The sequence below is a fragment of the Bactrocera dorsalis genome, chromosome 4, assembly GCF_023373825.1.
Source record: "Bactrocera dorsalis isolate Fly_Bdor chromosome 4, ASM2337382v1, whole genome shotgun sequence".
Lineage (NCBI taxonomy): Eukaryota > Metazoa > Arthropoda > Insecta > Diptera > Tephritidae > Bactrocera > Bactrocera dorsalis.
Genome location: NC_064306.1, coordinates 40,410,311 through 40,554,489, shown reverse-complemented (window position 1 = coordinate 40,554,489; position 144,179 = coordinate 40,410,311). Strand labels below are relative to the sequence as shown.

The 144,179-nt window shown below is 33.6% G+C and overlaps 1 long non-coding RNA gene across 1 annotated transcript; it reads right to left on the bottom strand.

Moving 5' to 3' along the window:
- Nucleotides 1-60,925: 60,925 nt before the first annotated feature.
- Nucleotides 60,926-141,115, bottom strand: LOC125778364 (uncharacterized). The gene is made up of 3 exons (XR_007422654.1): nt 140,507-141,115; nt 98,754-98,804; nt 60,926-61,070 (listed from the first exon to the last, which is right to left on the bottom strand). It is a non-coding gene; the product is annotated as an uncharacterized LOC125778364 (long non-coding RNA).
- Between the last annotated feature and the right edge of the window lie 3,064 nt (nt 141,116-144,179).

Genomic DNA, 144,179 nt, shown 5'->3' with positions numbered 1-144,179 from the left:
CTTTTTTAAAATATACATATTTTAATTGCAAGTGGATATAACTTCTTGAAGCATAAATAATTTATTTAATGAATTTTTCCAAATAATTTATATTATAAAATTTTTTAAGTTTAATTATGTAAACTTGTTAATTTTATTCCAGTTTTTTGCTTTTTTTAACTTAAAAATAGTTTTTTGAAATAAACGTTAAAATGCAAATAATGAATTCTTAAACTATTTTTAGTTTCCTTAAAAAATATAAACCAAATTGTATTCAAATACCCTGTACTCACCTTTAAGTTTTTGAGCAACAAAATTATTACTCTCCTGGACTGATATTATTTGTTTGTTTATACGAACGACGTTGTTGGTTTATTAGAAAACGACGTTAGACGAACATCGAAAGAACGAACGCTTGACTTCACATTTTACGAAATATATTTAAACAGAAATTAATTCACTAATTCACTACAACACTATTTATGAACGATATACAATATCCGTTTTCCACTCACTTCGCTATTAACACTATTAGCAAACATAAACATATCACAGAAAACAAAACTACCTATGCCCACTATTTTATTTCACTTTACAGACATATTTTGCTTTTACTAGAAAACTAACAACTTTTCACTTAATTTTAGTTTTTATTTCATTTGCAGAACTCTAACTCAAGATTTTAAATCAAACAAAATTATTTAAAAAGCACTTTCACTAAAAATTTCTTATGCCTTTATTACTATTTTCCGCAACACGAACTTACGCGCAATTTGACCGATGACCGATCGCGATTGAAAAATTCCAATTGACTGACTCTGAGCAAATGTAAAGTGAGTGTGTGGAGTTCCCCACGACAGCGGTGTATTTGTTGTATGTGGTGGAGTAGGAATGTGGAGAAGGTATGCATTGTTTTTATTTATCCTTCTTTGTGGTAGCACATCGCAGCATAGGAAAGGAGTAATGCACTCGCTACGTGCATACTACATTACGATAGCTGCTGCTTCTCCTTGAAGTGTTGTTTGTGAATTAGCAGCAATTTGGCGATTGAGGCAGAGAACATAATTTTGTTTTATGTTTTCTGATTGAGGTGTCAAATGAAAAAACTCGCATGCGATTTTTTATATAATATTTATACTTTAGCGATAACTTATTTTTTACTTATTTTGCACAATTTAGAAGATAACAAAATAATTTCAATTTTTGAATAACAACAACAAACATAGGAAAATGTGCTTGTTTAGCACTAAGTCATATTTTCTGCACCGAAAATAAAATATGCTATAAAAATAGCAGAAAATCAAAAAATCACAAACTATATATTAAACTCCATGTTGTAAAATGATAAAAAATGTATTTGGAAAAATATTTACATACATATATATATGTATATATATTCAAATTGAGTATTCTGAAATCATTGGCCAAAACTACAAACCGCGCACACACCTTTCGTAAGCCAAAATGTGCGGTCAAAATGCGATAAATCGATGTTTGGAGATGTTCAAAGTACTGTTTACTTTGGAATCCTCCTTGTAGAGTGGAACTACGACTATACTCATATTCCATATTCATATATGGCATATTTAATGAGCCTAATGAGAATACGCTTTCACAGACAAGTGATTTGGAAAAATAAAAAACTCATGTAATTTAATGATATGGGCAAGATTGAACTTTATTATAACGATATCTGGACTTAGGAAATTTACCTTTATCAATAGTTTGGTTTTTTGAATTCTACGAGCTTAATAAAATAGTGAATATAGAGAGTAGTAACTATTGTTCCTAGATATATTGCTTTCACGTATTTATGCATGTATGTACCCAAGATATAATTCAATCACTGATTACTTGAGGGCTGAGGTATGATTGTAACCTTTACCTTGACAACAAGCAATAAATTAGGCACCACTGTAGCTGCAGAAACTTACGAGTATATTACATTATTTAGTATGTGTAGAAAGCGACCGTTAATTTTTGCAGGTCTGGTTTCGAAATGCTTACTCTCACTTATTTTTTTTCTGGGTAATTGCTTAATTTGCTGTAAAACTTTGCGAAAAAATTGGCTGTCAAATTGTAATTCTTAGGTTTGCATTGCTTATGAGGTCTGCGAATTTCGTTATCGAATAATAAATTCACTCCAAAATTATGCAGTTTAATAGACGTGAAATTTATTAACATTTGCAACCATGCAGACAAGGGTACTCATACGCCCTGTATAACAGTTACAATATTTTATGAAACCTATAACTGATTAAAGTCTCAAAATATATTTTAAAAGGGTAAATACCAGAACCACTTTTATATTTTTAACAGAGCTTAGCTTAAAAAAATATTTTAAAAGCATGTTATCGTTGCCGATTAAGTGTACTGATCATCTTTACTATATACGATATTTTTACAAAAATTTGTTCTTAACAATATTCTTTATGAAACTTTGTCACAAAAGATACAAAAGATTTTAGTTTAAGTAACAGTCAGAAAATAAAATAGCTGTGACCTCTTGGTTGTAACTTTTTTTGGCGAATATAGAAACTTGCATTCCAGTGGTTTGTACTAAGCGTTTTAATAATTGAACAGCATAATAACTATTAAAATACATGTGCCGCAAAACATATTCATTTGCGATAGAAAAAGCTACATATGTATAGAAATTAATGGTAATTAATAAAGAGCTACTTGACTTACAGATTATTATTAGCATTTTGCAGAAGTGCATATACAGTATAACTGAGTAGTTACGATCAAATACTGTGAACTTTATTTTACAACAAATGAGAACAGTATATATTATAATTTCTTACTAGCGTACTTTCTGCTTTGAAATAGATACTACTCATCTTAAGGAGTCAGTAATATCCAGAAGCAAGCGTCGAAAACCTTATAAAATATTGTTACAAAAGTAGTATTAAGTTGTATTGGTATTGCTATATGCATCCATTATTATGAACAATAGCTGTAGGTATATGGAATAGCATTTGTCTTGTTGTAGACATCTGGCGCCACGGCTGTCTGCTTGTCGAAGCAATAGCTACATCTGGCGCCGTATAGCAGTATGTTCTGGTGGTTTCTAGACGCAATATTCTAGACACATCGGCATCTAGCGACATCTTTCGCCGTATAGCAGTATGTTCTGGTGGTTTCTAGACGCAATATTCTAGAAGGACACATCGGCATCTAGCGAGAAGTGCGTGGCTATATAAGCCGTGGCAGCGCCAACGTAATCAATCAGTGCTAAGAGTAAACTGCTATAGTGTAGACGAGTTGTGAAATAAAGAGTTGTTGAATTAAACTAAACAGTGTTGATTTTATTTGTCAATCCAGAGATACGAACCTAACAAGTAAACTAGCAAGAGTAAATTCGTAACAATTGGTGTCAGAAGTGGGATTGTCAAATAATCCAAATTCAAGATGGTTAAATTCGGAGAATTGAGAATTCAGCAATTAAAAAAGGAACTGGAGGAGCGTAATTTGCCGATAAGCGGGCAAAAGGCGGATCTGCAGGCACGATTACGTGAAGCAATGGAAGCGGATGGAATTAATGTGGACGAGTTCGAATTTGTTGGGCCAGAAACTTCTACAAAGGTAGAAGAGAAAGTAGAAGAACAACGAACATCATCAAGTGTAGACATGAACACGTTGTTAGTGGCTATTAAGCAAATGGCAGAAAATGTAGTGCAAACAGAAAATCGTCTGGCACAGCAAATGGCAGAAAATGCAGTGCAAACAGAAAATCGTCTGGCCGAAAATGCAGTACAGGCAGAAAATCGTCTGGCACAGCAAATAACGCAAATAGCTGAAAATACATCACAGTTAGAAAAGCGTTTGGTTCAACAGATTACGGAAAATACTACACAACTACAAAAACAAGTGCAAGAGAAGTTTTCAAAATTTGAAGACGAATTAAGCACAATAAAAAATGACAAAGAAAATTTAAGATCAGAATTTCTCCAACTGAGTAATCGTATGCGAGAACTGCAACTGCATGGCCCTGCACCATCAACAAATAATCCAAGATTGAAGGCACCCACATTCGATGGAAGTATTCCATTTCAAATTTTCAAACTTCAGTTTGAAAAGACAGCAATGGCCAATAACTGGAATGCAGCGGACAAAGTGGCGTCCTTGTTTGTATCATTGAAAGGACCTGCGGCAGAAATCCTTCAGACTATTCCAGACTGTGAACGGGACAACTATGAGGCATTGATGAGTGCGATAGAAAGACGATATGGTAGTGAGCATCGGAAACAAATATACCAGATCGAACTGCAAAATAGGGGTCAGAAGATGAACGAGTCATTGCAAGAGTTCGCAACTGAAATAGAACGACTGGCTCATTTGGCAAATGCAGATGCACCTGTGGATTACATTGAGAGGGTAAAAATTCAATGTTTCATAAATGGAATTCGTGATGTGGACACCAAACGCGCCACATATGCATTGCCAAAAAGAACGTTTGCTGAAACGGTTTCGCACGCCCTCACACAGGAAACAGCTTCCCTACTAAGTAAACCAGCACACAAAGTACAAAGGGTTGAAATGGAACAACCGGCGCTGATGGAAGAAATATTGAAGACTCTGAAGACAATTGCTGCACCGCGAGTAAATACAACAGGAAGATGTTTCAACTGTGGAAAAGCGGGTCACTTTGCCCGAAATTGCAATATAAAAGTAAACCCATCAAAACGGAAACAACCACCAGATAACGAGGACGGAGCATCCACATCTCACAAGTCGTTAAACTAAAACGGAACAGTTCAAAGGGGCGTGAGCTGGTTCCCACAACTATTTGCCCCGCCATCTCGATATCACAAATAGGCCGCCATGACAACAATCTTACTATCAACGGTATCGTAAATGGACGACTGTCAACGCTTACTTTGGATACTGGTGCCACACATTCAATTATCCGACCGGATGTGGTAAGAGGAACGGTTGAACCATTAGTCGGTTGCAAGCTTCGAACGGCCACCGGGGAGGAAGCAGCTGTCGCGGGAAAAGTGTTTTGCGAAGTGATGATTGGTACCCTGGAAGTTAATCACACCTTCATCGTAGCAGAAATCACGGATGAAATTATAATGGGAGTAGATTTCATGATTGATCACGGGGTTACTTTGGATTTAAACAAGCAAATGCTGTTTTGCCAGAACATGGAGATGCCTATAAACACCGGATATGTGACCAACGTTGAAAGTAAGAGGGTGATTGTTGATGATAATCAGAGTATTCCACCAAAATCTGAGGCGATTGTTTGGGCTAAAGTGAATGGAGGAGGTGGGACTGAAGGGTTGTGGATTGTGGAACCAACAAAAATAGATACACCCATATTGGTAGGAAGAACGCTTGTGAAAACTAGAGAAGACGCCACCATTCCGGTCAGAGTAGTGAATGAATTCAACACGCCTATAAGTCTGAAGAAAGGAGCAGTAATTGGACAGTGCCAGAATATAAGTGCAATAGCACGATGCGAACGGTCACAACAGAAGCCTACTATTGAGCCACAGCAGATAAGTCCTACACTCCTAAATAATTTGCTGAACGAACTGCATGGAAATGAAAAATTAAAAGCAGAAAAACTATTAGAAAAATACGCATCCATATTTGCAAACGAAGGAAACACAGGAAGAACCGGCATTGTCAAACATCGCATAAATACTGGAGACGCTAAACCAATCCGACAAGCTCCGCGTAGGGTTCCACTAGCAAAACGTGAAGATGCTAACAAAATTATTGAAGACATGCACAAAAACGGTGTAATCGAACCTTCAATAAGTCCATGGAGCTCACCTATCGTCTTAGTTAAAAAGAAAGATGGTAGCACCCGTTTCTGCGTTGATTATAGGAAGTTGAATGATGTCACAAAGAAAGACAGTTATCCTCTACCGAGAATCGACGATACATTAGACACCTTGTCTGGAGCGAAATGGTTTTCTACATTAGATCTACAAAGTGGATATTGGCAAGTCGAGATTGATGAACGTGACCGTGAAAAGACCGCTTTCAGTATGGGCGACGGGTTATGGGAATTCTCTGTGATGCCATTTGGGTTATGTAATGCGCCTGCAACGTTCGAGCGACTGATGGAACATGTGTTAAAAGGACTCAACTGGAAGACATGTTTGGTGTATCTTGATGACATTATCATCATGGGAAAAAGTTTTGATGATCATCTGAAAAATCTAGAGGAAGTCTTTCAGCGAATAGCATCAGCCGGATTACGCTTGAATCCCAAAAAGTGTTCATTATGGAAGAAGCAGGTCACATATCTCGGACATAAAGTGTCAACTGAGGGGATTCACACCGAGGAAGGAAAAATAAATGCAGTTAAAGATTGGCCTCGACCCACCAACATACATGAACTCCGCAGCTTCCTCGGTTTATGCACGTATTACCGCCGTTTTGTACCTGGATTTGCGAACGTGGCTAGAAGTTTACATGATTTAACAAAGAAGAATCGCCCGTTTGTATGGCAGTTGGAACAAGAAAAAGCGTTTGAGCAGCTTAAAGAACTACTTTGTACGGCGCCGATGTTGGCTTATCCAATACCTGGAAAGAAATTCATCCTGGATACAGATGCGAGCGCTTATGGAATTGGAGGTGTCCTGTCTCAGCTCATCGACGGACAAGAAAGAGTAATTGGGTATTACAGCAGAGTGCTCGGGAAACCAGAGAAAAACTACTGTGTGACGCGAAAAGAACTACTAGCTGTGGTGGAATGTGTAAAACATTTCCACAAGTATTTGTATGGACAACGATTCTTGCTGAGGACTGATCATGCAGCATTAAAATGGTTATTACAGTTTAAGAATCCGGAAGGCCAAATTGCACGATGGATCGAAAGATTACAAAATTACGACTTCGAAACAGAACACCGAAAGGGGATTCACCACAAAAATGCGGATGCATTATCACGTCGCCCTTGTCCACTGGAATGTAAACATTGCTCCAAATCAGAGGGAAAAGAAGGTATAATCGACGTGCGATTACTGAATATAGAACCTGAAGATGATTGGACTCCTCACCGCATCAGAATCAATCAGCTGGAGGACCCTGATCTTGCAAAGCTGATAATGGCCAAAGAAGATGGGGTACGACCACCAAAGGAACAAATAAGTAGCGAGAGTCCAACTGCAAAAGCATATTGGGCCCAATGGAACAGCATACACCTCGTTAATGGATACCTTCATCGTACCTGGGAAAGCGAAGATGGCAAACAGTCTCGTTTGCTGATCATAGTACCGAAGTCCATGATCCCGAAAGTGTTGAAAGAATATCACAATGGACCTAGTGGAGGGCACCTTGGAATTACAAAAACTATAGAGAAGATTAAACAACGGTTCTACTGGATCGGTTGTCGAGATTCCATAGCAGAATGGATAAGTAATTGCGTAGAGTGCATGGCAGCTAAAGGTCCTAAAGCCAAAAGTCGCGGTAGGCTACAACAGTACAACGTGGGATCACCATTTGAACGAGTCGCAATGGATGTTGCAGGTCCGTTCCCAACCAGTACGGCCGGAAACAAATATCTACTGGTTGTCATGGACTATTTCAGTAAATGGCCAGAAGTATATGCCTTACCAAACCAAGAAGCGAAGACAGTAGCCGAAGCGTTTGTAGAAAATTGGATAACAAGGTTCGGAGTGCCCGTCGAATTACACTCAGATCAAGGCAGGAATTTCGAATCTACCATTTTCCAAGAAGTCTGTACATTATTGGGCATCCACAAGACACGGACTACAGCGTTACACCCACAATCAGATGGGATGGTAGAGAGATTCAACCGAACGCTCGAAGAACATCTGCGGAAAATCGTTGATAAAGATCAACGGAATTGGGACAAGTGCATCCAGATGTTCCTGCTGGCGTATCGTTCAGCGAAGCACGAGACAACTGGTTACACGCCAGCACAGATTATTTTTGGATCTGATCTGCGACTCCCTGCTGATCTTAAGTTTGGAACGAATCCTACAGCTGTAAGAAATGATGGAGATTATTGTTCTGCCTTAAAGGAAGAAATGAATGAATTGCATCTAATGGTAAGACAGCATACGCATCTGATGAGCAATAAGATGAAGGACCGGTTCGATCAAGCGGCAAATTCAAAAGGTTTTGAAGAAGGTGATCTGGTCCTGTTGTACAATCCACTTCGAAAGAAAGGCTTGTCCCCGAAACTGCAGTCAGCCTGGGAAGGACCCTATATGGTGATAAAACGACTTAATGACGTGGTATACCGCATACAAAGGAATGGAAAAGCACGATGTAAAATGAAAGTAGTACATTTGGAGAGGCTCGCCCCATTTGGTTCAAGAGGATTTGTGCCTAATCGGGACGATTAGGCTTTAGTGGAGGGCAGTGTTACAAAAGTAGTATTAAGTTGTATTGGTATTGCTATATGCATCCATTATTATGAACAATAGCTGTAGGTATATGGAATAGCATTTGTCTTGTTGTAGACATCTGGCGCCACGGCTGTCTGCTTGTCGAAGCAATAGCTACATCTGGCGCCGTATAGCAGTATGTTCTGGTGGTTTCTAGACGCAATATTCTAGACACATCGGCATCTAGCGACATCTTTCGCCGTATAGCAGTATGTTCTGGTGGTTTCTAGACGCAATATTCTAGAAGGACACATCGGCATCTAGCGAGAAGTGCGTGGCTATATAAGCCGTGGCAGCGCCAACGTAATCAATCAGTGCTAAGAGTAAACTGCTATAGTGTAGACGAGTTGTGAAATAAAGAGTTGTTGAATTAAATTAAACAGTGTTGATTTTATTTGTCAATCCAGAGATACGAACCTAACAAAGTAAACTAGCAAGAGTAAATTCGTAACAATATAATTTATCAACATGACGAGTCTGAGTCAATTTAGCCTTGTTCTTCTGAGTCCCTCTGTCGTATATATGCGATATAATTCTTCGGTTTTTAAGATATTTATTTAAACCAGTCCTTTTCTCTGCAAAAAGCTGCCCATATATCGGAACAGCCGATATCCGACCACTAAAACATATCGCTGCTTACAATCCGAACGATCGGAATCAAGTGCTTCTATGGAAAATTTTTCCATTTGACGATGTCTGGTTTATCTTTTCTGGTTTTATTTTTACGAAATTTAGCATTGATTATTGCTTAAGTCGATTTCCGAAAAATCCTTTTGATCGATTTAGAAAAATTATATTGTTTAGCTAATTGAAATATAAGTAAATTTATTCAGGTTTACTGCATTCATGCCTCCTTGTTATTGTTCAGCGAAAATAGATTAAATATGCAAGTTTTTTCCTGGAAAATGCACAATCACCCTTATGCGTAGGCGCATGCACGTCATAAGTGGAGCAGTTAGTTGGAAATGTTATAAATTATTAACGTTTTGCAAACTCATTTAAACGGCCGATTTATACTATTTTTGTACACCGCAGTCCCGTTTACGATGCGTCACTAAGTATTCTATGCTATGGATTTCTGGGAACCCGTCTACATAACGGACACTTTATATGTAACTACATATTATTCTACCAGAAAATTCGTTTTGTTGTTGTATTGCTAACTAACTCAATCGATTTATTTAAATGCTTTACACATTTTATTGTTAGCGAAATTTACTTGACTGAGCATATGCAATATATACTCTTTAGCCCAATTTTAGTGATATGGAAACAATGAATGGCGTCCACCGTTTATGCCAATATATATATATACCTGTATATAATGTCTGCTAGTGTAGTTAAAGTGGTTTAATCAATCATAGCGTGTTTTGCGCTCCTTCCTAAATACTCACGACAAATTGAATTTACAAGGCACCAATCAACCGTTCAACCATATTCCACTTGCAGCCATTATGTACTTGTGCCAATATTGTACCAGTTTCGTTTTCAACAACAAATGGTAATTAAAGACTGTAATTGCATCGATATCATATGCTTCAAGGAGTTTCCACACAACAACGAAAATGATTTCATTAGGCCTGAATGTGGAATACAAGAATAACCACTTTGTGTCAATATTGTTACATTAAAGTATGTTGAATAGCTTGTTTGATGCTGAAGGGCACTTAAGTCTCTTGCTGTTAGAAAAACAAATAATAAAGCGATTTTGACTCACAGGTAGTTCTTACCTCCCCTTTTTATACTCTTGCAACGTAATGCTGCATACCCTACTGCTTGTAACGCCAAAACTTGATCGAGTTAGATTTATTATTATATATTCTGCTTGTTACGATTGTCTCATGTCTCTAATAGTCACAATCGTAATTTAGTGATTCTGTTAGTCAGGAGTCTCATTTTGGTATTCTGGCAGATAGAGTATACTACTTTGACTCCTGACTTACAGAATCACTAAATCACGATTGTGACAATTAGAGATATGAGACAATCGTGACAAGCAGAATACAGATATTAGAGTTACAATATGTGTATTAATGCGCAGAATAGCGAAACATGTTGAATATGCTTTGATCAATGAAGATACCGCTTTAGTTAACCGAAATAGTTGAAATGAGGAGACGAATTGATATATTACCCCTATTTATATTATACTCCTTACCAAAATTCAAAATATTTCATTAGGTAAGGCTTGGAATAAGTATTATAACAATATGGTAAGTTTTTGATTGTGAAATGTTCTGATTTAGGTGTGAAGCTGTTAATTTCTCGGTATACTCATGCTGTACTAGTTTGACGTTGAAAGCTCACTATATGAGTAGTACCTGTCAACTACAGCTACCTAACCTACTTTACTTTTTACTTTTATTGTAAATCAGTGGGATATCAATAAATTAATATAAAAGCTTTCAAACTTTCATAAAATGTCAGATGTCTAATCTTTTTTTAAAGCTGGTCCTGGAATGATAGACATCTTCAGATTTAAAATCTGTTTTGTCATATTCTTACATTTCTCATAACTATACATGTTTTCAAATAGGTTCTAAAGAACTTTTTTCCAAAAATTGAAGGCATGAGCTGAAATGACATTTTCTTCATTTTACTATTGTATAATAGAAATCATTAAAGATATCTATGTTAACTATAAAATTTGATATATTCCAAAAAAATACGAACATCATATACCTTTTCCATGGCGCTTAATATTTTATAATATTATCAGACTTTAAATAACCAAAAGCAAATCGTCGTAAAAATTAAAAATTATTATTTTAATAATGGAAGGCGCATGAAAGAGGTAGAATGGAGGCATAATTTGGGCTTATGTATTTTTGGTAAATTTTCATATTTCAACAACTACTCTATCATTGTCTCAAAGCTTGAAAATGGACGATAACTCGCTACAACCATGTCTTTCGTATAAAATAAAATTAAATGGGCGAAATCGTATTTTAACTCCAGATATCGAAGGAGAAGGCTATGAGGAGACTCGTTTACAGCCAAAAGAGTCAATGATCATGACTCAAAGTGAATTTGTCATTCTGTCAACTCAATCGACAAAAGACAGAGAAACGAGTACTAACTTGTGCAGCTGAATGTTTGAGTGGAAGTGGTGTTTAGGACGTGTGTGAGTTAGAGTAATGAGAGTTAATTTTTTGTTCTGAATGTAAAAATTTCGTTTAGTTGCTAAAAGTCAGATTTTAAGCACGCCAGAAGAAAAGACTAAACCAGTTTTAACTTTTGTAGAAATTTCTTTATTTTAAATAATAAATAAATTTGAACGCACAGATTTGTAGTATCTGTCTAGAGTCAGTTTAATACTCAGAAAAAGAGCACACATTTTTACATATTTTTATTTAGTCGTATTCCTACTAATGAATTTCGTCCGAACTTCCCTTTCTATCAATTTGGAATTAAAAATTCTTAAAATTTTAGCAATTAATTAAGTTGAAATAGTTGGCCGATATTTTAGTCTTCTAACAAATATTTAGTAGCTTTTGCAAATCAATCGATTAACGTAAAAATAATCAAAACAAATAACAGTTATATTTTGTGAGGCAGCGTTATTTGCAAACGTCTGAGGTAACGGGTGATTTTTTGGGTTAGGATTTTCATGCATTAGTATTTGACAGATCACGTGGGATTTCAGACATGGTGTCAAAGAGAAAGATGCTCAGTATGCTTTGACATTTCATCATGAATAGACTTACTAACGAGCAACGCTTGCAAATCATTGAATTTTATTACCAAAATCAGTGTTCGGTTCGAAATGTGTTTATTGACAAATTTTGTTCAGCGATGAGGCTCATTTCTGGTTGAATGGCTACGTAAATAAGCAAAATTGCCGCATTTGGGGTGAAGAGCAACCAGAAGCCGTTCAAGAACTGCCCATGCATCCCGAAAAATGCACTGTTTGGTGTGGTTTGTACGCTGGTGGAATCATTGGACCGTATTTTTTCAAAGATGCTGTTGGACGCAACGTTACGGTGAATGGCGATCGCTATCGTTCGATGCTAACAAACTTTTTGTTGCCAAAAATGGAAGAACTGAACTTGGTTGACATGTGGTTTCAACAAGATGGCGCTACATGCCACACAGCTCGCGATTCTATGGCCATTTTGAGGGAAAACTTCGGATAACAATTCATCTCAAGAAATGGACCCGTAAGTTGGCCACCAAGATCATGCGATTTAACGCCTTTAGACTATTTTTTGTGGGGCTACGTCAAGTCTAAAGTCTACAGAAATAAGCCAGCAACTATTCCAGCTTTGGAAGACAACATTTCCGAAGAAATTCGGGCTATTCCGGCCGAAATGCTCGAAAAAGTTGCCCAAAATTGGACTTTCCGAATGGACCACCTAAGACGCAGCCGCGGTCAACATTTAAATGAAATTATCTTCAAAAAGTAAATGTCATGAACCAATCTAACGTTTCAAATAAAGAACCGATGAGATTTTGCAAATTTTATGCGTTTTTTTTTTAAAAAAAAGTTATCAAGCTCTTAAAAAATCACCCTATACAATATGAATAAAACATTTTGTTGGTGTTAATATTGACAGTATTCAATACCCTTTCTCCTCAATTGAATTTCTTTTCGTTTACCCTATTGTGCTATTAATATTACACTATGTCGAATAAATCTGACCTGTTTTATATTGTCTGATTGGCATTTCCATATGCAGCTACCCTTTTGAGTACATGAACGAAACGATGACAGATAAAATGAACAGATTGTCACTGGACAATAAGCACTGCTGAATTTAAAATTCATAACAAAGCAATAATAAAGTTCTATATTCCACTTTATCAAACTGTGGTAGCTAATACATATATACTTTTCTTTCTTTACCTACGAGTTAGTCAGACAATTGAAAATTTTGTCCACTGCTCGTTTTAATTTTTTTTGCGGAATAAAGCCGACAAGTAATACCACTTTGAATGAAACACTAACGTAATTTTTTAAGAGTATTTACGTAGATATGAATGACAACTCTTCGAAACAGCATTTGAGGATGCTGTTAAAATTGCTAGATTGAAGAGGTTCGATGTCACAACCGCTGTCATAACCGGTATCACCACTGAACAAGAATATCTGACAAGGTCAATTGTCAAGGAGCACGCATGTTTATATACATATATGCATATTACATAAATGTACACAAGCTTTAACCGAATTGACCAAAATGAAGTTTTAACCATGTTTTGCATTGAAGGTTTTCGAATTAAAATTTTTCATTTTCGGAATTCAATGGCATTGTTTAGTCGATTGAACCACTTAACATGTCTATCAGTTTCTATACCATTAACACAACTGTAGACATTTATTGAGCCTTAAGAATTATTTGAGTCAGTGGCACTTACGCAAAAACATATAATTTATGTATCATAAATTGGAAATATATTGTAGGTATATTTGCACAGAAACAAATAAAAATTTACTATCAATTTATGTTTGTTTTTGTATTTTTAGGCTGTAAGGATGGTTTAAAATGCCTTCGCACCACAAAGGGATCATTATCATACGTGATTATATAAAAAATCGCATGCTAGTTCTTTCATTTGACGCCTTAATCAGTGAACATAAAACGATATTATGTTCTCTGCCTCAATTGTCAAATTACTGCTAATTCACAAACAACACTACAAGGAGAAGCAGCAGCCACCGAAATGTCGTAGGCATGCAGCGATGTCCGACCTCAAACGAGGATGAATAAAAACAATGCACACCTTCTCCACATGCAGACTGCACCACATACAACAACACACCGCTGTCGTGGCGAACTCTACACACTCACCACACATTTGCTCAGAGTCAGTCAATTGGAATTTTTCAGTCGCGATCGGTCATCGGTCAAATTGCGCATAAGTTCGTGTTGCGGCAAAACAATTATTAAACGGGTAAGAAATTTATAGTAAAAGTGCTGGTTAAATTTATTTTGTTTATTTTAAAATCTTGAGTCAGAGTTGTGCAAATTAAATAAAAACTAAAATTAGTTGAAAAGCTGTAAGTGTTATAGTGAAAGCAACAAATGTGTTTAAAGTGATATAAATAGTGTGCATAGGCAATTTTGTTTTCTATGATATGTTTATGTTTGTTAATAGTGTTAATAGCGAAGTCAGTGACAATCGAATATTATATATCACTCATAAATAGTGCTATAGTTAATTAGTAAATTAATTTCTATTTAAACATATTTCGTAAAATGTAAAGTCAAGCGTTCGTTCTTCCCATGTTCGTCTATCGTCGTTTTATAATTAACCAACAACGTCGTTCGACTAAACAAACAAATAATATCAGTCCAGGACAGTAATAATGTTTTTGCTTTGAAACTTAAAGGTGAGTACAGGGTATTTGTGTAAAATTTACTTCGTATTATTTCAGGAAATTAAATATGTTTTAAGAATTCATTATTTGCATATTTATATTCATAAATAATAAAATATTAAATTAAAAAACTGTCGAAAATTTTTGAATAAAATATAACAGTTTAATTAAAATAAATTAGACATTTTTTGAAGATATGTTATTTAAAAAGTGTCATAAAATAAATTATTTTCTTACTTTATAAATTTTGCAAAAAATGTACATTTTTATGCTTTAAGGGATTATATAAACATTTGATAGTATAATAAATATATAGTTAAAAATAAATCTTAGTTCAAAAATTTGCACAAAAACATTAAATATATATGTATTTTCGTAAATTGGTATGCTAATTGTATATGGAACTGTATCAAGTTAGCCACGACATTTTTAAAATCCAGAAGGAAGCGCCGGATACCCTATAAAATATATACATATGAAAATAAACAGCATAACGAACTGAGTTGCTTTCGCGAACTAGTTTCTTAGTTTTTGAGATATCGGCAAGATTTTTGACACACATACTTGTCTCTCCAAGAAGCCACTGACTTGACGGAGTCATTATAGCATATACATATGTACTTGTGTTTTATGGGAATCTTTTATTATACGAGGTAGCTTCACGAAATGCGTTACCGTTTTATCAATACATTTAGTTCTTGTTGTATACAAGTGTATGTGTATACATTAAAGCATATATTCATACATGTTTTTCACTTGTTATGTTCCCTTGCTTTCTTTATGGGCACGGAAATTGTTTATATATGTAAATATGTTTTCAATTGTGCAGCAATACACTGGGAATGTAAAACCAGGAAATTACTTGGTGTCGATGAGCGATTGGCTTTGAATCCTAATGGCATGATAAAGCCATTATCTATTTGCTGATTGGCATGTGTGATGATGGAAACTTTAACACTCATATCAGTAACTTGGGCAAAACACCCATTGATATCCGGTGAAGTTTGAAAGTGACATTCATTAGGGCGAATTGTGAACATTTTTTTTTTTTAGTTTTTTTATACAAAAGCGAGTTAAGCAGTAATGGAACAGGAAAATATTTCGTCGCTACTAAAAGCGCAGCACTCAAATTGTGGGTACTTACAGCTTGACTTATTCATGCTTCTGAGGACAACTTTCAAATATGTACTCCCATGGAGGGTTGTTTGCTAGCTACTTTATGTAATTTCATTATATTGCAATATTTTTTTGAAATTTTATTTTATGGTACTTCTAGCTATAAGCTCATATTTACTAAATTTGAAACATCATTGTTTTTATTAATTTGCTACACAGTTACCTGTACATCAACTGCCACAAGACGGAATACACAGTCAAACCAAATTATCCAAACAAATTCAATACTCAACCCTCCCGTACACCATTAATGCTCGCACCGGACACTCCAATTTTTTCATTGTCCCTGTTTCGTTGCCGATTGGCAACAATCAGAAGTTCTACTAAATTATTTATATTCTCCTCAAGCGTCGAAAAGCTCGTGTATCACGCATGGGCTTTTACTATGAATTATTTAAGTCTTGTCAAGGAATGGGCAGTTCGAGTCGACTTGTTGATTTTTCCATTTGTTATACGAGTACCTACACTCCCTTGTCATTAATACTTGTTGCAGTATTGTCCTGCAATTTTTAAAGAAATTGCTCTATCTCTCTTTCTATTTCTCTCTTATAATACTTTGCATCAAATAAATTTTGAGAATTTGAAATGTCATTCAGTAATTTGGTCCGTCGTATTAATATGTTATTCAAAAGTCATAATTACTTAGCAGTTGCAATAAAAAATGTTTCATTAATTTTTCTGCTTTACTTGGACTTTACGTAGATAATTTTATATTTAACTTTATATTTTTTCTAGTGTTTTGATCTTTCACTTAACAACAGTCATTGAAAATTCCCAAAGCGTTCACTGAATTCGGTGATATGCATATGAGTAGCTTCATCAGTAAGTAGTTGTATGTGTGTGTGTGTACTTATACCAATGCAGACCTGTATTAAAAAGAACTAAATTTTTAACATTAAAAATACCTCAATTTTTAATAAGCTTGCTTAATTCATGTATTAAATTTTTGTGAAGTAAATCTACTCACGAATCACGAATCTACTCACGAACATCAATAAAAGATATTTTTTAATATTATATATAGAATATTGCATTATTACAACTTGTACTACATCACGTATGTACGTATGTATTCAAAATATCTAATTACTTTCAGGTCAGAAGTAAAGTAGGGATTACTCTCTCTTAGAACATTAGCAGGGCAGAAGTAAAGCGCTATTGAATAGAGTAGAGTAAACGTCATTTCAACCAAAGTTCATATATCTGTATATATCTAAGGCTAGTAGGTTTTAAAAAAAGGAACACTTTTTAATATAATACAACCAGATAACTACTTATTTTAATTTCGCTCATATAATATTTTTCACATAGAAGAACGTTGGATCATACGTGTGTATGAATTGTTCGGTTGCACCTGAATTTAACCCTTCCTTTCTTGCTTTAAATATTTTCTATATATCTTCATTGCAGACGAATACAATATACATTAGGTTTCTTTGTAGTCAATGAACTAGTCGCTTACCTGCTGCAAAAGCTGTCTTCGCAATCCCTCGTTCAATTCCTTATATACTTCCATATATGACCTCTTTAGTACGAAGTAAGCTGAATAAGTTTGCACTTCGCCTCAACTTTTTCTCCTTATTTCTGTTGCAGCTACGTTTAAGGATACCTTGCCATATTCGTGTAGCTTGATAGCATCTGCTGCTAAACGTTATGTATGGCTAACATTATGCCTTTCCATTGTGAAGGTGACAAATGTTTTAAATTATAACTACATATGTGTACGTGCAACATGCAACAGCAGGCTACATTTGACATTAAAGATAGTCGTTTGCGTGGAGTTCACAGTATGTATCCCGTTTATTTGTATAGTTAAGTAATTTTTATCTGACTTTAAACCACTCAGGTTGTGTCATTTGATGATAACTTTAATATTATTTTGGCTGACGCGAAGTAAATTATGGCAATATACCTAGTTTGGGAAATTTCAAGTAGATAATACTATACATATGAATTCGTAAGTATGTAGTGATACATCCCTCATGCTTTCACTTATACTTTCACCTAAAACTACCAAATAACATCAAGATTAAATTTTGTATAACACTATGGTAGCTGCTAAAAGCCAGGTGCCATTATAACATTATTGCTGAAGTATTTGTGTGAGAACAAAGGTGAAAAGTGTGTATGCTTATTTATGCTCATTAAAGTCGGTAAGGCATCAAAGGAGCAGTTCAACTATTTGATGAGCAACGTGCATGAATAATTAAAAAGTGAACTAACAGGCTTTTACTGCTAAACTTGTATGTAGGTATGAGGAATAGAGATTCATTAAGAATTTGCAACACTCAGCTGTGAGTCCTGTGTTAAGAAAACCTCATTAAAAGCATTAATTTACCCTACAAAGTAGTAAAACGGTAGGAAAAGCGTATGTAAATTAATAATTTATACAAATGTACTCAATTAAATTGTATGTACCATAAGATTCTGGGAACCATCATATAATCATATTAATGTTGATATGCTATGTAGAGGGGCACAAAGATTTTTGCCCGGTTTGCTAATCCAAGAACCAAAAGATTCCAAAAACTACACCAAAGAGTATTCATGAATATAACATGACTTCCGTGGGCTGTTTTAAAAGTGAAATTCACGATTAATAATTTCAATGGGAGTATAAAAATTTTAGCGATGTTCGTTTTAAGGTGTTTTGTTTCAGTATTTATTTAGTCGCTATCACTTTTTTCATATGTTTTGCGAAATATGCTCAAAAAGAATAAGAAGTATATAAAAAGCGTCAGAAATAATTTAACCGTTTAGCAATTTATTAGACAAATCTAGTATTTTTAAACACCCTTTGCAATTTAACCACAGGTTACAAAAGATTCTAAATTGCTTAAATCACCGGCAATGTTGTAGACGTTAGGTTTATTTATTTAATGCGCTAAATAGGGCAAACAATGCACACAAAAAGCAAAGCCACCTTTTATGGCTGTGAAAGCAAACAGCTGGTATTGCAATTAATTTTGCTAGGTATTTTCGATAGTTCTTACAAAAAATTGTTTAGCTTAAATGAATTACATTCATCAGCTTTCGTCTCCTCTGAACATACAAGTATATTGATTTCAAGAATATCGTTAATGATAATTTGCCCAGAGCCTTTATTGATTTCATTTACATATTTGTTTATTTTTTCTATTATCAACGATATGTGTTGTGCTTAAATATATGTATATTGAGTTCTAAAGTCTTGAATGATATACTTTTAGACAATTCCATTCTGCATAGTACAGGGTAGCGCTCGAATCGTGTCAAAAAAAATATCGTAATAACATTTTTTAATCAATACGTTACATTAATTTTTTTAATGTGTTGAAAATTGTATTTTATTTTAAATAATTGATTATTTTTTTAAATTATGAAACTGCGCGCCACCCAGCGGGTTGTTCCGTTTAGATCAAAATCGACCTCATCAAACATAAACAGGCAGTTTATCAAAATATTGCCTTCTTCGGCCATTTCAATGATTTTTTGGCAAAATTCCAGGCGAATATGTAAATCTAGAGGATTAAGCCCTCTAGGTTTGTTATTTGATCTTTGTACGGAAACATATTTATGTCATCATGAACTATCCGTTGTACCCTCTGCTAACTTCAACTTGCGTTGATATGTTTCGACCCTTTATATACACTCAAGATCAAAAGCCACCCGGATTGGTCCATTTAACCTGCGCTCGCAAACCGAATCGTCCAATATTTTTTCTCTATATTGGCCGTGGTGTCGTGCAATAAATCACACATCTGACACATACACACTTGAATGCTGTGACAATGTGAATACTTAACAGATATAACTATTTAACTGACAAGTTAGTTGTGTAAATGACAGCTGCGGTTGGTTTGTATGATGTCATGTTATAGCAACACGAATCTACATGTATGTGTTAGCATATTGAAATTTGTAGTAATAAAGTTTAAATTCCGTGTATTAATAAATCTTTCGTATTGTTTTCAGAAATATCGTGCCAGACTTGTCTTTTATGCGCTAAAACCTTATTTTCACGAAACTTGGAGATGGAATTTTATTAATGTTCATTAATTTTTCGCAATAGCGGTTGTGTTTCCTTTTTAAACTCTCGCAACAAAATTATTATAGTTTTGTTCACATAACGGTTGTTTGTAAGTCCTAAAACTAAAAGAGTCAGATATAGGGTTATATATACCAAAGTGATCAGGGTGACGAGTAGAGTTGAAATCCGGATGTCTGTCTGTCCGTCCGTCCGTCTGTCCGTCCGTCCGTGCAAGCTGTAACTTGAGTAAAAATTGAGATATCATGATGAAACTTGGTACACGTATTTCTTGGCTCCATAAGAAGGTTAAGTTCGAAGATGGGCAAAATCGGCCCACTACCACGCCCACAAAATGGCGGAAACCGAAAATCTATAAAGTGTCATAACTAAGCCATAAATAAAGATATTAAAGTGAAATTTGGCACAAAGGATCACATTAGGGAGGAGCATATTTGGAAGTAATTTTTTTGGAAAAGTGGGCGTGGCCCCGCCCCCTATTAAGTTTTTTGTACATATCTCGGAAACTACTATAGCTATGTCAACCAAACTCTATAGAGTCGTTTCCTTCCGGCATTTCCATATACAGTTCAAAAATGGAAGAAATCGGATAATAACCACGCCCACCTCCCATACAAAGGTTATGTTGAAAATCACTAAAAGTGCGTTAACCGACTAACAAAAAACGTCAGAAACACTAAATTTTACGGAAGGAATGGCAGAAGGAAGATGTACCCAGGCTTTTTTTTAAATTGAAAATGGGCGTGGCGTCGCCCACTTATGGACCAAAAACCATATCTCAGGAACTACTCGACCGATTTCAGTGAAACTCGGTTTATAATATTTTTTTAACACCCTGATGACATGTACAAAATATGGGCGAAATCGGTTCACAACCACGCCTTCTTCCAATATAACGTTATTTTGAAATCCATCTGATGCCTTCTCTGTATAATACGAGTATGTATGTATATACATTAGGAACCAAAATAAAAAAAAATATGTAAATGACCGATAATGAAATCTCGATTATCACCTTATCATGCGAGAGTATAAAATGTTCGGTGACACCCGAACTTAGCCCTTCCTTACTTGTTTTTTATGTCGTCCATATTAAAAAAATCAAAATCTTTGCACCGAAAATGCGCTCACCTACGCAATACACATAATGTTTATATTACAACAATATTATTACTTAAAAGGGAAATATCGGATGAATTGTCTTAGTTTTATCCACAAACAAACATCTCCAAACTGTGCAATAGGTATAATTTCTTAATTTTATGTATTAAATGGGTCGTCCCCTAACCTTGTAAATATTCAAAACCAAGGTTTTCTGTTTTACTACTTTGGCGTTGCAAAAAAGATATCGCGTGTAATACATTGAGCGAAAACTAAGTCTAAAATAAACTAAATTAAAACAAAACTGTTATTATCTATAGTCTGCTCATTAACGCTCCTTAAAAATGACGTCAAACCCATTTCAACCTGTAAATTGCTCGGCAACATAATACATATTACTTATGAGTTCAATAACCCCTAACACTATCAATACTAATAAATTTGACTTTTTGCCTTAATTTAGTAACTAACAAAGTCAGCAACAAATAGAAAGAGAAGTGGATATAAAATAACTTATTAGTATGAGAAAGCTATGCGAATACAAATATTGAAGCACGGAATGATAGCATACACAACAGTATACAAATATTATTTGATAAAAGTAAAATATGCCTGACAAAATCTTTGAATGTAAAGGTGGTAAATCTGGAGCGTTTGAATTTGAGAACAAAACTTAAAATTGTATATTCAAGTTAGGGAAATTTTAGAATAAGAATATGTCTAACAATAAATTAGCCATGATTTTGTCTCAATTGTATTCAGGTGAGAAATAGAATTATGCTAACTCACATCAGTAACATGAAAAGCAAAGAATTTGAGCTATTATACATGTGTCTATATATAATTCTTCAGATAAAATATAAAAAAATATTCATATTCAATTTTAATCTCAAAGTTTATCGAATTTAAATATATATTTATATATTTTATCAGAGTTAACCTGATTGATTTCTCTAAAAAAGAGTAACAAATCAGTGAGAAAATAATTCAATAGAATAAGAGCCCATACAAAAGTCAATAATAGATGAAGCCGTTGGGCATATTTAATTATCACTTAAAGTAAAAGTTGGAAGGCTGAACTTTGGCAAATAGAACAGCGTAAGCGCAGCCAAGCTCACTTGGACGTATTGGAACCCACACAGATTTTGTTTGAATTTGCCCATTGCTAACACTTTGAATTCAAATCAAATCGAGAGTGGAAGTAATAACTTTATGGTACATATTAGGTTGCAGCTCGGGGCAATTGTAATATATTGGAAATTATTGCGAGCTTCAGAATAGAATACAAAGAAATATAGTAGTGGTATAATTGGACGACACACGTCTTTTTTTGTCGTTGTCGCTAAAACTGTCAAGTTAAACTAGATCGACACAAATGCAATTTGATTTTCTTAAAAGTTAGATATATTTATACTATATTTTTAAAACACCATTCACTTCTACTTTGAACTATTTATTGCATTGGCACCTAAAAGTCTTATTCTTACTGTCGGGGTATGTCGACGAAGGGGCCGAACGGTTTGAAGAAAATTACTTAGTTTTAGGGCGAACATTATAAAATTCATTACGATAATTTATTATGGGCATAATTATGGATAGGGTATAGAAATTTGTGCGTGTTAGCATTATTTGTTAATTCTTCTATTTTATGGGTATAATTCTATTCTAGTTTAATTGTAAATATAACCCGTTGAGGTTTGTAATGTATCCGTGGTGCATCCTCTATAGGTTTATGGTTGGATTGATTATGTTATTAAAGTTAGTGCGGTTGTTTCTCCTCTGCCTTGCGCCTCTATTACTTTGTCTAAACTCTTGCTATTAAATGACCCCCACTTCAACTATTTCAATTTGCTGACGCCTACCCCTCTTCGATATTCACTAATTAAAAGCCTTATACTCGTATAACTATTAACTATAATCTTAGCTTCTTAATTACTTTGTGGTATATCATACCAATATTTTATATTTCACAACAGCTATGTTTTGAAATCAAATAATATTATTCATACGCCATGTACACTGGTTAAACAACCCTACCGAAAGTGACTATGAACTTATGAAGAACTATTAACATTTTTAGACCTTCATGTTGACTGCAAATGCGACACAAACCCAAAAAAAGAAAACTGAACAGCAATATTAGTTTCAACATAAAGAATGATAAAATTAAAAAACTTGCTTGAACTTTTTTACTAAAATCATTAAAAATTGAAGATTGCATTAAAAAAAGTTCTTCAATTTATTTGAAGTCTACATATCATAGTTATTTATAAGTTAGTGTAAACAGCGAAAGTAATCAAAAGTAGACATCGATTGGTTGAAATGAACACACAACCACAAAAGATACAAAGATAAGTAAAGAAGAAGCTTTCGCATGGAAATGTAGTTGGCCAGATGGGAATAGTACTCAGTGAAGCAGTAGAAAGCAACAAAATTGAATATATTGACCGGTTACATGAAGCCTTACAAAAATGTATTCCAACTTTAGCTCTATTATCCGATAAAAGGAACAACCTTGCTTACGGAATATACGTTAACTATAAAATTGGACAGAAGTAAGATGGATAATATGTAAGGCAATAAAGTAGCTCGCATTGTACCATTTAGGTGCGCATTTTTGAGTAAACGACGGACAACTGAATATTCGTATGGTTATACCATAAATACAGCTTTTACTCACACAGAATGATACAAATGTACCTACAAAACCAAGTACTATTAAGGAGGCGACAAATAAGAATAAAATACTAACAGAGAAACTTTTTCGGACCTTTGGTGAAGAAAGTTAATTAAATATTTATAATGCATAGTTTGTTACACAATTATTTCCAAAATCCAAAAGCTCAATAATTCAGTAAATGTGCATTCATGGAGTATCATTTTACATGAGCAACATTGAATTCACTTTTAGGAACGCGTATAATTAAAGTAATTTGATAAAAAATCATAAGGACATTTTTATAGACGCGAAAACTTTATTACAATAATATTTTCTTTAGAGATAAAAAATTTATTGCAAAAGAGTAAACAATATCATGTTATGAGAAAAGTAAATTTACGATTTAAATAGTAAAGCCTCTTTAGGTTGGATATTATTATAGGACAATAACCGAAACTTCAGGTGACGTTTGAAAAAAGGAATTATACTTGGAAATTATTTCGCCCATTTTTGTTCTGTGATATAGAAATATCATAGGACTGTTATATACAAAATATTGTCGGAATCGTTTGGTCGGGTGCCGATTTCACCAAAATTTGGGCAGTGCCCCACCCAGCGTCCAATTTTCACTCTGGCGTATTTAGTTATTGTTTTTTTTTGGGCTTTCAGTAGTTTTTAAGTTTTGTACAGTACCATTATTTGGGGAGTGAGCGAGCAACAGGTTGCAAGAGTATAAAAATTAATGTTTGTCAGTATAGGATATAAGATCACAAAATACGTGATGATCATTAGCAAAGTTATTCTGCAAGAGTCAAAGAAGGTTTCTGGGTTGGTACTAAAAATTTTCGCCAGACGAAAAAAATCAATAAAATGATAAAATGAATTCAGTATTTGTCTAATGTCTTTCCTTCAAATAAGTTTTTGTTGTTTGAGTAGTAAATCGCGCAGAGTACAGCTAGTTCTACATACTACTATATATGTATATACAATAGCGTAATGTTACTCATACGACATGTATACTATGCAATCAGTAATTTAATACTCTGGCAACACTTTGCTACAGAGTATAATAATTTGTTTATCTACTCGTAATTGTTATTTGTACTACCTAAAATTAATCGAGATAGCTACTATATCGTGGTTACCGCTTTTTCCTGTTTTTATTTAAAAAAGGGATGTTCAAATAAAGATTTGTACGCAAACAAAAAACATGTATGATCCTGATAGAAATTCGAAAAAAATTGTTGGCTAATATTCTATCGCAGGCGGCAACATTTGGCAACCAAATTAAGCAACACAGTGATATTGTTATGTAACGCCTACAATATTACTAAGTTCCCTTTGATTTGATGTAGACAATTTTTGATTTGCCCACCATTAACAATACTCTAAAGTAATTTTGTGATATGCCCTGTATTTCTAGTGTTGAAAGCGATATTTCTCTATGATACATTGCTTCAAACAACCCTTGAAATAGCTAAATGGTCTGGAGCAACTAAGGGTAATTGTGTTCACAGCTGCATCCCAGCAGGGCAACTTGTCTGAATTATGATTATTTATTACTTACAAGTAAAAATTTGAAATCACTTAATTTTCACCGAATGATAACCGTTATTCGTTCGAAAGAAATGTACATACAAATCAACTTGTAACATACTGACTTGATTAAAATTATTACTTGCATGAAAAGCTAACTCACAATTTACTGAAAATATTCACCAGTCATTGACTAGTGAAGTATGAAATGACTTGCTTCATCCGTCATCAACCAAATGAGAAATCACTCATTAATGCATTAATTAACGCCACCGGTGTCGGTAATTTAAGGTGTAAATAAATATTCTGCATAAATATTAAATATATGCAACGCAGGCAGCACCATTTTATATCTATAGCAATAGTTCTATACATAATTATATTTGTATATGTACAAGTATGTACATAAGTGTATATTTTTTCATCAATCCATTGACTTGCCCTGGAAGCTCAACGTACTTAGATTCAAATATTCTGAATCAATGAAGTGGAAAATTTGTTTTATTTTTAATTAAATGTTAGTATTAAATTGTTTAAACTATTCACGCTTTCTGATTTTCATAAATCCAAGCCAGTGCCAGAGTGCAACTTTTCATTGACTATAAACCTTTATTAACTGGAAACTGGTATTTGTGTTAGATAAAAGCGCAATTCTCACCATGTTCTGGATTGCAAAATCACCAAAAAATCCAATCAACTCGAAGGCATTTTATGTTTGTTTGACCACAGCATTACCACTCATTCGCTCAGCAGTGATTGCGTTATGCCTACATGACAAAAGCACGAAACTAATCATTATTTTCAGCACAATACCTATGAAATGCAGGCAAACACCGATTAGGCCGTTGGCAATAAATGAGCTTTTTACACTTAGTAGGAATGAGATTTGCTTTCAATTTCTGCTGGTACATAAATTAAGAATTGCATCGATTTCATACTCCAGTAAACTTTGTGAAAGAAATTGATGTGAAATGGAGTTTATGAAGCAATAGAAAAATTGTTTCTGGTCACATTATTCTTCTATACGGTAATATTATACTTATATTTGGTTTGATTGAATTATAACTTATTTTTCACAACAAATAATTTTAACATTTATAAATTTGGTTATAGACGTTATGTTGAACACGAAAAGATATTTTCTTAATTTTTACAACATCTATTATTACATAAGTAAAGAGCACAGTATACGTATACAAAAAACAGCAAAAGGATATTAGAAAAGAAAACTGTCAAATCACACACTTAAGTATAGAATTTGGCATACCTGTTTTTCAAAAATAGAATGCCGAATTCCTTCATAAAAAACTGTCTGCCAGTAAACTTGTTCCTCAATGGAAGTTCTTCTATACCTTGACTTAACCTTGAGTAGCGTACATTAATGTATGTTTGCTCAATAAAGATTCCAATTCAAGTCGACAGAAGTTCCAATGATGTATGATTGTTCATGTGTTTTTCATTCTGATAGTTTGTAGTAAAATTTCTTTATTTTCTTCTTTATAATTGCCAGGGTTGTGATAGATGAGTAAATACTCTCCATTGCAATAGGCAACACCTTGTGGAGTGGTTTGCAAAAGCGATGTACAATTTCTTCCACTTCATTAAGTTGAGTAATGCTATGAAATAAACAAAATATTGGCGAAGTTAAAACTGTGGATTATCAGAGAAGCAATGAATAATTGAACATTTTGCGAACTTGCGTATCAAATCCAAGAGCAAAATGATAACTCATAGTTCAAATATTTATTCTTCTATCAACTATTGACCATTTTATATATTAAAAAACCTGTTAGACACAATACTGACGAAAATTGTACAGTAATTTGCAAGGGCCAAAGGCGAGGAGGTATTAGCAGACTGTGTTAAAATGTGAACTCTTTTGTCGCTCTCTTTTGGCGTCGCTTGTTGCAATCACAAGGGCAATACGAGACCAACAACTCGAGTTGAGCTTTCTGTCTATTATTTTCACGTAATTTTCGGATATGTATGGTCCTCTCAGACGGAATTTATTTGAGGCAGCAGCGGCGGTAACTTACCCGAAATAATGTATAAAATATAATGGCAACTCCATATCTCTATAATAAAGCTTAATTTTTGACCATAACATTAAACTATGTTCTGTATATTTAATCATCCTTATGACATGTAATTCTTTTTATGACTTCATTAATTTTCAAATATAAATATAAAAAAAAACAATTATATTAACTATAGTTTATACCTTTATCATTCCAGGTAAGCGCTTAAAACATCACCTAATTCGCAGCTTTAGCAAATTTAAATTTAAAGTAAAGGCTTCATAGGAGCCGTTATAAAAATTGGATAATAAATTGCACACGTTTAGGTGAAGGTACAACTTGGGAACTACTTGACTGGTATTTACCAAATTAGGAGAAATTGAGCATATTAGCACCCAATACAACAAAATCACAAGTAAAGCATAAAAGAAGACTAAGTATTGACAATAACGGGAGTTGATTTAAAGTAAAAATATGTTTATTCGATGCTGATAGTCTCAGCTTCTTACGAGATATAATTGCGTTGTCGGGCATAATCTTTCAATTGCAACAATTGGGCGAAATGCCAACAACTATTTGAGTGCTTTAAAAAAAAAAGATGTACACTTAATTGAAAGTAGGTTTTGTCAAATCCAATACTATTTGCATATTTATTATATACATCGTATCATACTAACATCCAGAATTTTTACTTCCAAACGATATCCTCATAAAGCAAATCAATATAATCTTCGATGCAAACAAACCCAAAGGAATGATATTTTATAATATTGAGCATTAGAGGGGAAGGTCTGAACAGATTTATTTTGCTTTTGGTATTAAACTAAAGTATGCTTAAGAAAATATTTTTATCCAGTATAAGGATAGTTAAGGATTGAAATTTGAACTTTATACCACAAATCCACTCTAATGCATTACCATCAGCTGAATCAACATTATATATGGATATTCTTGTATGCAAAATTGGAATACACGAACCTTTTATATGCTACGTCGACTAAATTGTATGTTTATGTATGTTTCAATATGTTTATCCACCCTGCTTTTATGAAATAAGTGTATACCTGTGACTTTAATTTAGTTGTGTTTAACATACACCAGGGCGTATGAGCAACTTGTTGAAAACTGAAGAAGAGTTTGTTAAACAGATTTTAAAAGATCACACGAAAGCCAAAGTAGTCTATCTCTGAAAACCATGATCTAAATTAGCTGAGACAAAGTGAACTAGTAAAAATGTGAATTTAGGCAGTATTTGAAAAATGTTAATATTTTTAGGCAGATTAATATTTAGTGTACCAGCTTTAAAAAAAGGGGTTTTAATTACTTCTAACGTTACTTTATTCAGCGTATAGTTATTTAATTCAGATCCCTAATTTCCATATATGTTTATATTGAGTGGAATATGTGACCAGTAAAATCAACTAATTTTTTATTAATTATCTAAGGCAACGTTTTTCAACATTTTATTGCTTTTTTCAGGCGATCACAATAAAAAAATAATATGTGTCTAATTAAACTCCATTACAGATTAACAATTATCTTTTGAACCATCAACTTTGTTTTTTTTTAAACTGTTCTCGGTCCGTCATCGTTCATGTTCTGCGCCGCATAATTAACAGCAATAACGAGAGACCTTTCGAGCGTAATTTTTAATCGTCAAAACTTCACTTGTATTACCTTCACATTTTACGCGTTTAAGCATAACTTAATATGGAACTTTACATATTTTTGTCACTTTCATTATTATAATTAAACACGCTTTATTTATGAAATGAAATGATAATATGAAATTTGGAATAATATCATTTGGTAGCTTCCCCAAATTTCATACAGTACGGATACCATATCCCAAAGCTTCACATTAAAAGGCAACAAAACGGATAACTTATTGACATATTTGGCACATAAAAAAGCTCTCCTAAAGAAGCCTCATAAAGGTTATGTCCTTACTCATACTCTGTGAACTACCTGACATTATGTACTCATTTCCCTTCTGATTGTACAATCACGCCTCGACTAGAAACCAAATAGCATTTATTACCATTAAGACTAAGAAAAAATGGAATTTTTGAGAACACATCAAACCAGTCCGTGCTTCTCGTACTATTTGCCATTTTCATTTTTTTCATATGTGACGGCATGTCTACGCTATTATGTTCCAGGTGTATCTTGTTTCTAAAAAAATATTGCCCAAAAAGTCATTTGCATGTTCTAATTACTGAAAGAAAGTAATAGCCAGAAAACAGACAAAGGCATATGTACGAGTATCAAATGCATTTCTGAAGCACTGTGTATGGTAGCTGGTGTGCAGCAAAAAATGCCTTACGTAAATTTGAGTTACCTAAAAAAATAATATGAAGTATGTACTATTGTGAAAAAAGGAGTAATTCAGTACTGGCTTGTTGATTATCATCACTTCAAATGCGACAGTTTTGGTAATTAAGGTGCCCATTGAAGCATTTCTTGTAAAAATTAGGCCTCCTTGTTTTGGGGTGATTCACCGAACGTACGACGCGATCTATGAATTTATAGGATATTGAATTGGTAAGATTGGAATAATGAAAATTAAAAACAAGTAAGGAAGAGCTAAGTTCGGGTGTCACCGAACATTTTATACTCTCGCATGATAAAGTGATAATCGAGATTTCATTATCCGTCATTTACATATTTTTTTATTTTGCTGTAAAATTTATTAGATTAGTAGTTCCTGAGATATGGTTTTTGGCGACGCCACGCCCATTTTCAATTTAAAAAAAAGCCTGGGTGTAGCTTCCTTTTGCCATTTCTTCCGTAAAATTTAGTGTTATGACGTTTTTTGTTAGTCGGTTAACGCACTTTTAGTGATTTTCAGCATAACCTTTGTATGGGAGGTGGGCGTGGTTATTATCCGATTTCTTCCATTTTTGAACTGTATATGGAAATGCCTGAAGGAAACGACTCTATAGAGTTTGGTTGACATAGCTATAGTAGTTTCCGAGATATGTACAAAAAACTTAGTAGGGGGCGGGACACGCCCACTTTTCCAAAAAAAATTACGTCCAAATATGCCCCTCCCTAATGCGATCCTTTGTGCCAAATTTCACTTTAATATCTTTATTTATGGCTTAGTTATGACACTTTATAGGTTTTCGGTTTCCGCCATTTTGTGGGCGTGGATGTGGGCCGATTTTGCCCATCTTCGAACTTAACCTTCTAATGGAGCCAAGAGTTTCATCATGATATCTCAATTTTTACTCAAGTTACAGCTTGCACGGACGGACGGACAGACAAACATCCGGATTTCAACTCTACTCGTCACCCTGGTCACTTTGGTATATATAACCCTGTATCTGACTCTTTTAATTTTAGGACTTACAAACAACCGTTATATGAACAAAACTATAATACTCTCCTTAGCAACTTTGTTGCGAGTGTATAAAAATATGTAAATGACGGATAATGAAATCTCGATTATCACTTTATCATGCGAGAGTATAAAATGTTCGGTGACACCCGAACTTAGCCCTTCCTTACTTATTAATAATGTGATAGTATGTGCGGTTAAACCAAATATTTATCATTTTTACTTTAGAGTATTAAATGGAGATATCTTAAGTACTCTCAACCGTACTTACAATCAGTGTTTTATTGCATATTTATTATCATAATCTTTCAACATGTTGCCACAGAGTATAATAGTTTTTTAACCGTATCATCTTAAATTAATTGATATAGATATAAATATGTACATACTTATATATAAATTAAAAAGATGATGAAAAAAATTGAAATCCGAGTGACCATCTGTCTGTCCGTGTGTGCAAGTTGTAACTTAAGTTAAAATTGAAATATCTTGATGAAACTTGGTATTCGTGTGCTTTGGCAAAAAAAGTACGAGTTCGTTGATGAGTGTAATCGGATCATCATTCTATCTAATGAAAAATATTAATTAACTATAAATGAATTACGTTAAATGAGGTTATAAGTAGCAAGAGCTATCTGTGCAGAATTCAATTACCTAAAAGCACACCTGAGCCTCACATACGACGAATTTTAGTACATATCTTGGTATGTGTTTTAATGATATGGTATTACAGTAAATTACTATTTAAACAAGCGTTCCAGTATGCGCGTCATTAATCAAAGGAGAATACCACACAAGAACTAACATGATTAACTTTACGTGTGTTAATACATTTAATACCAACGAATATTCTCCAGATAGAAACTCCTATTTACAATGGCATTCACAACTTAGAAAGAAACACCGTAGACTCTACAAAATTTATAACTAAACTAGAAAAAATTTTAACTTCGGCTGCACCGAAGCAAATATACCCTTCACAGGTGCATTTCTTTTAGTAACTAACTGTCCAGCTTGTATGGAAGCTAAATGCTATGGTAATCCGATCTGAACAATTTTTTCGGAGATTATGTTATTACCTTAAGCAGTAATTCATGTCAAATTTCATGAAAATACCACGAAATTCGAACATTTTCTATACAAGCCCTTGATTCCGATCGTTCGGTTTGTATGGCAGCTTTATGCTATAGTCAGCTAATCTTGACAATTTCTTCCGATATTACATTATTTTTTTAGAAAATAACCTGTGCCAAGTTTTGTGAAGATACATTGTCAAATGTAAAAGTTTTCTGTACAAGAACTTGATTCCAATCCTTCAGTGCATATATGTTACAGTTGTCCGATATCGGCAGTTCCAAAAAATGAGCAGCTTCTTGAAGAGAAAATGACGTGGGCAGAATTTCAAAACGATATCTTTAAAACTGAGGGACTAGTTCGTATATATACAGATAGACGGACAGACAGACAGACGGACTGACAGACAGACGGACAGTCGGACACGGCTAAATCGACTTGGCTCAACATACTGATCATTTATATATATACTTTATATGGTGTCCGATGGTTCCTTCTGGATGTTACAAACTTCATGTTCACCTGTCTATATATAGCCGACACCGTCAACCAGACTATTTTTTTGTATGGAAACTTTGTTATTTGACGAGATATTTTCATGAAATTTGGCATTGATTATTATCTAAAACAATAATGTAGTCTTCGAAGAAATTGTTCATATCGGATACATATAGTATACAGCTGCAATACAAATTAAACGATTGGAATCAAATTTTTCTAAGGAGCCTTTTATATTTTGTGAAGGGTACTATAACTTCGGTGCAACCTAGGTTAACATTTTTTCTTGTTTTCTTTCAATTCCTTTGATTTGTTGTAACAAATGCACAAATATGAACATTTTCGAATGAGCTCCCATTTAGTCTTGTTTGGGCACTCTCAGCACGCAGACCAAATACTCAAAGCAATGTTAACTGTTCATCGATTTGTGCTAATTTGCAATTTTGCACTGATTATTGGTTATCCGCCACTTTAATGGAATCTTCAGCAACAAATAAACGGGTCAGACCTTATTGAAATCACAAATGAAACTAATTTGGAGCGGAAAATTTACACATTCGTCATTGCGAACGCCTATAACACCTGCCTTACGGAGGCGACCATTAAAAGATTAAGTGCTAATAATACCGTTAAATTAATGATGGCACATAGCCAATGTTCGAGCTCCTTGGAACGTTTAAATGACGAAATGATTTTGATCCGCCGTCTACCGAAGGGTCTTTCACTCGAGTTATTGAATTCAATGATCAACTGCCTTGAAAATAAACGCAATACTCGCATACTTTTTATTTGGAACGAGGAATATACCGCCGCATCGGGTGAGAGGCGTCAAAATTTACATAAACAGCAACTACTGCTCTTTGAATATTGCGCTGAAATGCGTTTGCTCAATGTAATCGCCATTTACCGGGACTACTTGAAAGACAGACACTTCTACACGTTCAGCTATTTTCCGGAGTTTCATCTTCAACGGAAGACACTGCATGAGAATTGCTTCCCAAATCGCATAAAATACTTAGAAGGTGTAGCCATACGAATGGCTCCCGATCAGTTAGAGCCATGGAGCCTTGTGTGGCGAAATCATAATGGTGACACGAAAATCGGCGGCTTTTTGACGAGATTTGTGCGGGAGTTCGCTAAACGAAGTAATGGCACGGTTACCCTTGGGAGTAACGACAGAAAGGGCTCCAACGTTAACAGAGCTGATGTTTTCATTGCAAAATAACTCAATCGACATAGTGGCTCGCACAACGACGGTTAACTCTTTAGACATGGATGTATCGACGGTATTGCCTATCGAATGGATAATTATGCTACCCCTGCCCGCACAAATACCTGATAGCGAAATATTTTGACGCCTCTCAATTCATCATTGGGCTTGCTCCTCTTCATACTGCTCTTTTGTTAGTTTTGTTCACATAACGGTTGTTTGTAAGTCCTAAACCAAAAGAGTCAGATGTAGGGTTATATATAACAAAGTGATCAGGGTGACGAGTAGAGTTGAAATCCGGATAACTGTCTGTCCGTCCGTCCGTCCGTCCGTCCGTCCGTCCGTTCATCCGTCTGTCCGTCCTTGCAAGCTGTAACTTGAGTAAAAATTGAGATATCATTATGAAACTTGGTAGAAGTATTTCTTGGCTCCATAAGAAGGTTAAATTCGAAGATGGGCAAAATCGGCACACTACCACGCCCACAAAATGGCGAAAACCGAAAACCTATAAAGTGTCATAACAAAGCCATAAATAAAGATATTAAAGTGAAATTAGGGAAGGGCATATTTGGACGTAATTTTTTGGAAAAGTGGGCGTGGCCCCGCCCCCTACTAAGTTTTTTTGTACATATCTCCAAAACTACTATAGCTATGTCAACCAAACTCTATAGAGCCGTTTTCTTCAGGCATTTCCATATACAGTTCAAAAATGGAAGAAATCGGATAATAACCACGCCCACCTCCCATACAAAGGTTATGCTGAAAATCACTAAAAGTGCGTTAACCGACTAACAAAAACGTCAGAATACTAAATTTTACGGAAGAAGAAATGGCAGAAGGAAGCTGCACCCAGACTTTTTTTAAAAATTGAAAATGGGCGTGGCGTCGCCCACTTATGGATCAAAAACCATATCTCAGGAACTACTCTACCCGATTTAAATGAAATTCGGTGTATAATATTTTCTTAACACCCTGATGAAATGTACGAAATATGGGTGAAATCGGTTTCACAAACCACGCCTTCTTCCCATATAACGCTATTTTGAATTCAATCTGATGCCTACTATTTAAAATATATACATTATGAACCAATGATGATAGCGGAATAAAACTTTACACAAATGCGGTATTTGAGCTGAGGTATCCTTGTGGAAAAAACTTTCGTGATCGGACTATAACTTTTCAAGGTCCCTGATATCGAACACGAAGAACTCAGTGCCTAACCTAACCTAATTTTTCACCGAAAATATCGGCAAATCTCTCAGAATTTAATTCTAATTAACTTTACAACAAAATAATAAAATGTGTAAATAACGGATAATGAAATCGCGATTATCACTTTATCATGCGAGAGTATAAAATGTTCGGTGACACCCGAACTTAGCCCTTCCTTAGTGTTTTCTCTTGTACTCACGGTGGAGGTTCTACAGTTACAACGGCGTACCGCAGCCGAAAATTTTCTTTTCTTCTTTGGATACTGACTAATGTGGTGCTACGCAGTATATCGAACAGCCATCGTCTTCAAAAAGTTGGTGTTTCAGCAAAATTATTTAAATGTTCCTTATACATGACGCTTTCCTGAAGCGGGATTTTCATGAGTACCTTGATGTTTGCCGGCCTACAATCGTATCTGACTAGTCCCGTTCGATATGCACGAAACAACACATTCGAAGAATTCTCAACGTCCGATATAATTATCAAAAGAAGCCAAGATGGCTACAGGGCTCTCGATTTACATGTGAGTATGCGAAACTGCAACGGCAACGTACATATTTAGATACCCGTTACGGTTATACAATGTTCAGTAATCTATGGGATATCTTGGCTAGATATCAGACCTTTATGCCACAACCGTTTTTGCAGCTCTTAGTCGATGATTCCACTATGGAGGGTGCGAAATGTACTATTAGATTAGGAGGACTTTTACTGGTTGCGGTGGCTCTATGGTATTGGAATAGACATATCTACCCTGGTATTTTTCACGGAGCAAAAGAACAATTAAAGTGGCGCAAAAAGAGCAGAAGTCATTGAAAATAAGTAATAATTAAAATATTAATTATTTAATTATGCTAATTAATATACGATCCAATTATAAATATGTGCCTAGCAAAAAATTTCTTAGAAAAATATATAAAAAAATAAAATAAAATATTTCATGAAGTCTCTTTTATATTAAATTACTACTTATACAACAATAATTTAAGTAATTCGGAAAAAACTTAAAATATTTTTTTATTGTGTAATCTTGCAGTCAGATATATGTAGATACATATGTGTTTCAAAAGGGTCAGTGTAGAGATCTCCTCAATCCAGCTTCTCACTGCCGAATTGTCTCTAATACAAATGTCTCATGTGGATTTAAGTTATAGGGCAGGAGGCAGTATCATATTTAGTCAAAGTGGTACCACGACTCTTCTTATCTTTAGCCTTACCCCAATAAGTTCGACTAGTCAATTTCATATATCTTTATTACAATTATCTTTCAGCAAAGATTCACATCAAAAGCAATCAGTAGTATACTTAAATAGAAACAATTCAAGACTTTCTTAATATTTGATCAGTGAAAAGATTATACGCAATTAGACAACCTAAGGGCTGTCACGTCTGTTGATGATTATTCGCTCTCCACTTTTTTGCTTAGCCAGATTCTTCTTTACCGCTCTGTCATAACACCAAAGTTCAACAAAGAACACCACAATTGATAAACCTACACCGACGCCATACAACCACCACAGCCAGTAGAAGCTGCTTAAGTCCAAACTTTCACTTCTCACATCGTTGACTGGATTAGTGGTGTTCAGTTTTTTTGCCGCCACCATGTCGTCATACTCTTGGGCGGTCCATAAGTCCAACAATCCCACGCTTTGTATTTCATTGATCATATTATTGAGCGCGTCCGTGTAAATTGAATTCTTCTGCAATGGTATGGCCATCGGAATACCCTTACTTAGATATATACCTTCATTCACATAAAAAAGCGGTTGCTGCAAGTGAGATTGATACTTGTTCATGACAGACCACATTGGGCTGAGTATTGTGAAAGCATACCGTGGATCCAATATTGATCGTTGCCGTTGGATTTCTTCAAATGAGGGCACAATTTCCAGTATGTCATCTAACACTTTAAGATATTCTGGCGCGAAATATCTGGGAAGCAAGCTATACTCATATTTGCTTATTTTTACTTTTATTCCCGAGTGGTACAGCTCTGCGAAATGCCTTATACGCGGATAGCGAAGACTGCTAGTCAGATATGATTGAAGACTTGCAGATATCAAGGTACTCATAAAAATTCCACTTAAGAAGAGTATTATAAATAAGAAGCGTTTCAAGAATCTCGCTGAAAGTTCTACTCGAACGTACGACGATTGGCCAATTATCCCTCGAAGCACTACGTTGATGAGTGTCCAAAGAAAGAAGAGAAAACTTTCGGTTGACGTTCGGCGTTGCAAAATTAAACTCTCAATAGTGAAGACGGAAGAAAATATAAAGAGTAGACTGAGCAGTAATAGACCCAACACTGAATTGAGAAGGAACACAAATATTTCGCTGTCGGGTATTCGTGATGGCATAGGCAGCATAATTGTCCAATCCACTGACAGTACAGCTGCGCTTATGTCCATAAAGCTGTTTAAATTGCCAGCAAACGAGACTCCACTAACTACATCAATTGTATCATTTTGTAAAAGGGGAACCCAAGTTCCTATTTCTATAAAGACATCTGTTTCCACAGGCAAGGGATAAGAAAGTGTGGCGTTATTGCGTTTAGCAAATTCTCGCAAGATTTTAGTAAAAAGGCCACTGATCTGTATGTTACCGTTCCGATCACGCCACACAATAGTCCAAGGCTCCAACTGATCGGGCAGAGTTCGTAAAGCAATGCCTTTTAAGTCCCTTATGCGGTTTGGGAAGCAATCTTCGTCCATTGTTTTTCGTTCAAGATGAAACTCCGGAAAATAGCTGAACGTGTAGAAGTGTCCGTCCTTCAAGTAGTCCCGGTAAATGGCGATTACATTAAGCAAACGCATTTCAGCGCAATATTCGAAGAGCAGTTGTTGCTGTTTCTGCAACTGTATATGCTTCCCACTCGTTGCGGCGGTATATTCCTCATTCCAAATGAAAAGTATTCGAACATTTCGCCTATTTTGAAGGAGATTGAGCATTGCTTCCAAAAGCTCAGCAGAAAATCTCTCCGGTAGGCAACGGACGAAAAGCAATTCGTTGCTGGCTCGCTTGGAAGGTGAGCTAGAGCTGTCCGCATTCAATAGCTTAACGGTCGTGTTAGTGCTGAGTATTTTAATGTCCTCATCACGGAGGCAGTTGGGCTGGGAGTTGTAGGCGTTCATAACGATAACTGTGTTAATTTTCCGTTCCAAATCAATTTTCCTCAGAATATAACTTATACTTGAGACATTTGAAGTGTTCCAATTCAAAGCTGGATAACCCATCAGCAGTGGCAAACTGTAAAGTAGCAGTATATTGCCGGAAGTTAACATTTCCGCTTCAAAACACTCTCTGAGAACGCACTTAAAAGACTGATTTACGGTTTATTGTTTCGCTGTATTTTATACAGTGCTACATTTTTGTCCTTCGAAACGGTTCAATTTCCTAATGTATTAAAGGAACTAATAGAAAAGTTGTAATATGAAATTAATATGGTGAACGATGTTATCTCATCGAAAATAAATGCATAAGTAGCGGTTAAGAGTGTCCATCAGTGCATAAGGAGGCAAACGTGGCTTGATTGATTACGGCAGGCAATGATTCGTACCTAATACATCACGGAAGGGTTACTGGCGATGGAAGTGACCAAAATAGGATATTTATGACCGGTTTGGGAAGTTATTTGCATTAAAAGTAACAATTGAATGTCGTTTGTATTGATTCTGCCAGAAAACATAATTATATTTACCCAACGTTGTTTTTTGTGGAACTGGTAATCAAGGCCAGCGCTGTCTGTGAATCATGTCCTGGACAACATCCAAACAGTCAAAACTCCTAAACTGCTCTACAACTCAACTATTTCATCGTAAACGTTTTTAATCCTTTTTAACTCTTTCGTAAGATATAGATAAACTATACAGGTATTATTGTAAAGGTGGAAAGGTTTTAACTATGACCATCAAAGAGCGAACATGTAACCCATTAAACTTTTATTGGATAAAAACGGTGAACGTTGCCCTCCGAGTTATTCAAATACGGCGGCGAATAAAGAGCATGCATCAGTTTCGGTTGTAGAATATAGTCGGACGAAAGTATGCCCTAGGATTGGAAATTAAGAGTACAATACACAAAAAGAGAGACCTCACAATCTGTGCCTACTACAGTGGGTCTTCTAACATCGCGTATAAGGTCTTATCAAGCGTATTGTGTGAAAGGTTAAAGCCCACCGTCAACAAACTGATAGGACCTCATCAGTGTGGCTTAAAATCTAGCCAAATCTTGGAAAAGAGTAGTGACAAGAGAACCACACCACCTCTTCGTCGATTTCAAAGCTGCTTTCGACAGTACGAATTGGAGCTGCCTTTATACCGCGATGTCTGAATTTGGTATCCGCGCAAAACTAATACGCTTGTGTAATCTGACGATGAGCAACACCAAAAGTTCCGTCAGTATCGGGAAGGATCTCTCCGAGCCGTTCCATACAAAACGAGGTTTCAGAAAAGGCGACTCGCTATTGTGAGACTTCTTCAATCTACTGCTGGAGAAAATTATTCGAGCTGCAGAACTGAATCGAGCAGGTAAAATCTTTTATAAGAGTGTACAGCTGCTGGCGTATGCCGATGATATTGATATCATCGGTCTCAACACCCGCGCCGTTAGTTCTGCTTTCTCAGGACTGAACAAGGAAGCAACGCAAATGGGTCTGGCAGTGAACGAAGGTAAGAGGATATATCTCCAGTCATCAAACAAATAGTCGTCGCACTCGCGACTTGGCTCTCACGTCACTGTTGACAGTCGTAACTTTGAAGTCATAGATAATCTGGTCCATCTTGGAACCAGTGTCACACCAAGAATAATGTCAGCTTCGAAATCTAAAGCAGAATAACTCTTGCCAACAGGTGCCACTTCGGACTGATTATGCAATTGAGAAAAGAAGTCCTCTCTCGACGAACAAATACCAAACCCTACAAGTCACTCATTATTCCCGTCCTGCTATACCATATGGTGCAGAGGCGAGGACAACTGATTAGTCGGCGTTACGAGTTTTCGAGAGAAAGGTTCTGGGCAAGATCTATGATCCTTTGCGCATTTTCCACGGCCATAGATCGATGAGTTGTATGAGATATACGACGACATTGACACAGCGAACCAAAAGACAGCGACTACGCTGACTAGGCTGAAAGTATTCGACGCAGAACCCTCCGGGGGAAGAGGAAGACCATCAACTGATGACATTGACATTATGGAGTTCATCAACTGTAGTAAATTCGTAAAGTACACCAAGTCGTATGAGTAACAGAGAATGTATGAATGCTCATGTCATTTGATGTATGGTTTAAGAACGTAAAACTTTTAAAATAATGTTAGTAATAAAAAACTATTCAGAGCTGTTTTGTAGAGCTGAAAATTATGTACCAGTATGTACATAGTTTTGTATTTACTTCTCTAATACGAAACATCCACTTTATATAAAAGGGGGAAAAAAATATTATTAAGTCACGGTGTAAATTGGAAATAAAAAGTTTTTTTTGCGGTGCATCCTTAGTTTTTAGGAATAAAAGTTTATTTGCTGCAAAACAATGTTCTAAATCTTACATATTAGTTTAAAATACTGAACTTAATAATGTATATACGTCCGGTCATTTCTGATTAATAGCATAGATAGATAGAAGCTAGTTGAATTACAAAGTAGGCAACAGACATAAAAATACGCATCAAAAGGAGGCAAGAAAATGTAAGCAACTGTCTGTGTATTGAGGCAACCAATTCAAAGGTCGAGGCATTTTCTTCATTTAATATTATTGATTATCAAAGTACTTCTATACTTAGCGAATATCTTCACTATTAAAATGTTTCATGCCTGAAATATGTGTATTATCGTATAACATATTTTATTATAGCTATGCAATGGCTAGAGCAATCACCAACCTCAAAATAACCAGTGAATATAAGGACGTTATTTTCTTACTATCAAATATTTCCGCTATTTAACTGTTTATTGCTTGGTTGTGTAATTGAAACTCTGTAACAGTAGTCAGGGGAGAACTTTGTTAGTGAGGGGTTTTCCAGAAAGCGTCCTAAAACATTTGCTAATGACAGTAGCAGTTGCAAATGGTTATGCAGCCATTGATAAGATTACATTCACAGATTACTATCAACGTTTGTTTTGACAGTACTGCAAATTTCTATTGCATATGTTCATTTACCTACCTTTCACGAATTCTTGAAAGGAATTGCTTTTCAATAATGCTTACTTTGCGCTGTTCCCAGTTCAAATAAATCAAAGCTTTGTTTGAGCTTTGTATATGTAAGGTAATTGATTGTGACACAAGCACGTTTGATATCCGAAATTGTTTTAAGGGTAACATGGCTGAATGAAAGTCATTTCAAATAAGTAATAACTTATTTAGAATATACTTTTTTATAGCCAAAAGTTTTACCCTGGCCCTGGTGCTGGTAAACTTAATTTAACAAAACGTTTTGTATGAATTGAACATCATCTGTTCTGTGAAATATTTGTTGTCTTATGCACCTATATTTTTATTGGTAAAGGCCACATTTAGTTTCATCTCCATATTTTCTTTCGTTTCCAAAAGATTTGTATTCAAATAAAATGATTTTACTGTACAAGTATATCTGAAAAAATAGGAGAGGATCGGAAATCAGTATCCACCATCTTTGTGTTAAATCCTTCACCTTTTATACTGCTCTACAAGTTTTAATCAAATTTTGTGCACATTATAAGCTTTATATTTTTACGTTGTGTTGGGAAAATAGACGAAACCGGGAAACTACTCGCTTACTTGCATGTCTTTCAGATATTACATGAAAATTTACAAATTCTGACCACAACTTTCAAGTCCCTAAATAACGAATACGTGTATTTCAGTTTTTAAACACTGACTGACTGACTTTATACTGAAAATATTTTATTTTTTTTTATTTTTACAGTATACCCGATCCGCTGAGTCAGTTACTGCAATTATTTATATACATATGATAGACAAATTGGAAATTGTTCGAAGCGGCGTCCGTCGATCATTTTCTAGATTATGTTATTAATAACTACTTCATTTGCATTAGTTTAGATTGCACAAACCTAGCTCAGGTTTATTTGAGAAAAAACGATGTGTGAACAATTTCAAGGCGATATCTCAAAAACTGACTGACTAGTTGAAGTAACTATATATATAAAAACAGAATGATGGATATGGCACCGTGTGAGCTTTTAGAACTGACTGTATTAATTTTAAACCCTATAGTAAGATAGTGTAGCCAAAATTTGTATTTTTATGAACTGAACTGCCTTCTTTTTCCGGCGATTAGTAGTATGAAAGTCTTATAATGAAGCCAAGTTTAATACATTGGCATCCGTCTCTGTATTTACTAGGGTGCTTCGAAAAAAATCTCAAATGTTAGTGAGCCAGGCGCTGTAGCTTAACTCGAAGGGGTCGCTATTTTTTTAGGTTCCTATACATTTAACATAAGAATTTTCGTTTTTTATTTTTCAAACTGAAATTTTACCAACTAATTTTCGTTTCTCAAAAATAACTAACACATATTCATTACATTTCATCCATCACATTTCATTCTAAACTTTAAAAATTCCCGCGACAAATAGTAATTAAGGACTAATCATGTGCTTCAAATAATTTCTATTCAACAGCCAGAATGATTTCATTGCAAATTAGACCCAATGTGTAATATATGCACAGCAACCATTTTTTGTCAATATTGTCATTTTGTAGTACCTTGAGTAGCTAGTTTGAACCTTTTGTCACTTGCTATTAGCGAAAAAGATAATGAAGCCGTTCAGAGTCACAAGTAGCCCCTACCTCATATAGTATAACCTATATTTTTTGAAGCAGTTACATTCCAATCTGTGCTTTACGGTAAAACATTCGCAAATTCATGCATTAATTTAATTACGTGACTTTTTTTAAAGACCTGCTAGCATTTCCTATTTTTACTTGAAGCGTACATGCTCCTTAGTGCAATAGGTTATTCACCAAACTATGGTTTCCTACACTTTAAACTAGGATCAAAACAACTAAAAGTGGGGCGATGTCAGAAGCATTGCATTTAAATGTGGTGTGTTGTTATAGTAGGTTTGCTTGTAAGTCGGTTGAAAATTTTGAAAATGACTTAGCGCCCTAGCACTGATAAAAGTAGTAACTTTCGTTTGAAATTTTTCTTTGCTTTGATTAGATAGATAGTGCTTAATTACTCAACCCAACTAACTTTACACTTAAATCTACTTGACTTCATCAACAACACATAAGTAGGTGGGCTTATGTCAAAGAATAAAGTTGTAAATGAACTTTTTCAACAACTCAAATCCATGAACTGTAACAAGTTAAATCTATGACTCGAAAGTGTTACTCATAGTTTAGTTTCACTAATTAGCAACAATGTGATTTTGAATATTCTATGCAGGACGACAAAATCAAATGTAATGCAACACTAAATTCTTTACTTCATTTCAGATATATAAAGAGATACTTTAGGTCATTAAAAACTAGCTAAATGTAATATATTAGGTTTAAGTTAAAAGCATCAACCGAAGAACGTATGAACTGATTACATTCACTTTTTACATCACGAGACATGAACTGTTTACAAACAATGTTATGAAATTAATTCGCACACTTATCGACACATTCGACATAAAGTTTGCTAGAATGGGCAAAATTATGTTAAACATTATGTGGGAGATGACGAAATGAGTGGATCGATTTCACTCATTTCTGGCATTTAATTATATTATATTCAGTATTATATGACACAACTTTGTTAAAATATCTTCATTAAGATGTCTTGCATATTTACTGTTATATGCGGTACAAAGTCAACAAAGGTTCGACAATATTTATTTTAATTTTACACTATTAGATGTACTTTATTCATAGAGTACACCATGTCGTATGATCAACACATAATTTTTAAGGCATGTCAGGCATAGTCAGAAGAAATTTGCTGTAAGTGCTTGTCATGTGAATAATTGAAGAATTAATTGATCTTGATTTTAAAAGAATTTACTTCTGTCATTTTATTTCACGATTTATTTTCAATCTAACTATGCATAATCTACATAAAAATGTTGCTTTAATTTCTATCTTGGAATGAGCAATTTGTATATTCACACCTTTATTATAATATTGTTATTTGCCTTTCGCAAGATCTTTGGCTTAATAGGACTGAATGTTCAAATAAGCCATAATCTGTAAAATAATCGTTGACATCTCGTGCGTTTTTCCACTTTAAGTTTTATATTGTTTTTTGACGACATTTACACATTTTATGTCGTCCATAATTTTTTGTCGGATGCATTTTTATTGTAACAGCAGCTTTGTCTGTTCTGTCCTCTTTTATTGTATATATCAACATTCTTTTTTTCATTGCTGCCTCTTTATTACGCACTTTTTGACTAATTTCACTATACCCAGCGATACAAGTATTTTCGTTTTATTTTTATGTACAACCACTTTGCAACGACATGCTGCGTCAAGGGAATTGCTAGGCTAAGGATGTGCTTAAGTGCAACGGTAGTGACAGGAATAGTCTTGAGTTTTATTGACTATATGCTTGGCGGCTTATTTTGCTTCCTGAAAAAAATAACGTCACTACATTTAGTTAGCACGTGTAGAGTACACTTAAAGGTCAATGTGAGTCATCAACTGCAGTAGATAAAACAAAGAATATTGTCTTTAGGTTGCGCTTTTCAACTTCTTTCACTTGTTTAACCATTCAAGAAAGCTGTTGTTAACTTAAGGGATTTGGGGTAGTCAGAGGCACGAAAAAATGAGAATTTTCAGTATTTTTTTTGCTATTAAATCGTGTTATTTTACAAAACTAGTAATATGGGATTATTATAGAATGTGGTGACTAAAAGTCACGAAGATTTCAAAAAAAAATTTAATTTCCAAAGTTATAGTTGTTTCTGTTGACCCTGTTCCATAAAAAGGTACTTGCGGTGACAACTCTAAGTCCTTGGAGATTCATCTAAAATCAATCGGACAAAAGGAATTAATTTTATAAATAGATAAACTCGGGCCTGATCGAAGGATTTTGTTTTGTGTTTTCAAAATTAACAAAATGGAGGCCTTAAGAAATTTTTTTCTAAATTTTTGGGAACAAATCCAGTTCAGTTTTATCTCTAGTAGTTTAGGAGCAAATAATTTAATAATTTTAGAGTCCTCTAAATTTCAACCTTCAATAACTATTACAAAAAATAGAATTTTGACGAAATATTTATATCTCGGGGTATGCGTCTGATTCCCTTCCTAATGAACTGCTAATTTTCAAAATCAGTAATTTAGCGAAATTTTCACGGACCACTTGACATGGTTTTATTCTTCTATTGTATAATAAAAATTTCTATGAAAAAACATGTCAAAAAACAGGCCAGATTACCCTACTGACCACTTGAAATCGATTCACTGTTTTTCCATATTGCTTATGTTAACTGTTGAATGCAATATATGAGTTGGCAATTAGCATTAATAATCAACTTAGTAATAAGTACCAATATATTTAAAACAATAACTTCACTTTCCTAATTTTCAACGTGAAAAACTAAAAATTAAATTTAAACTTGAGCTAGACTTATTTATCAGATTTTATTCAACTTTCACATATTTATTTGTCAAATTTAGAGATAACATAAAATATAATTTTTACTTGGAAATGTTAAAATTTGGTTTAGATAAACATTTCGTTTCTTGGCGTAATAATTCCTTTGTATGTAATTTGTATTAAAATCAAACTGAATATTCTTATACATACGGTATATACTTATTAAAAAAAAAACAAGAACATTGCTTTTCCGCAAATGTATCTAGCAGAAGCCTAGCCTAGCCTTCAAATCGATAAGAATGATAATTAAATTTAAATGTCTAAAACACACACGCCTTTCCATATGTGACAATCAAGATTAATACATTGATTGATTTCATAAACAATACGGAAAGCAATTACTTTCAATGATGTTAGTACTTTAATTAAGCACATACATTTGTATTTCAATATATTTGTGAGATTAATTAAGTAGTATATGTTAATATAATAATATAATAATAATTTGATTATTTTCCTAATTTCATTGTCCATTCTGAAGTTATGTGCATACATATGTATATTATACGAATATTGTGGCGGCGAATCATCCTTATATTAAGCAGTCAAGTAGAAATATACTTCGCTTTGTGATTGCTTTCCATATCTCATGGTTGAGCTGACACAACCAGTGTCCATTTCGACTTTACTCCCGACTATTTGAATACAATTCACCTTTTCCTCTCGATCATTTTCCGTTGGTGCTTCAACTTTCTGGGTGATAAATTAGCCACTACATGTTTCTTAAACTGTTTGCCTAAATCTCGGCGTAAACCCACGATTACAAGAACAGTTGACATACATACAAAACGGGCCACCTCACAAAGGTATTTCGATAGGAGTCGCCGTTAATTTTTCTGTGATACACAGCTATTAAGCATCAATCGTGTTTAGGCATTGTACACTTTATACCCAACTTTAAATATATGTATGTATTAATTTATTATTACTGATTGTTCAATACCATTAAATATATCTCATTATGGATACACTGGCTGGTTGTTTGGTTATGCAAATTGGCTGAAGATTTTATATTGCAAGTATAAAGTAAAACACTTTCTTTTAATTTTTGTATAAAAATGGATTCTTTTTATTTTATTTAATAAAGTTTAAGTGAACAAAAGAATTAAACTGACCAAACAATTTTGAAAGAACGCGTGGTTAGTAAGCGAGATGATAAATCCTAATGAATTCTAGAATAACGCTAACATCATATTAATGCTGAAATAAAATGCTTAAAGCGTGCTGAATAGAATGTATTAAAGTCTCCAATTCGACATTAGGATATGTCACTTGCATGTGCTCATAATCTCCTAAAGTTACAGTGATGAAAAAACATGTTGCATACCTACATATTATAATTTGTTATTTAAAAAAAAAAATTACAGACAATCATTCTGAGTTATGCGTTAATATTTCCTTAAAACCACATATACATATATATAAATAATTATGGTTGTCGGACTCCGATTCCTTTTTACGCTAACGTCCTTCTTTGTTGTCAGAAAACTAATTGTACTTTAGGAACTTAATTTGTTATAGTATCTATTTGCCTAAAACCACAACTTCGCACTTTGGTTCACTTCATTACAAATGCTCGAGTAAATATTTACATTAACAATTTAATTTCAAGCATCTGTGCAAATGTAAATAGCTTTTAAATGGATGAGCTTATATATGTACGAGTATCTGGTCGTTGTAACTTTACTCTAATTAAATGTTAAATATCGTTATTATTTGTGGTTTATAATTAATTAATTAGTTAGCAACTACTTTGAGATAATTTATATTCTGCGGTTTTAATGGTAATTAGTCTCATGAAAACGCTGGTATCCTACGCAGCAATGTACACAGATTGCAGTTAAGTTTTTCCTCTTTTCTGTATACAGCAACGTGCAATAATTTGTGTTATGGGTAAGGCTGGATACCCATCATTTAAAATCAAAATCTAACGAAAGGCTAAAAAACGCCGCAGCAATGAAACTACATTTCCACGACAATAAAATTTCACTCGACTACCGCAAGGCTAAGGCTCCCGAAATGTTCGAAACCTCCATATGGAACCGGCGGAAGCCCTCTTTAAACCCAGGGCTAACACGGCCATTCAGAAATAAGGCGGACAAGAAACGTTTTTTCGAATAGATCTTATTACACTTATTACAACTGCTTTCTGAGAAGGTGCGTATTTGGATACTTCTCCTGGAGTTAACAAGAAATCCTGTCCTATATCTCACAGTTCACACCAGTGAAAGATAAGCCAGCCAGAAATCGCCCCAAAGACGAGTTTAAATAATCACCCTGATTTCCGCTCTTTTTCCGCTCTACGTTAAACTATAGAGTACTTAAATAAAATTGAGAGCACTTAAGATCATTGTCCCACGAAGATCACCAAATCATTCTCTCGAATTTTAAAGGCCGAAAAAGAAGAGATCTTTAGTCCTACTATTGAGCTAATCACCCTCTACAATTTATTTATTTCATGGTCGGAAGAATACTTGACAGAATACTTGACATGGGAAATGTGCAATTACAGAAAGCAGCCGATATCTTTGTTCTGAATGACTCAATCTCGACTTCCGATCGAATGACACTCGTAGCCAGTAGCCCATATTATTTCTATACGCTACCGTTAATAGCGTACTTTCTTTTCAGCGCTCCTTCAGCGAAATCAATGGTGTCATTAACCCCTTGACGTATTTCCACGAGCCTGACTCGTGGTACAATTTCTGTGCCTAACATGATTATCACGAGCCTGGCTCGTGGTGTGTAGAAGTGTACACTTGATGAAGAGAACTGAAATTTTCCCGTTATTTTCGGCAAATAATGTAAACAAAAAACATTGCTTCAGTTGAGTGCATTATCTACTAAAGATCAGTTTTATAATATACTAGCTGACCCCGCAGCCGTTTTCCTGCGTGAAATTATATATTTTGAAATGAAAAGAAAGTTGAATTTATATTGTGTTGAAAATCATTTATTTGAGATTTTTCTAATTTTTTTTTAACGTAGCGCAGCTTGACGAACAATTTTTTTGGTTTCTTTTCTGGTGCGTAAATGTTCAGAGAAGATGGATTTCGAACTCGTGAACACGCCACGTATATCTGGCCGTATGAAAAACGCATTTCCAGATTTATCCCACACTCTTCTAGCTACCTTGTGTCCTGTTGATTGTCATTTCAAATGCAATTTACCTGGAAACTGAATAGGTTTGAACTGAAATGGCAAATCGTTGGAACTCAAAAGAATTCGTAGAATCAAGCATTCTGCCCCTCTGTATTCGATAGCTGTGTCACAATCAGTCGGGTTCCATTGCACAGTTCGGCGCATGAAGATTGCAAAACATAATAATGACAGATAATAAAACGTTTGTATGGGAAAAAGAAAGGACTGTTTTTAGGGGTTTTCCGGCAATTTTCGTAATTTTTCTTACATAAGAACCTTCTCCTAATAATAACAAATACAACAAAAAAAAATCAGCCAAATCGGTTCAGCCGTTTATGAGTGATGAAATTACAAAGAAAGTGGCATTGATTTTTATATATATATAGATTTCTTAATACTATATGCGTATTTCAAATATGTCGTCCGTTAACCCTGTGGATATTCAAATACTCGTGCTTTGGAGCGGGAAAAAGTAAACTCGTGCAATACATTGTGTGAAAACCAAGGTCGTAATTCTATCCACACTTCTCTTATGCGACTGTACTCATTAACACTCCTTAAAAGAGAGGATTGTTAATTGAAAATGATGTCACAACCATTAAAATCTATAAATTGCTGCCCATATTGTTCACTCGCCCTTCTTTTAATCAAAAGCAATTACTTTGACTTTGTTACTTTGTTATTAATAGAGCAACAAACTGAAACAGAAACGGAACCGCAAACAAAAATTTCAAATAACGTATAGTATAGCCACTTGAGAAATATCTTAACTTCTTCGCCAATAACATAAACCATCTCACAAGAATATCTTATTAATGTGGACTGTTTGAATTTGCAGCTGAATTTTGAAGTTTTACTCTGCATTTGCATTTATATTAATTTTATTAGAATACTTCGTCTCACAATCAGCCTGTTTGTTGTCACTAAAGGACCATATAAAATCAGCAACAAAACAGTACTGAAATAGTTTAGTAGAATAAAAGTTGAGCAAATATAAGACAAATAATGAATGATTGCCTTTAGGCATATTTAATTAGCACTTGAAGAAAAAGTTGAAAGGCTGAATTGGGTCAAATTGAATAACGAAGTGCTGTCAAGCAGACAGCCGTGGTATTCACACAGATGCATACCTTAGTGCCCACAGCTATTAAGCTAACACTTTGAATTCAAGTCAAATCGAGAGTAAAAGTAATAACTTTGTGATACAAAGCTGAGGGCAGTTGCAATATATTGGAAAATATTGCGAGAATCACCGATTGTAAAGCAATGGAAAGTTAAATGTGCAAAGTGTGTGAGGATATATACAACTAAATTATAAATAAAAGCAGTACATACTATACTACATGCCTTAGATATATAATCAAATTCGATTTGTAATAAGTTATGTAAGAATTAACTAATTTTTCACGTGAGCTACCTTGTATTTGCAAGTGCACAGGTAACTTGCCCACAAAATAATACTTAAGAAGGAGAATGAATAGTTACTATATTTTGTAGCCGTTCATCTCTACTTTGTGTTTTTTTAGTTTCTTACAACGTAAATGTCTTATTCTTACCTTAAAATGTACACTACTTACCCTATTTTGCTTTGCTAAAGCCCGATCTGTCCTCATTGACTAATTGCCATGCCTTTATAATGTATGCATTAACTACAACCTTTTCTTTTTAAGCACTTCGTCGTTTTGCTTAGTATTTGCAGTACATCATGCCAACCTCTTATACTTCATATAAATTTTTTTTTTTGCAACGGTATAAAAATATGGAACATTTTTTCACTCATACGCCATGGGCACTGGTTGGTATTGGTATTTTCGTTATAATTTCAAAATACAGGGCCTCAGAAGTGTCTATGAACTTACAAACGACTATTATAATCAAATATTTTCAATGAATCTTCACATTGACCGAAGAAACGCAAACTGAATGAAGATATGTTAATTACAGAGAGAACAATGATAAAATTAAAAGTTTGCTTCGAATTTCTCTACTAAAATCATTCAAAACTGTTAAGATTTATCTTATCTTCATGAAGATTGATCGCGATTATTTGAATTCAAAGGTAACAAAAGTATTATTTATTCTTTTGAAGTTGCAATAATTAAATATGATACAAAATTTCTGCCAGTGCTTATCTTGAATAACAAATTACACATTCCAAAGTCAAGAAGGCCCCCCTTTGTTAGTATTTTGAGTAGCTATACAAATAAATATAAAATCAAATAATTCATTAGTTCTTTAATACTTCTCGGTGTATTGTCGTCAGCTTTTATTTATAGGCACATAGTATTTCGGTTAGTTTTCCTTCTTCATTTTAAAAAGCCAGTCAAATTTTGACATGAAGTAAAGTAAAATTTGAGATTACATTTAATGATTCAAAAATAATGCCATTATCGTCTACCTAATTAACGTATAAACATAATTTGTCATAATAATAGTTTTAAATTAGTAAGTAATATATGTATGTACTTTTGATATTTAACGAAAGTTTATTTCTGGTTAAAATTGCGCTTTACTTAAGTTTGCTGGAATTATGTAATTTGAAAAAATAAAAAATGTAAGTTGGAGAATCGTCCTGTTATAATTAAGAGCTCATATTTCAAGACAATTTCTTAGAGATGCCTGAGAACCTATTTTCCAGAATAAGCAGCGAAAAGGGTGCTTCTACCCACCCTAATGCTCTTTTCTCCTTCCATGAAAAAGCAGTGAAGTCAGCATGCAGTTTTACAGCTTGGGTCTGTTGAAACTTTTGCCATCTACGAGACTTGTCGAGATTTTTAATAAAGTGACACAATAAAAGTTTTCTTAAAAGAGCAAATATGCCTTTCTAAAGCTTGTATAAAAAAATTCAAGTATACGAATTTTTAGTTAATACTTAATAGCACTTCTGTATAGCTAATATTCGATTAGAGGATAACACTGTTTTATTTCTGGTGCAAAATGAATACAATTGAAATGAATTAGAGCCTTATTTTATGTAATATAATAAAAGTTATATGTAATATATAAACAGAAGTGAAGACATATGTAACAAAATTGCAACCATGCATAATCATATTACAAAATGACTTTTATTGATGTTCGTAAATAGATTTACAGTGAATTACCTGCAACTTCTTTTCGCACATGATAGAAATAATATACTATAGGTAAGCATAACCTACTTACGTTCATTGATATGAGACATTTTATATATCCATATAAGTACATTCAAAAAGTGCAGTCACTGATAAAGTTACTTCTCTGCGAAAATATTTGGATATGTTCAGAGCCTTTAGCAAGTACAAAAATCAAAAGACGAAAAGAAAGTAATTCTCTATTTATCTATTCTAACTACTAAATTATTGCGATTTTCCAATACCAAATTAATAATACGGGCCAAATTACTGAATATAACCTATTTTTAACCTAAATTTGATGAAAATTCATTTATTATAATACGATGTTGTAAATACTTTAAAAAGTAAGGAACAATTCTGCAACAGGTATTAGTTACAAAGGAGTGCACATATGTGGAAATGAACAATGTGACTTGAAGTGGCAACTTCTTTAGAAAGCTGTGAATAATTCATTGCCAAAAGCCATTCATGACACATGAAACACCACGAGATTTTTGACGCTGGAGAAGAGAATAAATAATTGAGTAGAACTTTCGACTGTTGCCAATTGGCAACGGAACAGAAATAATGAAAAGGTTGGAATGTACCATAAGAGTATAAATGGTGTATAGGTGAGTTGAGTGTTGCATTTGTTTGGTTGGATTTTATATATTCCCAGTTGTAGCTGTAGTGCGATGATGTAACTATGCAAGTTTAATAAAACACATGCATGCAATAAGTAAGTAAGGGCTACCTTTGGGTATTTCCGAACTATTATACTCTTGAAACTTGTAAAAATCATCCTTCATCAACCCTTCAGGTGTTGACAAAGACTGTATTAAAACATGTTGCATAAGAATTAAGCTCCAAGCCTATATAAAAATAAACAAAACACAATATTTTCCAATACTTACTCCAATCACATACCGTCTAACAGTTTTACGAGTACATCGTACAAACGTAAGCTATTCGAACTGCAAAGTACTAAGTGTTTAACTGCTCGTTAGAATATTTGCTTCCTTTCAGTCTATGTTATGCAATAGACTAAAAATATGTGTTTTACTTTTAAGTATAATTTAAAAACATATTTATAATTTCGTATATCATTAATGTAAACATTCACTCAAATCTATTTACACTCATTCCACGTATTCTATATAAATATAACATAATGTTGCTCATACGGCACTTACACCATGATAAAATCACAGACATATTTTGACATAACTGTGAGTCTTTCACCAAAAATACCTACCTCAGCATAATATTTTAACGCACCATATATATACATACATATATGCTATATATAGATATGTATAAGCTCGGAAAAGCAGTAAAATGGAACTTGTATAAATATGTACTTTCTATGCTTTTCTGAGCATACATCATCCTGTCATATTACATACTCATACGTGCTAATAATTTCCACATTGAATGAGCTATACTGAAGTGATCAGAATTTGCGAACAATCCGCAGTCCGTAACCGCAATCACTTTCACTCTGAATACTTTAAGCTTGATAGTTGTTTGCCAATTATTTGTGGTTATGCCATACTTATAACCACAATTTTGTAACTGCAAGCTGTAGTAATTTCCACGCTTGAGTTACGATTACCGTTTGCTGTCAAAAATGTTTTATACATCATAAAATATAAGCGGTGTTTACGCCAATAAAGAAGAAGAAAATATATATAGCAATTTTTGCTTCTACATGGCTTTCCAATAAGATTGATATGATTTATTTAAAGTAAAAACACTCTATCAAAGGAAATTATGATATTTTTATATGGAGTGAATTACAATCGATACACTAATGTACTGAATATTACATTATTCAAATGACCTCCAAGACTTCTTTTGTGGGATCGAATTCGATGAATCCAATTTTAGACTGATTTTCGATTAATACAAGTTGTAAGTTACGGTGCTCTTCGTATAATATTGTCTGTTTTGTTGCTAAAGACTAATGAACTAGACATTATCAAAATCATCTTCTCCCAATTGTGCTCATGAAAAGTTGATTATCATCGATCTATAATGCTCTCCATTAACAGTAACCAGCTTCGTTTCAAAAGAAGTACGTACCGATGTTTCCACTAGACCAAAAACACTATGAGTTTAGGGGATATTTTAGGTATGAAATAGGTTCTGGCTGGACTCGTTTCTGTAAAGTTCCATTTTTTTTAAAAGAGTATCATAAACAGGGCTGTTCGAACATGCTTGATTATGATAATTCCGAATTTGTTGTGGAGGGACAATAAGGAGTTCTATTTGGCCGTAATTGTGGAAGAACAATTCATGGATGAAACCCTATTGTGAATCTAGTACTAGTTTTTGTTTCGTTAACCCCGTTTTAGTCAATCAAATAGATAAAATAATATTTACTGAAGGTGCTGAAGACCATCCGGAAATGTGCTTATGAAAAGTGTTTCGAGAACTTCGTTAAATGCAAAGAGATTTTGAAATGAGCCAAATTTAAATCTTGCTTTAATTTGGGATATCTTCTGAAAGGTTACATTCAACAAAGAGAGTGTGAAACTAACACTATTACACTGTGCATGCCGATGCACGAATTATTTCTAGACAGTCTTTTGAAACCAGACTCAATTACAAACAGACTCACACATTGAACGTACAACTCCAAAGATACCAAAGATAGCATTCGTGTATACGTATAGTCTAAGCATTAAGCTTTATATCCAGCTTTCAAGAAATGTAAAAACTTCATATAAAAAAACGCTTAAGAAATGGTTAAGAAACTTTCCTGCGATAAATTTACTTGTGCCAGTATGCAGTATTGAGTTTGATTAGTTTCTTTCTCACTACTCTTTCTGTTCACTGACCTATCTATGCAACAGCTTAACTGATCTAATATTATTTTTTAAATATTTTCTTCATTCATAATTTTATACGTTCATTTGAAGGGACAATATCTAAAAGAGCCTTATAAACTAATTATAGAAGTAAGGCCACTCTATTGTAAACACATATATGTTAAGCGTATTACTTGGTACAACATTTCTTCAGTTAAAAATTTCAGATAAATCGTTTCGGTAAAACCAGAGAAATCGTGAGAATTGTTTTGAAAAGACAGTTTCGAGTTAAACGCTTTTAAAGTTTCGAGAAAAGCCGACCTATTTTGAACGTCGGTTCAGCAAGCCTGAAAATAATTTGAGTTTTAAAAAATCTACATGTCTACAAGAATATTATTGAATAGTTAAACTTTGAAAATATAAAATAAAAATATTTTTTTTATTAGTAGACTAGTCTACCATTTTAAATTTATAATTTTAGTGGTAATCTCCTAGCAATCACTAGAAGTTGATATTCTCTATGGGTTTATGAAACGCCATGCTATTTCTAAGAAACAGGTACAAAATTACAGGATTCTTGCAATAAACCTCCTTTCCTTCGATAGAGTCCCTAAATTAACCATAATACCCCTTCTAGTCGTCTAAGAAATTTTTAGGCATAAATAAAGGGTGATTTTTTAAGAGCTTGATAACTTTTTTTTAAAAAAAAAACGCATAAAATTTGCAAAATCTCATCGGTTCTTTATTTGAAACGTTAGATTGGTTCATGACATTTACTTTTTGAAGATAATTTCATTTAAATGTTGACCGCGGCTGCGTCTTAGGTGGTCCATTCGGAAAGTCCAATTTTGGGCAACTTTTTCGAGCATTTCGGCCGGAATAGCCCGAATTTCTTCGGAAATGTTGTCTTCCAAAGCTGGAATAGTTGCTGGCTTATTTCTGTAGACTTTAGACTTGACGTAGCCCCACAAAAAATAGTCTAAAGGCGTTAAATCGCATGATCTTGGTGGCCAACTTACGGGTCCATTTCTTGAGATGAATTGTTGTCCGAAGTTTTCCCTCAAAATGGCCATAGAATCGCGAGCTGTGTGGCATGTAGCGCCATCTTGTTGAAACCACATGTCAACCAAGTTCAGTTCTTCCATTTTTGGCAACAAAAAGTTTGTTAGCATCGAACGATAGCGATCGCCATTCACCGTAACGTTGCGTCCAACAGCATCTTTGAAAAAATACGGTCCAATGATTCCACCAGCGTACAAACCACACCAAACAGTGCATTTTTCGGGATGCATGGGCAGTTCTTGAACGGCTTCTGGTTGCTCTTCACCCCAAATGCGGCAATTTTGCTTATTTACGTAGCCATTCAACCAGAAATGAGCCTCATCGCTGAACAAAATTTGTCGATAAACACATTTCGAACCGAACACTGATTTTGGTAATAAAATTCAATGATTTGCAAGCGTTGCTCGTTAGTAAGTCTATTCATGATGAAATGTCAAAGCATACTGAGCATCTTTCTCTTTGACACCATGTCTGAAATCCCACGTGATCTGTCAAATACTAATGCATGAAAATCCTAACCTCAAAAAAATCACCCGTTATTATTTTACACATGAATATTTGATGCATATAAATGTAACGAGTTTTTTTACAGCTGAAATTTTTCTTTTCGCATATTTCAGGTAACTTTGAAGACCTTGGCGCAGGCATTTAGAAGTTCTGATCGATTCCATATACACATTCGTGGAACAGTGCACATTCAAGAATACTGTATCGGCAAACGAGAGCCTTTCAGTGCAATGATTTTTACCAAAATTGGAAGACAACTGTATATAAGTCGGGTCGATGGAAGACAATCATGAAAATCGACTTGGACGAGTTTTCCACTCGTGTGATCACAAAGTTTGCGGCATTAACATATGAGAATCTCCGCTTAACGTATCGTTATTCCATGCTCACGGTTAACTAACTCTTCACACTCGCTTATACGCAAAAGCGCTACAACACGCTGATTGCCGAAAAGTATTACACGCCCATCAAGGCGCATGCAAAGATGCTGCGCTTCATTATTCACCGCATATGTACATTTCTATATTTAATTATAATAAATACTTTTTTTAAATAAACAATAAGAAAATAAAAAGTAAAAAACAAGATAATGAAAACAGTCGAAAGACATGCACGCATTTACCAAATATAATGTAAAATAACAAAAATGAACTCCTATTATAGAAATAATTAATTATTTAGTAAAAATATCAAAATCTATGGTATGTCAAAATAAAAATTATTGAAATAAAACACAAAATGTTTTTATTTAACTATTTCTTGTCACACAATTTTATTTTTACAATATTTCCTAGTTTTTCAATTTCTTTTATTTAAAATTTTTAGATTTTACTAAATGATACAATTTTTCGAAACTCCTCTCAAATACCTTTAATTTGACATCAAGATCAATAAAATCGGTTTAGATTTGTCGAGCTTACAAAGAAATCTTATTTTCCTCATTTCTTCCAATTTTCCAAAACTCCACTTCAGACCCCTCAATTTGACACCAAAATCGGCTAAGATTTACCGAAATTACAAAAAAAACTTTCTTCCATATTTCTTCCATTCAATTCAATTTCAAAACTCATTTCAATTTTCCAAAACTCATTTCAAATACTTTCAATTTGACACCAAAATCATCAAAATCGATTAAGAATGGTCGAAATTACGAAGAATCGCTTTTTTCTTCAGTTCTTCCCATTTTCCAAAACTCCTTTTCACTCCCTTCAATTTAACACCGAAATCATCAACATCAGTTAATAAACACCAAAACTATGAAGAATTGCCATTTTCTTCAATTTTCCCATACTCCTTTCAAATCCCTTTAATTTGACACCAAAATCATTAAAATCGGTTAAGATTTGTCGAATTTACGAATTTAGGAACTTTATTTCTCATTTTGTTCAATTTTCCAAAACTCCATTTCAATCTCGTCATTTTGACACCAAAATCATCAAAATCGGTTAAGATTTGCCGAAGAAAACCACTTCTGGTCCACTTCTGGTTACTTTGGGCACGTTTCATCAATTTTTCGCAGATTCACAAACCTCGATTTCTACCAGGCGACCATAACCAGCCAGAAAGTAGCTGCGGGAAAAAATTTTACTTTTCTGTAGCATACCTCCAAGGCGCAGTAGGAACTGCGCTACCGGCATATGCAGGACAACCGGTACTGAAGGCTGATGCCACGTTTACTTGAATAACTTTCATAATTCAGCACCGATTTCGATCGTTCAAGCACCAAATGAAAGGGCAAGCGTGCAGCTACTCAATCGGCTACAAATAAACATTAGCAAATCACATAAAGAAGATACTTTTTAAAGAATATGCGAGCAAGCAACACTGTAATGAAAAACTTTAATTTTGAATTTATAAAGCAAGATGAAACAATCTTTGTGCTATTGATGGCTTGGGATACCTTCATACGTGTATTCTGAGATATAACGCTATTTCATATTACCCGCACCAACTGTAGTGCATGGTTTTATAAGCGTTTATTTCGCACTGAATTGCAATATCTACGTACAAGATGGAAGAAAGTACACTCCCAAAATATATTGTCAGAGCGATTACTTTTCGATTGTCACCAAAATCATTGAAATCGGCTGAGTTTTAGCAAAGTTATAGCGAATATGCATTATCGATCGCATATTCTGCATTAGTACTGCATTATCCACCATTTCCTGTTTTGCGTGCGCGATAAGCACTTTGGCAAAACCCAGCCGATTTAAATGATTTTGGTGGCAAATGAAAGGTGATTGCTTCTAGAATACATTAGTATTGTGCACTTACTTTCATCTGTTACGTAAGCATGGAAATTCAGCTGGAAATAAGTTATTCAAAAACATGCATTAACTACGAATGTGTTGAGGTTGAAATGTTGCCGTTAACAGAATATACTTATGAAGAGTATTTCTAGTGATTTGTAACACGAAGATCCTTTCATCTTACTTTATTAATATGCAATTTTAAGTTTTTTATCATAGAGTTGCTTCGATACATTTGCTTTAAAAAATACTTTCTATTTGTAGTTTGCTATGATTCCTTAGTTTTTGATCGTGTAGCTGCACGCTTGCCCTTTCATTTGGTGCCTCAACGATTGAAATCGGTGACGAATTATGGAAGTTATTCAAGTAAACGTGGCATCAGCCTTCAGTTCCGGTTGTCCTGCATATGCCGGTAGCGCAGTTCCTACTGCGCCTTGGAGGTATGCTACAGAAAAGTAAAATTTTTTCCCGCAGCTACCTACTGGCTGGTTATGGTTGCCTGGTAGAAATCGAGGTTTGTGAATCTGCGAAAAATTGATGAAACGTGCCCAAAGTAACCAGAAGTGGACCAGAAGTGGTTTTCTTCGTAATTTCTGCAAATCTTAACCGATTTTAATGATTTTGGTGTCAAAATGACGGGATTGAAGTGGAGTTTTGGAAAATTAAAAAAAAATGAGAAATAAAGTTACAAAATCTTAACCAATTTTAATAACATTGGTGTTAAATTAAAGGAATTTGAGAGGAGTTTTGGAAAATTGAAGAAAAAGGCAAGTCTTCATAGTTTTGGTAATTCTTAACTGATTCTGATGATTTTGTTGTCAAGTTGAAAATATTTGAAAAGAGTTTTGGAAAATTGGAAAAAATGAAGAAAACAGCGTTTTTTTTTTGTATTTATGGCAAATGTTAACCGATTTTAATGATATTTTTGTCAAATTAAAGGAATTTGAAAGGAGTTTTGGAAAATTGGTATAAATTAAGAAAGTAGCAATTATTCGTGAAATTTTAAGCTGATGCTGATGATTTTGGTCTTAAGTTTTTGGTTTCGTGAATGTGGTTTATTAAAATAGTACCTTAAAATTTTACAAACATTTAGATATATTTAGTATATTATATGTATATGCATGTGCACAGTCTTCACATTTAATATAGATTTTGTCCAAATTTTTAAAAGTGCAACGATTTTATATTTTTTGTTCGTGTTCTATGTTCTTTTTTGCATTTTTTCTTAATCCCTAACTTTGGGACTAGCTTTGCATTTACATTGCAAAATCTTTACTATATATGTATGTCTGAGGCGCCAGCAGTACTTATGAGTATTTTTTCTTTATTGGTTATACTTACACTTTCTTCCTTTCTTTTTGCAGGAATTAAAAAACCTACTTTTAATTAGTTGTAATTAAACTATTAAATATTTATTTAAGTAACTTTTAAGCATGTTGATGATAATACAAGAATTTATTTATAAATCGTTCGTTTTTATATAAATTTACTTAATATTAAATATGTTATAATATGACATTTGGTTTTTAGGTTCTTAGACACTTGCTTAAAACTAACTTTCTAAGTAGTATATGAAGAATATAGTTATCGTTTAATTATATTTTTATTTGTTGCAGTAAAGTAATAAAGTAATCCTAATATATAAATAATCTTATCTTTTAACTGAAGGACAACTAGTGGGTCGCTTTCGATATTCAAAATACCTTCGTATCACAATCATCCCATTTTAAGTTTGCTATGTAGTTTGTGACACCCAGAGGCAAATATCGGAGACCCTATGAAGTATATATATTGGTAGTCGAAAACTGTTTTCGTATTTTGTCAATAGATGTTGTTGTAGTCCTAAATCTCCAGTGCTACCAATCACATTGTGCCATACCATATAGTGTTGAAAAGGTGAGATTTTAAGCTTTATTTAGATAAAAAAATTAAATTCGGAGAAGTTGAAAAAAAGTTACAGCTGTTCAAAACTGTATAAAAAAGAGAAGAATGCCACCCAAGCCACCAATGAAATTCGTGAAGTTTATGGAGACGATGCTCATGCACAACAATGTTTCGTTCTGATATTTTCGATATGAAAGATACACCTCACTCTGGTCGACCTATCGTTGAAAAAGTCGATGAAATTGTGGTAGAGATTGACCAGGATCGTCCCATAAGCAGCCATAACATTGCTAAGGAACTTGACATTCATCATCAAATGGTTTTGAACCATTTAAAAAAAGGTTGGCTACAAAAATAAGCTCGATGTTTGGGTACCACAAGAATTATTTTTGAATTCAAAAATTTAATGGACCGAATTAATATCTGCGATGAAACTAAATGAGATCGAACCATTTCTGAAGCGAATTGTAACAGGAGGCAAAAAGTGGATCAAATACGACAATAATGTGCGAAAATATCAACGTGGTGAAGCTCAAAAAATGGAGGCAAAGCCCGGATTAACGCCTCGAAAGATTATGCTGAGTGTTTGGTGGGATTGGAAATGAATTATCCACTATGAGCTGCTTGAAGTTCGTGATCGAAAAAAAACGGCCAGTACTGATCGACAGAAAGGGATTTGGTCTTCCATCAGGACAACGCTAGATCACACATATCTTTTATGACTGGGCAAAAACTGGGAGAGCTTGGCTAAGAAGTTTTGATGCATCCATCATATAGCCCTGACTTTGCAGCATCGAACTACCATTTGTTTCGGTCAACGCAGAACTCGCTTACTGGAGTAAAGTTGCCTTCAAGAGAAGCCTGTAAAACTTTTTCGACTACCCAATATATGAGTGTGTATATATATAGTTAATATTAATCATCTAAAGTTACATTTATCGCCTATTACTAAAATTACAATTTCCACGAGCTTTCCATGTTGAAAACTACCAATAACAGTGTTCAAATAACTAGCTTCATGATTTTTTAAACATTATCTTCTTTGTTGTGCGACAAGTACAGCAAATATGAGCCGGCAGCGTAGGCCAAAACGTTGAATACACCGTAAATGCCAGCCGCGATATTTGGACCACTTGTCCAATTTCACGACGAATGCGGAAGTACAGAAGAGCGCATATCGCGGTGTTGATCATTTCCTGCAATGAAAGAACAAATGGAAAGGTGTAAAATTTTGTGAAAAAAGTCACATTTTGAAGTTATATATTGTTACAGTTATAAAAAGTCATACTTAATACAGACTATTAAGTTCTGAGTTTTAAAACTAAGACTACATAAATAATCTGTGAATGAATATTTGTGCAACAAATAAATAACACTAGTTTACATTGCATTACAGAACTTGATGTACCTTAATAATCTGTGATTCATTTTGAAGAATTTTAGATTCCCTTTATCCCATAGCTGATCTCAAGTGAAATCTCCAAAAAAAAAGTATCTGACAGTGGGAAAGAAAATTATCTTTAATCAAAAACCACCCAAGAACAATAAAAATTTAACAATAGATAAGTACAGGTAATGATCGTAAGATTAAACAAAATTTTATTTTTTTGCACAACTCTTATTCCCAAGTATTTTTGTGAAACAATTTACAATTCAGAGCAGCTTAAAAAATTAAATAATTATCAAAATTCTATTTTCTTCGAACATTAATTAACAAATATATATATTGGCATGGTCATCTGAAAATTTCAAGATGATCGATACAGCCTTTCAGGCAAATTTTGCCACCCAACTCTGAAAAAAGCGTTTCGAGAAAAACGCGTTTAGATATTCTTTTTTATGTAGTAAAATGTATTTTAAATATAGGTAAGCATTGCCAAAATGGAAAAAAGATATTAATACTGGTACACCGACTCCACCTTGTTTCGTTTATTGGTTTGGTTAAAAATATTTAAAAAATAACCTTTGCAAAATCAAGTTATCAGTACGCTTATTTTTCTAACTTTGTTTATTAAGCCAATATCAAATAAACTTATTACTGTATGAAGTTGACTGAAAGCTTGTCATCACTTGACTTGTAATCACCGCTTTGATTTTTCTTGCTTCCGCATCTATTTAGCCACAAGAAGGAAATCACATTAAATGCATAAGCACGGAAACTAGAAAGCAACTCAATAACAACGATGCTAAGTAGCGAGAGCAGTGTAACATTGAGTCTAGTTTCGTAGTCCTGCATAAAATATTCAAAATCAGATGATCGCTAATTAGTAGCATCGTAGCTATGAATAACAATTTCGAGTTACGGGTTTACTTTTCTTAGAGTTCTTGGAGTTGAATTGTTTACGTTAGAGTTACATAAGTATTTGTACGCAGATATAAGAATTTAGTTCAGATACTTCATATAATTAAAATTTCACTTGTCTTGAGTTATGGGATAAAAAGAAGTCAACTTAAAAGACTTGAAAAGATTTCCGTAGAGATTTAGTCAAATTTATTCCGTTTTCAGAATTTTTGATTCAAAACGTATGTTCAATAGTGGAGAAGCTTTCAACTGAATGCTAAAACACAATTTTACCAATTCAATCCTAATATGTGAGTAACTCGATTTTTTAGCATAACCACCAAGGTCACGTTTGCAGAAGTCCTGACACTGAGCGTGGCGCATCTTCGACCACCTCTACACCAGAACGAAAACGTTGAAACCATCGATGTGCGGTGGAAATGGAAACTGTATCGGGTCCATAAACTGCACAAATTTTATTGGCGGCTTGAGATGCATTTTTGCCTTTATCGTAGTAGTACTGTAAAATATGGCGTATTTTCTCTTTATTTTGCTCCATGTTTGCGAAGCTATACCTCACGAACGACTTAAAAAAACGACAATCAATCTAACACGTGTTAGCGCGTGAAATGAGCTTTCCAAAAAGGTATCGCATGACCCGATGCGACGAATAAAACTAGAACTACGCGCTTTCAGCGCCAACTAGCGAAAATACCGCAAGACTTTTTTGACAACACAATATATCATCCAATTCGGCCAAAAATATTCCGTTATCAATTATTGGTAGCGAATTTTCAAGTTGTTTCTGAGCCCCTTTCACGCACATACGACAACTCTGGTGGTCAAGCGGCTTCAGTTATTGCGTCAATTTGATATTGTAAGGATGTAGGCCAAGAACTTTTCGCAAAATTCGCCACAACGACTTCACAGAGATGCTCAGCGCTTGACAACGACGTGTGAGAGACTGATTTGGGCCTTGCTCAATTGATGCGCTATCGGCAGCAATATTCTCGACACTATGGGCACTTCTTTGTTTCACTGGCACGGAAGCATTTTGTACTGTACTTGTGGATTTAAATTTGTCCACTAGACGCTCAATTGTTGATCTGATAGGGGGATAATGACGACCCTAAATTGGACGTAGCGCTCTTAAAGTTGAAGCCATTGACTCCGAATTTTGGTAGTAAATTTTAATAATTTCGTTGTTGTTGGATCGTATATCATTCCATAATTTAATAACAATCTTTACTGAAGTGAAATGTCAAATGAGCGAAAAAATATGGCGCCGCTTGTTCCTTGAAATATGAACATGCTTGTTCCTTGACAGTTGACTCCTGTTGCATATCCTTTTTAACTGGTAATACCGGTTATGACAGGAGTTGTGACATCGAACCTTTTCAAGCTAAGAATTTTAACAACATGCCCAAATGTTGCTTCAAAAAATTCGTGTACATATCTACATGAATCCGGCATAGTTTAACTTACAGCATTAAATACTGAATATAAAGAAAGCGAAATGGAAGGGTTTACTTATGGTCGCAACGATATAAGGGAACTATTTTAAAAATGGCTAAAATTGGCAAAATATTTTGGCCACCCCTTACTCAAAATTATATTATTTTAATTCCTGATAACTTTAATCTTATTTTATACCAAGAACTGGTAGGTCTATATATGGCGTGACAGCTGCTACCTATACAAACCTAATCGTTCGTTGGAGAAGGGTTTTGTTATTATTAATTTTTGTTGCGAAAACTAAGTTGTGTTGATCATAAGCTCAGCCACCTAGTTATAACACTATACATTTATATTTTTCTAGATCTGGTAATAAAACTGCTCGAGTTACAAGAAAAGGAAAGGCGAAGTCATTTTTTTGCAGAACATATCTGAAACTATCATCGTGTTCCATCGGCAGTTGGTGCTTCTTTTTAGTGAAGCCAAAATTAACATTAGTTAGCTTAAACATTTCAAACATGTTTACATTAGAAAAGTTTAACAATTTACAAAATCCATAATCTACAATCTAGCACACTGAATTAGCTTAAATATTTACTAATAATGTCATGCTACCTAAATACATTGATATTTGCATACTATTTTATTTGTATGGAGGTTCTATTTTCATATTAATTTTTGTATTTGATGTGCATGTGTGTATTAGTTAGCACATTTTAATAAAGTGGTTATGAATTCCGTCATACTCTGCTTTGTTATGAATTTTAAACCGAACAGTGTTTACTGTCCAATGGGAATCCTTTTATACATTCTTACATTGGGTGGTAGATGAAGTCACATCGATAGCTGCATAAGTACATGTCAATCAACATTTATACGGGTTGACAGAACAGAACGTTTTAACGTTTAATATTAAGAGCACAATAGAGTAAAGAAAGAAACGAAATTGAATTGAAGAGAAAAGGTATTGAACATTTCAATATTAATACCAACAAAATGTTTTATTTATTTGAAAAGTACTTCTGACATTTGTGAAAAGTACTGACCCACTTAATATAATAACAATATAATATATTTTGCCTCTTTTTAACTTAAGCGATCGATTTGCAAAAGTTACGAAATATTTGCTCAGTTGATTAAAATACAGGCAAACTATTACAATTTAGTTCATTGTTAAAATTTTATGAAATTTATATTCCAAATTAAAAGAAAGGTAAGTTCAGAAAAATTTCATTGGTAGGCACACAGCTAAACTAAAATATATAAAAAAGTGTGCTCTTTTGTATATTTATTATCGGAACATTACAGGAGGTGTAATTAGAAACAACGTATTCGTTGCATAATGAAATTGCAAACCACTAACTAACACGAGTTGGTCTCATACTTCCTACACTTAAACTTCCAGCTGCAAAAGTTAGTACTTGTTCTTCTGTCTTTTGCCAGTTGAGTTGACAGAATGACAAATTTGCTTTACCTTTATTACCAACATGTACATATATAAATGTGCAGCACTTTCTAAGTTTGCCATAGGTGAAGTGCATATTCACATTCGATATTTGGGGTTTAAAGTACGATTTTTAACCAAATGTCATCGACGCTACTCTAACACAATTTATGAAAAATATTATTCCGATATTGGTTTATATATTGTTAAGTGCTTAAAAATACATAAACCCAAACTCTGCCGCCACTCACCGTTCATTATTAAATGAACCTTTTTTTAATTTTTCGAAGGTCTGATTTTGGTCATTTAAAGCATCTGTCATATAGTAAGTCTGACAAAAAATACTATATATACCCATTGAATAAATAGATTATGTTCATATTTTTCATTTTCCAATAATTCATATACTATAATTAACATAGGTATGTTTAAGGATCTCCATTATGAAACTCAAATATGAATATCACGACATTGAAGGATATCATAGTAAGACAAACTAAATGTCGATTTTGCCGTGCAATACTGTAATTCAAGCTAATGAATTAAATTTTATGAAAAGTTCTTTAGAACCTATACAATGGTTATGTGGTAAATGTAACAGTATGTCAAAACCGATTTTAAATCTACTGTAGTTCTTAGAAAATGTCTAAGATTGTAGAACTAGCTTAAATTATATGTTAAACAGCTCGCACTTTATTTCCATATGTATTCATTATGAAGGTTTCCAAGCACTTACGGATTCTCCACTTTCCCGAACAGATGGCCCCTAACAATAAAGCACTGTCACAATACAAATAAGTCTATTTTCCTTTACACCGCTTTAACCTCTTAAAACAAATCGTGTTAAGCATGACTGGCTACAACTATGTAAGTCCCAAAATAGAAAACAAAAATGTAATTTATTACATCGCAATCGCAGTTAAAAAAATTTGTTTAGGTTGAAAACAAAATTACATAAGCAAATCATTGCATATTTCAATAACTACTTATCGATAAAGTTACTCATACGCCATGTACAGCAGTTAGTAAATTTTACATTGAAATACTAGTGAAATGTAGATAGACATATTTATACGTATCGAAAAGCAATTAATATTACTTAAAATGACAAATCCTTGGCAAGCCTTTGAATAATTTATGGCAAACAAACGAGCAGGCTATATAATGTAATTTGTAGAGGTTATTGATGGGAAGTGAATAGAAGTTAAGTAAAGTTTTGAATGTTAGTAAGTTGAGTGGATTGCGGAACAATTGAAGAAATTACACCTTTTGTGCAACGATAAAAAGTGACAGGAGCGTTTTGTTCCATTATAATAGAAGTTATATACGCAATCATATGGAAAATAATTTAGTGTGTACAGGAGGTAGTGTTCAGTCCCATTTTTGTTTCATTTACAAAAATATATAAGCAGTATATACCCGCAAACCAAAAATGAAAAAAATATTATAAGCCGAAAATAGTTTTTAGTACGATAATAATTCAATTGAAAATTCGAAAAATTATTTGTATAACACCTCCCAATATAATACAAGGGGTTTTTAAAATAACGCGAATGTGAACCTTGGAAAACTGGTCCGTCAATTAACCCCAATTCAGTATTTGGTATTATAAGCAAGAAGACAAATTCAGCAACAAAGTCGTCACCCCTGTTAGCGCTTAGTAGTGATTTCTACAATATTTTCTCAACATTTTATTAGCTCTTTCATACAGATACAATTTATATAGAAAACAAGAAAAAACGTTAACTTCGGCTGCACCGAAGCTAATATACCCTTCACAGATGCATTTCTTTTAGTAACTATGTGTTCAGTTTATATGGAAGCTATATGCTATAGTAATCCGATCTGAACAATTTCTTCGGAGATTACATTGTTGCTCTTAGGAAATAATCTGTGCCAACTTTCGTGAAGGTACATTATCAAATGTAAAAGTTTTCCATACAAGAACTTGATTCCGATCGTTCAGTTTGTATGGCAGCAATATGTTATAGTGGTCCGATATCGGCAGTTCCGACAAACGAGCAGCTTCTTGAAGAGAAAATGACGTTTACAAAATTTCAAAACGATATCTTATAAACTAAGGAACTAGTTCGTATATATACAGACGGACAGACAGACACACAGACGGACATGGTTAAATCGGCTCAGCTCAACAAACTGATGATATATAAATATTTATAGGGTCTCCGACGCTTCCTTCTGGGTGCTACAAACTTCGTGACAAACTTAGTATACCCTGTTCAGGGTATAATTAAGTGTATTCCTATAAAAACTTATTATGAGCAAGGAAATTTACGATTGTTCACAGAAATATAAATAGATCTAAACAAAATATTAGAATTTACATGAAAGTGTCTCTTTCAACCAATCACTTGAGTTGTTAAATATAAAGAGATCCCTTTTTAATAATTTCAAATTAACAATATGTATGTCAAAAAATTATTTAGATTCCTTAAAGATATTCATTCAGAGAATATACAACCAAACAATGTTTCCTTATTATATTTAAACCCGTAAAACATTTAACTTTGCAATTTGCCAAAAGGTATGTCAATCAATTCAAGAGCTTTCAAAATTGCAACAATGTGTTTTTCTGTTCGCTGATGCAAAATACAAACATGTGTCTAATGCCATTTATTTATTTAGGAATGTAATGTACTGAAATTTGTACACAAATTGATAAGACGTTTGCTATTAAATGCCAAGAACAGGCATAGAGAGTTATTCAAGTTATTACTGATATGTGCGCTCTCATAACACAGGACACATGTTATTCGAATTGGTGTAATGTTTCTATGTGTAGTGCAGTATTGTGCTTTCAACGCCAACAGTTGAAATATTTACCAAAATTAATATTATTCTATACATGTTCAATTTATTATCATTTAATTTCAGCATTCTAGAAGATGAAATAAAAATCAGTATATCAATATTTCAGTTCAAATTGAAGATGATTATAAAAGTCTTGCTTGGCACCATAAGAAATTACTAATGAAGCTGGACGATATCTGTTTATTGCCACGCCCCCCAAAATTTCGTAAATCAATAATCAATAAAGTGCTTAAACTAAGTTCCAAATTAGTACAAAAAACTGTAATTTGGTTTACTGAGGTCTTCTGAAAATGTTCAAAGGTGGGCAGGACCGCGCCATCTCATAAGTTTAGTGTAAATTACTCAATAACTATACAAGTTATATCCTTTGACACCTTCTTATATAAACATTACATTTCTTAGACAATATGATTTTCAAAGGAAGAGATGTAAAAATTGAAGAGTGAGTGTGGTAGCTCTCACCTAATATATCCTACATATTAGCAACGACTCAACCATTTTCAATTTTATCCGCAACGTCAAATTTTCCATTCTTAAGCCACAGCGCGAAAGTTAGCGAAATCGGACTATAATCGCGCATACTTCCTCCATATCACATTTTTGAATAACATCTGAATCTTTGAGTTTTAGTTTGAAATTATGAATCGGGTTTACTTGCAGAAAATTAACTCAACCAATTGAAATAAATGCTACGGTTTATATATTTCATGTTCTTATTGTTATATATTTATTACATACTATATATCAGTGAAGTAAATTTCTTTAGCAACAACGTATGAAAATCATTTAAATTAATCGATTGAGCTAGTAAGCAATACAACAACAAAATGAATTTTCTTGCAGGATAATTATCACAAATAAAGTGACCGATATGTAGTTTTCAGAAACCCATAGCGTAGAATCCAAAGGGATGTGTCATAGGCGCGACTACTGTGTGTACGATAATATAAATCGTTCATTTAAATGAGTTTATAAAAGCTAATAATTTATTACATTCCAACAAACTGCTCTACTTATGAAGTGCAACCCGTCTATGCATAAGGGTGTTTGTACGCATGCACGTTAAATCTGTGTTCGCTGAATATTAACAAGGAAACTTGAGTGCATTAAACTTGAATAAATTTACTTAAGTTTCATAGTTAAACGTTAAATTTTTCTTAATTTTTTATTTGAGAAATCGGAATATTTTTTTTTTTCAGGGGACTTCTACCGAGTTACAGTCAACTTCGGTTGCATGGAAGCTATAATACCCTTCTCAATTACAAAAGATGCCTTATAAGAACTTGATTCTGATTGTTCAGTTTTTATGGCAACTATGTATATGCCGTAGTCGTAGTGAACTAACGGGTGATTTTTTTGAGGTTAGGATTTTCATGCATTAGTATTTGACAGATCACGTGGGATTTCAGACATGGTGTCAAAGAGAAAGATGCTCAGTATGCTTTGACATTTCATCATGAATAGACTTACTAACGAGCAACGCTTGCAAATCATTGAATTTTATTACCAAAATCAGTGTTCGGTTCGAAATGTGTTTCGCGCGCGTGTTTTGTTCAGCGATGAGGCTCATTCCTGGTTGAATGGCTACGTAAATAAGCAAAATTGCCGCATTTGGGGTGAAGAGCAACCAGAAGCCGTTCAAGAACTGCCCATGAATCCCGAAAAATGCACTGTTTGGTGTGGTTTGTACGCTGGTGGAATCATTGGACCGTATTTTTTCAAAGATGCTGTTGGACGCAACGTTACGGTGAATGGCGATCGCTATCGTTCGATGCTAACAAACTTTTTGTTGCCAAAAATGGAAGAACTGAACTTGGTTGACATGTGGTTTCAACAAGATGGCGCTACATGCCACACAGCTCGCGATTCTATGGCCATTTTGAGGGAAAACTTCGGACAACAATTCATCTCAAGAAATGGACCCGTAAGTTGGCCACCAAGATCATGCGATTTAACGCCTTTAGACTATTTTTTGTGGGGCTACGTCAAGTCTAAAGTCTACAGAAATAAGCCAGCAACTATTCCAGCTTTGGAAGACAACATTTCCGAAGAAATTCGGGCTATTCCGGCCGAAATGCTCGAAAAAGTTGCCCAAAATTGGACTTTCCGAATGGACCACCTAAGACGCAGCCGCGGTCAACATTTAAATGAAATTATCTTCAAAAAGTAAATGTCATGAACCAATCTAACGTTTCAAATAAAGAACCGATGAGATTTTGCAAATTTTATGCGTTTTTTTTTTTAAAAAAGTTATCAAGCTCTTAAAAAATCACCCTTTATTTCATTGGCGACTGCATTATTTCCTTAGGCCATAATCAAAGCCAAGTTTCGTGAAGATATCTTATCGGGCTCTTGATTCCGATCGTTCAGTCTGTAAGCTAAAAAAGTCAGATATTGGCAGATCCGAAAAAAGGTAAGCGTCTTGTGAAAAGGACGGATGCAAAATTTCAGATCGATATCTTAAAAAGTGTGGGTTTATTTTGCATAATGTAGGCAGACAGACACATGTTATTGCTAAATCGACTCAACATGCCAGCAAAGAAACCAGGTTGTTCAATATGTTTTGTCGTTCAGTAAGAGAGGGCGTTGCTACTAGCCCAAAATTTGTTCTGTTTTGTTGGTACACTCTTCATATGAAGTTTCATTTCAATCTATATATTTATCTTTTGTTTACAAGCCATTTAGTGTCGCCGTATTACAGATTTTTTACCATGGAAAAAATGTAATATCGTGCAGTGATAAAATTCTTATTTTTGGAAGGTTTAGCACCAAAAGAAATTCTCGAACGGGTACTAAAAGTGTATCATGATTGTTCACCAACAATTAGAACAGTAGAAAGATGGGTTGTTGAATTAAACGTGGTCGTACAAGCCTTGATGGATTTTGTGGGTTGATTCATCATATGGATGAGACTTGAGTATATCATCAAGATCTTGAATCAAAACAAGAGGCTAAGCAATGGTAAGAACCTGGTTGTGCGGATTTGAAACGAGTTCGTGTACGGAAATCGACCAAGAAGGTTATTGCATCAGTTTTTTGGGATGCGAGAGGAATTTTGTTTGTGGATTAATTGCAAACTGGTAAAATAATTAATTCTGAATACTATTGCAACCTTTTGGAAAAAAAAACTCGTGAAAAAACACCCGGTTTGCAGAAAAAACCACTTTTTCATCAGGACAATGGAGCGTGTCACAAGAGTATTTTGTCAATGGCTAAAATCCATGAATTAAAGTTCGAATTTATGGAACATCCACCGTATTCACGTTTGTATGCATGGGAAGCGTTTTTCATCAAATGAAGAGGTCAAAACGTCTGTTGAGCGTATTTTTCAGACCTTCTGGACTCTCACTTCAGGGATGAGGTCGATCGGAGGATCATTGGAGCATGTGTATTAATGTTCATGGAGATTATACTGAATTGTAAAGTGAGTTTTGAATCATAAAATTGTGTTTTTCTTATCAAATGACCTAGTATATATTTTTATAGGGTCTCCGCTGTTTCCTTCTAGTTATTATAAACTTTGAGCTTACTGAGTTAAGCTTTAATAGAATTATAGCAGAATATTATACATATATTTCACTGCCGTTTGTTTAGTTAGAGTAATTAAGTAAAGAATAAATGTTAAATTATTTCTTTAAATTCCTTATTATGAAGTTTTTCCAAAGGAAGGGATTTTTCCTGCATTCATCATTGGATATAAAATCAATGGCAGCACCCGAACTTCATACTTTCTTATTTGTTTGATTGGGTGATTACCAGAAGAAGATGTCTGACCTTTTTTAAGATACCCCACAGATTTACCGATATTTTCTTTGGAAAATTACCCATAATCACTGAGTTCTACATATTTGGAATTTTGACAATTTCTAGTAAGGTGGTGGCATATCTTGAAAAAAAAAACATTTCATTTGTGAAAAGCTTTTTCCGATATCCTCGAATTTCTGATCACCAATTTTCTCACAGTGACATACATGGATATAAATAAATCCTAAATATCATTGATGAACATCAGATAATTTTTATACCGACTCAAAACACGTAGAGTAACCGCGTAGTAAGACACGGCTTAAATTTGTGTTGTTTTATCTTTTTTAGAAATATATTTATTTACTTAGCAAAATTGAGTATACTAATAAGGTACTATGAAATACAAGTATATACTATATTTGTTGTTACATATAATTCCGAGAATTCGTGTCTTTCGTAACTACTGAGAAATACTCTTCTTGCCTTTCAAGAAAATGTCAATAATTTATAATTCTAGCAGCTCTAGTACCATAATCACCATTCTTTTCTATGGTATACATGTAGCAGGTATGTATGTAGCTTCTAATATCGCAAGTCATTATGTGATGCGGCACCTGCATTTTAATATTTAATATGCTAGTTAGTCATTACATCCTACTGGAATATAATTTTCTATGTTCGCCATGGAAAGTTACAATGAAATGGTCAACGCTATTTTATTTTCTGACTAATACTTAAATTAAGAGCTCAGGAGTGACATATGACAAAGTTTCATAAACTAAATTACTTAGAAGATATCTTTTAAATATGTTTTGTGTTAAGTTCTTGTAAAAATATATAAAGTGGTTTCGATTTCTAAATAAAAAATGAGGCTTTAATCAGTGATAGGATTTACAAAAAAAATGTAACTAGTATACATGTCGTATGAGTAATATTATCTGCATTTATGAACTAACAAATAATTTTCATTCATATAATATTTCGCAAATTTATGGAGTGATATTATTATTTAATAAGATATTTCGTAAAAGTTGTTAGCAATTCTAAACTAATCATTCGAAAGCAAAACCAAATTATATTAAATAGTTTAGCAGTAAATTATGCAATTAGAAAACTAGCTAAAAGCCTGAAAGTCGTAAAGTTCGTACCAGTCCAAGAAAAAAACTGCAATTATACCTGTATTCAATATTAAGGAGATACATAAAAATAATTTTTTATTGTCTTATTAAATACTACAAACAGTCATCGACTAAAGCTCGCTCTGTGTAGACGTGTTTCGGCTTATCTTTTGCTTATTTCGCACAGTACACATCCGTCTTACGCGCACGTGTTTGCTTAGTAAATCTCTGTTTTATTATTATACCGCATATCGTTTTTCCTACAAGTGTTTTCTAAACAAGTGAATCGAGTGTGTAGATATAATAATCATAGCCCCCGGGCCACCCAACCTCGGGAATAACAGGTTCGCTTTGCTTGCCTCGGAATCCCATCCAAAAAGAAAGAAGCCCTCATACACGCCCCTTAATTTTCCCGACTTGCCTCAGTCTAGGAAAGAAAACCCTAAATTTATTATTGTTAGTGCTTCCGATTCAACGAAACCTATCTCTAATTATTATTGTTTCACCGTACATAAAGCATTAGAAGCTATTAGTAAAGAAATTATTTCGATTTCTGAATTACGTGGTGGCAATCTGCTACTGCTTGTGAAAAACAACCAAATTGCCCAAAGGTTCATTTCAACTAAAAAGCTACATGGTGTGTGCGAAATTGTTGTAAAATATCATGACAATCTTAATAGCGTAAAAGGTACAATCTATGCACCCTGCCTAAACAATGTCAGTGAAAAAGAAATAATTGAAAATATGAGTAACCAAGGCGTAGTCGGAGTGTACAAATTTTCGAAAACTGCGGAAGGAGTTTCACAATTCACTGGAGTTGTGCTACTTACTTTTGATCTGTTCGAGCTACCAGACAAAGTCGACGTTTCTTGGCGTAGCGCTAAAGTGAAACCCTACTACCCTAACCCAATGCGGTGCAAAACTTGTCAACGGCTTGGTCATACCGCTAAACACTGCAAAAATGCGCCCGTATGTATGTCATGCAATCTTCCCCCCCATCCTCCCCCATGCTCTCGCACGCTCTGTGCAAACTGCTCTGGTAACCACCCGTCATCTGCCAACACGTGCCCGAAATACATGCAAACGAAAGAAATACTTAAAATAAAATGTCAAAACAAATGTTCCATGCGCGAAGCACTTAAGCTTTACAAAGCACAAACACCATCGATGCTTAACTCCTCTTTCGCCGAGGGAGCTAAAGAAGCACAAAAATCAAATAATAACCCCACTCAAAGCTCCAAATCGCTAATCTCACCACCCACCTCATTAAACAAATCACCGATTACTACTTCATCTGAAATTTCTTCTGTTAACCCACCTCAAACAATTTCTCCTTTACCTAACCACTCACCACAAAACAACAACAATCAACAACCTAACAATGCATTAGTTTCCTCTTTTGCACCTCTTCCGCAGACTCTATTACACACTCCCTTCAATCTCGAATCTACACTCGCAAACATCATCTCGCAAGCTAACGCTTACCAAAACAAAACAGAAGCAGACGCTTCCATGAAAGAGACAGCTGACACCTCAATTGTCAATCTCTCTTTAAACCAAACTATACCTCAACATAATGAAAATAACTCGAAAGAGCAATTTATGTCTATAGACGAATGCAATTATTAACATACATACATATTTGTTATCATAGCATATTAATTTTGTGACAATCCCTCTCCCGCTCTCAATGTTTGAGATCCTAGAGTGGAATATGCACGGTTACCTCAACAATTGCACGCAACTACAACTTCTCTTGAAAGAACATTCGCCAAACGTTGTCTGTCTCCAAGAGACTAATATTGCTGCTGATAAGTCAGCAGCTTCGCCCCATCAATACCAAAGCTATTTTTACAACTTGCCTCAAAACAAAACTAACAAGCAAGGCATTGCAGTTTTGATAAAAAAAATCGATACCCCATAGACAAGTTCCCATTACTTCAAACATTGCCACAATTGCAATAGAAGTTTCACTATCTTTCAAATTTACTATCGTGGCCCTCTATATACCACCCCTACAAAACTTCACATGCAGCGAACTTAGAAACATTTTGAGATCAGTTTCTACTTCATTCGTTATAGTCGGGGACTTTAACGCCTGGAGTCCCCTTTGGGGATCAACTCTTTGCAACAATCGAGGTGCTATCATAGAAGATATGATATTTTCAGAAAACCTCACATTACTTAACGACATTAAACCGACTCACTTTTCCACACACAAAACTTTTACCTCTGTTGACCTTACATTATGTTCCTCCAACATCGCCCCTAAACTAACTAGCAGTACCCTTCTCCACCTCCACGGCAGCGATCATTTCCCTATTCTTACTATTTTACACACTCCGTCAGTCTTTAAGGCCCAACCCATTCCAAAGTTCCTAACAGATATAGCGAACTGGGAAAAGTTTCAACATACTGCCAGCGACCTTTGCGAAAAATACCCCTATTCGGACAATATCAACAAAGAAGTTGCCACAATTACAAAAATTATTCGGACTTCTGCTCACCTTTCCATTCCACAATCCAGTAATAAAATCTTTACTAAAACTGTGCCGTACTGGTCTCCTGAGCTATCACAATTAAGAAATGTAAAGCGCTTTTATTGGTCGGAATATAAACGGACAAGATCAAACCAAAATTTAATTATGTATAAAAAGGCTAACGCGATGTTTCGTAGGAAAGCAAAACAATCTAAAAGGGACAGCTTAAATAAATTCTCGGAATCTATCAACCATAAAACAAACCCGAAAAAAGCATGGTCCGATATTAAAAAATTATCTGGAATATACCCGCAATCCCAGTTGATCTCCATTAGTAATGCTAATGGGCCTATCGTCAACGCAAAACAGCTATCTAACTACTTCGCAGCATACTGGTCAGAATACTCGCAGGACTCAAACTTTCATGCCACTTTCATTTCAGACAAAAACAAATATCTCAGTACTTCCCCTTATACTTTGTCTAACGTCACAGATTGCAATATAGAACATATTGAACTACAGGCTACACTATCCTCTTTCTCAGGCAAAACCCCGGGTGCCGACAGAATATCGTACCCCATGTTGCAACATCTACCTTCATGTTTGATGGCCAGATTAATTAAGTTATACAACAACATTCTAAATAAAGGTATTTACCCCCAAACCTGGAAAAACGCTATTATTATCCCTATTCCTAAGTCAAGTAGTCCTGCAACAGAAGCTTCAGGTTTCAGACCCATTTCACTGCTTAGCTGTTTAGGTAAACTTTTCGAAAAAATTATAGCTCATCGTATTTCGTGGTATGCCATAAACAATAACTCCATTAGTCCGCAGCAAGTGGCTTTTAAAGAGGGGCATGGCACCATTGATGCCTTACTCCTCTTCGAAAGCTATGCTTCTACTGCTCTTTCCAATAGAAACCACCTTTCCGTGCTAAGTATAGACTTCGAGAAAGCCTTTGACCGCGTGGGAGCTCATGTAGTTTTACGTCAGTTGGTAAAATGGAATCTTGGTGGAAAAATCCTTAAAATTATCCAGTCTTTTCTCACTAATCGCAGATTTGTTTCCAAAGTAAATAACACCTTTTCGGATTATTTCTCTTTACATAATGGTATTCCCCAAGGTTCCCCGCTATCTGTCATTTTGTTTACCGCTGCATTCAATGAAGTTTGTCACATAATTGATAAGTATAAAAATATTTTTTATATATGCTATGCTGATGATTTATTATTGGTATCTAAACTAAATGACCTAAACCTTGTTAAACAAGATTTTACTAATATATTAGCTGATTTAAGTATATGGTCCGAATCATCTGGTGCCAACGTATCTTTAAACAAATGTAAGAATTTCCATGTTTGCCGCAAACACAAATGTAATTACTTTACATTAGTTTATAACAATATTCCAGTTGTAAATGCTAATAAACTTAAGTTTCTAGGTTTAACTTTTGATAAAAAATTAACTTTCAAAGAACATTGTTTATATTTAAGAAAGCAACTGGCTGCTAGGCTTAACATTATTAAATATTTATCATCCAAACACTGCTTAATTAACTCGTCAACACTAATAAATGTAACCAGAGCTCCTATATTATCGAAGATAGACTATGGCCTACCCATCTATGGCAACTGTGCGAAAAGTGTCATCAAGTTACTGTATTCCCCATACCACATGGCTGTGCGCAGAAGTCTCCGCGCTTTTCCGACATCGCCAACACAATTCATACTTGTGGAAGCGGGGCTACCAACAATCGAAGAAAGATTTACACTTAACCTAAAAAAACTCATACCGAAGCTGTTTCTTTGTTACAATAATATCCTTTACGAAACAGTGTTATCCGAGCTGCAACGGAAAAAGTCATCAAGTCGTAAGTCGTCAATATTCCTCTGCATCGAATACGCCAGAGAGCTTGATATCACATTCCCTTCTCTCCGTCAAAAAGTATCTTCTCCGCCTTGGATGATAAACAAATCATGTTTCATGCTAAACTTGGAGAAATACGGAAAAAGTAGTACCTCCCCCACAGTATTTCAACGCCTTTTCGCGGAATATACAACTCCACTGCTCCAAGACTGGAAATTCGTTTTCACAGATGGTTCAAAAACCGACATTAGCACAACATTCGCCGTCGTTGACTCCGAGGGAAGTACAATTACAGCAGGAATACTTCCCAGCTACGCCTCGGTTTTCACAGCTGAAGCTGTCGCTATCTTCAACGCAATCATCTTCGTCGAAAAAACTAGTTTTAAAGCAGTTATCTGCACTGATAGCAAGTCAACCATACACTCGGTAATAAATACAAACAACAAGTCCTACTTAATTTCCTGTATTCGGAGCAAATTAATCGAGAATAACAATCGCTTGAAACTAATGTGGGTTCCAGGACATGCAGGCATAAAAGGAAACAATCTGGCAGACGAACGGGCTAAACTCGCAGCAAAAGAACCACTAATAACTTTTGACTATATTATGAAAAAAGACTTGTATAAGTGTATATCGCAGCTCCAATATAGCTCACATATGAAGACTTGGAGATCTATCCGAACAGGATAAAACCAAGCTATCCCTCCAGCTGCCGGTGCAACGACATCAAAGCATTTATCCGATTACGCCTAGGACACACGATTGCCACACATGCGCACCTCCTAAATCGTTCTAGTCCACCAGTTTGCCAACACTGCCCGTCGTTAGCTTTAACAGCCTATCATTTACTCGACGACTGCCCACATTTCGCAGCGATTAGAAAAAATATCTTCGACGACCAAATACCGTCTGCTCTGTTAAAAACGAGTTCCTCCGAAAACGTAACAAAAATATCAGCATTCTTAGTACAAACAGGATTAAAACCACAAATATGATTATGTTTATAAACTTCCCATTACTTATTATTTATTTTGTTCTTAATACTTTTCTATTAGCTACAGAACATTTTATTAACTTTTACACCTAAGACTTAATTAAGCAATAACTATACATTTTATATTTACATCAGCGAGCCGAAGGTCCTGGCAGCCAGTGCTCCTTTTTTCGTGGAAAAGTAATTGTATTATTGTTTCACGTTTTATAAATAAATAAATAAATAAATAAATACTACAACACCTATAGAATACTGTCCTAAATTTTCAAAAGTTTCGGAGATATAGCCTTGAAAACTTGTGCGCGCTAGGTTAGCTACGTTAAGTGCGCCGTCTTTAAACGCATTTTTTTCGAAATAGTGTCGGTTGGCAAGTTTTCTCGACAGCTATCGATCCTCATGAAATTTTACACATGTCTTTAAGATACAATTCTTAAAAACTTGGACGAAGGATTTTTTTCGATTACATCTACTTGAAAAGAAAAAAAAATCCGAAATTTCTCTGAAATTTCCAATTTTTTGTAAAAATGTTTGTAAAAAATTCAATTTTCAGTTTTCTTCCCTTCGTCCAAGTCCTTAAATTAAAAAAGAAAGGTACCCACCCTCTTATGTACTTACATTTTAAGTTACTGATTTAAATTTCGAATTTGGAAGTAAAAATTAAAATAAATGGCAATAAGTTTATTTCAACAATAATCTTGAAAATACGCTTGATTGTATAGTAGTAGTGAGTTGATAAATATTTGTAACAAATTCGTTAACTCCTCTTAAGCAAATTCAACTTTTATGCAAATAACAGTGTACACAATTCAATGTATTTTGTACAAATGTTCTGTACACGTCACCACAGTATACCTTATTTCGAAGACACTTCTAGTATGCTGAACTGTCTTCTATATTTGCAACAAAGAATGCATTAAAGCGAGTGAGAATAGGTGTCTTGAATCTTGAATCTTTCAAGAGGACGTCTTTCAAAGTCCTCTTATTATATTTTTCATTCGTAAGAAGCTAAAATCAGACTTGTTTTGTATTCTCCATTGACTCTACTTGCCTAATCAAAATATGAATAAAATATACGGAATTCCACGTAGCTGACTTGTGCATATTTTTTTTACTACTGTAGTCGTCATCCTACTTGTCACGTGCTGCATTACTGTGGATGATTTTCGCGTGCTTTGAAGTTTTGTACTCAAACCACTTTTTACATTTTTAAATATTTTTTATTCAGTGTCTTAATCGCTCTCACGTATATATTAATGAATATGTTGCCGAGCAATAAGTTATGATGTTGAAGTTATCATCAAATGTGTAGTTGTTCATGAGCAATAGTTCGATGACATGTACGTAGTGAAATACGAATGATATAATATAAATTGGATAGACCGCAGTCAATACAAACGTATGTTCTATATACTTATATACACTATATTTGTGTATTCATATCACTTTATGATAGTTGAACATTATTGAGGATACAATTATATACAACATAAAAGTGTGAAAAAGTAAAAAGGAAGCATTAGGTTGATTGATTGATACTTATACATACGCTGCTATATATATTTCTGGACTAGACAACAACGAAAATTGTTCGTGGAAGAAGCACTTCGAAGCAAATGGTCGCCTGATTCTTCGGCAAAACTGGTCATGTGGCGACTGTTCCGCTTGAGCAACGTAGGACGGTCAATTCTGAGTGGTACACCACCATTTGTTTGCCTGAAGTCTTCGAAGAAATTCGAAAAACGAACAAAAGAAGACGAATCATTGTGGACCATGACAATGCGAGCTCTCACACATCGGCTCAAACCAGCGCCTTTTTGACCGGCCAAAACGTCGATTTGATGGGTCATTCGCCGTACAGCCCTGACTTGGCACCCAATGACTTCTTTTTATTCCCTCACATCAAGAAAATAATGCGTGGTCAACGATTTTCGTCGCCAGAAGATGCTGGTGAAGCATTCAAAAACCATGTTTTGGAGGTGTCTCAATCGGAGTGGAAAAAGCGCAAAAATTGGTTTGAGCGCATGCAAAAGTATACAAATCTTGATGGAGAATATTTTGCAAAACAATAAAACCATTTTCGTTGATAAATATTCCTATTTTCATTATTAGGCCAGAAATATATATAGCAGCCCTTGTATACGTACTTTTATTTAGGCACATCATATTGATGTAAACTTTCACGCCTATATAAAATATTATATTTTTGAATTTTGGTGTTTAGAAAATTTATGATATCTCTTATCACCGTAGCAAATTTAACCAAGCATCAGTATCAACTTATTGCTTCCTTAACAAAAAACTTGATATTAACTTTTTACCCTGCTATGATAACATTTTATAGGAAAAAAAGTTATCCTGACCAAATAAAAATCTCAAAATCTGATATTGAAGTTGAGATAAAAAATTATTGGATCACACATGGACCACAAATGTAATTAATGAACGGAATGAGTCCTCTAATTACCTATTATCAATAGGAACATGTGGCTTTGATGGCAGGTCTGGTCAGAGGGAATAGAAGTAGAAATTTGAAAATAATAATTTGGAAGACAATAATTTATTTGTCACGACATGTGTCCTTGTATAACTAATAATAAAATCACATGATGAAAAGCACAAACAAATTTGGAAAACCTGCAGACCTTCGTCCACCCGCTATTGCCGTCCTGTTCGAATTCCATTTCAAAAGGAATCAGTTTAATAAACCCTAAATGCACTAGATTTGCGCTAGATCTTGCAAAGGAATTAACTTCAAAATTTTCCTGGTATTATCTTCCTTCGTCAGTCCATAAAATTTTAATTCACGCTCCCGATGTTATTCAATATGCACCAGTATTAATTGGAAAGCTCTCATAAGAATCTACTGAGTCAAGCAATAAGGACGTTAAGATAAATCGACTTCATCATACACATAAGAACTAACGGGTCGCTACAAATAAGAACTTGCTAAACTGATTACTTTTGAGCTTAGATACTTTCATCGCCAGTCAAAGAAAACTATCATGCAAAATTAAATCAATTTTATTAAAATCAGTTTTTGATTTAGTTAAATAATATTCAAAAAATTCATTTCTTCGTTTATCAACTTTTTTAATTTAATATAATTAATTAATATTCGTTACCATCGGATGGTGGCGGAGTGAGAAACGGGAGAGGGACATTTGACAAAAAGCTCCGGCAAAAGTTTCATTTTTATATAGGCAGTAAAGTATTTTTGACGGCTGATTCCATACAAGACCGACCACTGTGGGTAAGTACTTCTATTTTCCATATATACGGAAATTAAATAGGCTGTCATAGTTATTCCACAAAATATAATTCTTTTACTATTAAATTCCCATAGATAATTAATATTCAATGGCTTATCGCTTATATTATGACATACAATATAAATAAGAAAATGTCAATGACAACAATAAAATATAGGCTTATCAAATTTGCTGGTTGAAACAGGGTCAATTTTTTTAGTGGAGGACAAATATTCATTATATCAAGTTAACAAAAAACTTATATTTACATATATAATCCAAATGACCACAAGAAGTCCACAGTTGACGGATTCAGCAATTAGTCAAAATATGAAGCGATGACAAGAGTATGACTGTAACTTTAATCGATATAATTACAATTATGTAAAATCAAGCCTATTTGATTTCTAGCAGGTGCCACAACGGCGTCGAAACGATACTTTGGATGTGTTTAAAAAATCGAAAGCCTATCCATGTCACACAACGAAAAAGTGTTCGAATTAGCAGTGCAATCCGTGGAACCACTACTCCCTTGAGAAGATTGCTGAATGGAAAACAAGAATTATTAGCAACTTATTTTCTGATAGCATAACCCAGCTCAAAACAAAAGTATTATAGAATACAATAGCTGATCGGCTGATCGAATTTGCGGAAACATTATTTTATACACAATTTTACTTAATTTTTATATGCAGTCTCATATATGTATCGTACATTTTTTCTTTCATAAATACATATATGGTGCTCATATCACCACAACATTTTCATTAATAACATTGTTGGAATTGAACGGTTGCAATATGCGAATAAAGAACTTGTAGATTAAAGAAAAGGCAATGAAACTCAGAATGTCCGCAAATTCATTAAATGCACGGAACTGTATATACATACATACATACTATCCTTCGCTCGTAACAGCTGGTGGATAGTATTATTATGCAAATTTATTGCATGCACTTTTTAGCCAATTGATATTCATCGCCGTTAAATGAAACAATTGGATATGCACAAGAAAAGAATAACGAAGACTTCACATCTTGCATTAAAATGAATACACTTATCTGGCACTCATCATGATCTCGCTTTTGTGAAAGTATGAAGCTTAATAATTATATAGAGTCAACTGAAAAATGAAGCAATTTCTATTTAAAATAAAAGGTACTATTTCCTGCCTTCAAATAAGTCATTCAACCATATGTTGTGCTACAAGCAATGTTACACACAGAAGCTCCATTACAGTGAAATTTAGGGAAATCTCTGTTGCAACTAAATATGGCTTCGAGTAATAATTATACTCTTTCTACCAGTTGCTACAGTGTATAATAGTTCACATAATGCTTGTACACATCATCTAAAACTTAGCGATAAAGATAAAGGCTTATATATATAAATGATAAGGAAGACGAAACGTGTTGAATTTCGAGTGACTACCTAACTCTTTGTCTGTCCGTCCATCTGTTAAAGCTGTCACTTGAGTAAAGATTGGGATATCTTGATTAAACTTTGTATGCGTGCGATTGGGGTTATGTCCATATACAATAATTCTCTAGCATTTAGCTCCGATGAGAATTACTTCATATTTGATTTTCTGATATTAAATTTATTTAAATATCTTTAAGAACAAAATTTATAAAAGAAGAGAATTTTTGTTTGTTAATATATGTACAAAGTCATGAAATATGAAATATTTCAATAGAAGCAAATATGTAAAATGTACCGATCTATTGCATTTGCCTTTGCGTGTTACAAGACCATCAATTACAGTCTATAAAAAATACAAACACTCAAACATCCAACAAATGAAGTAAATAGCATTCTTGGAAAATTTGGGGACTGCGTATTTTAACCACAACGCACAGAAGCAATTGTTTGCCAAACCTCTAACGTACGTTGATTAACTGGAGGCAACAGCTGAATCTGCAGAATGATGTAATTAAAAATAGTGAAATGCTGTAAATTTGTAGAGATTATGAAGACCCGCGAGATAATCAACGTTGAAAATCTGATATGACCTCAGAACTTGCTTGCTATTTAAACAACGGCTAAAATGAGCAATGTGCAACGAGTTATAACTTCAAGTAACAGTCTTTGTGTTAGTATTTTAAGGAAAAACCAGCTTGAATGTCTACTTAGAGATATGTGCTCACGAATGTTTGCTTAAAAGGCTGAATTATCTCAATTTTAGAAGTACTTCAAAGCTGCTTCATTCATCAGCATCATACTGTATTCCGCCATTCGCATTTCGTCTGCTCCATTTGTTTCATTTTTCACTCATTTTACTATGACTGTCCGTACTGTTGAAGTTCTTAGCTTTTGAGGATTGTTGAAGCTTTGCTGCAGTAGCTCTTAGAGCTGTTATTACATCGCGTGATGGTTTGTGTTTAGTTGAATACAACGTTTTCATTAAGGTTTTCATACAATTCAATAACCGTTAATACGTTAATATTTCCTCCAAATTATCTTTTATAACCGGACAAGATTTCATAAAATATAAACAAAATGGGAATAAAGTAATAGTTTCATTCATTCCTTCTGGCTGACATTAACATGTAAGCATCAGTTCTAAGCCTCTTGGTATTCAACTAACCGAATTAACTGGATAGGCCATTCGCATAATAACATATTATTCGGTTTGCAGTATCCAGATACGTATATTAACTTCATATACTAAAAACGTGTTGTACAACGTATATTCTCCATAACAGTTTACAAAAATTTATTTTAATTCATTGTGTTTGAATTCCATTGAGTGGGTCAATTTAATTTCTAAGCTTTTTATGAGCTTCATTCGTCACAAAATTTTGTTGTGAAAATTAGTCTGTTTAGTACGAAATGACAATCCAAACTGGTTACAAAAGAAGTACCAGCTGTCAAAAAGGCCACCTCCAAGAAAGTTTTGCCTCACTAAACTTCTAGTTAAAAAAGGCTCCCGTTATGATAAATAAGTCCGTGCTAAAAATCTTAAATGAAATTTTTGTATAAAAGTTCTATGAATGATCAATGTAAATTCTTGGAACTTTCATTAAGCTCATATCATTCACTTTGCATTTCTCTCCTCTTATAGGTAAATAATATCATTAAATTATACCTTATTTAATACTTATTTACGGATAATAAAGTTAGTGTGCATTTTTCGTACTATGTAACTACTATATACTTGTAATGACAGTTTTCTTGTAGATAAAGCTTCTTAGTTTTCCCTGCCCACATAGATGTGCAAGTTTAAGAACAAAACCACTGACATAGTTTCCGATAGAATACTCATACTCGTTTGATGCCGTTGTTAACAGGGATCATAAATTAGCTCTTTCTTAAAAAGCTAAAGAATATTTCGTTTTATACATCTAATGTCTAGAAAATGACTGGAGTCTGGAGACTGACATACTGTATTTTAATTGTTGTTCGAAACAAATCGCCTTTGTTTATCGGTCCACATAGCAACAGAAAAAAGTATGCCAAAAGCAATACAAAAAATACACAAACAAAAGTTTGGATAGCAACGAAAGTGTTTTCATATCTTTGCAATCTACGACAAGCAATCGCCGCATTGGAACTGCTGCAGCATCCGGCTGTTGCGCTTTTCAATGGACTCTGCGCTCGCTTCTGTGTAACTCGCTTCTCTGCCTCTTCGGCTGCTATTGTTATACTATATGTATGTTCTTTTAGAGCTGCCTAGGCCCGCATATTTGTTTGAGGTCATTCAAAGTGCTTTGGCATTTTTTAAGCATAAAAAGTCAGTCAGTTGATTTGTGTCGTGCAGTGTTTCCGATATGCTGCTTATTCGATTTAGGAATTATTGTGGTTTTGTATGCTTTATTTGTATATTAATGTGTATGCAATACCCCCATACCACAAAACAGTCCTTATCAGGTTCGATAGTGAGTAAAGGGCGCACGAAAATTGTACAGTATCATGCCTTACGTAAGTACAGGCCACCTTAAAAGGCCATTAAAACCGTTAAAAGCTATTGGAAACGCTATTTTGTCTTGCAAACCAAACTAAAAAACAAAATATGGTGTTATCCACTTAGATGACATAAATCTTCTCATGGCTAATTGCAAAAATTGGAAACACAAAACTTCGGTAAGTTCGTATAATTGGTATTCATGGCTGCGATTCATGCAAAAATAATGGCGCGAGGCTTATCAAATTATGTCAGGTGTTTCAGTTGTTCATTAGCGGTTCTTCCCTCCCTCAGAATGAAATTTGCAAGTACACATGGATTTCGCCCAATGAACTAACTCACAATCTGAATGACCACCTTTGCGTAAGTCGAAAGTGATATTAGTACCTTGACATCGAAGTCATCCTGTGGCATTGCACTATGAAAACAGCCCTCTATAGTAGGAAAGACAATATATGCAAAGTGTATTATTATGCTAAACCAATGCTAACAATGAAATAATATAAAATGAATTAAAATGAAATAAAAACGAGTTGAAGCAGTAGTACGTATATTTAATACAAGAATCTCGAAATTTCTAAATATGTGTTTAAAAACAAAAATTAATGATTAAATGAACAATTAAACTTGTCGCATTCGATTTGGTACACACAGTTTTTATTCGATCGTCTGCATCACCGCTGAAAAGTTAACAGTGGAATATTTAAATAAAATACAAGTTAGTGAACGATTTTCGGAATTGTTTAGAAAACAAATGAGAGGCAAACAAAATAAAAAAAATATTGATTACCGTATGTAAAAATAAAGTTTTCAACAAATCGTATTTTAATTTATTTATTGTGTTCAATTGATTTAATAGAAAATTTTCACCAACCGAAAATACATTAGCTCTTTGTGTCACAATTGTTATAAGTTGAGTAACTTATTTGCTGCTTCAGCAAAACCTATTGTGTATTACCAAGTAAGCCGAAAAAATATTGGCTTTACTAATTATGGGATGTGCTTTTAAATATCAGACTCGAGCAAGTGACGACATTATATGTAGATATTTAGCTGACATTTTTGTTGTACCCCAGATGTCATAATGTGTATTTTTGAATTACATTTGTTACATATGCGTTTGTGTAGTTTTGGCTATTATTTGCTTCCAGTAATTAGAGGATGCAAGTGACATTTTGGGCAATGTTTTTCCGACACAAAATATGCCCTGACATAATGGCGAAGGCAAGGTATTATGGTACAATGAAAATGAAAATGGCAATGTGCAATAAAAGGTGTCTGGTAAGACGAGTTTGCGAAAATTCCATTTTCTCTACTGTTAATGGAAATAGTTGCCATTTGGCGACTAGTCGAGATGTGCTCATACGAGTTGATTTGAAAGATTTGAAAGAGGAATGAGTATATAAGGTAAACTAGTTGTATGAGTACATGTTAAACTACCACTACTCGTATTATTGATTTAGAAAACGCAAACGACAGTCTGAATTTAATGGTTTCGTTTAGATAAACTTAGAAAGTGACGTAAATTACTCTAAGCTTTATTCTAGGAATAATAGAACTTTCGAATATAACCTCTTCTATATACTTTCTCATCAAATTTTTTTCCAAACAGACGCAAAAAATTTTCACGTATTTAATACAACTCTCTTGTTATAAGTTTCGGCTAGAATGAACTTGAAAGTCTCCAGCGATTTCCGTATTAGCTTATGTTTAGAGCACATGTACAGTGTTAAGCATTTTTTTAAGACATCTTGACAAAAGTGTGGTTCCGAATAAAATTACTCAATCCACATTTAAGAAATAAATTCGCAAAAAAAGTTTTTTTTACCCACTGAGCTTAGTATCATTGCGAAAAAACTTAAAATTCCTAATATTAATTTCGGCTGATTTCAAAACTCTACCTTTTGCAAGGCTTTTATCTTTGTTTTTTTTATACTCTCGCAACAAAGTTGCTAAAGAGAGTATTATAGTTTTGTTCACATAACGGTTGTTTGTAAGTCCTAAAACTAAAAGAGTCAGATATGGGGTTATATATACCAAAGTGATCAGGGTGACGAGTAGAGTTGAAATCCGGATGTCTGTCTGTCCGTCCGTCCGTCTGTCCGTCCGTCTGTCCGTCCGTCCGTGCAAGCTGTAACTTGAGTAAAAATTGAGATATTATGATGAAACTTGGTACACGTATTTCTTGGCTTCATAAGAAGGTTAAGTTCGAAGATGGGCAAAATCGGCCCACTGCCACGCCCACAAAATGGCGGGAACCGAAAACCTATAAAGTGTCATAACTAAGCCATAAATAAAGATATTAAAGTGAAATTTGGCACAAAGGATCGCATTAGGGAGGAGCATATTTGGAAATAATTTTTTTGGAAAAGTGGGCGTGGCCCCGCCCCCTACTAAGGTTTTTGTACATATCTCGGAAACTACTATAGCTATGTCAATCAAACTCTATAGAGTCGTTTTCTTCAGGCATATCCATATACAGTTCAAAAATGGAAGAAATCGGATAATAACCACACCCACCTCCCATACAAAGGTTATGTTGAAAATCACTTAAAGTGCGTTAACCGACTAACAAAAAAACGTCAGAAACATTAAATTTTACGGAAGAAATGGCAGAAGGAAGCTGCACCCAGGCTTTTTTTAAAAATTGAAAATGGGCGTGGCGTCGCCCACTTATGGACCAAAAACCATATCTCAGGAACTACTCGACCGATTTCAATGAAATTCGGTATATAATATTTTCTTAACACCCTGATGACATATACGAAATATGGGGGAAATCGGTTCACAACCACACCTTCTTCCAATATAACATTATTTGGAATTCCATCTGATGCCTTCTCTGTATAATATATACATTAGGAACCAAAATAAAAAAAATATGTAAATGACGGATAATGAAATCTCGATTATCACTTTATCATGCGAGAGTATAAAATGTTCGGTGACACCCGAACTTAGCCCTTCCTTACTTGTTTTTAATTATACTAGAGAACCTGAGGAAATTGTTTAGCCACAGTTTTAGTATCGGTTTGGAAAACGTGTGAAATATTTTAAAAATGTTATTAAATAGGAAAAACTTTATCTAAACGGGAGATTATAATAAACGCTATATCAATACATACATATAAATAAGAAAATATGAAACAAATTATTCACAGCGACAATCCTGATATCAGTGAAACTTATTCGATTTATTATAATACTTATCTAACAAATAAATGATTATTCTTATTTTTGTATGGTCCCTCTTTTGAGTACTAGACGAAGTATTCGGCTCAAAAAAACTACTTTATATCCAAAGCATCCGCCTTAGAGTCAAGGTGACTAATATAACCTGGTATATCTATAGTACTAAAAGTGCTGAGAGCATATTGATATTAATTAATTAATAGGATTACGTACATTTACTTTCTAAGCAATACTTACACATTACTATGAGGTTTGACAATTAAGTAAAGAGACTGATTTTATTGCCGCGCTTGTGGTAAACCTGTGACATGGAATTCCCTTTCTCTTTTTTCGGCATTCCTCCCCTTTCCATTGATATACATATGTACCATCGCTTGTTTAGTTCGCCTGCAGCGTCAAGTTGAGTAGACGTGTGTTTGTAGTGCTCGTCACGAAAATGGAAAAACGAAATCAAGAGCAACGCGTCGCAACAAAATTTTGCGCGAGATTGACCGAAAAAGCTTCGAAAACGTACGCGAAAATTGTAAGAGTGTATGGTGATAGTGCTCTTAGTCGTGCCCAGGTGTTTCGATGGCACATGGCGCGCCCCCCGCCCGAAAAAAGCTCGCATGAGCAAGTCGAAGGTGAAAACGATGATTATTGCCTTTTTTGATAGCCGTGGAATAGTCCACAAAGAATTCGTTCCACCGTGGAAAACTGTGAATCAAGTCTACTATTGCCAAGTACTCGAAAGATTGCGAAAACGAGTCAACAGGGTGCGCCCAGACATCGCTCGTAACTGGATCCTTCATCACGACAACGCGCCGTGCCACACCGCCCTCAGCGTGTCCCAGTATTTGGCCTCTAAAGGGATCGCCGTGTAGCAACAGCCGCCTTGTTCGCCCGACATGTCACCCTGTGATTTTTTTTGTTTCCTAAAACAAAATCGGTGGTCAAAGGAACCCATTTTGAGTCGATTACGGACATCCAGCGTCGAAGCGTTCCAGAAATGTTACGAAGCATGGAAAACGCGCTGGAATGGCTGTATAGCTGCCCAAGGGGACTACTTTGAAGGGGATGGCAGAGTTGTAGAATGGTTTTCAAATATACGGTTTTTATGGAATCAGTCTCATTACTTAATTGTCATACCTCGTATACTGTCATAGTACTTGTATGTAGAAAACACCGCAATAATAGAGTCAATATCATTTCTATGCCAAACATGCCATGTTGCGTGTAGCATGTATGAGATATCAGTTGAAGTTGCCGCCGTAAGCAAAATATAACTGTAATTGTTGGTAGTGTAATGGATGACTGGAGCATAGAAAGATAATAGCAACAGCCGAGTGTTTGTAATTACCTTATCCTTAATTGTAACTGCACCAGAAATGACTGCATTGAGAGCAAGCTAGCTGAGATTTTTGCTGCACACCAGATGTCATATCGTGTGCTTCACAAATACATTTGATACATTTGCCTTTATGTGAACTCTGACCATTACTTGCTTCCAGTAATTGGAACATGTAAATGTTTAGGCAATATTTTTTTCAGAAGCAATATACACCTTTGACATAATGGCGTAGACATGGCGTCAGAAATGATGGAAAGGAAAATGGCAATTAGTATGAGAAAAACTGTCTAGAGACTAAGAGAATATCAGAGTAAAATCAGTCAGTTCAGTGCAGGCGTGTTAGATCACCATATATATTTAAGAGCTTACAAGATGTGAATGAAAGTCAAAATTTATTCGCTTTAATTATAAAAATTTAAAAGCGCTCTAATACTCGTAACTCAAACCCTTGTGTATTTGTATGCCTAAAGCAGATTATGCACCAAAGCCTTCAGTATTAATAATTAAGTACTCTTTGATATGTGTAAAATTCACATTCGTACTTGTGGACACATCATCTTTGTAGACATATTATCGAAATCAAATTGTTAATTTTGAATACTGAAAGAAATATAGAAATAAATATACCAAACTATCGACAGAGATAATATACTATTGCCAATATATAATTATCATTGATATAAAACTATATTATTCCTTTTAATTTTAATATCAAACGATGAGATGAAATTAGTATATACATTACAATTAGCGAAAGATACCATTAATTAGTACCAAATAGCATTATTTTAAATCGGGGAATATGCTAATTTGAGTTCATTAAAGAAAAGACGGACAACTCCCAATATGTGCATCGTATTTTGCTCAGGAAGTGAGGTCAAGCCTATTTTTAATTAAATTTAAACCCAAAATTCCCTTATTGTTGTAGCCAAACAATTTACTACTCAGTCATTATTTGCATTTCTCCACCAAACGCTATATCAAAAAATTAAATTAATTTTATGTGCTATATTGATTATATGTATTTCTACTCCAGTTAAAAAATGTGACAGGAAACATACGTTGAGTACTTTCATGTATCACAAATAAAATGTTAATTGTTCGAAGCTGTAATTTTTTATCCTTTTTTATACATTTGTTAATACGCGAATGTCGACAGTTGTAAATCCCTTGGTTCAAGTATTGAATAACGCGGTACTAAAAAATAAAATAGTTGCTATTACCTTAATTACTTTTAACGTTTGAAGTTTAATCCATTTTAACAACACTTTGCGGTTATTGAAAATATCATGTTATATTTTATAATATATAATTCCCTGCTATGTAAGTTATATATAACCTGCAACTAAGCCAACATGAAAACACATTTACACAAAACCATTGATTTATTGACCCATAAAATATTTACGCTGTTTCTTTCCTTTTTGTATATTTTAAACGAATTAATATGCATTTAAGAATTGTGCAATTGTAATTCCAACAATTTGTTGCGACTTAAATAAGTAAATGTCTTTTTCCTGTTTTAATGAAGTTTGAACACGAATTGTATAAATTATTTGTGGCTAACATTAAGTGCTACCTATGATTTTTAGACAAGTGTTAATTTGGAACAAGCAAATCTAGAAATAACAATTAAAGTTATATAAATGGATAAGACAACAAAATCATAAAAATGGAAAAAATACTTTACTTCAAATAAAAATGCCGTCATTGAAACTACACCTTTAAGAAAAATATTGCGTAAAAGATAAACTTAAGTTTATAAATCGGTGCTTAGTCTACATTACAGAACAATAAAAATTCATAAATAAAGTACTGCTAGAAACAATAAAACCTTTAATTTTTTAAATTGCTACGCTAAATAATTGGCTTTACAAAAGCATTAAGATTTATCAAATACTCAGGGTTTCATTACTGCAGATAGACTGATTTGCCTTTCGATTTCTGTATTTAGAGGATTTTTTTCAAAGTCTTTCAGTTTACAATACGTTACTCATTTGCCTGGGTGCACCAATGTGTGATCTGAACATGTACATAACTGAACCAAAGTTTCAAATTTATGCCTACTTCAAAAACTGATTATAGATCAATATAATGATTAACAGAATCTAAAATTATAAATATTCGTAAGAAGTAAAATGTCAAGCGGATTTAGAGATAATCATTTTCTATATTAATGAATGTCATACGTTTACCTTACAATGTTTAGTATTAGAACACCAATGCAACATTGCTATTCAAAAGATTTTATAGCGATATAATCGCTTTTGAATAGAGCGATTAGTGGGCCGTATTTTGGAATAAATGAATTTCATATATCATATTAAGGTTTTGGGGATGTTTCCTGAAATGTTTTCGCACTAATTAAGAACAATACGAAGATTACTCATAACATACCAAACTGAATTCGAAGATTAGCATTGAAATTGAGCTTATGTAACCCGCTATACTTGCAAAAAATACTTAGCAGGAACTGGGGCTTCAAACCAAATATAGTCATGAGGATGTATGTAAATGAAACACATTGAAATTAAATGGAACGCAAAGAGCTGCCTGTCCGGAAAAATTAGTCATGAGCGGCCGAAGCTCTTATTACCCTCCTGCATCGCATCAACTAACCAGTTACGTATTTCTTCGGAAAGTAGCTGCAAGTTCTGTTGAACCGTAAATATTATGAACGAAGTATCATCCTGAACAAGCAAAACCTAAGAAAATCGGACTATGTACTCCCAAGATTAAATCTAAGGTTATCCTCTAGAAGTGAATGGAAAAGAGGATTGCTAGGAGAGGAAAATACTAATTCTATCTATACTGAGGACTTTAAAATGGGCTGCGAAGTTGGTGTGGGGGTACACTTCACATCTCTCTTTCTATCCGTCTACCAAACTCTTCTAGCATCTTCCTAGTAGTAATAAGTATTGGTTATTCAGAGGGTTGTGGGGGTTGTATAAAATAACTACGGGAAACGGAATTAATTCCAACGTAGTTATAAATTGTAGGAAGGCTTAAAGCTGACTGGTAAGTCAACTCCACTTGTCAATAGTTTGGGTTCTTGGTCACAGGAAGATTTTCGGCAACAGAAAAGGCAGAGGAGTTGGCAAAGCTAGGAGCCTTTTCACACAAATGATCAAAAGAGAGTTTTATATGAGATTTGTACAAATAGCTCAGAGCAGATGGAAATCCCTAACAAATAGGTTCAGAAATGGTATATACAGACTTACTGCTATTATAAAGACAAATTGGCCATTTCTAGAGCGTGCACCTTATAACAATATTTACCACAGCTGCAAGCTATATAAACTATTAAAGTTATTAACTAAATTGTAGAATTTGCTAAAATCTTATTTTTTTAATGTCAAAAACTTAGGTTCACTAAATTTCTCGGCCTTACAGTCGTTCCTTCACATATGCTTGAATAATTCAATAGTATTTTAATATTTATATTCTGTAATAATAATAAGGTTTGCTCAGAGCTATCATACTAATATAAACTTGAATACTTTTAAGAAGTATTTTGTTTCATTATACACATATTTATTTCATTTTATTTTGATGCAAACACAACTAGTGCTTAAGAACTTTTATATAAGATTTTTAAATGAATAGGAAGCAGTTAAAACAGAATTAAACCTTATATTTTCTAATTAAGCCGAAAAGTGTGTGACATGGTAGAGTATTGCCACGCAAACTTCATGTACTCAACTGATTAAGCTGCAGCTAATAAATCAGTACGTTTCATAAACCTTACAGCAGATATATCGGAAGCCTTAATTGTTGCAATTGATTATAAATTATCACAGTTCAATTCTTGTGAAAATTGAAAATAAACTAGCTTTCACAGTCATGTGCTAAATGTCGAAAATAGGCATAATTTAAATATTGGAAATTTCCTTTCTGTCTGCTGCATTTTGTCAACTGCCTCCGGCACTCTGCAAGACAGGTTGTCATTCACACACTTGTAAACGGATCACTTGCAACAATATTTGCACATGAAATCTTATTAATGTTGTCAATTCTTGCTTTTACTGATAGTCTTACTACTATTTGCTGTAATTAGAATTCAGTTGACACAGTTAGTTGATAGTTTACCATTTTTGCCATTTTGTGCTATGTGTTCTTTTCTTGCACACAAAACTATAGAAAGCCTGCAGTGTAATGCAATGTAACCCATTTTATGCCAAGCAATATGCTTAATATATATACTTGTATCTACAATACAGTGGCCTTACTTCTATAATTATACAATAGATAGATGTATGAAGAAAATATTTCACAACCAATATTATTTCAGGTGAGATATGTATTGCAAAAGAAGGTTAGTGGACACGCTGTATCCTGGCTCGTGAGGGCCATAAAGAACAAGGAGTTTGCAATGGATACCTTCTTGGATATTGAGGGGACATTCAGCAATGTTTTGTCGGAAACAGTCATTGGAGCTTTCAATAGGTTTGGAGTTGAATTGAACCTTAAAACTTCTCTGTGATAGAACGATCGTGTCGGAATGAGGGTGCGAACAAGCACAGCGTAATGTGAGTAAAGGCAGCTAAAAACGGCCTTTCTATAAAGCCTAGCCAGCCGAGATTTTATTCAGTAAGAAGAAGAAAGTACCTACAATGGGAGGAACGCGTCTTCGTCCTGCTGACAGAGTTAAGTTTCTTGAGCTCATCATAGGCAAGAAGCTCCAGTGGAAACACAACCTCGAGGGAAGAGCAATGCAGTTATCGGTTGTCATTTTTTTGCTACGGGATAGCCATTGGCAAAAGGTGGGACTCTAACCAAAGATAGTGCTTTGGCTCTATGAAACCCTAGCTAAGCCTATATGTTCGACCAAATTTGTTTTGTTGGAAGGCGCTATAAAAAAATACATAAACGAAAAAATTTTAGTAGATGTGTCTGGATATACGCGAACTCACTAAATTTTTAAGATCGGTCTGAAATTTTGCAAAAAACTACTCGATCGTTGGAACCGGCAATATCGGACAACTATAGCTCATAGCTGTAATACAAATACACTAAACCAACTCAAATTCTTGTATGGAAAACTTTGTATTCAACGAAAATGAACCAGCAAAAAGATAGTATAAGTAGTATGAAAAGTTTTTTTCTTCTATATTATTCAAAGGTTTATTATCAGTTAACAAACGTTACCCAACTTCTACTCAACTCTTCTCTAAACAGAATTCTTCTATCTTCATTTCATATGCAATGACATATACATGAAAGTAGAACTGAAAACTGAGCAATTTCGCATTCGTCCTTGAAAGTTTCTTTAAAAGTAGATATCTACGTAGATGTATGAAAGTACGCAGCTATCCACAAATTTGTATGTCCACGATTTTGTATTAGTTACACAATATGCTTACCATACTACCCTCAGTCATGAAGAACACTTAATCGATCCATTATATGGAGTATTTTATTTTCTTAACACTTCTGTTTATTGAAAATGCAGGCATTAAATCGCAACTATGTGGGCTTTGCAAAGCAATATACTTTAGCTGCAGCATGATTTTTTATTGTTGGAAGCTTATTTGCATTCGATTGCTTTGCAGTAATGGTATCACACTGACTGCTGTGGTGAGTCTGTACACGGGCTCTGCATGTGCATTTTCTACTACTTAATTGCACTTTGTTTTAAACAAATGCATTATTTCAAGATACATTTAATACTTAGGTTATCTAGAATGATATACTTGGTATATGTTAAGGTGCACATTCAAAGTGTAACTCTGTTTGCAATGGAATCTGGTTTCCTTAAACAAACGAAATGAAATATGTGTATATATGTAAGCTATACATATGTATAGTATGTATTAAAATTAATTTCTTTAAATTTGTTTATATCGCAGAATAGTTTGATTGCTTTTATATCACTAAGATTACTGAGATTGGTATGGTATGATTGCTATAGTTACTTGCATTGGTTAGATTATATTTAAAACAAATATTTTCGATGTAAAATAAAACTTAGTATTGAAGCTAAGAGAGAGCATACTCGTATAAATATATTAATAAGTTGCCAAATAAGACTGTGATCGATTCCAGGTTTATAGAAATCTACATAGAGATTGACTTGTGCAATGTTTTCACTTGCTGTTTTGTTTGTTTCATTGCACTTCGCACTTCTTTTGCAAAACACATCTACTAGAAGTTGGCTTTTTGTACATAAGTGCACCGTAGGAGCCTTGAGTTTATTGACATTAAAAGAATTTCCACGACAGTCCCTGACAGTATATACCAACAATATATGAATAAATTTTTTTTGCACACTATCAGCATGTACAACCTCTAAAGAATCAAATAAATTTTACCTTTAGTTTATTACAATACTGCATATGCAATTATTTTTAGTCATTTTCAATTCGACTTTATTTGCAATATTGTTCTATTGTGCGACAAATTTAAGTTTTTGTTATACCAAAACAGTTATTTTTTTACTACGTATATGTGTTCGCTATTTCTGTGAATAATAACTGTATGAAACTATTCTATGTATTTGTTGCTTTCTTGGCCTTTATATGCCATAAGTTAGATAAAAAGCAAATGAACGAAACTTATTTATGTTTTTTGAGTGTACAAATAAATCAAATATAGGTTAAGGTTTGCTATTTTATTTTTCAACAAGTTTTCCTTAATTTATAAAAATTCCTTAAAGAGCCAGTAATTCTCAAGCTATTCTAATAAAAACCTTCGAATTAATAAAGTTTGTAGCAAAATCAATAAATACGGCAAAGAGAAGAAAGGAAAAGGAACTGGAGGGGTAGAAAATTGAAGCCTTTCGTATATACATGTGTGTAATATTAGAGGCCAGAATGACTTAGATTTTAATACATTTTAAATTCACTATCTTCTTTCAATATATCACAAACCCACTTTACTGTAAGTATCAGAGTATTACGTATGTATGCTTTGAAGTATATATAGTATTCTGGTCATATTATTTTTGTTTAAAAAATTTTATTCTACAAGATATCAATTGTTATGGTAAACGGACAGACCAATGCGTATTGGCGACCTTGACCAGGCGTATACCAGACATAGTTTCGAAACTTGTGCTAAGTTTGATATGATTATCACATATTTAGCTATCCATTTAATAACGATAGTTCGAATAGCAACTGCCCCGCCTGAAGAACAAGAAAGCGACAGAGGCCGACGATTACCGACCGAGCTATTTAAACACGGCGGCGAAGAACTGACAGGGAGCATGTATCAGCTTCTTTGTAAAATATGGTCGGACGAAAGTATGCCCAACGATTGGAATTTAAGTGTGCTATGCCCAATCCATAAAAAAAGAAACCCCGCAATCTGCGCCAACTGCCGTGGGATTAGCCTCCTCAACATCGCATACTCGTATAAGGTTCTATCGAGCGTATTGTGTGAAAGATTAAAGCCTACCGTCAACAAACTGATTGGACCTTATCAGTGTGGCTTTAGACCTGACAAATAAACAACCGACCAGTATTCACCATGCGCCAAATCTTGGAAAAGACCCGTGAAAGGAGAATCGACCACACACACCACCTCTTCGTGGATTTCAAAGCTGCTTTCGACAGCACGAAAAGAAGCTGCCTCTATGCCGCGATGTCTGAATTTGGTATTCCCGCAAAACTAATACGGCTGTGTAAGCTAACGTTGAGCAACACGAAAAGCTCCATCAGAATCGGGAAGGACCTCTCCGAGCCGTTCCATACCAAAAGGGGTTTCAGACAAGGCGATTCCCTATCGTGCGACTTTTTCAACCTGCTTCTGGAGAAAATAGTTCGAGCTGCAGAACTCAACAGAGAAGGTACCATCATCTTCTATAAGAGTGTACAACTGCTGACGTATGCCGATGATATTGATATCATCGGCTTCAACACCCCCGCGTCGTTTGTTCTGTTTTTCTCCAGACTGGACAAGGAAGCAAAAGAAATGGGTCTGGCAGTGAACGAGGGCAAGACGAAATATCTCCTGTCATCATACAAACAGTCGTCCCACTCGCGGCTTGGCACTCACGTCACTGTTGAAAGTCATAACTTTGAAGTTGTAGATAATTTCGTCTATTTAGGAACCAGCATTAACACCACCAACAATGTCAGCCTTGAAGTCCAACGCAGGATTACTCTTGCCAACAGGTGCTACTTCGGACTGAGTAGGCAATTGAAAAGTAAAGTCCTCTCTCGACGAACAAAAACCAAACTCTATAAGTCGCTCATAATTCCCGTCCTGCTATATGGTGCAGAGGCTTGGACGATGACAACAACCGATGAGTCGACGTTGCGAGTTTTCGAGAGAAAAGTTCTGCGGAAGATTTATGGTCCTTTGCGCGTTGGCCACGGCGAATATCGCATTCGATGGAACGATAAGCTGTACGAGATATGCGACGACATTGACTTAGTTCAGTGAATTAAAAGACAGCGGCTACGCTGGCTAGGTCATGTTGTCCGGATGGACGAAAACACTCCAGCTCTGAAAGTATTCGACGCCGGGGGAAGCAGAGGAAGAGGAAGACCTCCACTCCGTTGGAAGGACCAAGTGGAGAAGGACCTGGCTTCACTTGGAATATCCGATTGGCGCCACGTTGCGAAAAGAAGAAACGACTGGCGCGCTGTTGTTAACTCGGCCATAATTGCGTAAGCGATGTCTACGCCAATTAAGAAGAAGAAGATTTAATAACTATATTGAGTAATAGTTTAGATTTCAGAGTTATTTTGTTGGATCCTAAGATTCGTAAAATAATATTAATCTTCATATACTAAAATCTATTAGTGGCATACCGCAACAAATCTGATATTATTGTAAAATTGAAGTTCACATTTAAAATTCAAGAATATACTAGGTATAATTTTATATGATTTGAGTTTTCGAATTATTTCCAGATATGTTTGTTAAGGCAATCATCATCCCAGCATCAACCGAATAAATATCAAATATAAATCTAACAACACTGTATACAAATCTATTGAAATCGATATTAATTAAAACTACTCCAGCAATTTGACTCACCATGTTATCTGTATGTCCTTGTTTTTTACTGTATAGAGTCAGCTACATAGCCTGCAAAAATATATAGAGAGATTATGTGATAAGCAAAATAAATTTTTATGCGTATATTTGTGTGTATATATAGATATTTTTATACTATATGTCGCTTGGAAAAGGCACTTAAAGCTGTAAGGTTAATGTCATAAAAGTTAAGCTAACATAGAGTGAAAATTAATGGTATATTATTATTTCGTTCACCTAACAGATGATTGTAAACAAATTGACATTAGAAATATTATAGGGACGATATAATTTGACGAAACCATAATCGTACGCCTCACTGACCAAACCTATTTTGAGTAAATGGAAAAAACTTTAAGCTAGTGCTCCTTGAAACCGGACCGGACTTGAGGTAAGCTCCTGAAACAAAAATAACTATTTATGGAAATTGTTATTTCAAGAAACACTTAATTCATAATAACATGGATTATTATAAGGATGTCATAAAAAAAAATTTAACAAGCCCATAGGGCAATAGGAAAAAATCATATATAAATTTACTGAGATAACCTTTTACTTTATATATTTAAGATAAATATGCTAACAAAGTTTCGTGATTTTAATTATTTATCACAAATATCAAACTGAAGTACTGAATTTAAAATAAATGCATATGGATCACCGGATTGTCAGTGACACCATTCAGCACGTCATGAGTGGAACTTCAATCCATTGAAAGAATTAGCATGTAATTTTGTCAATTCGGCCTTGAGAAATTTGTGTGAGCTCGCTGATAAATAAAGTATGATATAATTGGTAATTTGCTTGCTAATCCCTTATAAAATAATGTTTTTTTTTTCACTTATTAAATTTTCTTAACATATAAGTACTAATTCGGATTTTGTTTGAACATCACTATAATTAACATGCAATTACCTGAATCCGGTTGACGTTAAAGTTAATATTATGATCAAAAAGTCAGTAATATCAGTCCGATAAGTTAATGAATCTATGTAGCAAGCCTTTTTGGCCATAGAATGGATGTCCAGATTTCCTACTGTCCAGCTAAATTTGAAAAGTGTGAAATTGAATGATAACCCTCACACAATAACAAAAGTACGTACATTTCTACAACAAACTTTGACTGTGGTATCTTTTTATTAGAACATTCATTTCCATAGTTGTCATTAAATATTTATTTTTATTATTTGTTCTTTCAATGTGCCGTTACCCCTTAACTATAACTATTTTGTGAATAAATGAATATTAAAATCCTTTTATACAGAAGCGATTTCAATAAAAACAATTAGCGTGAATATTTAATTTTTACTATGACTCAATATGTGAGAATTCATTTCCGTTTCAGCAAAAACTTTCAATAAACAAACGGCACTAGGGAATACCAAAATGTGACGAAATAAGTATATGACATTTAATTTTAGAGTATGTACATTGCATAGTCATAGATTTAACCCTTGCAATTTTCCGAAAATTTAAAAGTAAACAAACTTCAAACGAAAATCAATATTTTTTTAAATAAATAGAATAAAACGCGGAATACTTGTCGATTATGCAAAGCATCTCACGGAATCTACTTATCAATGTTTTGTGCTCCAACTGACAAATCGCAACGAGAGGAATGGGATAAAGTGTGAGGCGTGCAATTCAGTTTGTAATGGAGACAAAAAAGCATATACGGATTAATATAAAAACTACATGAATTGTTTGCTATTTGATTGTCAAATAAGCGTAACCAAATACTTATTTCACTTTGCTGAATACGCTTTGGAAAATTTAAAATGGTAAAAAAATTGTTTTAATTTGTTTTATAATTCTTTGGAGCTGTCTATGACAATTTAAATTGCTTGTATTATTTTCAATAAGCATACATAAGCCATTTTGTGGATAAATGGCCCGTGGCATAAAAGCTTAAAATTATTGTATTCTTAATTGTTACTTTTTTTATTGCTACATTTCAAATAGAACTATGGTTTTGTCCGTCATGCAACATGTTGCGGAAAAGTATACTTGTCTTGTTTACTCTCTTGTAACAACTTAAACTATTAAAGGGTTGTCCAAAGCATGACGAAACGAATTGGTAAAAATTATGTACTTAATTGGTAGTTTATTTCTTCAATGTGAGCTCAAAGATAGCAAGGAAATTAATATAACTTAGATAATCTCTTCCATAAGTGTAACTGGTTACCAATAGTAGTTACGTAACTGTAAAATTAATTGCTTACTAATAATCCATAATTAAAAGAGTTTAAATTTTCTTTAAACTAAAAATTAATTCACATTTTCCCCTTAATTGATTCAGAGTAACTCAAATTTTGCTCTTTTATGAGAGGAAATAGCAAAAGGAAATTGTATGTTAAATACTTTCCGCTTTCAGGTCAAGTTTAATTAAAGCATATGGATTGGTGAAAAATAAAATAATTTGTATATAGTACGATTGTTATAATACATATACACAATGAGATAGCTCGAGAAAATATATTTACTAATTTAAAAGAGCATTTATTTACACCTTAAATTACCGACACTATTCGCGTAAATTAATTCACTAATGAGCGATTGCTGCTATGGTTGATAGTGCACGGAGCAACTCATGATATAAGTACTTCACTAGTCAACAACTCGGGTATATTTTCTATTAGTACTTAGTTAGCTTTTGATGAATATAATGAGTTTATTCATGGAAGTATTTAATGGGTTATACAATGGAAAAGAAGGATATCCGCAAAATAGCGAATATGCATACAGCAATTGAGTAAAACATTTGGCACAAATGGACATATTCCTATATTGTAATACGATTGAATTGATAAACTCTATTTGGATATTTGGTTTTTTGGAAATAATTCCATGCCTTCATATTACTACATATTGACCGTTAAAATAATATTATCTGGCCTAAAGGTAGAAAGTTATAGAGTAAAGCGATCATATTTGATATAATTGATATATATAAATTATTACACAATATCAACATTTTCATTAGAACGTTTAGAAGTTAGCAGACGTAACACGATATGATATTTAATGTGATACTACTACAAAAAATGCGAATATTTTTGTAAATAGTAATACAAGCAACCAACAGTCTAATAGATGGTAAAGATGCCACAACTAAGAAAATTAATGGCTCCATAATCAATACAGTCATACCGACGTTATTCGCGCGTTTGTTTGTACATGGATCCATCATTTTCATTTTATTGTTTAATGTCTCAAGAGTTGCAACAGTTCAAATAAAATTGTTATTACACGAACTACTCTATTTAACAGCGGAGCCACAGTATACATTATATGTAAGTGTGGATGTGTTTTTTTTTTTAATTTATTAACATCTTTCTAATTTAATCTAATATTTTATATATGGAAATTGAATAGTTCGAATAAAATTGTACATTTAAATTCATAAACCAGATAACAGTTATTTCAATTTCTATTACTATTTTCACAGCTGTGCTATTGCTGCTTGAATAGATAACTGAATGTTTTACCCTCCTCCTTCCCACGTTTGGTAAATTGACTTCAAAACTGCCAAAATGCTAATAATTTAGGTTCATTGAATAAAAATGAATTATGAATATTAAATTAAAACGTTGAAAAAGTAGTATTTGGGCTAATATTTTTGGGCATATTGCACTAATATTCTTCTTCAGATTTCAAACTGCCTGGAGAATTTTGATGTATGTTTAGATGATTCAATACCATTTTCTCGATTATATAACGTAAATTATAGTTATATGGCAATACGTTGTAAAATGTCAATAAATAAAAGTATGGGATAGTTTTCAAAATTCTTGGTCTGGGCGAAATAGTTGAAAGGTAACATAAATTTTCAACAAGTTGAAAGTTAGGAAATGTATTCAAAACTTGACTAAAATAAATATTCATAAGGTTCTCATCGTTCCAATATGTGACAATAATATATCTGAGGTATGCCTTATATTAACGAAGGTTGTAGATCATAAAAAAATATCAGCTACAGAAAGTTCATCTACATTATTCTTATACCATTTCTATGATGTAATGGGGCAAAAAGATAGTTAAAACATCGTACGTATACACACTTTCTATGAGATAGTACTTGGTATGTTTTTCTTAAACTTTTTGAGTCGTTTGGAACTAGGCAGAGATTTGGCATTTTGTAGAATATCATATGAGTATAATGCTTTGTTTTTAATTTTCATAGCGCCTACGTAAAAGCAAATGTCCACGCATATTAAACAAATTTCTCTTCATCCTAAATGCACACATTACATTCCCATTGAGCCAGAAACGGGTCGGATCTTCATTTTAAAATCTCAAAGAGCGATACGCTGTTACTTTGGAAGGTTGAGCGGCTACAGTTCCTGGACAAGCGGTATTTACTACGCTTTCTGTTTAAGATATTAACTTAAAATGAGCCAAGTCGTTCCATACGTCAGCCCGGTGATGCTGCAAATGGCGTCGAATTCACTCTCCACGGTCTTTGTGTACATTATCAGCTACGACCGCTTTATTTTCTTCAATGCATGTTGGACGTGGGCTATTCGGTAGAATATTATCCAATAATGAATGCCGGATATGAGAGGGGTAATTGTATTGCAAATAGTACGCTCAGTAATCCGATTATGCTGACCATAAGTTGATCGAAGCATGCGAAACACATTCTTTACTAAACGTCAATTTCCGTAATAACATTTAACAATTTACAAACGTTGTTCAGTCATAAGCCTTTCCATTATAAAATCTCAAACAATACTGAACAAAAGTAACATGGCAGCATGACACAACTCACGCGTGATCTGTCAAAAAACCTATTGAAAAAAAAACCTCTACTTGAATCGCCTGTTAGTAAAATTATAGAAGTATTCCTGCTGAGGATTCTTCAAAATAATTAACATTAAAAGTCGTTATTAATATTTCGATTTATGGTATCAATATTTATATAATCTAAATATATGATTGACAACTAAATTATTTTAATGTGTAATGGATCTTTGTGCCATAATATCGTTACTAGATTCAGGAAATTTTGCATAAATATGTCGACACATGTACATTAATTCTTATGTACAACTCTGGAAAGACGGCTTGATATTTAAAAATTAGACCTTCTTCTTTTCCAACAAAATTTCTATGAAATCAAATGATAAATTGCAAATTGTGGTCGGATATATTGGTGATTTACTGCTTGTGGAAGCAGTAACACATAACCAATAAAATCAATCCATATAAATTATATTTGTAAACAATATTTTTTTCTCATGAATTTATGAGTAATATTTTAAATTAATACTTATGTATATATAATATTTATAGTCTCAAATTTTTTACTATTAACTAAAATTTATCAAAGTCGTAGTATACATTCGATAGACAATGGTTATTATTAATAGATATTCTTAGAGTTTAAGTAAAATTAGTTTTTTTTTCAATAGGAGATTGGCCAAAAAGTGGCTTTTAAGACTATGGTCAGACACGAATGAAAATTTCATTACGTATAAGCCCAAATATGTCATGAAAAAAGAAATAGCTACCAACTTTTTAAAGAGTGTCAGTGGAGTTTAACTGATTAACAAAACCTTTACTATATTATTATTTATACTGATTGGTAAATTGAGTTCCTATTTGTTAGTCAACCAATTTAATTTAGCCATGTAGTACCGTTAATACATTGAAAACTTTCGCAGATATCTGAAGGAATCGGTGGAACGTCTATGAATGAATATATTTCCACACCAATGTATAAATAGTTGGGGTCAATTTAATGTAAATATAAAGTACAATTCTTCCGTCTATCACGTTTGATGACAAGGTCAACAAAATAGGTATGCTCACTATATCTCTTCTCTATCTATATCTTATTTTCAATGGATACATTTTATAAACTCCACATATTCCAAAACTGAGAAAAACATGTATGTCATCACTAAAAGTGCAAAATTACGTATTCGTAATATCAATATTCAAAAGTTAACAGGAAAAGGTGAAAACTTTATATCGTTTATCAGCTACTCATATTAAAACAAAATTTTAATTTTAGTTCAAAATTGGCTATTTAAACTGACAACAACTCATAAATGTACTGTGATGTAGTGAATAGTAATCAATAAAAAATCAATTCCGAATTATTTGATGATACACTGTTTTCCATTTTAGGTGACGATTTAGACTCTTACGTCTCTTACGTAAGTTTAAGTTTAAATTAGTAATACTTTCCTTCGAACTAAATCTCTCCCGCTGCACTACAATTATTCCGACGAACTTTCCAGTCATTATAGCAATTGGAAAAACCCTCCATCGTGATGGTCATCAGAGCCTTCTTCGATTCAGCTTGTATATCCTGAATTGAGTAAAAACGGTGTCTTCGGAGTGGTCCCGTGAATTTGCTGAATAGCCAGAAGTTACACTAATGTAAATCAGGCGAATACTGTGGTTGCGGCACGGTATTAGTTGAAAATGTAGCGAAATGATCTGATAACCAATGCAGTATGAGATGGTGCATTATCATACTTTTTTGTTCAATAAATTCAGACATAGTAAACATGAAAGAATTCAAATCAAGCCTCACTAAACGACGCTTATCTCAAATACTAATAAATATTTTGACGTGAAATTCAGCTTAGATATCACTAATGCCATTTTTCACAGTCCACACTTAACTTGTGCTTAAGATAAAACAGGAAAAATAGTGTTTTACAGTTCATACTTAAGTTATGATTAAATACTGAAAATGGGAGACTTAAGCACTGCTTAAATAACAGCTGGTTTTTGTTTTGAATAGTTTTGAATTTTCAGTTATTTGTCAAAAGAAGAATAATAAGAAGCAAGAAAATATTTTTTGTGAAAAAATATAGAATCGGATTGGGTTTTCCACCAGTTCCAAATAGGTGCTCGCTAGCAGTGAGGGGTTCTTTTGTTGTTTTCATCCATTTTCGATATGCCTTTAGTCGCAGATTTAGGTTCATGTGTCTGTTATAATTTAAATATTTTTATGGATAATATTTGTAAAACATATGTTGCCTATAACGTTGCCATATATCATAATAAAATTTTATAAAAAATAAAGCATTGACTGTGAAATAGAAATGAGTACTCAGTCTGCAATAATGCTTAGCTAAGATTTTATTTGGGCACAACCTAAGTATGGACTGTGAAACGGCCATAACAGTACTACCAACTTACAGAAAAATAAAATTTACCGATTCGAAAAACACGCGAAGTATAAACTAAAATTTCACTTTTCTTTGAAAGAAATTGACAACTAAACGAATTTCTGAGTTTGTGTTAACTTACTTTGTCTGCATGCTTTCATGAAATTTGTATAGCAACGATTTCTGACTTCTGAATTGTTCGACAGCAATAGCTTAATTGCAGTCTAATAAATACTTCTGAACATATATTTAATTTTTAATTTTATGTGCTCAATTTCCCGCTTAATTTAAACACAATTGGTTAAGTGAAATCGAATTGAATAGTGAGCAAAAGTATGGGCATGCTTGGGTAAATAATTGCTTAAGACACACACTACAAACAAACTGTAAAATTTCCTTCCGTCAAAAGTTTTAAGGCTAATAGACATATAGAGAGTGTCAAGGTTTAATATGTTAATATGTAAAATAGCCAAACTAAGTTCATTTGAAATCATTTCGTGAAAGAAAAGTGAAGTTTGTAAGTTTTAAGGTTTCTACATATCGTCACCTGAAATGTAAAATAACGTATCATATATATATAATTGAGTGTCTTATTGATTACGCTTCACTACTTCAAATTACATACATAATATTACATGTGTTCAACATTTTCAGATTCTGCGGTCACATATAAACCAGTTTTTAACCAATATTAAAATTTTGTTTCACTCATGTTTCATTTTATTTCGTGCTGCATTCATGCCACTGTAAATTTCCGAAAGTGTTACGTTATTTTGCATTTCAGGTGACGATATATTTTCCATCATATAAACGAATTCAAAAAGATGCACTGATTGCTATTTAGATATGTATTTATTATTTTCGAGGAATTGTATTTTTATGATAAAGTGATCAGATAATGTTTATAATCAGCAATTTTATCTTATCTAATTGTTGATTTTTGTTTCTGCTTAACTTTTCATTTCCAAATTGAATATTCATTTAACGTTGAGCTGCCCTTCGTCTGAGTGAGTAATTTCACAAGTAACAATGAGCAAATAAATATAAGAATTTAGCTTTCAAAACACCACACTGAAATATTATGCTTCCTCACCTGTATTCTTTCGAAATGCATGAAAGTGAGTATTATACTATTTTATTATAGTTAAGGGGAAACCCATGGGTTTCCTCGGGCAAAAAACGGCTTTTTTCAAGAAATTTTTTTACATATAAAAAATGAAATGTTTTAATGAAATTTTTTTTTATTTAAAATACTCATATTTAATAAACATTTTGTAAAATTTTCAAAAAAAAATATCAAGGTGGCAGTCGTTATGACGCCATTTCCGGCAGTCCCTCGAAAAAAGGTGCTTCTGCGTTGTCAGCAGAACTTCTTTCAGGATCATCAGAAATAAAAATAATTGGACGAAGGTAAAAAAATGAAAATTGGATTTTTGGCAGACGGTTTTATAAAAAAATGCAAATTTCGATGGAAATTTCTCGACATTTTTTTTTTTTAAATATTTGTAATTAAAAAAAATCCTTCGTTCAAGACCTTGTAAATGATATCTCGAACACATTTCATCAAGATCGGCTTAATGTTGCGCGAGAAATCTTGACAACCGACTTTGAAAACACACTCTCGAGAAAAACGCGTTTACAGACGGCGCACTTATAACGGGTGATTTTTTTGAGGTTAGGATTTTCATGCATTAGTATTTGACAGATCACGTGGGATTTCAGACATGGTGTCAAAGAGAAAGATGCTCAGTATGCTTTGACATTTCATCATGAATAGACTTACTAACGAGCAACGCTTGCAAATCATTGAATTTTATTACCAAAATCAGTGTTCGGTTCGAAATGTGTTTCGCGCTTTACGTCCGATTTATGGTCTACATAATCGACCAAGTGAGCAAACAATTAATGCGATTGTGACCAAGTTTCGCACTCAGTTTACTTTATTGGACATTAAACCAACCACACGAATGCGTACAGTGCGTACAGAAGAGAATATTGCGTCTGTTTCTGAGAGTGTGGCTGAAGACCGTGAAATGTCGATTCGTCGCCGTTCGCAGCAATTGGGTTTGTGTTATTCGACCACATGGAAGATTTTACGCAAAGATCTTGGTGTAAAACCGTATAAAATACAGCTCGTGCAAGAACTGAAGCCGAACGATCTGCCACAACGTCGAATTTTCAGTGAATGGGCCCTAGAAAAGTTGGCAGAAAATCCGCTTTTTTATCGACAAATTTTGTTCAGCGATGAGGCTCATTTCTGGTTGAATGGCTACGTAAATAAGCAAAATTGCCGCATTTGGGGTGAAGAGCAACCAGAAGCCGTTCAAGAACTGCCCATGCATCCCGAAAAATGCACTGTTTGGTGTGGTTTGTACGCTGGTGGAATCATTGGACCGTATTTTTTCAAAGATGCTGTTGGACGCAACGTTACGGTGAATGGCGATCGCTATCGTTCGATGCTAACAAACTTTTTGTTGCCAAAAATGGAAGAACTGAACTTGGTTGACATGTGGTTTCAACAAGATGGCGCTACATGCCACACAGCTCGCGATTCTATGGCCATTTTGAGGGAAAACTTCGGACAACAATTCATCTCAAGAAATGGACCCGTAAGTTGGCCACCAAGATCATGCGATTTAACGCCTTTAGACTATTTTTTGTGGGGCTACGTCAAGTCTAAAGTCTACAGAAATAAGCCAGCAACTATTCCAGCTTTGGAAGACAACATTTCCGAAGAAATTCGGGCTATTCCGGCCGAAATGCTCGAAAAAGTTGCCCAAAATTGGACTTTCCGAATGGACCACCTAAGACGCAGCCGCGGTCAACATTTAAATGAAATTATCTTCAAAAAGTAAATGTCATGAACCAATCTAACGTTTCAAATAAAGAACCGATGAGATTTTGCAAATTTTATGCGTTTTTTTTTTTAAAAAAAAGTTATCAAGCTCTTAAAAAATCACCCTTTATAACCACTTAATATATGGCGGAAATGTTACTCATACGCCCTGTATGTATCGTATATTAAATAACCCTCATCTTGTAAATACTTCGATATTACCAAATCTCTCTCCGTAAAAATTTATAACGAGAAATGGAAATTAAGCAATCAGTTGTTTTACAAATATTGTTGAGCTAATATATAGCTATGTGAGATCACTAACGTCCTTTTATACGCAGAACAAGGTATATCAAATTTGCCAGAAAGTTGGCCAAGAAGCTGCTCATTTCTCGAAAACGCCGATTTTGAACCACTATATTGCTGCCCCACAAACGTACCGATAAAAATTAATTTCATGCATGAAAATAAATTTACTTGACAAAAATTTGGCTTAAATTATTAATAAATGATCTTCAAAGATATTATTTAGATCTAGCCAACATTCACAATACAACCTGACTTTTTCATGTTTTCTTTTAAAATTCTAGCAATATAAATAAATGAAATTATAATGCTTGGATCATTGCCAAAGAATGATTTCTAGAACTTTTCGGCATTGAGAAGTGCAAAAAATTGTAGTAGTTTTAACAAATGACTTACTACCAGACCTTGTAATATGTAGTAAGTATACCAACATATGTATATTTAAGTATTTTTTATTAGTATGTCAACTACCAAAATCAAAGTGGACTTGTAAGCTTTCATTCCTCTTCCATTTCATTGAGTGATGCTTTCTTTTTGAACGTACCACTCTTCGTCTCCCTTTTCGCTTTGATTTGAATGCTCTTCAAATGGTAAATACCTTAATTTGCGCTTTTGACTAAACGGAAGCTTATAAGTATGTCTAGTTTAAAAGTAAAGTTGGGTATAGTAAAATTGTATAACAGAACGTTAAACTTAATTTAAATTTAAATATAAAAATTTAAAATTATATACTTTTTACAGATTTCATATTTTGTGTAAAGGTATCGGTTGGTAAATTGAAGAATGCATTTTACAAAAGTGTGGTTGATTAATCCATCCACAGATTGTCACTTGAACCACCAAATGTACAAGAGCAGTATCTTAAGTACTTAGTCCCTATCTTTGGAAGGGTACGCACCTTCCCTGAAATAATATCTGAAATAGGAAATATCTAAAACGACGGAATAAGTTATATCTGGCTCACACTAACGCCGTCGCCACTACCAAACTGATCATATTCTTCTGCTTCTGCCCCATTTACCATATTAGATTAATTTCATCCCGTGTAAATTTATCACCACTATGGAGCCCTACTTTTCAGACTTCGGTAGTCGGAAGTCGCTGAGTAAAGTGTGTCAAATCAAGCTAAGAAATAAGTCGTAATCCTTGCAAAAATTTTTTTTTTGTGACGCCGCCAGATCACAAAGCGAATAGAATTGATACAGGTGATTACGGCACCACAATACTCGAATCATATGCATAACATCATTATGATAATTACAGAATAAGCAAATATTATTATATTGCTATGTTATTGTATATTCATTAATTTGTTACACAAATATTCAGAAATACATATGTATGTGCTTAATTAAAGTACTAAAAGCATCACATGTGTGATGGGGTTAATGTGATTAATTAATGAAATAATTACTTTCCTTGTTGTTTATGAAATCAATCAGTATATTAATTTATTTGTCTTATGTGGAAAGGCATGTGTCTTTTAGACAATTACATTTAATTATAATGCTTATCGATTTAAAGGAGTGGCTTTGCTGGATATAGTACATTTTCGGAAAGGCAATTCACTTGTTCGTTTTTAAAAATGTTGGAAGAGAACATACTATATTCACACTTAGCGAAAGGAGAAAGCAAATGTTTGAAACGTGTATAAAGAATAAATACATGTTTCATGTGAACAAAGAAATATTGATGTATATAACATAATAAACCTGACAAAAATTGTGGACGACATAAAAATGACTGCTTCGAGAGTATTATGAGTATTAAAACAATTTTTAAGTGGTAGTAAAGAAAATTAGGGTAGATGCTTATAACTTCTGGCAACAAAGTCCGAATATAATTTCATTTACCATGGGGTGCACACTTATAGAAAAAAATAAATACACAGAGTAAGCATGTAACTACGAAGTGAAGCTACGACAAATAGTTACTGCAAAACATATGCAAATGAATGCCGGTTATCAGTAGTCGTTTCGGCTTTGCTCTGTCAGGCATACGTTTTTCATATAATAGTCTGTGTTAATGTACCAGGAGAGCCAAGAAAAGAAAAGGCATACATTCATGGGTGTTAGAGTTGTCACGAAACCGCAATATTTTCGAATTTATGTTCAAGAATTAGCTCTGTGTACAGTAGAATACGATAACTGCTTCTAGGTGGCAGGCTTTCATGGCTTGACACATTGTGAAGAACGAAAATGTTTTTCAAAATACGTGCGTCATTATATTTATGTACACATTAGACAATATTGCTATTCTCAATTTCAAAAAGAAAACCCTCAATTATAAAATATATATTCTTGACTATTTTTTGTAAGAGTGATAATTGTAAAAGTTAGTTAGCTTAGTTAAGTAAATCTGAGCAACATCAGCTCTTATGAGCTACTACTTAAAAAGTGGGTAGTCTCGAAAAAGTAACAACTATTTATTTTATGCAAAATCCTCATAATTTAGAAGTTTGGCTATAGTTTCTTGGGGAAATTCAGCTGCCCATGTCAAAAAATACTTTAGTAACTCGTTAGTTTTGTTTTCGATGAATTAAAATTTATGTAGCTTTAAATTAATCAAAAATTCACAATGTAAAATTGGTCTAAGATATTCGACACATAACTTGGTAGCATTGAAGATATCGGTTATGCCACTTTAATGAAGTATCCGCATACTCTCTTGACCGAATTTAACTGGATAACATTATTGTTGCTTTTACAATTAATTGTTTTTAACATGAGAGCAGCTCACATAGATATCGAGGAATGAAAATGGAATGTTGTAATACACAATTTGCAAAAATTATAATTATCGGTACCAAATTTGTGATAACTTTTACCACTTATATATAAGTTACATTCCATGCGACCATTTACGAGAATATCTATATTTTTAAATGCATATAAGTATATACGAATATTTGCACATTTATTTTACTCAGGAATGCAAATTTTTGACACGTTACTCATATCTCTTCATATCTCCAATAAGAAAAAAACGATGAATAGATGAAGTTTCTGACAAATTTTTTTGTATCGTAAATATGTATTTAAAATTTTATTTTTAATATCCTTGAAATCATAATATATCGAATAATAGAAAAAGAGAAAAGTTAAACAAAAGCTTGTATAGAAAAATTAATTACAATAAAACGGCAAAATATGTTGCATAAAATATCAAAAACAAACATCATTTCGATATGCATTGCTCTTTTGAAATAAAGTAGCCTAGCAGCAGCATAGCGATGAATGTCACTGAAAAAGAATTAACCAAAACACCAAAAGCGAGAATTGCAGCAAAACTACATAAGCTGTTTGATTTCGCTTTTGCACAAAGAGGTATTTCATTTCTCAAGATTATTTTTCCTGGTAAGCGCATTATATATGCTAGGCTAAAGCTTACAACAGTGTTGCTGATTTAAACAATTTTCAAAAATACACCCAAATATCATTGAATTCTAAAGTCAATGGGTAAAACTTCGAATTGGACTGAAAACGCACTGGTTTCATATAATATATTTTCAGCTGTTCAAAGGATAGGCAACTAGATAATAAGATCAATGCTTTAACTAACCGTTACGATATTAACGGTTAAAGTGTGATTATTTTAAGATAACATTTTTCCAATAAATTTGAAAATTAAAAGAAAAATTATTATACATCGAAAAATTTGTATATGTATAGGAATTTTTCCCATCTTCAATATGTTCCTAGACAAGTTATTTTTTTAAGTAGACGCGATTGAATTTTTTATTTTGGTAGTAAAAAAAAGTAGAAAGATGTCTTAAACCTATTTTTTAGGGTAACAAGCGTAACAGAAATATTCGTTTTCTACCCATTCTAATGTATGTATATATGCAAGACATGTACTATTCTCCATATACCTATACTCGTAGCTATAATAAATCAGTATTTCATCAATTAACTTAAGTCTATACAGATGGCCCATGTCACAATTATCTGCAAGTTACACCTGCATCTTTGTCAGTTTGATGTAATGGTATATTCTCATTCAAATGCTATAAACGGGCCAGTATAAATACATATGTAACACCAGTCAGTGTGCACAAAGGCAGTATCTTTATATACTAAATAAATAGTTTAATGCTGCATCAGCAGGCTGAGGAGTCAAAGTGATTATAAACTAATTCTGTATAATTTGGTAAAGCTCGCTGTTTCTTTGGTTATCCTCATCGGCATTACGGCAACAGCCAATCAAGAATATACTATACAAAATTATGTGCTTTAGTGTTTGCCTTATATTAAGGGGAGTACAGATAAACAAATTCTAGATATATTTCTGCACTCTTGCAATCAGTTGCAACAGAGTATTATAGTTTTGTTCACCTAACGTTGACACGTAAAAAAAGGTCCTGACGATGTCCACGAATGCGGCAGTCATTTTTCGAAAATTTCACACTTAAGAAAATACTATTGTTTGTGTTAATACCGGTAAACTGTACTTAATAATACTATTCTACAAAGGTTAAGGTCTTTAATTAATATATTAGCTTATTGAATTTTTATGATTTGATGGAAATCGGCGCTTTATTTCACATAACTTTTGCCTTTTCTCTTATTTTAGTGATAAATGAATTAGAGTTGATGTCAAAACTTCTATAAGTACCATAGTAAGCTCTCTCAAAAACAATTTATGGATCTTCGAAAACTGTCAGCTGTAAATTTTGCTTTGCGAATTTTAGTTCTTAGTCAACATGAAGAAAACTCATTAGTGTAGCAAACTGACCGAAAACTTGTCATCACTTGACTTGTTGTAATCGTTTTGATATTTTTTGTTTAAAGGAAGCGTTTGGCAGGAAAGCATTGCTTCCGCGTCTGTTTAGTCAAAAGGAGGAAATTATGCATTAAATGCATAAGCACGAAGATTAAAAGAAGCTCAGCAACAACGATGCTAAGTAGCGACTGTGGTATTCCGTAATATCTGGTTTCGCCGGGCTGCATAAAATATTCAAAATCATATTGCCGCTAATTAGTGGCACCGTAACTAGGAACGTCAGTTTCAACTGAGATTTACTTTGCAAAGGATTCATGGAGTTGAGTTGTTACAGTCGCATAATTATTATATTAGGCTCAAAGACTTTTTAAGTAAACATAAAATTTGGAAATATGTCCAAAGCCAAACAACGAAGAGAAAAAATAATAATGGAAAATCTACCAGCAACATCAAGTTTTACATCTTTCTTCTATGATTAACTAAAAATATGTTCCCACTTGCTTTACGTTAAGGAGAATATATATTAACTATGCAATATTAAGTAAAATATATCCGGACCACGCCGAACTATCCACCAGTTTTTGCGAACCAAAATTCTGTCAAATATAGGGTGAACCATATACAATTTTAAATTTCGAAGATAGGGCGTAAAAGATTGAGTGTAGCAGGTGATGTATGGCACGTAGCGCCGTCCTGCTGGAACCAAATGTTGTCCAAGTCTTCCTCTTCAATTTGCTTGTAGAAAAATTCGGTTAACATTGCGAGATATCGCTCACCATTGATGGTTACGATGGTTCCATCTTCATTTTCGAAGAAAAATGGGCCGATGATTCCACCAGACCAAAATCCGCACCATACAGTGATTTATGCTGGGTGCATTGGCTTCTTGACGATTGCGATTGTGCGGGTTTTCTGTGCCCCAAATGCGACAATTCTGCTTATTAACGTAAGCATCGAGGTGGAAATGAGCCTCGTCCAAAAAGATGATTTTTCGGTAAACTTGAATGGGTTGAAGACTCACCACTTTGGAAAAAGTTTTCAAAATTTCCCAGTTTTCTTCTAGTGAGTAGCGACCCATTTCGTTAATTTTAGACTTTTTACTGAATATCTGTCACTTTCCGAATGGTATTTGACGTTTCCAATGTCGAAATATAGATAATTCAAATTTAAAACGTTAGATGGCCTATTTGGAATGACTGCCAAACGACATTGTAATAAAAAGCAACCGGAAATTGTAAAATTTTCTGACTAAATGATATGTCAAAAAATTTATTTTGCTAAGTTGGTAGAACTATCCTTAATTACTAGATATGCCAAATATGAGCAGCATTAGTCAATCAGTTTGTTTACAACAGTTGCTTAAGTCGGTACACTTCATAGTGCTTCGCAATTTTCACAATGGATAAAAATATCGAACAAAGAAGGCTCACCGTGATTCAGTTTTATAAAAAACACAAGCCTACGATGTTACAAAGCTTTCAAAGACGGTAGAGCGATTGTCGAAGACATGCATGACTTTCAGCCTTCAACTGATGAAAATATTAAAAAACTGAAGAGCTCGACAGATGACGAGAGAGCTCGAAATCTCTCGAGAGCCCGTTGGGATGGTTTTGGTGAACATTTTGGGTATGAAACGTGTTCTACGTCAACTTGTCCCGATAAAGCTGACTTTTGTTTTTTAAATAGCACCGTAAACAGATCTCTTTGGACCTGCTTAAACGTATACATTCTTGGAGAGCAGTACAAGTGCCGATGAGACAAGAGTTTATGAGTTTGACATCCAAACCAGTCAACATTCATCGGAATGGAACCCGTTTTCAGTCGAACGAAGAGATAAAAAAAAAGTGCTGAAGGAGCTGCAGGAGCTGCAGGCCATCCCCAAAAGTGCTCATGAAAAGTGTTTCAAGGAATGGAAAAATCGTTGGCATAACTATATTTCAAATTAAATATTGATGTATAATTAAATATTCCGCGTTTTATTTACAATTTCCGTTTACTTTTTGTCACAATGGTTATCGTAAACGTTACGATATTTCAAACTGTCTGACAGCCTAGGGACTTGGCTTAAGTTTAAATAACCGATTAAAATGTTATGAATCAAAGTTGATTTGAGTCTTAACTTATTCGCTATTAAATAAAATTTTTGAACATCTTGAAACACGAACCTTAGAAATTAGCATTAATAGCAAACCACCCAGAATAACGAGGAAAGATTGTTTAAAAGTCGATCAAGAAATATTAATAATTTCTTATGAATAACATGTTGCGTGTTTATGAAGATCATTTCAGTATGACTACAGCTTTATGGTTCTTAGTGATGTGGGCGTGAAGGAAATAAGCAAAGTAATTTAAATACCTAATATATGTTGAATTAAAAAAATTTAAAGCAATTACGTATTAATTTGTAGTGAATATAAGTGCAAGATTAGCGTTTCGAAGTCTATAAAATAAATCTGAAATTGTTGTGTTTTTTATTGTGAACTTGCTGCGACTTCTTTGCTCAACGAAAGGCATTTTATTAGCTATAAGTGTTTAAAATTTATTTTTCACTGAAATGCTTTAAATACTATTCATATGCGATGGATCACATAAAGTTGTTAAAAACCTTTGACAATATTCGAATTAATTAAATAAAGATATTTGTTAAATTTCCCCAAAGATATTTCCATGTGAAAATTTTAACTATTAACAAAATTAAAAAAAAAAATATTAACAATATTAGGCTCTTCAAATTGATGTTTACAAAATATTTTATTTGCAATTTCATATTCATATTTGTATTTCGATTCGTTTTTTTTTTATTAAATAGTTTTATAAAGTGGTTATGAATTTCATCATATTTAAAACAATTCCTTTGTTATGAATTTTAATAACAGCAGTGTTTATTGTCCAATGACAGTTTATTCAAATATTATTTTATTCATTCACAGATGAACGCCGGCAGTAGTTGCGTACGTAAATGCCAATCAACAAAAAATAGAAAAAGGAACAGAACTTTAATATTAACAGCACAATAAAGTAAAGAAGAAAGCGAAATTCTGTTGAAGAGAAATACTATTAAAAACAATCAATATTGACAACAAAAAGGTGCTTTATTCAAAACTGAATGCGTATTAATCAAACTTAGTCCATTATTAAAATGTTATGAAATTTGTATTCCAAATTGAAGGAAAGGACACAGGGCTTGAGATTATTACCCTACGAGTATTTCTTTATAATGTATAATAAAAATGAAGTTTCTTCAAATGTAATAACTGGATATTATTGTTTCTGCTGATGCATTTAGAAACTAAATAAAATGTATTAATAATTGTCAGAATATTGCAGGCTCTGGCATTAGAAACAATTTGTTCGTTGAAATTGGATACGTATACTTGTAACTGACTACGAGATGACCTCACACTTCTTTCTTGTGTGCTTGTAACACCCAAAAGTAAACGGCGGAGACCCTACAGAGGCGCCTGTCCGTCTCTACATATTCAAACCAATTCCTCAGTTTTTGAGATATCGATCGGAATCAACTGTTTGTGTAAAAAGGTTTTTCAATTAGGCAATTAGCAAGCTCCGCAGAGACTCAATACATCGTTATAACCAAACTGCTATGATCGGATCACTAAATCATATTGCTGCAATATAAACTGAATGATCAAAATCACGACACAAAGTTTTGATAAACCTGTTTACTTTAAAAAAGTACCTTTTTAAGATTCCTTGTTAACGGATCCTGGAAGGCGATATTGAATATTTTTTCAACTTCAGCAGATGTTTAGATCGTTTCAATGCCTGATTTCTAAATAAATTTTATCTGATTGCACTACTTATACTTTTTTAAAGAAACCCTTTCTTGAATTCATAAAAAGTTATGATTTATACCTATGGTATATACAATATGGTCAAATGTAGCTCAATTAACTTACTCAGTGCAAATATCACTTGGCCTTATGTACACCCAACTAATCGTTAAATTCATAATTAATGATTAGTTTCAAAAAGCGAAATGACACTTGGAACCATTAAAAAATAATATATGATATCAAAAATTATTTTGATCCGTTTACATGAAGTTTTTATATAGTTAAATCCCAATTTACCAACAATACTGCTTAGTGGAAGAAGCTACGAGTTATTCCTAATGAAAAAAACCTCGTTATTAGCTTAACGCAAACCCTAAGAAAATAACATTTAATTAATCTTTCTTAAGGAATGAATGATTGATTAACAAATAAAAAGAATAAAGCAACCAGCGCGACGTGTACGAAGCTTGATAAAGACAGCTTAATTTTTTTAAATTTAATAAAACAAAAAAGAGAAGAAAACCTTGTTTTGCCAAATACGTTTTGTCTGATATACCTCGTTTTATATATAATGTGCTCTTCACTTATTAAATTCATTTATTTGAACTGAACTATTCATATCATATATGCACTCGGTGATATTTCTGTAAATGCATAAATGCTTTTAATTTGCTACATTATACTTTGGCTGGAGCAGACATTCATATTCGCCAAGTTTTTTCCTTCCACACCATTCACTTTCCCTTTGCATTTTTCGATCTTTTCTCACGTAAATGTCTAAGCATTTTATTTCATGATGAGATTGTTACCTCAATATAAGGCAATATTATATAAATGCAACTTATAAATTTTGTACATGACAAAGGAAGAAAAAATTACCAACCAACTCCTTCCCAATTTTCATTATTGAGCTTAACGAAATTGACCCTTTCATTACAGTTAGTATAAGAACCTAATAACACGATAAAAAAACACCCGTTGGTCCATTCTCTCCCTTTCATTTTCTGTAGGGCGAAAAATGTTGCACTTTTTCCTGGTTAGAAGGCGACATTGTAAGACAAGAACAAATGAACGTGAAAGAGTGTAGAGAAAAGAACGTGCAAATTAGCAGAATAAATGCAACATTTTTGTGAGAAAAGAAAACGCTATTATTCTTGCTAATAAATGTGCACCTTTTCAACGATTTGGCTGTGATCACGCTTCTTCAACCGTTAAGGTCCATACGTAACTCTAAGTTAATTGGTGTTAAATTTGCCCAGACTGTGTTATTTATTACTTAATTCGTATAGCATACACTAACTATAAAATGTAGCAAGTGAAAACAAGGACAGATTTTCCCATTTAACGGTAAGTTTTTAATTGTTGGCTAATTGAATTAAGTGTACGTTAGTAGCTAATTGTACGCTTGACTTATATTAAGAAAAGGTTAGTGACATAGTAGAATGTCGCATGATGTGTGGAGTTTCTTAAAAATGTGTTGTAACTGCAGATATGTTATATATTTTGCATTTACTTATATAAGTATGTATCGTACTCTCGTATTAAGAAGAATGCACATAAAATTACTCATACGCCATGGAATCCATAATAATTTTCCTATATGTATGGTGTCTTAACCCAGAATGTAAAAGTTTAAACTGGGTTATTAGACAATATACTTGTAATTCGATAATAAATCCGCTTATTAAACAATTTATGTACTGTAATATATAAAATGGTACTGCAAGATCCAATAAAAATCAATAATTTGTTCAAAGCCATTGGGTAAATCGAGAGAAATATATATTGAAAGAAAGTTGTAATTCATTACCCGTCGACATACTCCCTGCTTTACATCATTTTAGCATTTACTCTCTTATTTTTCAAATATTTATTGTTAATAAAAATTAAAATTATAATTAAATAAATTAAATTATTAAAATTATAATCTCCTCCTCATGAATTTGAAGAACCAATTAACTATTTATATAGTTTTTTGTAACTGGCAAAATAGTTTCTTTTATTGCAATAGAATGCTTAACAATAGTAATAGTTTGATACTTATTAGAATATTTTTTTGATATTCATGTAACTTTTTATTAAATAATCATATTTGTTTGATTTTTTTAAATTATTAATCTGACTTCGGCAAATCAATAGGAAAACAAATATATTTCCAAGAAAATGAACGAAAAATACAGCAAATATCGAAAGGAAGTTTATTCGGTAATCAATATTTTCTGATAAAAAAAAAATTTCCGACTTCTATGATTACTTGTCCAAAATCGTTTGCTTGTATGTGCGTAGGGTATAAGAATAATGTGGCTCACTGGCAATATCGGAGTAGCATCTTTGACTTAGTCATTCAGTAACTTGACCAGTAAATATAGCATCTATTTACTGTGATCGCAGCTTTGCGAGGTTAAGCCCTCTTTGTACGGCAGGTCTTTTAAGAGTAAGTAGTAAGTAGGAAGCGCAGCTAAGATAATGGGGATCGAGTAAATATTTGGACCACAAACCGAACGCAAGTATTCTTTTTCTATTTGCGGTAGTCGCGTGCAATGTCACTGAGGTGGCCGTTTATGTTATTTCCAAGAAGAATTTGGGGAATATTATATTTTCTATTTTTTACATGGAGTACCAAGCCCTACAACGACACAAATTTAATATACGGGAGAATGAACAGCAGTATACACATGACTATGTTACTACGCGGTGGATACCGGTACTTTACTTTGTATGGCTGGACCAAGCGAGCTTGGATCGTCTCAATAAAAAGTGGGAACATTTAGCTGCAATTAGGAGTTAGTAATCCTGAATAGTATATCGACTTTAGAATTCATTACAAACAATAAAAAACCACAAAACATAGTGAAACTTAGAGTAAAGCTACATCAGCTGGATACATACATACATAAACACATCCATTCTAAAATTATTTACATTTGCGCACATGCTTGGAGTTAAATTATTAATGCAAATATTTACTCGAACACTAATATAACAATTAGAGAAAGTGCCAAGTTGTGGTTTTAGGCAAATAAGAATTATAACTAATTAAATTCCCAAAGCGCCGTTGGTCCTATGACAATAATGAGGTATGTTAGCGCAATAAATAATTCGAATCCGACACCCTCAATTACTAATATACAAGGTGCGTTCCAAAGTAAACAGAACTTAAAAAAAAACAGAATAAAGTGGTTTTTTCGGCAAAATCAATTTATTTTATTCAAAATAGTCTCCTTCTGCTTCAATATAGCTTTTTGCACGGTCCATAAGCATGTGGGACGTTTAGCTCGTTAGCCGGTATAGCCGCCAGTATGCCGGTGCAAACCTTTTGAATAACCTTTACATCTGCGGAACGCTTTCCTTCCATGGGCAAATGCATTTTTCCGAAAAGGAAAAAGTCGCATGGTGCCATATCAGGTGAATACGGGGAGTGGTTAATGGTTAAAATCTGATTTTTGGTCAAATAATCGTCGAATGATAGATTCTGAACAATTTTTGGTCGTCAATCAATTTGTGCGGAACAAACCGTGCACACACCCTTTTTACGCTGAAATCTTCGGTGAAAAATGCTACAAATCGATGTTTTGGAGATGTCCAATTCCATTTCCATGAATTTTTTGATGATTTCGGTAGATTTTTGATGAATTCACGCACAATTTCGATGGAATTTCCGGTGATCACGGATTTTGATTGGCCCATATGTTGATCGTTATTTATGTCCTCACGACCACTTTGGAAACGTTGAACCACAAATTTGTTTCATAAATTGACAACACATACATACTGACACTTAAAACGCAATAACTTCACTTCCAATCAATGAAATATTATGAAATTCTCTCTGAACAATCGATAAATATAGCAGATTCTAAAACACTAGTCGACATATAAATGACGCCACCAGAGGGCGCTAGATTCAAAAAGTCCTATTTACTTTGGAACGCACCTTGTAGTAATATAATAATAGTTTGATTACTATCCTTGTATATTATAATATATTGCTTAATTAATTAAACAAGTATATTGAAATACAAATATGTGCGCTTAATCAAAGTACTAAAATCGCCAGATGTGTGATGGAATTAGTCTGATTAATTAATGTATTAATTTCTTTCCTTATTGTTTATGAAATCAATCAATATACTAATTTTAATGGTCATATATGGAAAGGCGTGTATCTTTTAGAGATTTACATTTAATTGTAATTCTTATCGGTTCAAAGGCTTCTGCTAAATACATTTGCGTAAAGGCAATGCCCTGGTTTGTATTTAATATACATTTACTTAGTATATTAAAGTTCTCTTTAGTTTTGATACAAATTAAATACTTAGAAATAATTAACAATCAATAAGTCCAATAAAAGTAGTTTTAATTATCCTCCTTTCAATAGAATTTATTAGCCATGACATTATTTTAGGTTATCTCTATATTTAGCGAGAACATAAATTCACAGTGTCTAAAAAAATGCGACAGAAATTGAAGAAGGCGACCTAATGTACATTTTTATGTGATGCCCTAAAGACAATATACTTTGCATTGTCTACTGCAGTTGATGACTCACATTGTCCTTTAAGTGTACTCTGCACGTGCTAACTAAGTGTAGCGGCGTTATTTTTTTCAGGAAACAAAGTCAGCTGCCAAGCACAAAGTCAACAAAACTCAAGATCGTTCCTGCCACTGTCATTGCACTTAAGCACATCCTTGGCCTAGCAATGCCCATGACGCAGGATGTCGTTGCAAAGGTGACTTTTTTATTATGCTTGTTCATTTATTATAGAAGTACTGACACTCGTACATAAACAAAAATTTTGGTTGTATTGCTGGGTATAGTGAAATTAGTCAAAAGGTACGTGGTAAAAGAGCGGCAATGAAAGAAAGAATGTTGACATATAAAACAGGACAGAGCAGACAAAGCTGCTGTTGCAATAAAAAAATTACAAAAAATTTAGAACGGCAATAAAATGAGCACCTTTTAAAGTCATCTCTGAGGATCCTCATAGTGTAAGAAAAATGCAAGAAAATGTGTGGTCTAAAAACAACAAACTTCAAGTTTAAAAACCAAAAGTCACAGTGCATTTTATCTTATCTTAAAATTCTGTTCTTTTAAGCCAAAAGATACATCCGTATTGAGGCATGTGCTGCATTGGTAAGATATTATTATAGTTCTAACGAGCCATTAAAAGATTTTCCGTTTAAGATGCAAAACGGTAAGTAGTTTCTGTAAACTATTGAATTATTTGGACTATTAAATTCTTAAATTATTGACATGACAAGCACTGACAACAAATTTCTTTCGACTATGCAAGTGCGTGTTGCTTATACGGCATGGTGTACTTCATGAATACTGTACATCTAATATATAATTCTAGCTGCGCATAATTTTTATAAGAATGTTTCTATAAAAAAGGTGCTATAGACCAGAAAATTTTGTTTTAGAATACCCTGGTTTAAAAGTCATATGCTTATTTGGTATGGAGGTCTAAAAACAATGGAGCTAAAATATTTAATACAAAAAATCAAAAAATCGCACATTAAATATACATGCAGGAAAAGAAAAATTATTTATTCAAAGTTAAATTGAAAATAAAGAGCTTTTATTAAGTTGGATTATGTGTTAAAAACAAATCAACTGGGGAAATATCCTAGTAGAGTAGATACTTATACCATCTGACACTAAAACAAAAGCAATATTTCATCTACCATGGAGTTTTGTAGAAGGAAACAAAAACCCAGTTTAGCCACGTGACCATGATGTGGAGCTACGAGAAATAGGTACTGAATTTCAGAGCTTCGGCGTTTCCTTCTGGGTGTTACCCCGTTCAGGGGTAAAAAGTATTGACTCGATTCAGCCCATTTTTAACACAAGGGTTATTATTATCGCAAAGGCACTATTTGTGCAAAGTTTTGTCCAAATATATTGAATGGTAATTGATTTGTGTAGTGGAAAGTGAAAGAATCATATGGAATTCAAATTATAATATATGGCAATAAACGTACTTGTTACGCCTATTTGCATAATTAAATATAAAAACTTCATTATCAATTTAAGCAAGTTGTGTATTTTAACCATTTCCCCAATAAATATTCTTAAAAATCGTTGTGAACTTAATTTATTAACACACAATCAGGCTGATGAGGTTTTTTTTATCGAAAATGTGTATTTCAAATTCAACTATCGATAACCTAGAATTCGAAATATATCGAATGTTAGAAACAGTGAAAATTGAAACCAAAGCTTGTTTAAGAAAATGTCATGCAATAAAATTTCATACCGTTTTTATATGTACTCGCTGATTTAAAAAAAAATCGTAAACAATGAAGTCAATAGGTAAATACGGAATTTTTTCAAAGAAAAATACTTTTATGTGTAGATGTATGAAAAACTTTCAGAATTGCATATTAAATTCACACATAATTTTTATACTGTTGCAGAAAGTTAAACGAAATTTAAGGCTATGTTTCGATAACAAATGCTATATTGTTTATTTTCAAGTTTTCTAAAAATATTTACCAAATCAATCTGAAATAAATATGGTAGTCGAAAAAGTCTTTTCGTATTTTGTCAATAGATGTCGTTGCAGTCGTATATCTCCAGTGCTAGCAATCACATTGTGTTATACCATATACAAGTAGTGTTGGAAAGAATTTAAGATTTTAAGATTTATTAAGAAAAACTCATTGTTAAGAGACTTACTCCTTTAGATTTTGAACTCACTTTCGGTACTTATAGTTCAAACGCCCATTTGAATTGCATTTAATTAACTAAATATTATACCCTAACACGGCATTGAACGTTTACCACTAAGCCCAGAAAGAAACATCTATGGTCTTATAAAATATATTGGGTAGTTGAAAAAGTCTTTTCGAATTTTTGTGTCTTACCATACAGTCTTCGCAAAAAAAATTATATTCCGTAAAGTTAAAAAAAGTTACAGCTGTTCAAAAATGAGTGAAAATAATGAAAAAATTTGCTATACTTTGAAATTTTTGTATAAAAAAGGCAATACCACCCAAGGTATGTACCAATGAAAATTGGGAGATGATGCTGTATCAGTTCGGTAGCACAACAATGGTTCGCTTGCTTCCGTTCTGACGAAGAAGTGGTGGACCAAAATGGTACGTATTTGTTTATTTATTTATTATTATAAATACATATATTTGATTAGAAATACGAAAAGATTTTTTAGACTACCCAATATATACATAAATAATAATGTTCAGTGTAGCGAGCTAAGTGAATTAAGCCATATATATCTGATTGTCTGTCCGTCTGTATGTGCACGAAATATTTCTTCAGTTTTTGAAATATTAACTAGGAATTTTGCGTACGCCGTTTTGCTACAAGAAGCTGCTCATTTGGTGTAATCGGTGATAATTAAAGCATATAGATTTCATACAAACTGATTGATCAAATGAACTATTGTAGGGAAATATGTTTTGTTTAAAAATATATCTTCGCAAAATTTATCTAAACTATTGCCAAATTTTTAAATCGGACCTCTATAGCATATATTTTTTATATCCTGAACAGGGAATATTAAGTTTGTCACGAAGTTTGTAACACCCAGAAGGAAGCGTCGGAGACCCTATAAAGTATATATTGTACTATATATAAATGATACGTTTGTTGAGCTGTCCGTCTGTCTGTATATATACGAACTAGTCCCTCAGTTTTTAAATATCGTTTTGAAATTTTGCAAATGTCATTTTCTCTTCAAGAAGCTGCTCATTTGTCGGAACTGCCGATATCGGAGCACTATAACATATAGCTGCCATATAAACTGAATGATCGGAATCAAATTCTTGTATGGAAACTTTCACATTTGGCAAGATATATTAACGAAATTTGGTATAGATTATTTTCTAAGAAGAAGAAATTGTTCAGATCGGTTAACTATAGCATATATCTGCCATACAAACTGAACGATCGGAATCAAGTTCTTGTATGGGAAACTGCCTCATTATACGATATATCTTCACGAAATTTGTTATGAGTTATTGTTTATAGAAATAATGTGTATATAATATAGCGTATAGATGCCATACAAACCGAACGATCGGAATCAAGGGCTTGTATGGAAAACTTTCGCATTTGACGTGGTATCTTCACGAAATTTGGCAAGGATTACTGCTACAGGTAACAATATAATCTCGAAAAATCGTTCAGAATGGATTACTTTAGCATATAGTTTCCATACAAACTGAACGTGTAGTTACTAACAGAAATGCACCTGTGAAGGTTTTTAGCTTCGGTGCAACCGAAGTAAACGTTTTTTCTTGTTAAATTAATAAGAAAACTTTTGGTAAAAATAACGCTACAACCTTCGCACAAATCTTTTAGATTTGAGAACTTTGTTTGTTATTCGTACTTCGTTAACTTTACAATAAAATACTTAATTAATATTTTATTTATCAGTGATCGTCTAACCTCTGGTGGATACTTTAGTCAAAGTTATGTCTTATTCATTTATTAAAGTTTAGCTCACAACCAAGAGTGGACCTCCATCCATCTTAATTCTATGCTAACTGCATCTACTTGTGTTGTAAAGCAACGATAATTGATTTTCAATGTCACTCCAGACCATATTTAACAAAATATTCGAACTTTGAGCAGGAAATTGCATTACTATTCAGCATCATATGGTTTCACAACAAAGTTTTTGCGGTCCAAATTTTATTGTTTGTGCGTCAACTTTCCATTGTGGTTTTGAACGGCTTTTGTTTCTATAGACTACTGAAGTTAGACATGTTGGTAGTTTTTAAACAAAATATATTGAAACTTCTCATAAATATTTAAATATATATTGAAAGTCATAAACGTTTGTGAAACTGTTCATTGAACAAGTATTTCGATTACAATTGTGTCAATTCTATTTCAAACGTGTAATAGCTATTCGGCGTTGGGATTATACTAACAGCAATATTTTGTAATATTTCATAGGATATAAAAGATGGTAATATTATTTAATTAAAATAAAATAAATTTATTTGTGTACAATTATATTTCGTCACCTGAAATGCAAAATAACGTATCATCAAAAAATTCGAAATTGAGTGTCTTATTGATTACGCTTCACTACTTCAAATTATATACATAATATTAAACATGTTCAACATTTTCTGATTCTGCGGTCATATATAAACCAGTTTTAACCAATATTAATATTTTGTTTCACTCATGTTCCATTTTATTCCGTGTTTCATTCATGCCACTGTAAATTTCTGAAAATGTTGTTACGTTAATTTGCATTTCAGGTGACGATTTGCTCTTTATAAGCAAAATTAATAATTTGAAAAAATTGTTAAACTGCAGTGTTGTTAGAAATTGCTTGTGTTGCAAATGTTTCGCAAGCTGTTCATCCCGGACAAAAAAACACAATTGTCATATCTACAAACATGACAGTATCATTGCCCAAGCTTAGATCTCCAAATTGTTTCAATATTCTCCCTAAAAAAAGTTACACATGAAAACAAAAATAAAATTGTTCTTTATAAGCACTGTCTTCAATGATGAATAGTTTTGATCACCAAAGGACTCCAGCGCCAAAAGAAGACGTTTAGTGATTTTTCATCGTGAGTATCGCATTTCAGTATTTTTTTATGAAAACAGCAAGCCCTTTGTCAATACCTCCCCTAACGTTTATATAATTAAAGTAAATATTTTTGAAACTCCGATTTATTTTTTACCCCTTACATCGGTCATTACTTAAGATATCTTAAAGAAATCTTAAAGTAAATATTTTAGAAAAATTATGTCTATAAATAATATAGTTAAATGGCAGAACACCCGCGCCGTTAGTTCTGCTTTCTCCAGGCTGGACAAGGAAGCAAAACGAAAGGGTCTGGCAGTGAACGAGGGCAAGAGGAAATATCTCCTGTCATCAAACAAACAGTCGTCGCACTCGCGACTTGGCACTCACGTCACTGTTGACAGTCATAACTTTGAAGTTGTAGATAATTTCATTTATCTTGGAACCAGCGTAAACACCACCAACAATGTCAGCCTAGAAATCCAATGCAGGATAATTCTTGCCAACAGGTGTTACTTCGGACGGAGTAGGCAATTGAGAAGCAAAGTCCTCTCTCGACAAACAAAAAACAAACTCTATAAGTCACTCACAATTCCCGTCCTGCTATATGATGCAGAGGCTTGAATGATGGACAACAACTGATGAGTCGACGTTGCGAGTTTTCGAGAGAAAAATTCTGCGAAAGATTTATGGTCCTTTGCGCGTTGGCCACGGCGAATATCGCATTCGATGAAACGATGAGCTGTGTGAGATATACGACGCCATTCACATAGTTCAGCGAATTAAAAGACAGCGGCTACGCTAGCTATGTCATATCGTCCAAATGGACGAAAAAACTCCTGCTCTGAAAATATTCAACGCAGTACCCATCGGGGAAACAGAGAAAGAGGAAGACCTAAGCGGTTTTTACACCAGTAAAGAAGAGGGACCTGTTGGATTGTAACTGTTGAAATTAAGTACAGGCTAAATGAGGTAGGGACTACTTGTGAGCCACAATCCCATTATTATCTTTTTCGCTAACAGCAAATGACTTAAGTGCCCTTCAGGACCAAACAAGCTAATCAACGTACTATAATATGACAGTGTTGACACAAATTGGCTGCTGTACACATATTCCGCATCGGAGTCTAATTTGCAATGTAATCATTCTTGATGTTGAGTAGAAAGTCCTTGAAGCATATGATTAACTACTATTTGTTGCTGAAAGCAAAACCATTACATTATTGGCACAAGTACATAATGGCTGCAAGTGGAATATGGTGGCACGGTTGATAGCTACTTACAAATTCAATTTGTCGTAATTATTTGCAAAGGAAAACAAACGCGAAATTTTACTGCATTGATTCTATATTCTACCATATATACTAAGTAAGATAGTTAATATAGAGACAGATGCCAATCTATTATATACGTATTAAACTTGGCTACTTTATAAGTTTTTCATACTACTAATAAAAGAAAAAGAAAGTAGTTAAATTTATAAAAATAAAAATAGATTTTAAAATTAATAAAGTCAGTTTTTAAAGTACATACGGATTGCTGCTTTAAATTATTAATATACCCTGAACCGTGTATATTAAGTTTGCACCGAAGTAAATAATGAAGACCCCATCAAATATGTGTAGATGTGATCAGAATGACGTGCTAGTCACTCAGTTTTTGAGATATGGCTTTGAAATTTTTCATATGTCTCTCTCAAATCAGCCTGAACTAGGTATTTGCAATCACAAAAGGTTGTGTCAGATTTTGCCACTTATGTAATATCTGAAAGACATGCGCAGTTTTATTCCGACATCTTCATTGGTACCTTACTTTACATACATACGTATATACTTTATAGTCAAAGAATCATATGAAAACTAAAAATGAGTTGTAAGGAAAGTAGGCAGGTAATTTTCCGGTTTCGTCCATTTTCTCAACCCAACATAAGAATATAAAGGTAATAATTTTCACAAAATTGGGTTAAATTAATACAACAGTTTAAAAGGTAAAAGATTTACTCTAAAGTTTGGCTATATAAGATACACATACTTATTTCCGATCCTCTGATATATTATTTCAGCTATAACTGAAAAGTAAATGGATTTATTGGAATATAGATCTTTCGGACACAAAAGAAAATATGGAGATGAATGTAAATGGGTCCACATTTATTCACAGTTTCAGTTAATGTTTAATTCATACACAGCATTTTGTTAAATAAAGGTTTGCAACTAACACCTAAGAGTTTTCCGGTGGCTATAAAGGAGTATATTCCATTTATATAAATAAAATATTATTAATAATAATAATTAATATATTAACTTTCAAAGAATTTTAGATATTGAGCCTGCTATATAAACAAAGATTACCATCCTGCCTGACTGGCTACCTTAAATTGTGTCACAATCTATTCCGTACATATACTATACATAGTTCTACTTAAGGCACTTATGTTTTGGCTTTGACTTATTTGAAATGCCTATATTGCGGAGTAAGCATTATTGAAAAGTACTTCTTTGGAAGAGTAGGTGAGAAGGAGGCAGATAGGTATACAAATTTTACGTAACTACAAATAGATATTTTCCAGTGCCATCGAAACAAACGTTCATAGCAATCAGTGAATGCAATCTTATCAATGGCTGTTTATCAGCACGCAACTGCTACTGCCATTTGCAAAAGTTTAAAGACGCTTCCCTGACTATGAACAGAGAGTTAAACGGCCATAACAATTACAAAAGCAAAGAACAAAAAGTTAAAAAGCCGAAATATAAGAAATTAAAACAACAATTTTCTTTTATTTTCTGGTTATTTTGCGATTGATGATTGCTCGAGCCTATTCTGTGCTTACGGTTTAGTTTGCGGTTTATCAACTCTATTTTATCAACTTTAGCTCACCAATTACCCACGAATAAAACATTTCGATCAACTATGAGAGACAAAATTATATAATATTACGCACATATTCACTAAAACTTAAAAGTCGATTAGCCAATCGTCTGTTAATTCCTGATTTTCTGATGCTAAGGAAAATTACTGAACCATGTTTTTACAAAACTGCTTGATAATTTGCAACTTAAGTACCAAATGGGCATTAATTAGTGGTTTGTGCATTTAAATACATTAACAAGCCCACTTATTATTTCCATTTCTCTTTACAAAAGTTAAGTAAACTTACGCCGATAAATAAGTATTTAAAATGCTAATTGATCATATATAAAAATATTAAATTATGTTAAAGGTGTTAAATAAGCACTTGACGAGTTAATCTGCTAGTTTATATTATTTTTGATAATTTTTTTTCTTTGGCAAGCCCAACAATTCTAACCTTGAAAAATGTCTCGATGATTTGGGGAAGGTGCAACATTTATCTTAAAATATGAACATACAGAAATGCCCAATTAGATCTGAATGATTTAAATATTTGAAGTATTTGAATCCAGTCCCACAGTGATAAGAGAATATGCATGCACCATAATAAAAATGCACTCAAAACTCTGGTATGAAAGTGCCGATGTTTAAGACATTTATGTATATAAAGCCAGCTAAGAAAGCTAAATTTCAGAATCAATAAAACTAAACTAAGAAGTTGCTTCTCGACCTTTGGAATGGTTACCTCAATAAACAGACAGTCACTGGCTTTGCAATTTTATACACCTCTATAGTCTCCACTGGATATGGGTCCTTGTGTGGTTGACGACATTGTATTTCAATTAGCTTCGTCTATCTATGTTACTCATCAGAATGGGATCAGTGGCAGGTGTATCATGGTTGAATGCGCCCACATTGAATATTCAATAAACACATCCAAATAAAGGACATTGTTTTAAACTTATGATATTTTAGTTCTGTAGAATTGCTTGTGCTTTCATCCTAATCGAAATATGTAATGTGTAAATTTTTAAAAGAAAAGAAACAAGCGTATAAAAAATTTCAGGTTATGTTATATAAAACTTAGTATTTAGCTACATTAAATAGCAAATTACCTACATTTTGGCTGATTGAAACAGAGTGAATAATAAGCAAGATAAAATTAAAAAACTAAGTGTTCAAGCCTACAGTACTTGTCCAATAAATTACGAACGAAGTAGGAAATAGTTCTAACTTTAATCATTAATAAAAACATAAATATTTGGCTAAAAAAAAATTATTTTTTATATGCTATATACATTAAACTTAAATTATTATATTTTTGTATTGAATCATATTCAATATTTTGTCGCCATATATATATATATTTTTTTTTGTTTTTTTGCTCTCGTTCGTAATTTATTGGAAAGGTACTGTATATATCATTTGGAGCCTAAAGCGGAATAAGTTCGCATTTTATTCAACCCGCCACCCTAAAATTTAACACAATTTCATCAAATGACTTAACGCTATATGTATATTTACCTAAGCAATTCAATCTTATCAATGACTGCTCACCCATTCGCAACGGTTACTACCATTAATTGGCATATATTGATTTTAGGTGCATTTTTGGAAAATCACTTGGCAGCAATGTTCATCACTGACTGTTAACGTAAAGTAAAATGGCTCCAACAAGTACAAAATGCAAGCCCTTACTTTTGCGAATGCCATACAGACATGTTTGTCGGCTGGGATAGAACTTGCACAAAACTTTTCGGTTGCAAACAAGAAATTGTTAAATAGCGGAAAGAAGTGATAATGACAAAATAATGTCAAAGTAAACATCCTCTCATTTTCTGGTGATTTTCGTGTATTTAATTACATATGGAATTCAGAAAAGACAACATCTTCTAGTCATGTATTGTAATAGTAATGAAATAGCAATGAAAAGAGTCACAAAGCTGAACACTTTTAACGATGCTTTTATTAAAAGTGTGAACATCACAATGTATTTTATGTACAAGGTAAAAAAAAGAAATATTTTCTACATGCACGAAAGTATCTTAAAGAGCTTACGATTAAGGATTTTTAAGCTTTTGACAATGAAATACTGCATTATGTACGTTAGGCCCTGTAATTTAAGTTCTCACATCGTGCTTAAATCATATTTCCTTTCCAATTTAACATGGAATTTTTTGACGTTTTGTCTTAAAGAAGTAAACCTAAAAACTTGAAAAAAGTATATTCGAATACCAATTAACATAAACATTCATACATTCTGTGTTGCACATACGACAAAATAACTACAATGATGCATTAATACCAAATAGAGGATCACCCTTTCACTAGACTCATTTACTTTGACAAAGGATCATAAATTTCACATTCACACAGTTCAAATTAAAAATGAGCTTTTAAATCCTTTGTTTTAGAAAACTGACACTTGGGCAGCCTTTAAAAAAAAAAAAATTAATGAGCTTTAAAAGTAGTTTATGAAAATATAAACAAAATATTTATTAATTGAAATACTTCTATTTACATTATTTATGTGGCCCTTCTTATCGCTTTAGACTTCAGCAATTTAATACTTTAATATATACAAGTACAATAACATAACAATAAAGTAAAACTTTTGTACTTTGTCCATAGCTCTCTGTCTATAACAAATAAGCAAATAAACTACGACATTTTAACAATATTTGTTTTTAGAAAACTTTTCCGTGAAATTCTTCTTGTCTCTATTTGCAGTTATTCTACCGAAAACAGAGCCGCAGAGAAATATTCTGTAACACAACACACTTTCAAAAATTCAATAAAACTAAAAACAGAGAAATAGCAATCAACTAGAAAACTTGTTTGTTTACTACGATTTTGTTAACCTTCTTGTACGAGAAAATCACAGCAACAAAATAATAAGAATACAAATACAAGCCACTGTAGAAAAGCAAATAAAGCTGTCATAACTACAAATATAAAAATATACGAAATCGATTCGTATGACACTTAAACTATTCGCCACTGTATTCACACTTTCTTCTGTAGTGACATCTCTTAACACAATATCGTTGCGTTTAAAGTAAACAAATAAAATATAACCTAAGCTTTCTTTCTTTTTTACCCGGTTATTGCGATATGAGTATACGAGTTTAAATTTCACATTTGTACTTTTATTTCATCGCTTTTTGAATAATGTGTCTAACCACTTTTTCTTTACCCAATTGGTTCAAAATTTTACTTGCTCTGTACTCACAAAAGAAATGATTTAGAAGAAGAACAATTATTATGATTAACTCATTTTGCTCATTATAAATCATTTTATTCCAACGCTGTATTTCCAGAATTTCTTTTTTTTATCAATTTTTTTTTAACTAGAAATTACGACGGAAAAAAAACTTTTTCGACGGAGAAAAGTCAAAAAATGAAAGAAAATTTCTAGTCGTTCTGAGTCCAAAAAATCTGAAAGTAAAAGAATCGCGTCGTAAGTCATTGTAACTCAATACGCTGAGACAAACTAGGGTCTTGTAAAGATGGAATTTCAAATTGACGATGTGCGGTGGAAATGGAATACCTTATCGGGTCCACAAACTGCACAATTTTATTGGCGGCTTGAGATGCATTTTTGGATCACCTAAAATATCGTAGATAGTACTGTAAATATGCCGTATTTTCTCTTATATTTTGCTCCATTTTGCGACGCTATAACTCACTATATCTGTTAAAAGAAACTGATCAATTTGTGTTAGCGCGTGAAATGAGCTATTCCAAAAGGTATAGCATGACCCGACTGACAAGGACCAATAAAGTTGACAGTTGACGCCTGTTGATATCCTTTTTTACTGCAGCTAAACTCCTAAGCCAATGCGTGCATGTCAACGATTTTCACAACATGCCCAATGTTGCTTCATAGACCTTGTATTTAAACCTATTACTCGGTGGTTCTAGCTAAAAATAATCGGGTGAAAACTTGAACAAATAAACTGTCTGCCAAGTAGTCGAATTCCCAGAAACTCACATAATAGACTCCCATGATAGTGAGGTACCTTAATGAAACCCATAAAGCCTTCATTAGTATGTGGCATGTAAATTGAATAACGCAAATCGAAAGTTCTCTAACGATTTTTCGACATACTTGAAACTTACATTAGCTAACGTTTTAATATTCACAACGAAATGTAGCCCTTCTTACTCCTTTATGCATATTTCACACAAATGAAGTGCAATTATGGGAATTTTTCCGAAGAAACAATTCTATGTTATCTTTTGGTAAAATGATAAAATAAGCACGTTATAAAAATAAGTACACGCTTTGCTTTGCATATACCATCTGAATCATAGTTGAAATTTAAAAAAAAGCAAAAATTTTCATGTCGATTTTAAAGACTGGGATATTGCCTTTCCTCTCCGCCCTTGTTAGTATGCCAACGAGTAGTGCGATTTTCATATAAACATATCGACTGTCCATATATGTATATCAAATAAACTGTGTGGCAAGTATCAGTTCCAAAACCCCATATAATGTACACGTTGGTATGGTATATCATTATGGTGTGATGACGATTAAAATTGAAGTCAGCTGCAACCCTAATTATATTTCTCACTAATATAAAATTATTTTATGCATATGCACATACATATGTAGGGGTAGTTGTGATACATACATTCAATTGTTAACCTTTGCTCTATAAATAGTTAAGAAAGCTTTCGTATGAAGAACACTGTTATCACGGTAAATTTGAGTATAATTTACCTAAGTTTCATGATTTTTTTTGTCGTTGTACAGACGCAACTGCCACAACCCATAATGCAGTTCAGCATATAAACGGAACTGCGTACAAGTAATCCTACTGTACTTATGTAACTTATTCAAGGTTGCAACTAACGTGCATTTCGGTAAAATAAAGCTGCCCTTACTGTAGCAAGGGCCTCGACGGACGTCCTAATCAAGACCTTGAACCAAAATAAATAAATATATATTTTCCGCTATGGCCTTCCACTTCGATACTAGTATTGTCATACAGTGATAATGCCAATATTGGCATTACTTAACGCATGGTTATAACTCAAGGCTATTATTAGCGTATGCTATCAGTAGCATAAATCCATTGCTATATTTTCGATGCGTGCATAACTGATGGCGAAATAAGTGGTAAAATGACTATATATTTTTATCACCTTCCATATGAAATAGTGGCGAATAACCATGACCACCTTTATGGCCGTATAAAAACTTGATTTCATAGACTCCACGCATTCAAAAAAGTGGTGCATATTGTCAGTATTATTTTCATCATGTCCTGTACCGTTGCGCATACGTCGAAGTGGTGAACTATGTAAATGAATATTGCGCATACTACATATTAATTCTTTTGGATTCTTAGAAAACAAGTTATTTATAATAAAACACTAAATAAGATTTACCCAAATATGTTTAAATACTTAATAAGCTTTTTACTTCATAATGTAAAACAATTTGAAGCACGTGGTGTTGCGCTTCGGGTCTGTAGAGTAGTACTTTTTGGTACTTAAAAAATATTTTAGCACGTAGTTTCGACCAACATCTGAAAACCATATACACTTCAATAAGAAATATGAACTTATTTAATTTGTTCACTCAAACTGATTGATGATTTGGGAACGTCAAATAGGGGAGTGAGCATTTGCAATTGAGCCTGCGAACTTAACTGTATAAGTGGGATGGATCCTTAAAAATAGAAAACAGATTTTCTGAAGTATACACGATTATACTTAACTTTAACGCTTACGTTGATTTTACTAGATTCGAAAAAACTATATGAACGCTCTGGCCCTGATGGAAAATGGTTAAAACATGTGACCTGGGAACCTAAACAATTTATTTTGATTATTATGAATGCATCTAATGTACATATGTATTCGAGTTTGTATAGAAGAAATTAACGTAAAAAAATTTTCCAGTTGTCTGCCTTTATATACGGTATGAATATGCACACATAGACCGCACATATGTTTTTATTGTCTGAACAACTTTCCATTCAAAGGAACACTTCGTTATAGTAATCTGAACCAAAGTTTGGAAAATGCGGAAAAATGTTAAAACAAAATTGCTAACACCCAGTAGCTTGTTCATATTTCAAAAACTCTGCTCTGAATATTCAGACTCCTAATGCTCCAAGCATGCTTTGTGAAAATATTCAATGAGTTTCCCGCGAAAAGTTTTCTCAAAACTTGAATAACTTAGGTTATAAAGACTATATAACTCTAAAAAAGGCGTTTTTAAAAACAAAAATTGTCTAATTCAACATTAATTAAATAACTTGGGGTTATAAAGACCTTATAACCCTAAAAAAATTAAAATGTTAAAACATTTTTATTTTGATTCGATTGGCGCATCATTTGGACCAATTCATGTATCATAAGCTAATTTGATTGGGCATAACATGAATAAATCAAATACTACTCTGACTAGCTACAGGTCCATTTTATTATAACGTGTGGTTTTCAGTTTTTCAAAGTATATACCTATTGGTGTCGACCTGTACAGCGGCTGCTCGCATATACTTACCATACTAGAAACTAGTAGTCATTTATGCAGAAAATTATTGCCGTTTCCTACTCTGTTATAACATGTTTAATCTCATCATGTCAACTAACTTTAAATGGTCATCACTTTGAAATACTTTAATTCGTGATTTTGTGCTTTAACGAAAATGATGTAAGAGAGCTAGAATACAGTTTAGAATGCTGTACTTCGATTAATAATATATACAATGTTTGGCAAAGAAATACATACCATGTTTATGAAAAGTTATAAAACGTGGAATATGGCGTATACAAATTTGCACAGTCTATTTTAAAACTACAGTTTCGATACAATGGAAGACATTTATCGTTTTAAATTTGATTATCTATATTTCGACATTGGAAACGTCTACTATTCGAAAAGTGACTTGATATTCATTAAAATTTAGGTAAATGGGTCTGAACGCAACAGTCAGCACTTTGAAATTTAGCAACTCTTTAGCATTAACTGTTGTTTTACCGAAAATCATCTTTTCGAAAAAAAAGTTCATTATGCAATAGTTATTACATACATTGTCAAAGTTATGGGGCACAGAAAACCCGCTGATACAGTCGACAAACGGCAATGCACAAACTACAATCACTTTGTGCGGATGCTGATCACAAAATCGCGCATTTTTCTTCGGGTTGAATAAAGACAAAATCATTATATGTAATATATTGAAGTTGGGGGTAGTACCGACCCGAATTTAATTTATTGCCAATACTAAATACTATTAATATGCAACATACTAACGCTACACTCAATTTTTACGCCCTATCTTCGAGATTAAATTTTATATGCTACCCTATATTATGTAGCATGTTTGAAAACACGTGTGAATCATATTCACATTTAAATAGCTGCACCCCAGGTGTGTGTGAACTTTTTAACGATCCATAAACTGGAAGCTATTATGACTATTAGCTTTCACCCAATTTCAGCAGGTTAACGTAACAGAAGCTTTTTCAATCACTTCCACACTATACTACTTACAGCATTGTTTTAGTTATTTGCGGTTAAGGAATTCATACGTTTATGGTATGGTAATTATGTAATCTTAATTTCGATGTTAATATGTGTAATTTGGCAAGTAGTGTTAAAATTAAACCTAATTATGCCAAACATTTGCCAGCGTAGAATATAGGAGTATAGTACCCTCATATGTACAGCTTCACAACTACATATTTTAGTGCTCTCGCAACATAAGTTGCTATAGGTTTTCCTTAATGTCGATTTTACCTGGGCACATTGGCAGTTGAGCTTATAACGTACTGATTTCGCCATCTACTACTTGTGAAAACCAATCTCGACGCTTACTTTATTAGTCAAATAAATCATGTGAAAAAATATGTGAAAAATTTAATCGAAAGTTGCAGCTTTACACGAACAGGACAGAGGTATGGACAATAGATATTACATTTTGTTCAAATACTACTTACTCAAACAAAGCCTGATCCGTTTCGTAAATTACTTAATTTTTTTGCTTAAAAATGCATAGCCTTATTTTAAGGTGCATTTATGTATAAATATTAACCAATTTGGTATGAGAAAATGGACTATTATCCTCTGTAGCAATTAAATCAAAGCTACAAGAGCATACCGACTTTTTAATTTCACATATCTAGTCAAAAGGGTGACGAGGCAACTACTGCCGTTTTTCCCCATTTTTTTGGTAAATCCCCATTAGACACATTGTATTCATTGTGACATAAAATGTGTTTGATAATTGGTATACTATCGATATTACTATGTGAAATATAAGCGCGATGGTCTCAACCATTTGTTTTTAGTCATGCCGCTGCCACGCTCTGGGCGACCTTCAACCTCTTTAAATGAAGAAAAATAAAAATAAAAGGTGGGACTATGGTTTATGACCCAATCCATGTAAGAGATGGCAAGAGAGCTCCTTCGCGCGTGTTTTTTTTTTTTTTTTTGTTATAAAACGCGTTCTTGCTCGACACTCCCTCATACTGAATTCGTTTAAAAGTAAAAAGCAATTTACGTATGAGTAAAGCCGAAACTAATATACCCTAGGGTGCATATCTTTTAGTACTATTTTTCGAAGAAAACGTAGCGCTATAGTTACCCGATCTGAACAATATTTTTCGGAGATGTATATTATCCTAGCAGTAATTGTTGTCAAATTTCGTGAAGATACGAAATTCAAATGTAAAAGTAAATACAAGAACTTGATCCGAAGCAAACCGACATTATATGTTATATGGTCCGAGCGAGTTACGCAATGACACTTGGTAAGACAGCTACTGCCGAAAATTTCAAAATGAATCTTAAAACTGATAGACTAGTTCGTAACCATTATAAAGACCGGCAAACAGATAGACACATTGTGCCAAAGACATGGCTAATTTAAATCGACTCAGATAACATACTGATCATTTATATATAGAATGTACACTTTATAGGTCTCCGAGTTGGTATGGGTGTTATTAACAATGTCATACATATATCCCGTGGGTATCTGTCAAAAGTTTTTTTTGTCACCGACAAGGCGACGCCTTATGTCGGTACACCTGATCCTGAAAAAATAATTCGAGCTGTAGAGCTTTTTCGACAATACAATCTTCTATAAAATAATGAAAAAACAATTTGTTTAAACACCCGCGTTCTGTATTCTTTCCAGGCTTGACAAGGAAGCAAAGCCATTTTGGTGAATAGTTCGGGTAGACGAAATATGTCTTGTCATCAAAAAACGGTCATCGCACTTGCTCGATTTGGCTCGTACGTCACAGTCATAAGCTGAATTTATTTGCGAAAAGAATACGCGTTGTCTACACAAGTAATTTAAAGCCAAATAGTGCAATGAAAACCATCGACGAGCCACCGTATTCACCACTCATTCCGTATGATATTTTCTTGTTCCCCAAACTGAAATTTATGGTCCGCGAAACCCGTCGATCGAAGAGATAAAACATACTATAATTCGCCGGAGGAGCTGAGACCAACCCAAAAAGTACTTATGAAAAGTGTTTCGAGGACTGGAAACATTGTTGGCATAAGTATATTACATATGCTGGGGATTACTTCGAAGGCGACAAAATAAATATTGATGAATAATTAAATATTTTGCGTTTAATCTACATTTAGCAGACACTCTTTTGTCACAATGTATGTGGATTTATTGTATAACATGCTTTCATTTCATCAGCGAATCTAAACTGTATGAATATTTATTATATACTTGTATGTATGTATTTGAGTATATTTGAAGGGAATGTAAATTTTTATTAACGCTTTTCTGCACGCATACAAATTATTACCATTTAACCAATTTAGGAATGAATAATTTTCGAATTGCTGCAAGGACGAGTGCAAAACTCGTAAATAAATTATCAAGTTGCGAGTGAAAGGCTGTGAAAATATTCATAACAAATTACTAATGTTTAAATGGAAATTCAAAATTCAAAATTCAATACAGATGTATATACGTTGTAACAAAATGATATCGGTATGCCATAAAATCAACTGAGATACAAAACCATGGCTAAAAGCAAAGCAATTTATGTGCTACATAGATATGTATGATGAAATCATATTATTCAATGATAGATGGTGTAATAAGTTGTGCCAGATTCATGAATTTTAATGATGTATTATTATGTGAGGAAATTTTGTTTTACATGATGAGATCTGTGAAATTAATATAAAGAGATAGTAAAGTAAGTAAAATATGCAAAATAATGTAAAATATGTTACATGTACCATTTGTTGTGGAGTGGATGAATTAAGTGGAATTTCCCAAATATTCTGTTTTAAAAAATTCAGCTGGTGAAATAATTGTAATACAATATTAGCATAAGCTATTGAGGATTTTGAATATTTTTGATATTGAATATACCAAAAATATTTTTTAACATTTTATCTACACTTTTCAGTTGTATTCTACTATTTTCTTCAATTTTTAAAATTAAGTCTAAAAATAATTTAAGATAAAGTCATAATCTCATTTTGATAAAAATTAAATTATTAAAAATGTGCAAATATGAATTCTTAAAATATATTTAATTTATTAAAACAAAATATATAGTAATTTATATACAAACACCCTGTACTCACCTTTAAGTCTCAAAGCAAAATATAACTATTACTCTTCGTTTGATATTGTTTGTTTGTTATACGAACGACGTTGTTGGTTAATTAGTAAACGACGAGAGACGAACATCGAACAAAACGAACGCTTGACTTTACATTTTATGAAACATGTTTAAACAGAAATTTATTCACTAATTCACTACGCCACTATTTATGAATGATATAGAATATTCGACTTTCACTCACTTCACTAATAACACCATTAACAAACATAAACACAAAAAACAAAATTACCTATGCACACTATTTATTTACACACATTTTTTGCTTTCACTACAACACTTACAGCTTTTCACTTAATTTTAGTTTTTATTTAATTTGCACAACTCTGACTAAAGATTTTAAATTAAATAAAAATAAAATTTAAAAAGCACTTTTACTTTAAATTTCTTACGCGTTTATTACTATTTTTCCGCAACACGAACTGGCGCGCGATTTGACCGTAGACCGATCGCGATTGAAAAACTCCAATTGACTGACTCTGAGTAAATGTGGAGTGCATGTATGGACACGACGGCGCCGTTGCTGTTGGCGTTGTGTAGTATGTGGTGGAGTCTGAATGGGGAGAAAACGTCCGTTGTTTTTGTCCACCTTGCTTTGCGATTGCATATCACAGCATAGCGAAGGAGTATTGCACTCGCTACACGACTACTACATTGCGATAGCTACTGCTTCTCCTTGAAAGGTTGTTTGTGGATTAGCAGCAATTTGGCGAGAAAGGTGTCAAATGAAAGAACTCGCATGCGATTTTTCATATACTCTGAATATATTTAAAAATGCTTATTGAATATAGAAAATAATATTTAGTTACCTATACATAAGTACTTTGAAAAAGGATTATTTTAAATAATTATTATTATGATTAAAAGAATATTAAGTTTTTATGAGTAAGAAATTGCCACCACAAAGGTAGAAAAAATTTTGTTGAAGAGGGTTCTGCCTTTTAGAGTTTGCCCTATATTTTCTGCACCGAAAATTGAAATATGGAATAAAAATCGAATAAATCATATACAGACAGTGGACTAAAATAGATAATTTTTGAAAAAAAAAATCACAGTAGGCTGAAATTCATTCGAAAAGAAATATAAAAATTATAGTTTAAATTCTTTTTCACGTATTTTTTAAGTAATTTTTTATAAATATAGTAAAATTCGGTTATTCAAATAATTTGAGGGTAATGATTTGCAGTACAAGAAGTTTGATCTTTCATCAATGTCATTCAGTTCCAGTGCCACTGAAAAAAGTTGCAAACATGCAAACATACATAAATACATACAAATAAATAATAATATTTAATAAAATTCGGTGCTTACCATTTCTTTGGCTAATATTTTTACATTTTTATTAGCTACATACTGGGACGATATTTTGTTACAATTATTTTATCATTTACCTATTTAAAAAATAATATTTTTGAGCATTTCACCTAATTTTCTATTTTCCCCTATAATGTATTGTGTAATAAAATTAGGTTGTCAATATCCGCCTTTTTATCTTTTGAATTTCGGCGGCTATATATTTGCGCTACAGAGCTCGTATACATCCTTGAAAGGTCTTGACATAACTGTACTCTAAATCACTTCGAACTTCGAGGAATGTTTCGATGATTCCGAGCGGTGATAGCATCTCATAACCATCCGGCCTGGAAGGCCTGTGACGACGAATAGTCCACCAAACCATCGTATTAGACCATCATGTGGCATCTCGTGACATTGTCAAAAAGACTGGGAGTTAGTCACAAAAAAACATCTGCAAAAGGCTGGGTACACATGTACCGCATGATTTGACGCAAAAAACCTTTTTGGACCGAATTAACGCCTGCGATTGGCTGCTGAAACGGAACGAACTCGACCCATTTTTGAAGCGGTTGGTAACTGGCGACAAAAACTAGATCATATACGACAATATCAAGCGATAACTGTAGTAGTCGAAGACCGGTGGATCGTCCCAAGCAGTGACCAAGCCGGGATTGATAGCCGGGAAGGTTTTGCTGTGTGTTTGGTGGGAATGGAAGGGAGCTACTCCCATATGGGCAGAAACTTAATTCTACCATCTACTGCGAACAACTGGACCGCTTGAAGCAGGCGACCGACCAAAAGCGTCCAGGAAGGGAGTAGTGCTCTACCAGGACAACGCCAGATCACACACTTCGTAGATGACTCGTCAGAAGCTACGGAATCTCGGATGGGAAGTTTTATCGCATCCACCATTTAGCCCGAACATAGCGCCTGTTTCTGTCCATGGCGAACGCTCTTGTTGCTGTAAAGTTGAACTCAAAAGAAGCTTGTGAAAAGTGGCTGTCCGAGTTCTTCGCAAATAAGAAGGGGGTCTGCGAGGGGATGTAATAAAGTTGCCGTCAAGATGGAAATATATTACATAGGTGCTATATATTTCTGGACTAGGCAACACTAAGTTTGTCAGGTAAATCTGACATTTCCATGAAAAGTTGACATTTTTTAGCATTACATCACTCAGAACGTTTTGTCATTTAATCATGAATTGTTTTATTTACAGGGATTAAAAAATTCATCCGCCAAAAAATGGAATTAACTCGTGAACATTTTCGTGCGATCATTTTTTCAAAATTTTCGACGTAGGTTATTACGACGGAGTCATGTGTAGAAGTCACGCAAGTGAGGAAAGTTTTTCTGATCGCCATTCAATTGTGAGTGGCCAGAAGAAACGATTCCTTTTACATATGACTCAAGCAGCTCACGACTTCCGGTCTTTGACCAAGTATCCTCTGAGGTAGCTTAAAAAACAATCGTTTGATGTGAGCTAAAGTGAGAAGGCAAAAACATCCTCCGCAGGGTTGAGCGCTGGGTTTGGGACCCGCCACGTAAAAAATCTTACCGATGAAAAGGAACAACAAGCCTCGTATGAGTGACCCCTCTTTTGATGACGACCATGTCAAACGAATTAAGGACTATGATTTGAGAACATGCTGGACTGTCCGGCCCTTAATTGGGAAGGTGCCGCTGCCCAGCTGGTTGATGTCTTAGTGAAAATAAAGGCTGACATCACCGCCGTCTAAGAAATGCGATGGACGGGAATATATAATTTCGCAGCCTTTTCGTTGCAACTTTAATATTTTGCCCTTGTTCTTGCTACTATTTGCATATTATTCATTCCAAAATTGCTTAAATGGCAATAATTTGCATGTGTGCAGGAAGGCGATAATATAAATGCACATGTACATTTGCATATTCACCATTTGATAACGATTTGTTGAATTAAATTAATATTTGAATAAACATAGTAAATGACAAATAATTCTCCAACAAAAACTTGAAAAATGAAGATTTTTGAAAAATATATTTAACTAAGCGTTTAAAGAACAACGATTGTTTGAGAGCAGTTATTATACATTTTTCAATTGGAAATATTTCCAAGAAAATAAAAAAAAATAGTTTTAATATTTCATTAAATATATTCAACGTGTCCATATTTCAAAAATCACTAACTACTAAAGAAAACTTAAGTTCCTTACTAATCTCAATCTTCTGTATAAATTATAGTACGTTTAATAACCCCTAAGTAATCAACTATTATAATTTATTTTAAGTGTAAAGCATATACCATAAAACAAAACGAGCAAAGTAATGGCGAATCGAAGATAGCTATTATTTCTCCATTA